Source organism: Pleurodeles waltl, chromosome 1_2 (genome assembly GCF_031143425.1).
Source record: "Pleurodeles waltl isolate 20211129_DDA chromosome 1_2, aPleWal1.hap1.20221129, whole genome shotgun sequence".
NCBI classification, from domain to species: Eukaryota; Metazoa; Chordata; class Amphibia; order Caudata; family Salamandridae; genus Pleurodeles; species Pleurodeles waltl.
In genome coordinates, this window is record NC_090437.1 from 853,452,486 (window position 1) to 853,596,664 (window position 144,179).

Below are 144,179 nucleotides of genomic sequence, written 5' to 3' on the forward strand. Positions count from 1 at the left end.
TCTAGCTCATGGTTTGACGAGTCCTGCCATACGGCTAAGACAGGATTAAAAAGTGCCCTCATGGAAGGAACCCACGGGGAAATACAACTAGCTAGACGCATTTATAAAGTATCCATCACCTGAGCAAAAAGAACCTGGGAAGATACAATTTGGCAGGAGTTGTTGGACGCTACCCAATCCAACAACAACAAATTGTTTTGGAAATTGTTAGGTAAGCGAGAGAAAGAGGGCAGGTTTGGTGTAAGAAGCCATATACAGCCAGAAAGATGGGTCGAGCATTTTTTGGGCCTATATGGAAAAATTGAGACCCCTACGATCTTAGCCATAGGGGAAGCAGGCCAAGACATTCTTCCTATTCTTGATGAGCATCATGGGCCAGCTCCCCTTGTAGGGGGCTCACAGGACCTCAAGGGCTTTATTTGCTTCACTATCAAAGAAACTGCCGAGGCTATTAGCTCTTTAAAACTTGGGAAAGCTCCAGGTCCAGACAAAATTCCGGGGGATCTTTATTCGTCAGAACCAACAGTTTGGACCTGGTATATTAACACACTCTCCAATAAAATCGCTGAAGGGGGGCAGATTCCCACGACATGGAAGGGTGCAGAAATTATCCCCATCCATAAAAAGGGTAATGTAAACTTCCCGACAAACTACAGACCGATCAGTTTAATTGACAACCTTCAAAAAATATTTGCCAAGCAACTCCTAGGTAGATTAAATTACTGGGCTACAGATCAGCATATTCTCTCTCCCCTTCAAGCTGGATTTCGATCAAGGATCAGCACAGTAGACCAGGTCTTCAGACTGGCCATACTGTACTGGAAATACACAGCCCTGGCAAAACAACCACTATACATTGCATTTGTTGATTTGAGATCAGCATTTGATCTTGTCCCGAGGGAAAAGCTGTGGGAGGTGCTACAAAAAAATAGGGACTCCCGCTAATTTAATCCAACTCCTGAAGCGGTTGCATGAGGATACATACGCGCAGGTGAGATGGGGTAACCTAGGCGAACTAACGGACAAAATCCCCATAAACAGGGGCGTTCGCCAGGGTTGTGTGCTGGCACCTTTTTTATTCTCTATTTTTATTAATGAGGTTGTACATGTCAGAACGACGCCCCCATCCTATGCGCCCAAAAAATCCCAATCCTTCTTTTCGCTGACGACTCTCTGCTTATTTCTAAATCTCCCATGGGCCTCCAAACTCTCATCAATAGATTCAACTCCTTTTGCCGAGATTACGGCCTAGAGTTGAATCATAAAAAAAACAAGCTAATGGCGTTCCGTTCAGGAGTGCGGAAGAAATGTATTACCCATTTAGAAGGGAACCTCCTGGATAAGGTTTCTTCTATAGATTATTTGGGTGTAAGGTTTACCGATAACCTGAATTGGGCAGAACAGGTCAATAAAAGTGTGGGTCGCCTGCAGCACGGTGCAGCATCCATCCTGCGTTTCTATAGGGGCACGACAGCAAAAACTGTCTCCCCGGCAATAAAGATCTATATTGCCAGAGCACAGGGTGCTGCTGCATACGGAGCTGAGGTCTGGGGCTTTACTGACTGCAACAGGCTAACCATTAATGAGAATAGTTTTGCGAGGTCTTTATGTGCCTGTCCCCCTAGTACTCCATTGATACCACTGTTCTTAGATCTGGGCCTGAGACGCATAGCCGATATAATTATCTTAAGACCATTATTATACTGGATAAGGCTATGGACTGTCCCAGAATTAGATGTTTACAAGACCTCACTCCAAGACCTGTTAAAGTGTTCCAACTCAACCACTATTCCCTGGGTCAAACATGTATCCAGATGGTTCAATAAATTAGGCCTCGGCCATTTTTGGGAGAAACCCCATGAACTAGAAAAGGCTCACTCCAATGTACTGAAACATGTATACTGGACTTATGTATGCAACAATTATATCACCAACAGAACCTATGGCACCTTAACAAATCACTTTATAGATTTTAAGTGGTAACCACAATTCGAACCATACCTAGACGATATTCCTGACATTCTAGGCAAAAGCTTATATGCCAGATTCCGCTTTGGGTCGTTGCCGCTGAAGTCATTGGTGTGTAGATGGGGTACAAAAACAGATATAGATATATGTCCAGTTTGTGGTGCAAAATCCGAAACAGTCGAACATTTTATGTTCTTTTGCCCTGCTTACTCCCTTCCCAGGTCTAAGTGGATCTGTAATATCTGTCGCGAAATGGGGATAAGAGATTCTGCCTCTGCTTTGAGGATTCTAAAAAGCCACCATTCCACGGTTTTAATACATGCTGTTAGTAAATATTTACTAGTAGCATGGCGTATACGCAATTCCATTGCTAGGACTGTGTTTTAACTATAAGTGGCTTACATTTTTTATAGAACTGCAGGAGGGGGGTTGCAGTCGTATTACATGTACTGAGAATTTTAACTGAATCATGTTCTTAGGTATTTATGTTTATATTTTATATATTATTATTACTATTACTATTATCATTATTGGTTTTATTCTTCTATCACTATTGTATATTCGCTTTGATGGTCGATTGATCGAATAAAGCATGTGTTAAACAAACAAAACCTCCAAAAATCACTTTCAGCCATGATGGATTTTGGAGGAATGTTGCCTCCTGGGATTGATTTTTGCCACACTTCCCAGGAAGTGGTCATCACAGGGGGAAGGACCCTGCTCCTGACTGGAGAACCAGGACCCCCCTGTTTTTCACCCAGGAGCAAGGATAAAACTGGCAGACCTGCACCCATACCTCAGTTCCCTACCACATCCCTACCAGGAAGACCTACAGAAGAAGAAGGACTGCCCTACTGGACCCCTGGCCTGCACCTGGACCCTGCATTCTGAAGGACTGCACCAGCTGCACACTTGGGCTTCACCACAAGAAGGACTTTCTCTGGCTTCAACTGGTTCAAGGAGGCACTCCCTTTTTGCTACAGGTGAAACATTGCTAACCAGAGTCCCCTGCACCAACTCCTGAGGAAACCAACCAGCTAATCACTGTCCAGTGGCCAAAAAGGAGTTTGTGCCAGGTGCATTTTCTGAGTTGTAGTCCACACCCCCAAGGAGCATCTCAGAGCTTCTGGAACCTTGGCTGTGGACCCAAAAAGGACCTTAAAGGAACATCTGGGAGAAGATCCAGAAGTTTGGAGAAGTTTGGAGAACTTTTGAAAAAAAGCTCCATAGAGGGACCGACCCGCTGCGGCAACTCTAGCCGGCTTGCCTCAACTGAGACCCGGCTTGACTTGCAGGTTCGTCCTGGTGAAGAAAATCTCCAAAAAAGAGACTAAGGGGGGGGGGGGTCCAACCCTGGCGGTCGGTGATAAAGCGGCGGCCAACCCGCCAACAGGCAGGCGTTCCAAAAAATGCAATTCTGACCCTGGCGGGAACCGCCAACACAGACCGCCACTTTAACACTCCGACCGCCACGGCGGGGCCGACAAACAGCACGGCGGTCACCGCCAACAGGCAGGCGGCAGACAATGTACCGCCCACCCTATCACAACTCACCAATCCGCCACCTTTTCCGGGGCGGGAGCCCCGCCGATAAAAACACGGCGGAAACAGACTACGAACGGGAAAACGCTCACCTCCACACACTCAACGAGGAATCTGGACAGCATGGAACCCGAATTAAACATCTTACCAGCTATTGTCTACCTGCTCATCTACCACGAAGACGAACGCCGGCGCAGACGACAACGGTGAGTACTGCACCTACGACACAGGGGAGGGGGGAGGAGGAAAGTTTACGTGCACACACATACGCGATACACCCACCCCCCCAACCCACCCCCCCAATACCTACACACCAATGCAGAGCAACAAGTCAGAGTGACACCCCCCAAGCCCCCCGGAAGAATACAAAGACATAATTAAAATGAAGTTTAAAATTTATGTATAAAATAGGTTCATTGAAGTCATGGTAAATATGCCATATGAAATATACAAAAGAAATAATGAACATAGTGCAAAGTATAAACATAGTCAAGAAGTCCTGCACAGTCCGTTAAATATCCATAGTCCGTGGGCCAATGTGTACAAACACATGGGCAAAGCCCACACAGGAGACCGGATACCATTGGAGAGAACACTGCAGGGGCATCAGATGACAAAACAACAGGCACCTCAGGGGGAAGGGAAAGGGGGGCACCTCAGCCACATGAGTCCACGACGCCAGATCAACGAGGGGCCTCCATGCCCACTGTACCATCCTGGGGAGTGCAAAGCCACAGTCTCACAAGTCTCTACAGTGGGTGGTTTGCCCACTGCATTATCCTGGGGAGTGCAAAGCCACCGTCTCACAAGTCTCTACAGTGGGAAGGTTGCCCACTGTTCAATCCTGGGGAGTGCAAAGCCACAGTCCATCAGATGGATAACCGACTCCACTGGTATTGGAGGAGGCATGGTGCCCAGAGTGCTTCGTGAACACCTGCTCGACACAGAACCGGCACTGTCAATGGACCAGCGGTGCTTGAGACGGCGGTGCCCAGCAGAGCGGTGCTTGAGACGGCGGTGCCCAGCGGAGCGGTGCTTGAGATGAAGGGCCCAGCGGAGCGGTGCTTGAGACGGCGGGCCCAGCGGAGCGGTGCTTGAGATGAAGGGCCCAGCGGAGCGGTGCTTGACAGGAAGGGCCCAGCGGAGCGGTGCTTGAGATGAAGGGCCCAGCGGAGCGGTGCTTGAGATGAAGGGCCCAGCGGAGCGGTGCTTGACAGGAAGGGCCCAGCGGAGCGGTGCTTGAGATGAAGGGCCCAGCGGAGCGGTGCTTGAGACGGCGGGCCCAGCGGAGCGGTGCTTGAGATGAAGGGCCCAGCGGAGCGGTGCTTGACAGGAAGGGCCCAGCGCAGCGGTGCTTGAGATGAAGGGCCCAGCGGAGCGGTGCTTGAGATGAAGGGCCCAGCGGAGCGGTGCTTGACAGGAAGGGCCCAGCGGAGCGGTGCTTGAGATGAAGGGCCCAGCGGAGCGGTGCTTGACAGGAAGGGCCCAGCGGAGCGGTGCTTGAGATGAAGGGCCCAGCGGAGCGGTGCTTGAGACGGCGGGCCCAGCAGAGCGGTGCTTGAGATGAAGGGCCCAGCAGAGCGGTGCTTGAGATGAAGGGCCCAGCGGAGCGGTGCTTGACAGGAAGGGCCCAGCGGAGCGGTGCTTGAGATGAAGGGCCCAGCGGAGCGGTGCTTGAGACGGCGGGCCCAGCAGAGCGGTGCTTGAGATGAAGGGCCCAGCGGAGCGGTGCTTGAGATGAAGGGCCCAGCGGAGCAGTGCTTGAGATGAAGGGCCCAGCGGAGCGGTGCTTGACAGGAAGGGCCCAGCGGAGCGGTGCTTGAGATGAAGGGCCCAGCAGATCGGTGCTTGAGACGGCGGGCCCAGCGGAGCGGTGCTTGAGATGAAAGGCCCAGCGAAGCGGTGCTTGAGATGAAGGGCCCAGCGGAGCGGTGCTTGAGACGGCGGGCCCAGCGGAGCGGTGCTTGAGATGAAGGGCCCAGAGGAGCGGTGCTTGACAGGAAGGGCCCAGCGGAGCGGTGCTTGAGATGAAGGGCCCAGCGGAGCGGTGCTTGACAGGAAGGGCCCAGCGGAGCGGTGCTTGAGATGAAGGGCCCAGCGGAGCGGTGCTTGAGACGGCGGGCCCAGCGGAGCGGTGCTTGAGATGAAGGGCCCAGCGGAGTGGTGCTTGACAGGAAGGGCCCAGCGGAGTGGTGCTTGAGATGAAGGGCCCAGCGGAGCGGTGCTTGAGATGAAGGGCCCAGCGGAGCGGTGCTTGACAGGAAGGGCCCAGCGGAGCGGTGCTTGAGATGAAGGGCCCAGCGGAGCGGTGCTTGAGATGAAAGGCCCAGCGGAGCGGTGCTTGAGATGAAGGGCCCAGCGGAGCGGTGCTTGACAGGAAGGGCCCAGCGGAGCGGTGCTTGAGATGAAGGGCCCAGCGGAGCGGTGCTTGAGATGAAAGGCCCAGCGGAGCGGTGCTCTTCACGGCGGGCCCTGTTCAGCGGTGCTCTTCATGGCGGGGCCCTGTTCAGCGGTGCTCTTCACGGCGGGGCCCTGTTCAGCGGTGCCTATCTTGGCGGGGCCCTGTTCAGCGGTGCCTATCTTGGCGGGGCCCTGTTCAGCGGTGCTCTTCACGGCGGGGCCCTGTTCAGCGGTGCTTGTCCTGTCTTTCAAGGGAGCCAGACCTGGCCAAGACTCCCCGCTTAGTCGCCCTCCGACCTTGCCGTAGCGGGGCCCTCCTGTGATGGAGTCTTGGGCCCGTGGGTGTCGTCCGTCACACCCGGTATGGGGCTGGTGGGGCCCTCCTGGTGCGCTCGCCTGCTGCATGTCTTCTCCGCCCTGCTGCCCTTGCACTCCTTCGCTGCCGTCTGAGGCTTTTCGCGCCGGCCCTTAATTTTTCTTGTCCTCTTCCCAGGGGGTGGGCTGGCTGTCCCCTTGCTGCTGGGCGATGTTCCTTCCCTAGGAGCTGGTGGACTCCAATAGCCCTGCACTATGGTGATACTAGATGCAGGGCTGGTGGTGGCTGAGGTGCTCTTTGGACTCTTACCAGATGGAGGGGGTGGGTCAGGTGATGCAAAGAGGTTAATTTTGGAGAGGAAAAGTTTTTTAGGAGCAATGGGAAGGGTAGGTGCAGTGGGTATGGGAGTGGAGGAAGAGGATGTGGTTGTAGGAGAGTCAAGTGTGCTGTCTTTGGGTGCAGGTGCTTGGGCTGGAGGCTGTCGTGAGGTGGATGGCTGTTGGGTGGGTGGCTGCCTGCGTTTGTGTGGTTTGGAAGAGGGGGTGACAGACACAGTGGGAAAGGACACAGGGGACGTGTAAATGGAAGTGGGGTGGTGACTGCACGTGTGCTGACTGTAATGGAGGGTGTGCTGGTGATGGAAGTACTGGCTGATGGTGGTGTGCATGCAGGTGTGAGTGGAGACGTCACAGAGAGGGAGGAGGGAGACGAGGAGGAGGGGGACACAGAGGTGGTAGTGACTGTTGGCATGTCTGCATCTGGATGTTGCTTGTGTGAATGCTTGTGGGATCTGTGGTGCTTATGTCTGGATGAGCTTCCCTTGGGTGTTGAGGTGTGTGCAGGCTGGTCTGATGGTGTGGATGGGATAGGCTGAGGAACAGGAGACTGGGACTGGGTGGAGGGAGTCAGAAGAGGGAGGCTGGAGACAGGGACAATGGCTGCCGTCAGTGCTGAGGCCAGAGCGTTGAACGATCGCTGATGGGCAGCCTGACGCGAATGAATGCCCTCCAGGTATGCATTGCTCCGATGCACCTCCCTTTCTACACCCTGGATGGCATTCAAAAGGGTAGACTGCCCAACAATGATGGTCTGGAGGAGGTCAATGACCTCCTCACTGAGGGAATCAGGGGTAACTGGGGCAGGGCCTGAGGTGCCTGGGGCGAAGGAGATGCCCACCTTCCTGGGTGAGCGGGCACAGAGCGAAGGCTGAGGGGCTGCTGGGAGGGCGGGGCTGGTGCGCTGGGTGGCGGCTGTACCTGTTGTGGCGATGGGCACGGATGTTGCCGCCAACGCAAGGGAGCTCCCTTCCGAGGACGTGTCGGTGTCGCTGACGTCTCCACGGGTCCCCGTTGTGGAGCTCCCCTCGCTCAATGGTGAACTCGGAGTCGGTTGCATGGCCCTCCGGGGCCATGTGAGATGCAGCTCCCTCGTGCGCCAATGCCACTTCTCCTCCGCCTGATGATGCTAATGCACACATGCACAGGAAGAAAAAGAAAATGGGTGGGGGGGAGAAATGAAGACAGGTTGAGTGCATGCATTGGCAACACCGTTGGCGGAGAGGACAGACACAGAAGCCCCCTGCACTACGCTGCGCAATCGGGGTACACTACTCAGTTCTTGTGACTAGGCCACTACTCAGTTCTTGTGACTAGGCCTACAGGTCTATGGACGACAAATGCACACATGGGTGATGCAGGACCATGGATAGCTGTACTTGGCACCCTACAGAGGTGGGGGGCGGGGGCACAGGGCCATGCCTAACGGAGGGGACTAGCCTACAGAAAGCGCCCTGGCCTTGAGTTACCCAAAGCCCTCCTCCCCAACCCAGACACCTCAACTGCGCGCAAAGATAGCAAAATGTGCTGATACTCACCCCCTTGTGTCTGCTGTGATGTCCTCACGCGCCCATCCAAATCGGGGTAGGCCTCCACCAGGATCCGGGACATCAGGGGGGTCAATTGGCGGCTGGCACCCCTCCTACGTTGGGAGGCCATCCCCAGCAGAGACTCGGCGGTCTTTCTGGTCCCGCGGCGGATGTCCTCCCACCTCTTTCGGCAGTGGGTGCCCCATCTGTAGTGGACCCCCAGGGCCCGGACGTCCTTGGCGATGGCACGCCAAATGTCGATCTTCTGATGGGCGCTGACCTATTTGACATGTACAGGGTGGGAAAGGAAATATCATCACTTATCTGCATGGTCGATGTCAGTGGCCCCCCCTCCCCAACCTTGCCATGTGGCACATGTTCCCATCTGTTGTGCGTTGCACTCCTCATTCGCTCCCCTCCCCACCATCTTACATCCACCCCACTCAACACAGGCATAGCCCTTTCAGCGTGCACCCTGTGTACTAACCTGTTGGTCTGGAGGACCGTAGAGTAGCGCATACTGGGGGAGGACCCCATCAACAAGTTTCTCCAATTCCTCAGATGTGAAGGCAGGGGCCGTTTCCCCAGTCGCAGCAGCCATAGTATCTCCCAGACCGAGGTCACAGCAGCACTTGCAGTATAGGTCCTCTCCTGTGGATGATCAGGTCTCGAGTGATTAATCAGATAGAAAATGGCGGTCACGCCCGCGGCGGTGCGTACCGCGGCGGTGCGTACCGCGACCGCCGGCGCACATCGTCATTGGCTCATGAAACCCATAGGGTGCAATGTTAACCAATGCGGCTTCGCACCGCGGTCTTCGACCGCCTACCGCCACGGTGTGCCACGCCAGCGCATTGACCTCACATCCCACTGTCACACTTCACAGGTCAGGCAGCCGCCATTTCCAGGGCACACATGGCATAATTTCAACTGCGTCACACAGGCCTAGGCCGTGCATTGCCACTCATTCAAGCCTTTCAATGCATTGCGATTCTTTTACTGTGCAAGCTGTGTGAACAAACCTGTGGTTTGCTTGACTTTCTGCTCCATGTTGTCCTTCCTAGGCACCGTCCGCTGGGACTTGCGAGGAGAAGGATAAATCCTCCCGTGTACCGACCGCTGGTGGACCTGTCGACAATGGAAGAACAACATGTTATACTTAGATACAGACTTGACAGAGCCACTATACATGAACTGTGTGCCCAGCTGGAGCCAGACCTGATGTCCCCCATCCGCCAACCCACAGGGATTCCCCCTCTGGTGCAGGTTCTGTCAGTACTCCATTTTTTGGCAAGTGGGTCTTTTCAGACAACAGTGGCCATGTCATCAGGGATGTCTCAGCCTATGTTTTCTAAGGTTTTGTCCAGAGTGTTGTCTGCCCTGATGAAATACATGCGGAGCTACATTGTTTTCCCTGAGGAGGATGATTTGGCTACAGTGAAGGGTGATTTCTATGCCCTTGGACATATCCCCAACATCATTGGTGCCATTGATGGGACCCATGTTGCTTTGGTTCCCCCCAGTGGAAGTGAGCAGGTGTACAGGAACAGAAAAAGTTATAATTCGATGAATGTCCAGGTGGTCTGTTTGGCTGACCAGTACATCTCCCATGTAAATGCCAAGTTCCCTGGGTCAGTGCATGACGCGTATGTTATGAGAAATAGCAGCATCCCTTATATGATGGAACAGCTACAGAGACACCGTGTGTGGTTATTGGGTGACTCTGGTTACCCCAACCTCTCCTGGCTATTGACCCCAGTGAGGAATCCCCGGACCAGGGCAGAGGAACGGTACAATGAGGCCCATGGGTGAACTAGGAGGATCATAGAAAGGACCTTCGGCCTCCTGAAAGCCAGATTTAGGTGCCTACATATGACTGGTGGATCCCTCATGTACTCACCAAAGAAGGTGTGCCATATCATCGTGGCCTGCTGTATGCTTCACAATCTTGCTTTGCGACACCAGGTGCCTTTTGTGCAGGAGGATGGTCCAGATGGTGGTGTTGTTGCAGCTGTGGAGCCTGTGGAGAGTGAAGAGGAGGAAGACGACGGGGACGACACGGACAACAGGGATACAGTCATACAACAATACTTTCAGTTGCACACAGGTAAGAAACAGCCACCCCAATTTACATTTAGTTAAGGCCTCCTGCATCTCTACTGTCTGTGTTTCCCCCCAGTTCCTTTTAAGTTAATTGTGACTTTCCCTTCCCTTTTCAGAGCTGTATGACGGACTGCGTGACTACTGCTTTGTTTGCCCATGGTCTAAAGCTTATTGACATTGGTATGTTGTCACCACAATGTTACTGAACATAATTGCACCGTTATGTGTAATACATTTGTGAAAAATACAAGCAGACTCCTGTTATTTTAAGTGCAATGAGTGATTTATTTCAAGTGCTACATATAGGTAAATGATTGGGAAGCGGGGATGGGTGGGGGTGGAGTAATGTCCATGGCAAAGTCCAGTTCTCAGTCGCACGGGTGCATTGTCCATATGCCTGTGGAAGGATGGAGCAGGGGCAGTTCAAGGTTGGACAGGGTGACAATGTGGGACAGTGGGATGACATCAGAGGGTATCATATGCTGGCGGGGGTCTTGCAATCCTACTCTGTCTTCTTGTGAGATCTCAGGTTCCGCTTGCGGGGTGGTTCTTCTTCAGCAGGAGGTGGGGTTCTGGTGGACTGTTGTTGTGTGGGGGCCTCCTTTCCACTAGCGCCGGCGGATGTTGTAGCCTGTTCCTGGTCCTGGCTAGTGACAGGGGCCCTTTGTGGTGCCACATGGTCCCGCAATGTGGTGACTATCTGGTTAAGGGCCAGGACGATGGTCCCCTTTGCGGAACCGATGTTCCTCAGTTCCTCTCTGAACCCCATGTACCGTTCCTTCTGCTGTGCCTCGATCTCCTGGAACCTGGCCAGTACCATCGCCATCGTCTCCTGGGAGTGGTGGTATGCTCCCATGATGGAGGAGAGGGCCTCTTGGAGAGTGGGTTCCCTGGGCCTGTCCCCCCCCTGTCGCACAGCAGCCCTCCCAGTTCCCCTGTTTCCCTGGGCGTCTGTCCCCTGGACGGTGTGCCCACTACCACTGCCCCCAGGTCCCTGTGGTTGTTGGGGTAGTGGGTCAACCTGGGTGCCCTGTAGTGGTGGACACACCGCTGATTGACGTGTCCTGGAGACAGAGGCATGGGCCCGCTGGGTGGGAGCTGTGCTGGTGTCCCCAGAGGGGGTTAGGTCTGGTGTAGCCTGTGGCTGTCTGTGGGGAACAGACTGTCCAGAGGTCCCCGATGGGCCGGGCTGGTCATCTGGGTCCAGGGAGACAGAGCTGCTGTCATCGCTGGGGGCCTCATCTGGGGGTGGGATGGACATCTCTGGACCCTCCGTGGCGGTGTGGTGGCGTTCGGGTCCTGCAGGGGTATTAAGGTATGGTTATAGCTTCTGTGTGTGGCATTTCGTGTGATGGGTGGGTGTCCGTGTACCCAAGTGCAGGCATTCCCTTGTGGGGGCTTTTGTGAGGGTGGCTTGTGGGGGTGATGTGTGTGTGCAGTGGGCATGCTTTGGTGATGGGTGTCCATGCTTTGTGGTCGCATGCAGGGCTTGGTGTTGGGATGGGTGGGTTGTGATGGTGAGCCTTTTGCAAGGAGTTGGTGTGATGGGGTGGGGGTGAGGGTGGGGGTATGTGCTGGCATGCAGGTGGGGTGGGGGTGGGAAGTAGTAGTTAAGATTTGACTTACCAGAGTCCATTCCTCCAGATACTCCTGCGAGGCCCTCAGGATGCAGGATGTGCAAGACTTCCTCCTCCCATGCTGTGAATTCTGGGGGAGAAGGTGAGGGTCCGCCACCAGTCTTCTGCACCGCAATGTTGTGCCTTGATACCATGGAACGCACCCTTCCCCCGTAGGTCGTTCCATCGCTTCCTGATGTCATCCCGATTGCGTGGATGCTGTCCCACCGCGTTGACCCTGTCCACTATCCTTTGCCATAGCTCCATCTTCCTAGCTATTGTGGTGTGCTGCACCTGTGCCCCGAATAGCTGGGGCTCTACACGGACTATTTCCTCCACCATGACCCTGAGTTCTGCGTCAGAGAACCTGGGGTGTCTTTGGGCTGCCATGGGGTGGTGTGGATGAGGTGAGGGGTGGTGGATGTGTTGTGGAGTGTAATGTGTGTGGTGGTGTATGGTGTTTTGTGCGTGGTAATTGTGTGGGTGATGTTGTGATTTGCCTCTGTGTGATGGTCTACTCTGAGCAGTGCTGTCTCTCTCTGTCCTTGATTCGCAATTGTTGTCGTAGGGGTTTGTGGGTGAAGTGGGTGTGTGTTTTATTTTGTATTGGATGTGTGGGAGTGGTGTGTATAAGTATCTCAGGTGTGTGTGTTTCAAATTGACCAATGTGGGGATGTTTTGTAAAGGTGTGTGTATTTTGACCGCGGCGGTGTGTACCGCCAATAGAATACCGCGGTTGAAAGACCGCCACGTGGATTCGTGGGTCGTAATGGCATGGGAGTATTTCTGTTGGCGTGACGGTGGAGGTTTGGTCATCGCCATTTTTTCGCTGACCTTTGGTGTGGCGGACTTTTGTGGATGTCGGGTTTTTGGAGGTTTTCAAGTTGCGGGTCAGAATGACCTTGGCGGTTTACCGCAGCCGCGGCGGTGTTATGGCGGTCATCTGACCGGCGGTAAGCGCCTTTTACCGCCGAGGTCAGAATGACCCTCTAAGTCCGAATGTAGAAAGTTGACCGGGACCTCCCAGCCAGCGTATCCGAGGAGGGCTCCAAGGATGTCGGATCAAGATCCAGGTTTTCCCCGGTTGAAGGATTTTCACCTCGAAAAAACGACTAAGTCCAAAGGTAAAAATCTCCACCGAGGGCTCCCGTGACGCGTATCCGGAGAAGAGTTCCAGGAGGTCGAATTGGACTGGCAGGTTCGTCCCGCTGAAGTAAATCTTCAGAAAAGCAACTAAGTGCGGGGGTAAACTTTTGACCGAGGCCTCCCGCGGGCTGTAGCAGAGCTGGGCTCCATCGCGGTCGGCCTTAAACTTTGACTTTTCCCAGGTCGAGGTGCGACCAGATGACCAGATTGGCGCTTTTTGTTTCTAGGCGCTAGAAAGCAATAATTCTTTAAAAATTCATATCTCCGGTTCCCCTTATCTGATTTTATTTGTTTTTGTGTCATTTTAAAGATACCAATATATTCTATTTCTATAAATTGGTTTTGGATTTTTAAACTGTTTCCTGTGTTTTATTTAATTACTGTTTTGTTATATTTGAATGCTTTACACTCTGTCTCCTAAATTAAGCCTTGTCGATCGTTGCCAAGCTACCAAGGATTGAGCTGGGTTTAATTTACTGAGACCTAACTGGACCTAAGTGGAGGTTAGTGGCCTATTGCTAAGTGTAGGTACTTACCTGCCCTTACCAATAACCCATTTTCCAACAATCACCCTACAGGAAGAATGATTAATATGACAACAGTGACAAACAATACTCTATTTTTATTTGTGTAAATAGTTTCCATGACATCTCTAGAATCAGATCATTGAGTAGATATCAGCAGCAAACACAGTCTTCTCTGCATGTTTCTATTTGTGTGAATGTCAAACTATGGGCAATTAACTTATATACAAACTCTTTGTGAGACTTCCTTAGCCCTATTCCATTTTCTTCTAAATGGCACCCCTACGCTCCTTCTGCTGCCTTGGGCCTGGGGACTCCTTTAAATTATTTTAAAACAATGTCCTCCTTACTATTTATGAATCAAAGTTGAGTCCTAACCATCATGTCAGTGGTCTTTCAAATCAATGCTTTTAATGAGAGTCCAAGTTCAAACTCAGTTCAGGTTGTAAGTCAAATTTAGCGAGGCTGAACTGGGATCTAACTCATGTCTTTTAAATCACAAATTTCCCATCCATCATTATTATCAGCAAAATATGTTCATTCAGAGGATGAGTACCTCTGACATGACTCTTGCTCTTTTTGATCTTCTGAGTAGTATTTGTTCATTTTCTCTGTCACTCAGGTCAGAATCCTCAATATCCTCTGGGACAGTACTCAGTCCTCATTCCGTAGGCAATCTTAATCCCTCTCTTACTTGCCTTCTTGGCCAATGGTCATACGTCTCTACTTGGTGTGACACAACACTAGGCCCTTCGTCAAGATCTGACTCTGGCTCAGGGAGCAGGTCAGGCCATGACTCCTCAAATGTCATTACATCAAGAACACCCCTCAGCCTGATGATATGCTGTCACAGGCTCTTGCTGAGTCCCAGTACTCTGAGCACCCTCTCCTTCCTGTCCTTTAGTTGTAGGTTGCAGTTCTGGAAGAGGGGCTGTCACATCAAGGGGACACTCCACTCTTCATGTGTGGGCCCCATGAATCCAGTTGGGAAGATCCCCACACTTAACAGCAGTTCATCAATAGGATAACCATGATAACCTGGTACTGTCCCCGCAACCTAGGCTCGAGACACAATTTCTGAACATGTTTCTTCACCAAGACCCAGTCACCAGGACTGAGGTCATGGCAATGCTCCAGGTGTGCAGAGGCAGTAACAGCTTCAACCTAGCAGGACACAGAATGGAGCACATCATCCAGTCCCTTGCAATAGTCAGAAACCATGTCATTTGTAATGTTAACAAGCGCATTTGAAGGCCCTGCAGGCAGTATCATGGCTCACCCCATGATTATCTCATGATGTGACAATTCTATTTTTCTATCAGGAACATTAGAGCCGATTCATTAACGCCAGAGGCTAGGGCCCATATTTATACTTTTTGATGCAAAACTGGCCGGTGCAGTTTTGCGTCAAAAATATTACCGCCAGCTAACGCCATTTTGGTGCGCCGTGCGGGCGTCATATTTATACTTTGACGCACGGCGGCGCAAACCACAGGCGGGAGTCATTATTTTTGACGCACACCGCAGCATCAAGTCGTAAAGCAAAACAACGTTAACACAGCAGAAATGACTGTGGGTCGATTTACGACCCCGCAAACCGGATATGCTCCGTTGTTTGACGCAATAGCGTAAAAAAAAACAGCGAACATTGCCATTTCATCAGAGGAGAGCAAAAATGGATCCCAGATGCCACTATAGACCCCAGGAAGATGATAGCAGACCAGGAACCAGTCAGGAGGACCCACACAAGAACCAGGACACTTTTAAGAAGAAAAGCAAGTGTCACTTTAGTGCAGAGGAGCAGGAAATTCTGGTTAAAGAGGTGACGGAACACCAGCACCAACTGTTTGTCACTTCAAAGTTGCCAATCAGTAGGAGAGAGGCTATATGGCAACGAATTGTCGACAAGATTAACAGTGTGGCTGAAGTACGCAGAACTGTCATCGAGTGCAAGAAACACTGGCATGACTGCAAGCGCAGGACCAAGGAAAAGATGGCCAGGAACAGGAAGGCAGCACTGCAGAGTGGAGGGGGGAGTCCAGCACACCAGGAGGCCCTGGACCACATGGAGGAGGTGGTCGCAGCCGTCATTCCTGAGGAGATCGTCACAGGGATTCAACGACAGGACAGCGCAGACCACCAGGAGACAACGCACATGCAGGGTAAGTCGCATGGGGAATTATAATGCAATAATGTCAACTGTGAGCAGGGGGGATACCGACCACAAAATGCATGGAAGTCATCTTATACATAGAGTGGCATGGGTAAAGGGGCATGGCAGGGGGGCATGGCCCGTTCTGAGAAGATCTGGGGCACACCATTACACAACACCAACAACAGTCCCATGGGGGCATGCTGTTATGCCAACGATGGAGCAAAGGGAAGCCACGCCAGGAGGGAAGGCCACAATGTCAAACTGACATCCCGGCACACATCAGCCACCATACCCCCTACATTAAATAGGGCCCTCTTAACAACCTCTAGCCATACCGACAACTGGAGTGTAACTACGACAACAGTTGCCACTACCACCTCTGCTCTATGTGCAGCTCAAGTTGCCAATGGCAGTAACCTCCCCATGGATCATACACACCTAAATTAGGGGGTAAGGATGACAACTTCAACAATCCCTAGAAACAAGACAAAGGCTCCAGTACTGTCAAATGTCAATGCCCATAGTTGTCACAAACATCAGCCAATGTAAACAACAATAGTAGCTACACAGCACTAAGGACACACCCATGCTGCATATGTCTGGGTCCATCCTGTGCCTGGGTAACAATGTAACATCCCAAATGTCATACTGCTCAGACAACAGCATTGAGGGGGGGACACATGTAACTGGTCACTGAAATACACCTGCACAGTCAGAGGAGGAAATAGGACACTGATACGATTATCAGGGCAATCCAATGTAACACACATTCCCCAACATAAGCAGGACACATTACCAATGTCAACATCCATATCAGATCATAACATTGCCATGCATAGGATATGCCACATGTCAATTACATTTAAGTGGATATGAAAGATCAGAGATTGGGGCAGGTCCAGATTGTTAAGTGTGCTGCCAGGGCCATCAGTACACCCACAGTCAGTGAAAGGTCTCACCATGAGAATGGATGTAGACGGAGGGTTGAGTAGGAAAAGAAGGTGGCAATTCTCTATTTGGCCTAAACCAACACCTAGAGGTGATGAGGCTGACAAGTCTGATAACTCAATAACATACATGTGACATGCAGGTGGGCCATAGGCCTGGAAGAATGCCCATCTGAAGGACTGGAGAAATTAACACAAAACAAGATCACAAAGTGAATTCATCAAAAGGCAGGCACGTCACATCAAAATTGCCACAACACAGAGACACGAATTGTACCCTGTTTCATTGCAGAAGAAGATGGATCTCCTGCGGATATGCCTGTCCCAGATTTCCCTGATGACATGGATGACGAGCCGATAAACATTCCCCAGGAGACTATCCAAAAGGTCCTTGAAACCCTCCTGACCCCACCTTCAGTCACAAGGAGGAACACAGAACAAGCAGCCATCGCAGAGGATCCACCCACCACCCCAATTGTAAGACCTGCCAGCTCCAATACAGCTGAGGACTCAGACGACACTGGCACCAGCTTTGAGAGAACTGTAGTTGGAGTACAGCGGGAGCTGGCCAAGGAGGTGTGGGTGAGGATGCAAACTATGGCAGCCAGCCTTGAGGGGGTGCGTTTGTGCATGATGTCATCTGCAGATCAGGCAGCAACTATGCAAGCCCTAACATCGATCCTGCAAGGACTACAAGAAACTGTCAAGGAATTCACCACTGCAGTGAGGGAGTTGCCACAACACCTCGCACCCCAAACCTTCCACTGCATGCACGAATGCAATCATGACCCCCTCAGGGCCGACCTGGCTGCCTACCATCGTGATGTGGCTGCTATTCTCAACAGCCAGCAGACCCTCCTTGCTGCAGTACTGCCCTTAAGACCTTCACAGGGAGCAGTGATCGGGATGTCTGACTCCACGTCTTCTATCACTGAGGTGTGTGTTGCCCCTTCACAACCAACAACAACAAGGACAGAGGAGGCAACACACACATCAGAAGAAGAAGACATGGAACAGATCACATTCACAAGGAAAATGACCCGGAAGCACCAGTCCCTGCCACATGGCCCACATTTACCAAGGTCCTGCGCTTTGTAACTTGCCAGTCTTGCAACAACTTTACTCAAGCACTGTTCTGCAAAACACTGTATATCTTGTCACCCAGCCCAATGATTGTCTCTCTCCTACTCATTGGCAAATCCTGTCCCTCTGCATTGTCTGAAACATCAACCCCAGCATGTCAAAAGCATTTCCTTAACCCCTTGTGTAGGATAACAATGTAAGATATCACTATAATGGACTCACAATCATGGACAATGTACAGATAGCACAGCAGTTACACAACAAATCTCTCTCTGGGTAATGTGACATATCAACTGTGCATTAGGTAAATGAAATGTGCCTATTGTAAAATTACGTAGCTTGTCAATACAACTGTCCTGATAATATGTAGTCAGAGAAATCTGCACAGTGCCCATGATTGCATCATACTCTGCCCATCCTGAGGGACAAATCTGATGAAGTGAGAAATGCTGTGTTGGACTGAAGAATGCTTCCTCAGTGGATAACTAAGCCATCAAATAGTGGCCGCAAAATGTTGTCAACATGCAAAAATAACACAAATAACATGACACACTAATCTAAGCAAACACAAAAAAAACTGCATAAATGAAGGTGTCTGATTTTACATACAAATAGGTAATCATGCTGAACTGTGTCACAAATGATGTATGATAGTCATGAAGACAAGAATACAAGATTGCCAATGAGAACTCATCTTATAAGGGTGTCCATGATCATCACACTGCAGTCAGACCTAAAACTGTTTCCCCAATACCAAGTCTGGAAGCACTGTTTGTGACTTTGAAAACACACTTATCAACAGAAACACATTGTCATCCATATTAACTGTGATTGGTGGTTGCAAAGAAGGGTTGACACTTTGCAAGGTAGCTCTGGGCTAGCTGCCAATCGTACAGCTCAGTTGGAATTTGTTTGTAGCATAGGACACAGATGTTATAGTACAAAATTGATGTACACTGAATCCAAACCCACGATCAAGTACCATTCAACAAATACTATTAAGGGTTAACCAAATATTTATTAAACGCTAATCACAGATGAGGAAACTGAAGGAAAAATCTTACCTACCCTAATCTACCCTGACTACTCATTACCCACAACTGTCCCTAACTAACCTAAGCTACACTTACTTATCACATGTAACGAAACGTTCTAAACATCTACCCCTCACCCCCCTTATGAGATGGGACACATGGAGGACAACACATACTAACCTAAACACATACTATACTATCCTATACAAATATATATATATATATATATATATATATATATATATATATTTTTTTTTATTATTATTTTTTTTAAACACACAAGAACCCCAACATAGCCAACACACTTAAGAAGTAAATATATAAAGATTGTGGATCCCCCACCAACTAACACTAACTAAACTAACAGCCTATACTAACCTATCACTAAGCCCCCTAAGCCCACTAACTATAGGAAAAAGGAAAGAGGAGGGAGGGGAGGGAATAATGTCCATCTAAAAATGTCTAGAGGTTGACACTCCGGAGGGTCCTCTTAATAGACTTAACACGCTGGTTAATGTGGCGCACATCTCAGGTGGCTCAACTTGCGCAGTACTCTGTCCATCTTACATTCCATTTGGTTGAAGGCTGCAGGGTCAACAGATGGAGCTGTGGCAGTCTGGGTACCGGTGGAGGAGGTCTGTGTGGGTGTGGTGCCAGGCCTAGTGGGCTGTCCTGCACTGGTGGCAATGCTGGGGCCTGGAAGTCCAGCAGATGTCGGACCAACAGTCCCAGCTGTGGGTGGGGCCACCTGGCTCGGATTGGTGGTTGTGCTGGTGGTGGCTGTGGTGGGCACAGTAGGCCCACCCTGTGGGAAGGCTCTTCATGCCCTGGAGGCCCATTCATGGCGATATCGCCGGGCCATCCTCCGGAACCCCGACTCCACCAGCAGGATGTGCTGGTATCTCATGGCCCGGCGCTGGAATTCGCGGACCTGGTCTAGAGTCATGTTAGCAGCTATGAAGACAAATGCAGATATTCTACATTAGTAACTGCATTATGTGAAATGGCACAAGAAGATAATCAGACAATACATCTACTGTACTTGTAACAGCTCATATCACAATACAGATCATTGAATGTCCCTGAGCAAGTACATGGCAGGCCAGACTACAAAGGTCACATCACACATAGCACATCCATAACCTACAAGATGGGTAACAACTGGCTTTGACTTACAATTTGAGTTCTGCCAGTTATCAGCTAAGAATCATGCTGCATATCCTCCGCCAAGACCTGGGCTACAAATGTCAGTGAACGGAAAGCAAAACTAAAGCCACATGGTCTGCAAGTTGTAACTGGATTTGCCAGTATAGTACCAAGTGCCAAAACTGAGTTTGTATACTAGTTTGCAACCAAACCGTCACTTATTCACATGTATGTGTAACATACTGGTAGCATCAGTACTAGGTACCCCATTCACAAACCCATACCTGTGTTTGAGGGTGGGAGGGTGGATAAACAACTATAATTTGCCAACAACATATACACCAAGGAGTGTACAGAAAACTCCACACATGTTTGTCTCTACAGATACACCACAGGTAAGGTCTATCAACAATTAGGTGTCAGCAAACCCTAGAGCAATCAAAGGGCCACACATGTCAGGAAATGCAGAACTTGGTACACAGCATATACTTCCAGTGAGGCCTGACTTACATCAGACGCAGATTTGCTAGAACACCTATGATCATGAATTGCATGCACACCTCGGCCATTGCACTCAAGCTCCACATACTTGTAGCACTACATGTGGAAGTACATGCTGCTAGGAGGTTCTACCTACTGTTTCATAATTACGTAGGTAAATAGGGAAGCAGATGTCTATTGGAAAGCAATTTGCTGTACCAATCTTGGAGAATGTGGGTCTGACAGGCTGACTAAATTGGAGCTGACTTCCAGTGCGACTCTTGGTGATACAAGTGTCATCCACATGACTAACCCCTGTACTCACAGTGGGGCCTACAGGAATGGCCTACAATCCCTACATAATACCATTGGATATGCATTGGCCAACTCAAAACATATGAGAAACTGAATTCCCACTCATGGAACAAGAGAAAAGCTTGCCCAACGCATCACACCTTGCTATGCGTTCAACTCACACGAGTCCATAACCAGCAAACACAACACATAACAGACATATCAACACTTACTGGAGTGGTCGGGGTCCTCAAATGTAGCCACCTCTCCCACAGTGTAGGGTGCTGGTCCACCTGTAAGGTATGGAAGGAAGAGATGTGCTCAAAATCTGTGCACAGCGCAATAATTTCATAAACATATACAATGTGTAGGCTGAATAAGGAAATGGCAGCCATTCAGACATGATGGTACTGCATCTGATATATCACGGCCAACTTGTACATAGCATGGGTCTCCAGTGACAGTTACACACATATCTGCACACATACATTGGCCCTAACTATCATGTGGTTGCAAACATGCCCCGTAATTGGTGACCAGAAAAAAATATGGAGTGTAATAGTCTCATCATGTGCATCCAAGAGAGACATCCAAAGCCTGGTTACTTGAGGACTGCATTTCCAGTCAGACATGCCTTGTGGCCATGACACATTAATGACACATAGGTACAATGTACAGAGGGAGGGGCAGGGACTTTAGTAAGCCCCCCGTTGTTAAATTTGATTCAATTGATGTGGCCCAGCTATGCTGATTTGCACCAACCATGGAGATGTGAAGCCATGTGCATACACTTGGACTGCCATCCATATTTGGAATGTGGCACAACTAACTCCAACAAACAATCTAAGATGTTGGCTGAGGGCACCTTACAACTTTTCACAATGTTTTCAAATCCAGACCTGACATGTATCCAAAAAGATCAAGGAACACAATAATCCCACACATTCATAGTACTTCCGTGAACGCTTTCCTTCCACACTCACCAGATTCACATGAGACATATGTCTGAGCCACTTTGCTATTATCAATTGATGTGAAGGCAGCACTCATTTTCTGCATCATGTAGTGATTCTAAAGTCAGTCTAGCAATTGCGCCAACAAAGTTGGCCTAAATGTTGCTGCATCTGTACTTCTCTGTCAATAGTGCCCTATATAGACATGATTGGCTCCTATTTTGTTTGCTTTTCTGACAAAAAGGCTGCACCAATTTCCTTCATGGAAAAGTATCCTGTAAGTTTGCTGAGCACGTGCTACCTGACAGCTAGCAATTGTGATCCTTGCCATAGTGCATCAATTATACCTTTATGTTTCCCCAGCATTTCACACAGTCAGCAAGTTAGCTGGCAGACATTGTACTAATCCCCTTATGCCACTACAGAGCATTTAATCGTGCACATTAACATGATTCGTACTTACCAACAGTGCCACCAATCATGATTCCCAGGTGGTCTAAGAGATCCTGCTCCCTGGTGATGAGGTAAGCCCACCGGTGCTTCAGCTGGTGGTCACTCCTCTGGCTGGCATACACACGCTGCAGGTGATGCAGCACCTTTCCCCACCGGATTCTGCGCGCCTCTGTTGGATACCCCTGTATCACCCTGCCTGGATCATCAGCGGCAAGAAACGGCACACAAGCCAGATGAACCCCCCAACTCCTCTTCCCTATCCTGCCAAGACGTGGCCTACCAGACATACTTGAGAAGTGAAAGGGAATAGGGATAAAAGAAATAGAAAGGGGAAAAGGGGGAAAGTAGGGGTACAAATACAGATGAAAAGTAAACGTAACCACTAAAAGAGCCCAACTATCCCCAAATTAACACTACCCACAACAGACTCCCACAAACAACAAAAACACAAGATAAATGGACAAATGTAGACAAAACACAGTAGTACAGTATACAGCAATAATATTTATTTCAAAAATGGACTTTACAGATAACACCCAGGACAAAAAAGCACAAAATCTCAGGACAACATTCTCTACACAGCCACACAGTCTAGAAGGATCATAGACTGCAAAGTGAAAGTGAAAGTACACCCACTGTACATGATCTGTAAATAGGATATCCTATTACATCACTTCCTGTATGAAAAGTCCCGCCTTTTTCGCGTTATGCGTCATTTTTTGTTAACCAAAACTGTATTTGCGTCATTTTTTTTGACACACAGAAGTGAAAATTAGCCCGCATCCACATAATAGTACATGGCCTGTACAAATATCTGGATGCGGGCTAAATTTCACTCCTTTGCGTAAAAAAAAAATTACGCAAATACAATTTTGGTAGACAAAAAATGACGCATAACGCTAGGAACGTCAAAATTACAGTGCATTAACTGGTTTTGGGCAATTTTTCTTGTTTTTTTGTTATGTTACATTTGGGACACATCAGAGATAGGCTGATTGAAGAGACTATGGTGTTGATGGTGTATGTTCACATGTGTGACATCATACTGTAGCGGACCACGATCAGCTACTCCCTTCACAGTATTTTTACGGTTGGCTGACGCAATAGTTGGTCATAAGTGTGGCCTACATATATGTGTTGCAGAAATTGTGCATGTTTGCCATAAGGAGAGGATAGCAATGTGACGCACATATGTACAATACCTAAATGCCTTTGGCTCAAAGTGTGTGCTTTGGCAACTAATGTATTTGTTGACCAAGTGTGTGTGTGTCACATGAAGCATATTTGTACATATGCTTGTATGAATGTGACGTCCATGTGTCCAATCCTTAGATGCAAGTCACTGTGGAAATGAGAGTGGGCATGTGTTAGTCATACATGTAACAACACCCGTAAAGTGGACTTCCAAGATTTAGGGTCACGTAGACACCATATGTGACATAGCATGCACCAGATGGATGGCAGACGCTTCTTCGTGTTAATGGTCCACATTTTCTACATCCTATGTCCTAGAGTATTGGTAAGAGCTTCCTAGACACTAGTTGGTGAATCCCACAGTGAGTCATACACATGCATTGAGGAAGTGGGTACCATGTTGTTTGCACAGACAGACAAGGGTGAATCTCAAATGTATGATGACACCACAGTTGAGGCCATAGAAGTGATCCCCAACTATCAAGTGGCTGTGGTGGACCAGCAGACGAGGCAGCACGTGTCCACATATTTTCAGTGATCAATTGCACATAGGTGTCTTGTTCATGTGTGTGGTCCAATGATGATCCTGTATATTGTTTGGGGTGTTATTTGTCACAGTTCGGTCCAGGACTCATCATGAGTCAGTGGCAGCTATTTCTGTATCTACTGAGTATCCTTGGTTGATCAATGTGAGTAAAGTGGATGTGGACATGTGAATTAACATGTGGATGGTCCCACCCTGTCACTAAAGACGTGTAATGAGACAGTCAACAGGGCAACCTTGGTGTGCTGAGTGAGATAATGTCTCAGGTGTCATGTTCCAGCAGGTGTCATTACAACATTTGTACACAGGTTAGCCTCTGCAATTCCCACTTTAACTGGGAACATCATAGCCTCTGTGCTGATTATTCTCGCAGCTATTAACCACACACGGCCCATCACTATGTTGTGAGCACTGTGATTCTGTGTGTGAACTGTCATGGTCCTGACATTTGTGTATTTTTCATGGACATTATCAGAGGTTGCTGGTTGTGCTGAAAGCCCTGTACCCAATCCCTGCCTACGGCCCTGGGACACTGTCACCCTTTGTCATTCATGCATAAATGCAACCCAGACAAGGGATGGGCCATGAATTTTGCTTTTCCAAGAGGATGTAACTCAAATGGTACAGTTAAAAGGCAGATGATGCTATACAATGTATTTGTGTATGCATTGAAGAAGCCCTTCCCCAATACCCCCTGATGAATGAGAGGTTTGCTAACGCAAGTGTGGTACAAATGTAGACACAGGGATACTTTAGTGTGACGCACAGACAGTTGCCAGTCAGGCTGACAGAATGCAAGGTGATTCAGGATCCAGCTACTTGACAAGTTACATAATCAGTGGTCTGACTAAGACTGTTTGGAGGACAAACTAGAGAGCTGATATGTCAAACTGTGTATGTCCTGTGTTTTTGAAGGTGACAAATTAACCCAGTGGCTGTGTTACACGGCTTAATTAGTATCAATGCTTAACAGTGTATTTGACATAATGGCAACTCCTATGCTGTTCCATGCATCAGCAGGGGCAGTGCTTTTTTAAATGGGTGGTGTGCATGGAGGTGATCACAGGTGTGGGCTACATCTGTTTCTCACCAGTCCTGTAGGTGAGACTTGCATTCTAAGGGCCAACATACTTTTTCACACTGGAAGCAATCTACAGGTGCTTACAGGGCTTTGAAACTAGAAGACAGTGTATAAATTAACCTGACGTCCATGCAGTCAGATGTTCTATGACAATGGCATACCATAGGAAAGGGTGTAGCACACTGGTTTTCTAATGTTGGTCTGTGTGTATAGAGGAGGGAAGATCAGGGTACACATCTTAGTATTCCAGGGACCTCTTCCGACGGTGGGTTGAGACCAGGTGCATGGGTGTGTCAGGAGTTAGGAAATGGGCTGACATGTACATGGAATGTCATGTGTGCAATGCTGCTCATATGTGTGGCACTTGTGCTGTCTATGTTCTGCTTCTATGGGAGTCTGGTCACAGATAGTCCTTGCAAATATTGGATGGAGTTGGACTTCTTGCTGTCAAGGGTCTGGTCAGGCATTCCTGTTACTGATGCCAAAGCACATTGACTGCCTCATGTATGAGGCTTGTTTTCCCCTTATTGAGTGATGGTGTCTTAGTTGTGTGCCATATGATGCGTTGGATCTTGATTTCAACATGTATGTGGGAAATAGTTGTGGTCCCCTGCTATTGGCCTTCAAAGGAGACGTGTACATGATATATGTCATTAACAGTGTGTGTGTATGTGACAATTGTATGTTAGGCATCACATTAGCTCTGGGATGTTCAGTGTCCTACTCAGTATATCAGCAATGCTCCACGAGGCAACACTCTTATTCTGATAAGTAGAGATGAAGGTGTGCAAAAAGGAATAGCCAGACCATTATATGGTGATTATAATAGATGTTTATTTAAATTCATTAATTAAAGTTGTGAAGGTGATCATATTCAAAAGAAATTGTTGATGATCTGTTGTTGCCTGCGTATACCATCGGCCGTGTCCTGTAATTCCCCCTCATGTTGCAGGCCAGCATCCTCCTCTTCCTCCTCTTCAGGCATGTGTGGCTCTGGTTCCAGGAGGGGAATGTTCCTTTTGATGCAAATATTGTGCAATATTGCACATGTTAGGATGATCCTACAGACCATCACCGGGGAATATAGGAGGCTACCGCCAATGATGTCGAGGCACCGGAACCTTGACTTGAGGATGCCAAAGGTCCTGTCAACAATGCTGCGTGTCCTCCTATGTGCGTCATTGTAGACACGCTCTGCAGCAGTACTTGGGTTGCCAAATGGTGTCATAATCCATGGCTGGATGCCATACCCCTGAACAGCTGCAAGAGAAAATGATTGGGATCATGTTGATGTAGTTGGCCATATTGAAATGACCTTTCATGGCAGTAGTTGTCTTGTGTTGTTTGTGACTCTTTTGTGTAATAATGTAGCATCCTAGGCTTGTAGGATGTACCATCTGCATTGTGTTGTTTCCTTGGTTGAACAAGTGTTTTTCTGCTAACCGTTTGTCAGCAGTATGTTTTGGGATTTGCAGTACAGTGTGCCCTCCCTAGCATTGTGACTTGTGATACAGGTGTCTGTGTGTCTTCACTGGGGGTGAAATGATAGTTCCATACATAGTTAAAATTGACAGTGTTGTTAACACGTTCATATCAATGTACACTGGGCATCCCATACCTTTAGACTTCGGCAATGGATTAATGTAAAGGTCATTGGGACACTTACATTTTTCAATGTGACATTTGGGCAACCCACTCCATACGTTGTGATCTTTGACGTCTTAACATTAGGCTGTACAGTAATTTCCAGTGTGTTACAGGTTCAATGACGACCTAAGAAACATGGCTACCGATGTCACGACCTCGGTATGTTCCTGTTCACATGTTGCTGTTGTGGTGTATGTGTTGTGTGTCCTAGAGGGTTGCTGTGCAGTGTGTATATAAGTAGTTTTTTTTACTTACCAACAAGTAGTCCATTGCCATACCGTCCATCCTGGAAGTGTTCATTGATGGTGCAGTGACAGAAGATGTATGAGTCATGGACACTCCCAGAATATTTAGCCCTGATGTTGGTGATCAATCCCTGGTGATCGACTATGGCCTGCACGTTGATGGAATGTGTGTGCTTCCTGTTGCGGTAGAGGTGTTCAGTTGCAGCAGGTGGCACAAGGCGTACATGTGTGCAGTTGATTGCACCAAGGACGTGTGGGAAGCCACTTATGAGGTAGAACCCTTGTTTTGTTTCCTGCTGCTTTTGCAGTGTGTTAGGGAAGCAGATGTGGCGGGGTGTCGGTCCAGTGATGGCATCCAGTACTTTGGGCAAAAAGGCAGAGAATGATGGTTGTGATATTCCACAAACCAGGGCACCAGTTGTTTGGAAAGAGCCACTTGCTAGCATATGAAGTACGGCAAGCAGCTTGGTTTCTGTTGGGATGGTGCGGGGTGTCAGCAAAGTGGGGGCCAACTGCGGTTCAATGTTGCGCAGCAGCTGCTGAATGGCCTGCCAGTTCAGCCGGTACCTCTGGATTTTGTTGTGTTCCCTGAGGCCCTGAAGGGTGGTTCTGGGGCAGAATATCCTCTCCTGCCTTCTGCGCTGCCTTTGGGGTCCCTGCTGGTGTTGTTGTAGCTGCTGTTGTTGCTGCTGGGCTCTGCGTCTGTGTGCACGCTGGGTTAGAATCACCTCCATGGCTCCCTGTTGCTGCTCTGCTGCTCTGCTGTTTGTTCTGTGTGTTCTGATTAAATACAGGTGTGTTTGCCCCATTTTAATGCCTGCCCTGACCCATGCATTAATTTTTGATGCAAATCGGGCTGTGCGTCATTTTCCTGCTCCGCCTCCCAGCCGTGCGTCATTTTTGCCCGAAAGCATAAATACGACGCACGGCCGTTTAAGCCATTTTTTGGACAGGAACGCCTACCTTGCATATGATTAACGCAAGGCGGGTTGCCGCATCCAAAAAATGACGCACACGGCGGAATTTTGTCATCCGCGGGCTCAGGCGTCAAAGTTTAAATACGGGGCAACGTTTGTGCTGAATGGGCGTCAACATTTTTTACGCACAATCGCGCAGATGGAGTATAAATATGCCCCTAAGTGTCTGGCCACTTCAGCGATGTTGATGCTCACACTTTGGCCAATCTAACTTTCAGTATCCCATTCACCTGCTCCATGATGCCAGAAGCCTCTGGCCGATAATTACAATGTAGTCTTTGCCTCATTTGTATTGCTGCACACAACAGTCTTAGGACCTCATTATTGAAGACATGATTCCAGTGAAGTTGTGAATCCAAACCTAGGCTCAACTCCCTCAACAACAACTTGGCCACTGTGATACTGTCATTCCTCCTAGTCTGGTAGGCCTCCACCCAACATGAGAAGATGCACACAACCACAAGGACATATCTCAGCCCTTTACACATAGGCATTTTGATGAAGTCCCTCTGCAATTTGTTGATCAGCCCTCCTGATCTTCCCATATGACTCAATGCCACTGGAATTCTTTACCTATGTCCAGGATTCAAAATAGCACATCTCTTAAGGGTGGCATTGTCAGGCGCAAGTATAATCTGTTCGTACTTCATCAAGCAGCTGGTTGTGAGGTGCTAAATGTGAGTATGAATCAATAATATCTCAACTGAGTGTTGTACAAGAGGAGTTAGAGGGTGTCCCATCATAATACGTTCACATTGTTCTATGCTGATGTCAACTGCTGCCACAGCTTTAAGACATTTGGGCAGTCCTGTGGCTACAGGTTCAAGCGTATCAGAGAAGTATGCCACAGAGTGTCTTGTATTTCCCTGCATCTGTGTTATCACTGAAACAGCACAACCCTCCCTCTCACTACAGAAAAGAGTAAAAGCTTTATTGCAATCAGGCATTTCTAGTGCCAGGGTATGAGAGACACTTTGTCTAGGCTCTAGGGAGGCAACCAAACAGTTGTTATCCTATGGTATCGGATCAGACACTTCTCTGCGTGTCAGTTTCTGTAAAGGCTTGGATACTAGGGAAAAGTTGGGTATCCACTGGTGACAGTAGCTCACCATTCCTAAAACCATCCTGACTTCTATCTGGGTAGTTGGCAGATACAGTTCAGGAATGACTGTTATTCTTTCTTGAGACACCTTCCATGCTCCTTTCTCAATGTGACATCAGAGATACAGAACTTCCTTCTGACAATACTGCAGCTTACTCGGGGACACTCTATGTTCATTCCCAGCTAAGTTGTTCAGCAATGCAATGGTGTCTCCTTTGCAAGCTTCTTGAGTATTAGATGCATATTAGACATGGAGTCTCTAGTTGGCAGTCAGTTTACACCCTGTCCAAGTAGGGACCCTCTGTCTCGTCAGGGTAAGAGAGATACACAGCTCAGATAACCCCAGTTCCACCCCTTGGTAGCTTGGCACATGCAGTCAGGCTTATCTCATAGGCAATGTGTAACGTATGTGTACACACACAATGTAATACAGTGAAAACACCACAAAAGTACTCATTACCAGTTTAGGGAAAATAGCCAATATTTATCTAAGTAAAACAAGATCAAAACAACAAAAATCCAACATACAAAGTTATAACTTTTTACAGGTTTAAAAGAGTCTTAATCATGATAAATCAGTACCTTATATGTGTCAAAAACAAAGATGATGTGGACCACAAAGGAGGTGATGCATCAGAAAAGCAAGCAATGCATCGATTATGTTCACGCTGGACAGGGGTTGCATGGATTATTTTCCCACCCCGGCTAGTCATGCATGGATTCTTTTCCTGCCCAGCTGGCAATACGTGGATTATTTTCTTGCCGGACTAGCGATGCATCGATTCCTAGTTGCGGATCAACTTTGATGAAGAAAATTACGTCCAGAGATGATGAGTGGAAAATCCAGATGCACTGCAAGGATGGATTTGCGCTGAAACAGATGATGCATCGATTTTGGAGCCACAAGACAGGCGCTTTTTCTGCTGCAACAGCCTCAATGCATGGATTCTCACTCAGGTTACCAGCTTCCACTTCTAAGGGCCCAGGGACTGGATTTTGGCAAAACTTAGCAAGTCAGGACTCTCAACAAAAGAGACCAGGCACTGGCAGATGAAGTCTTTGATGTCCGTGAGACTTCACAACAGGAGGCAAGCTCAGTTCAAGCCCTTGGTGAACCTTAAAAGCAGGATTTAGAAAGCCAAGTCCAGTCCTTTCACTCAGAGGACAGAAGGAGCAAGTATCAGGCCAGCAGAGCAAAACAACAGGCAGAGTGCAGTTCCTCCTACAGTCTCTAGCTCTTCTTCCTGGCAGAATGTCCTCAGTTAATACATGTTCTAAAATTGTTGAGCCAGCAGTCCAGTACGTATACTCATTTCTGCCTTTGAAATAGGGAAACTTCAAAGGAAAGTCTTTGCTGTGCACAAGACCCTGCCTCTCCCTGTCCTGGCCCCAGACTCACTCTAGAGGCTTGGAGACTGCTTTGCACAGCCCTTTTCAGGTGAAGGTACCAGCTCCTCCCACGCCTCTAGTCCTGGAAGACCCATCAGGATATGCAGGACACACCTCAGCTCCCTTTGCATGACTGTCTAGAGTGAATTCACAAACAGCCTAACTGTTACTCTGACCCAGACGTGTACTTAGCAGCCAGACAGAGGCACAGAATAGTTAAGCAAGAAAATGCCCACTTTCTAAAAGTGGTATTTTGAAACGTACAATCTAAAAACCAACATCACCAAAAGATGTATTTTTAAATTGTGAGTTCAGAGACACCAAACTCCAATCTTCATGTGCTCCCAAATAGAAACTGCACTTAAAAGATTGTTCAAGACTATTCCCATGTTACCCTATAGGAGAGATAGACATTTCAATAGTGAAAACCAAACTTAGAAGCATTTCACTATCAGGACATGTAATACACATCAGTACATGTCTTACCTTTTGAATACATTGCACCCTGCCCATGGGGCTACCTAGGGCCTACCTTAGGAGTGACTTACATGTAGTGAAAGGGGAGGTTTGGGCCTGGCAAGTGGGTACACTTGCCAGGTAGAACTGGCAGTTTAAAACTGCACACACAGACACTGTAGTGTCAGGTCTGAGGCATTTTACCAGGCTTTTACATGTGGGTGGCACAATCAATGCTGCAGGCCCACTAATAGCATTCAGTTTACAGGTCGTGGGCACACATAGCACACTTTACTAGGGACATACCAAAAAATCAAATATGCCAATCATGGATTAACCAATCACCAATACAATTTAGACAGAGCGCATATGCACTTTAGCACTGGTTAGCTGTGGTAAAGTGCCAAGAATCCTAGAGCCAATAAAAACAGGTCAGAGAAAAAAGGAGGAAGGAGGCAAAAAGTTTGAGGATGAGCCTGCAAAAAGGGCCAGGTCCAACACCCGACAAACCTATGCAGACGTTTAATTTGTTGATCAAGATGTGTGGATTCACTGTGTAGCTAAGAGATCAAGGAGAATCAATGCTGCTGCCTGATTAGCATAAAGGACTAACAAGATGTTTTCCAGTATATTTATCAATGTTGTTGCCATTCCACAACCAGGCATAAAACCAATTCATGACTCTTATGTTTTCATCACAAGGTGTTGTTTCTTTGTGGAAGAGAAACACTGGCTGCATTGTAACTGGAAAAGGTTCAGAGGGTGTTCGAGTCTCAGGAATGATTGACTGGCAAACTGTTCTTGGGTTCCATATTGGCCAATATGGATTTAATGTCCGTATAATGTCTGGTTTGGCCATAACATATCAAATGGGGGTCATGGAGGAGACCAAAACCATTTTTTTAGAATGGTTCATTGATGGTGAACTTGTTTCTATTCAATTCTGCCTGCTCCACACAAAGCTAATTATAATGTATGAATGATAAATGCAGGGCCAGCTCTAGGAAGGTGTGACTTGTTAAAACGCACCAGGCACCCAGCTCAGGGGGCTGCGGTGTTTTGAAATATTTTAGAGTTTTAACTGAAACTGCTGCAGAGTTCCTTGTGTGCCCATCAATTTCCAGTCAACAATACAAATGTCAAGATAATGTGTGTGCTTAATATAATTGCTGGAGAGTGAGGTTGTTTTGCCTTTTTGACACATCATAAACTAGTGCGTAGGAATAAAGTGCCTGTTGTAAAGAAAGTGTACCATGTAGGTCACAAAACTGTATTTTATGTACATAGCTCAGTGAGTGACTGCTTTAGTTACTGAAATCATGGTACAATCCTAATATGGCACAGTGGGCTATGAAGTGTCAACAAAATGTTCGGTGCAAACTGCAAGGTCAGAACTTATATTGTTTCCCAGTCTTTCATTATCTCAATCTTACTAAAAGGGGTTCATTTGAGTTGAAATACATTCTAGTAAGTAAAGCCAAACCATACTGTCACGTTTTAAATCCTGAATTTGTGCTTCCCCAGGACAACCACTCTTAAAACCTACTGCCTCCCAATGTGATTGTCATGTGACTCCCACCCTTTTGAGCCCCCTTGGACTTATGTAATTCTTTGTGTACACACGTATGATTCATTGCTTCTGTATGATAGGTGTTTTTAGGTGGGCAGGGCTGGCTTTAGAGCTGTTGATGTCCAGTGCGACAATCCTTTTTGGCGCCACCCCCCATTACCTCCTTCCCAGATTCCCTAACTACCACTATGTAATGGTGACCCTTACCTTATCACTCTATAGTCCCTCTCTCATAAGTATTTCAATTGTTTTATAGCGCTAATCATACCATCGGAGGATGTAAGAGCACTCTACATCACCCACATTACTTGTGCCGTTTCTTACTTTTTTCTCTTTAGTGAACAAAAAATTGTTAGAAAAAAGTGATGACTTGGTGTTGTGTTTGAGCACTGACAGCAAGAACCCTTGATCTGAGTTGTCACAGAGTAAGTTCAGTGAAAAAAAACTAATTCCAATTCTCTCGCATTGAATTCTTATGGGACTTTCAAACTGAAGTCCAGTTTCAGATAAATCTTTCGTCGCAAACCTCTCCTGCTAAATCACTACTATAATTCATTTGAAGGAGATACTGCGTTTTAAAGAGAGTGGAAACGTGATCTCCTGCTTTAGTTTTAACAGGTCAGAACACCATTTTCATACTTGAGCTGATAAAAGAAAATCACTGACAATGCTATTTATAGGAGCTGCTGGACAGAGTATATAGAAGGAACGGTCTTCTTGTAGAGGACCAGTTCACAAATAAGCACCATTATACATTCTAGGGCATCACGGCAGTCCTTCAGTCGGCATTATTGATAGTTGTTGGACCTGGCCCTTTTACAGGGTCATTCCCTGGACTTTTTGCCTTTTACCTCCTTATTTTTCTGATCTTTGTTGGCTGACCTTATGACTCTGAGCACTTTTTCACTGCTAACCAGTGCTAAAGTGCATGTGCTCTGCCTTGTAAACTTGGTATGATTGGCGTATACCTAATTGGCATATTTAATTTACCTGTAAGTCCCTTTTATAGTGGTACCCCTATACCCAGGGCCTGTAAATTAAATGCTACTAGTGGACCTGCAGCGCTGCTTGAGCCACCCACTGAAGTAGCCTTTCAAACCTATCTCAGGCCTGCTAGTGCAGGGCCTGTGTGTACAGTTTTCTGCCACAGGGACCTGGCATCTAAATTTACTTGCCAGGCCCAGAACTCCCTTTTACTACATGTAAGTCACCCCTAAGGTACGCCCTAGCTAGCCCTATGGACAGGGTGCCATGTATGTAGAAGGCAGGATATGTGCCAGGTTGTGTGGCCTGTCCTGGTAGTGACAAACAGCCTAACTTGGTGTCTCACTACTGTGAGTGCTGCCTTCTCATAGGATTTCATTAGAAATGCCCTGCCTTAAGTGTAAGGGGTATTGTCTTATTTATGAGGGATAGTGTAAGCATGTTCGGTATGGTTGTGATAGTGATAGGAAATGCGGATTACTGGTGTAGGTGTATTTTTTATTACTATTACAGAAATGCCACTTCTAGAAAGTGCGCATTTATCTGTGCTTATGACTCTGGTGTTCTTGCAGCTTGCCTCCAATCCACGTCTGGGCAGACTGACAGTTGGGGCTTTGTGCATACTTTTCAGACAGCCTGTACACAGGGAGGGTGGAGGTGTCACAGAGGTGCATCTACATATTTTAAAGTCTTCCGTGGCTGTGAGAAGGGAGGAGGGGTGCACCTGCATTTGTAAACGCTGTGTCCTGGCCTCGCACAATAGGGTTGTTCACCCCCCACTGATGTTTGGAGCCTGTGCTGGAGGAGAGAAGGGGCACTCTCAGAAACAGTTGTAACTCCTCATTGACAAAGACACTATAAACCGAGTATAAGTACAAGGGAATTTTCCCCACAACTTGGACATTCTTGAATCTTGAAGAGACTTACTTGAAACTGGACACTGGGCACTGCTAAAAGTACTCACCAGGACCCACCTTGCACTGCGGCTGCTGTGCTGACCTGTGACTTGCCTGGTCACTAGGAGGAACTGCCACCATCTGTACCCCTTGTGCTGGCCTGTAGCTGGGCCCGCCTACCCTGTGCTCCTTTTTTTTATGCTTGTCCCCAGGGGCAGGGTGCCATGGCCCCTGACCCCTGCAATCCTCCCCTGCACTTGAAACAGCACTTCTTGCCCCCCAAGATATCACCGTCGCGACCAGGGGCCTGTCTCTGGCTCCTCAAACTTTGAAAAGCTTGTTGTAGTTTGGGAACGATCACTGCCGCGACCTGGGGTTTCGTGGGAGGCCATGGAGTTCGTAAGTGCTGCGCCACCGGGGGAATCACCGCCGCAGCCTGGGCATCTAAACTAGAAGAAGCGCAAGTGTTGCGCGTTCCCTAGTGCCCCCAGGGCACAAAGAAAAGGAAACCGGAGCAAGTGTGATCTTATTGTTGCCCATTGGGGCAAGGTTCGCTCCTAGGAGCTCCCCCGGGGCACCATCTTGCCTCTACACCCAAGCCAAGTCACCGCCACGGCCCGGGAGGAGTTTGCGCACCAGACTTGGGTGCGGGTGGGGCCAGAGTCTAGTGAGGCGCCGGGCACTGGAGAGCTTGCAGCGCGCACCCTCTCCTTTCCCTCTTTACGCGCGGGAATCCCAGCCTCGAGGGTCCTCCCTCCCTTGAGGCAGCTCATCTGTCAGCCTCCTTGGCTGGACCGCACATAGAGTTACACGGTCAGACAGGGAGGGCACCAAGAAGCGAAGCGGCATCCCAGAGATGCAGGACACCGCCGGTTTGGAAAGTGAGTCAGCCTCCCCAGCCTGAGCAGGCCCTCAGCTTCCGTATTCTGCCAGGAGGCTTGTAGGCCCTCAAAGCGGCCTCCGTGTGAGGAGCCCTTACCCACTATTATCCCCGGCTCTGGTCTCTTCAGGGCCTGAGATTGCTGGAGGCCTTGTTTTGGGAGCAAAGAGCTTTCCAATAGGGATGGGGATGCCACTGGAATCCTCTAGGGTGGCCGTAATTATCAGACGGTTCTGAACCCCTGGGGACCACGGTATCTCCTGATATGCCCAACTGGGCAGCATACTGATAATCCCTGCCCCTGATGCAGGCATAATGGTACGTCCTCATGTCTTACCCTGTGATTTCTGATATTCCTTATATGGGCATTTGTGATGCTTTCATGTCATGTTTATCTTGTGATAATGGGTTCCCGGGCCCAAGCATTTATGCTAGTAGGTTTTCATGACTTGCCGTATGTAATAATGTTCCTTTTATGGACATGTATGATATTTTTATGACAAGTACACATAATTCTTGATTGTAATTCCTGGCTACTGTTTATGTTGCAGAATCATCACATGTTCCATTGTGACAACTGCTTTTTCTTGCAGAGTATTAGTAACTTGTGTAACATTTTGAAAACCGCTAAGGTAGCAGGGTATTACTGATGTGTAATGTTTGGCCTAAGTATGTTTTTAGTGCAATACAGTTTATTTTTACATAGCTGAGTGTTGTGTTTACTTTGTGGTGTACATCTTGCGTCACGTGTGTTGTGTGTGTTGTGCAAACGTTTTACACATTGCCTCCGGGTTAGGCCTGACTGCTCGTGCCAAGCTACCAAGGGGATGAGCAGGGGTTGTCTTGGACGTGTAACTCCCTTGCCCTGACTAGAGTGGGTGGGTTCTGCCTGGCTAAGGTGCATACCCTAGCCAACCAGAAACCCCATTTCTAACAATAAGCATGCTGGGGGAGGGGTTAGCAGAAAATATCAGGTCACCTATGCCAGCAGATATTCTGGCATCAGAGTAGCTTCCGTTGTTTGGCAAAGTTTCACAGAGGATGCAGAAAAAACTGTCTGGTAGCGAGGCCTCTGTCTGGAATTACACGCACAAGTACTTCAGAGATGTTCTCCAGAGCATCATATGGAAAAAAAATAGACGTCATGGAGCTCGCATAGTGGGAAGGATTTCTTCAATATTTCAATGAGAGCATATTTCTGAATAACATTTTCTACAGTATTCACAAGTTGTATTGCTTAAAAAGGCCTCTAACATTCATTTGTGAAGTACTGGTTTTGAATTACTTTTTTTCTGTCACAGGGGAGCGCGCGGGTACTAGTTCACTGTCGACTGGTTGCAGGCAGCCTGGAGTTTAAAGGGTTGATATGCAATGGAAACGTGAGTCCCCACAAGGTACCTCGTTCCGTTATCAGTCGAGATAACTGAGATATGTTTGCTGATGCTACCCATGCAATGCTTGAAATGGTTAGTGTTTGCTATATTTCTGTCCCTCTCCAGACTTACGTGTGAATCATTGACAGAAGAAGGATGGCTGGTCATGCAGAGCAGTAAACTGGAGGCAGCAGTGCAGGACATAAGGAAGCCTGTTTTATTGAACAGTGGGAAGAGACCCCGGGGAGCAATGATCGACGGCAAAAACGCTACAGACGTACCCGGGCCTGAATATTATTATGGGAAGACAGATGGATGGGACGCCTAAGAAAGCAGAGTAATCTATAAAATGGCTGGTGGGAGAAAATTCATGGAGAGATTTTGTCATGAAAACAACAGAGCTGCACGCTCGATGGAACACAAGCAGCAACCAGAAATCACCGGCATGTACCCACAAGTGAGTTTTCAAAGTACTTGACTAGCAGAGCAAAACAAGCGATGTGCAGGACAGGACAGAATAGGGAAACTTGGAAACCAGAATGAAAATGAACACACTACGTTATGCCCGAGAGTTTCGAAATCGTGATGGTAATTTAGAGAGAAGAAATGAGCGGGAAACCAAAGAGCATAAAACAATCTGGGCAGAAGTGAATGTGTTTTGCCGACCTAAAATCTACGATTTACATCTGAATGTCTAGAAAGTGGTGAACAATGACTGGGGCATCTAGCAAGGTATCTCAGGACAACAAAAAAGCACAGCATGTTACTCTTTAGGGAATTAATTGAGATACTAGACACTGGTGCAGTAAAGGCTAGCATATTTAGTGTGCTTTTTTTTCTTTGAGCCTCAAGCAGCATAATCTGGGCACACGCCATATTATCATTTTCGTGACGATGAAAAGAGGTAATTTCTTGCTGTATTTTAGTCATTCTACAACACCTGTGCTATGTGGAGTCTTCTCTGTTCAAACATGTAGGTTTACACAACGAATCATTTGTTTTCTGCATTAATGTCTGCGAGCCAGGTTACATAGAGTGCAAATTGTACTAATTTCAATTTAGCACCAGATTAGGCCCTCAATAGGGCTGCCACGCGAAATTTCATTATGTGCAGAACCTTTTGTTACCGCACATAACAGAATTCCGAGTTTTTCGGTTAGCGGTACCCCCCCCCCCTCCATCCCCCCCACAGTTTTTCCCAAATTAATTTCCTCAGGTCTGATCTGCTCATATATACGGGCGACGGATTCCAGAACATGTGAATTTAAGACATACGGTAAATTACAGCAACTGTTAAATTCAGATCCCTGGAGTACCAGAACTTTAGTTGATAGATAATTATTGCATCCAGGACTGGGCCTTTCCTAACAAGGGAATGAATTTGGCTCAGAAAATTCACCTAATTGACCCGATTCACACAATTTTTTTTCTGTGACTAAGGCCCTGATATATAATTTTTTTTGGACCGCATTTGCGTCATTTTTTGATGCAAAAGCGGCACAAACTTACAAAATACAATTGAATTTTGTAAGTTTGTGCCGCTTTTGTGTAAAAAATGACGCAAATGAGGAGTAAAAAAAGTTTAAATCAGGTTCTAAATGTGGCTTATTTTTTACTTACTCCTGGATTTCCAGGAGTTAGCCGCACTTATTCATAGTAGAAGACTTTGCAAATCAGGGTCACTGACGTACTCCAGCAGTCCCACACCCACTCAAATGAGCAAAATAGAACACCTTTAGGTGAGGACCATTGTTTTAGAAAGGCAGGGCCTTCCATAGGATAGTGTGAGAAATTGGATATTCATTGTGCAAGTCCTGTACATTTAAATAGGTCCACAATTGTCTCAATTGCACATGTAATAGGTCCACAATTATCTTCTTGCTGAGAACTAAGTACCCCATTGTAGCACTTGATTCTCTCAGGATAATGAGGCAAAGCAGTTCCAGACCTACTCAGAGGAGGTATGAGGTGGTAACCTTCATCCTCTGGCAATCAATAACAACACTTGATAAATTACAGTCCAGTCCATGCTTTTGTTTGATTACGGCAATGTAAATTTATTACAGACACAAACACACACTACTACAAACAATGTATTCATTTACAAATATACACAAAAGATGACATTCTAAAATCACATTTGTCCCCTAAGGAGTTATGACCCCAAAATCACAATACCCCTCCTTACCAGATGCAACATCACACTATAGGCGGTATTATTTTAAATAAAGCAAGCATGCTGGCTTGATCAAGGGGTCACCACATCAATATATAAGGGAAGCATATTAATAATTACTTGACAATTTAGCTTTTTTTGCCAATTAAATCTTGCTTATATTGAACTCTAATATTGGTCCATTAACTTTTATACAATTTGAAGGTTTCAGTTTAAAGGTGGACATATTCCTGTTTTTTAAAGTTTTATTAATGCAATAGTTTTAGTCGCATACATTCAGTTTACATTGTTTACATATTCATTTATTGTTTTAGACCTTACTCAAATTTTGATGATAAATCTCCATATATATTTTAAATGTATTAATATTTCTGAGCTTCAATGGTTCTCACCGAATTTATGAAATAGGATCCCATCATGTTTGTTGCAGTTCACAAACATGCTAGTAAGTTTATTTTTAATAATAATGTTTGCACGCTTTAACTTTTTTAAATGTGACACCTATTTCCAGTGGTCAACGATGTGGACAGTTGATATTTGTGCACTTGAAATTGAAGTAATAGTTCATAACTGCTTTTGAACTTGTGGGTGCTCTTGCAATGTGAGTCATGAAACTTGTTCAAATGTGTAATTTTCTCCAATGAAATTTGTTTCTTTTTATGTGGGAGAGTTTAACATGAATGCTATCTTTTTATAACAAAGCAGTCTTTTATGGGATTGGACTTCTGAGAATGGCTTTACACAGTGTTCACATCGTCTGGATCCTCGGAGACAGCCAGGAGTACTGACAGACTAGTAAGCTCACGGACATCACTTACCAACAGCTTTGGGTTATCCTGTTGTTAAGGTAAAATGGTTCAGAGTGAGTAAGAAGAGATACAAGCAGTAGTTCATGCATTGCACAATATGATTAGTCATCACAAGCCTGCTATAAATATTTTACAAGCAAGTGGAAATATTAGGATAGAGCCCCGATTACATTTTTGTTTTTTTAATGAAGGAAATAACAGTTACCTTCAATACCTTGTGCCTCAGTGCTCAGTTTATTTTTACCACACATAGCTCAAAGCCAAAAATGGTTGTCTAAGTCCAACCTGCAATGGAGCGTGCCTGGCACAATGTGGACCGTGCTATGGGAGAACATTTCAGAGATTAACACTTTGGATTCAGATACCTTGCACTATAACAACCCATCTCTGTTCACAGATGGGGTCCATCTTACTAACTTAAATAAGTACTAACTTAATAGCTATTATCATGTTATATTTATGTGTAATCCTTGAAGTGCTCTGTGGCATGATCTTTTAGAATGCTGCTGCTATAAATCAAGAAGCAATAATCTATTTAACCCCTTCGCTGCCAGGCCTTTTCCCCTCCTGTGCTGTGCCTTTTTTTGGCTATTTGTGGCAGTTCGCGCTTAGGCCCTCATAACTTTTTTTCACATAAGCTACCCACGCCAAATTTGCGTCCTTTTTTTTCAACATCCTAGGTATTCTAGAGGTACCCAGACTTTGTGGGTTCCTCTGAAGGAGACAAAGAATTTAGCCAAAATACAGTGAACCTTTTTTTTTAAATGGGAAAAAAGGGCTGCAGAAGGTGGCTCCTGTTTTTTCCCCTGAAAATGGCATCAACAAAGGGTTTGCGGTGGCAAGATCACCATCTTCCCAGCTTTCAGACACAGGCAGACTTGAATTAGAAAACCCAATTTTTCAACACAATTTTGACATTTTACTGGGACATACCCCATTTTTACTATTTTTGTGCTTTCAGCCTCCTTCCAGTTAGTGACCGAAATGGGTGAGAAACCAATGCTGGATCCCAGAAAGCTAAACCTTTCAGAAAAGTAGACAAAAATCCTAATTCAGCAAGGGGTAGTTTGTGTAGATCCTACAAGTGTTTCCTACAGAAAATAAAAGCTGAAATAAAAAAATATTGAAGTTGAGGTAAACGAAAATAGCTATTTTTATCCACGTTTTACTCTGTAAATTTTTCCTGCGATGTCAGATTTTTGAAAGCAATATCCTGTTACGTCAGCTGGACTCTTCTGGTTGTGGCGATATATAGGGCTTGTAGGTTCATCAAGAACCCTAGGCACCCAGAGCCAATAAATGAGCTGCACCTTGCAATGGGTTTTTATTCTATACTGGGTATACAGCAATTAATTTGCTGAAATATAAAAAGTGTAAAATAGGTATCAAGAAAACCTTTGTATTTCCAAAATAGCCACAAGATAAGGTGTTGAGAAGCAGTGCTTATTTGCACATCTCTGAATTCCGGGGTGCCCATACTAGCATGTGAATTACAGGACATTTCTCAAATAGACATCTTTTTTACACACTGTCTTACATTTGGAAGGAAAAAATTTAGAGAAAGACAAGGGGCAATTACACTTGTTTTGCTATTCTGTGTTCCCCCATGTCTCCCAACAAAAATGGTACTTCACTTGCGTGGATAGGCCTAGCGCACACAACAGGAAGTGCCCCAAAACACAACGTGGACACATCAAATTTTTTCACAGAAAACAGGGGTGTTTTTTGCAAAGTTGCCTACCTGTAGATTTTGGCCTCTAGCTCAGCCGACACCTAGGGAAACCTACCAAACCTGTGCATTTTTGAAAACTGGAGACCTAGGGGAATCCAAGATGAGGTGACTTGTGGGGTTCTGACCAGGTTCTGTTACCCAGAATCCTTTGCAAACCTCAAAATTTGGCTAAAAAAACACATTTTCCTCACATTTCGGTGACAGAAAGTTCTGGAATCTGAGAGGACCCACAAATTTCCTTCCACCCAGAGTTCCCCCAAGACTCCCGATAAAAATGATACCTCACTTGTGTGGGTAGGCCTAGCGCCTGCGACAGGAAATGCCCCAAATCACAACATGGACACATCCCATTTTTTGACAGAAAACAGAGGTGTTTTTTGCAAAGTGCCTACCTGTAGATTTTGGCCTATAGCTTAGCCGGCACCTAGGGAAACCTACCAAACCTGTGCATTTTTTAAAACTAGAGACCTAGGGGAATCCAGGATGAGGTGACTTGGGGGGCTCTGACCAGTTTCTTTTACCCAGAATCCTTTGCAAACCTCAAAATTTGGCTAAAAAAACACATTTTCCTCAACTTTCGGTGACAGAAAGTTCTGGAATCTGAGAGGAGCCACAAATATCCTTCCACCCAGCGTTCCCCCGAGTCTCCCGATAAAAATGATACCTCACTTGTGTGGGTAGGCCTAGCGCCTGCAACAGAAAATGCCCCAAAACACAACGTGGACACATCCCATTTTTTGACAGAAAACAGAGGTGTTTTTTGCAAAGTGCCCACGTGTAGATTTTGGCCTTTAGCTCAGCCGGCACCTAGGTAAACCTACCAAACCTGTGCATTTTTGAAAACTAGAGACCTAGGGAAATCCAAGATGGGGTGACATGTGGGGATCTGACCAGGTTCTGTTACCCAGAATCCTTTGCAAACCTCAAAATTTGGCTAAAAAAACAAATTTTCCTCAAATTTCGGTGACAGAAAGTTGTGGAATCTGAGAGGAGCCAGAAATTTCCTTCCACTCAATATTCCCCAAAGTCTCCCGATAAAAATGGTACCTCACTTGTGTGGGTAGGCCTAGCAGCTATGAAAGGAAATGCCACAAAACACAACGTGGACACATCCCACTTTTTGACAGAAAACAGAGGTGTTTTTTGCAAAGTGCCTACCTGTAGATTTTGGCCTCTAGTTCAGCCTGCACCTAGGGAAACCTACCAAACCTGGGCATTTTTGAAAACTAGAGACCTAGGGAAATCCAAGATGGGGTGACATGTGGGGCTCTGACCAGGTTCTATTACCCAGAATCCTTTGCAAACCTCAAACTTTGGCTAAAAAAACAAATGTTCCTCACATTTCGGTGACAGAAAGTTCTGGAATCTGAGAGGAGCCACAAATTTCCTTCCACCCAACGTTCCCCAAAGTCTCCCGTTAAAATGGTACCTCATTTGTGTGGGTAGGCCTAGCGCCCACTGAAGCAAATGGCCCAAAACACAATGTGGACAGATCCCATTTTTTGACAGAAAACAGAGGTGTTTTTTGCAAAGTGCCTACCTGTGGATTTTGGCCCCTAGCTCAGCCAGAACCTAGGGAAACGTACCAAACCTGTGCATTTTTTAAAACTAGAGACCTAGTGAAATCCAAGATGGGGTGACTAGGGGGGCTCTGACCAGGTTCTGTTACCCAGAATCCTTTGCAAACCTCAACACTTTGCTAAAAAAACGCATTTTCCTCACATTTCGCTGAGAGAAAGTTCTGGAATCTGAGAGGAGCCACAAATTTCCTTCCACCCAGCGTTCCCCCAAGTCTCCGATAAAAATTATACCTCACTTGCGTGGTTAGGCCTAGCGCCTGCAACAGGAAATGCCCCAAAACACAACGTGGACACATCCCATTTTTTGACAGAAAACAGAGGTGTTTTTTGCAAAGTACCTATCTGTAGATTTTGGCCTGTAGCTCAGCCGGCACCTAGGGAAATCTACCAAACCTGTGCATTTTTGAAAACTAGAGACCTAGGGAAATCCAAGATGGGGTGACATGTGGGGATCTGACCAGGTTCTGTTACCCAGAATCCTTTGCAAACCTCAAAATTTGGCTTAAAAAAACTAATTTTCCTCACATTTCGGTGATAGAAAGTTCTGGAATCTGAGAGGAGCCACAAATTCCCTTCCACCCAACGTTCCCCCAAGTCTCCCGATAAAAATGGTACCTCACTTGTGTGGGTAGGCCTAGCGCCTGCAACAGGAAATGCCCCAAAACACAACGTGGACATATCCCATTTTTTTTTAAAGAAAACAGAGTTGTTTTTTGCAAAGTGCCTACCTGTAGATTTTGGCCTCTAGCTCAGCCGGCACCTAGGGAAACCTACCAAACCTGTGCATTTTTGAAAACTAGAGACCTAGGGAAATCCAAGATGGGGTGACATGTGGGGCTCTGACCAGGTTCTGTTACCCAGAATCCTTTGCAAACCACAACATTTGGCTAAAAAAACCCACATTTTCCTCACATTTCGGTGACAGAAAGTTCTGTAATCTGAGAGGAGCCACAAATTTCCTTTCGCCCAGCGTTCCCCCAAGTCTCCCGATAAAAATGATACCTCACTTGTGTGGGTAGGCCTAGCGCCTGCAACAGGAAATGCCCCAAAACACAACGTGGACACATCCCATTTTTTGACAGAAAACAGAGGTGTTTTTTGCAAAGTGCCTACCTGTAGATTTTGGCCTCTAGCTCAACCGGCACCTAGGGAAACCTAGCAAACCTGTGCATTTTTGAAAACTAGAGACCTAGGGAAATCGAAGATGGGGTGACATGTGGGGCTCTGACCAGGTTCTGTTACCCAGAATCCTTTGCAAACCTCAAAATTTGGCTAAAAAAAAAAATTTTCCTCACATTTCGGTGACAGAAAGTTCTGGAATCTGAGAGGAGCCACAAATTTCCTTCCACCCAGCGTTCCCCAAAGTCTCCCGATAAAAATGGTACCTCATTTGTGTGGGTAGACCTAGCGTCCACGGAAGCAAATGGCCCAAAACACAATGTGGACAGATCCCATTTTTTGACAGAAAACAGAGGTGTTTTTTGGAAAGTGCCTACCTGTGGATTTTGGCCCCTAGCTCAGCCGGAACCTAGGGAAACCTACTAAACCTGTGCATTTTTTAAAACTAGAGACCTAGTGAAATCCAAGATGGGGTGACTAGTGGGGCTCTGACCAGGTTCTGTTACCCAGAATCCTTTGCAAACCTCAACATTTTGCTAAAAAAACGCATTTTCTTCACATTTCGCTGAGAGAAAGTTCTGGAATCTGAGAGGAGCCACAAATTTCCTTCCACCCAGCGTTCCCCGAGTCTCCCGATAAAAATGATACCTCACTTGTGTGGGTAGGCCTAGCGCCTACAACAGAAAATGCCCCAAAACACAACGTGGACACATCCCATTTTTTGACAGAAAACAGAGGTGTTTTTTGCAAAGTGCCCACGTGTAGATTTTGGCCTTTAGCTCAGCCAGAACCTAGGTAAACCTACCAAACCTGTGCATTTTGTAAAACTAGAGACCTAGGGAAATCCAAGATGGGGTGACATGTGGGGATCTGACCAGGTTCTGTTACCCAGAATCCTTTGCAAACCTCAAAATTTGGCTAAAAAAACAGATTTTCCTCAAATTTCGGTGACAGAAAGTTCTGGAATCTGAGAGGAGCCAGAAATTTCCTTCCACCCAATATTCCCCCAAGCCTCCCAATAAAAATGGTACCTCACTTGTGTGGGTAGGCCTAGCAGCCATGAAAGGAAATGCCCCAAAACACAGCATGGACACATCCCACTTTTTGACAGAAAACAGAGGTGTTTTTTGCAAAGGCCTACCTGTAGATTTTGGCCTCTAGCTCAGCTGGCACCTAGGGAAACCTACCAAACCTGGGCATTTTTGAAAACTAGAGGCCTAGGGAAATCCAAGATGGGGTGACATGTGGGGCTCTGACCAGGTTCTGTTACCCATACTCCTTTGCAAACCTCAAAATTTGGCTAAAAAAACAAATTTTCCTCACATTTCGGTGACAGAAAGTTCTGGAATCTGAGAGGAGCCACAAATTTCCTTCCACCCAACGTTCCCCAAAGTCTCCCGATAAAAATGGTACCTCATTTGTGTGGGTAGGCCTAGCGCCCACTGAATCAAATGGCCCAAAACACAATGTGGACAGATCCCATTTTTTGACAGAAAACAGAGGTGTTTTTTGCAAAGTGCCTACCTGTGGATTTTGGCCCCTAGCTCAGCCAGAACCTAGGGAAACCTACCAAACCTGTGCATTTTTTAAAACTAGAGACCTAGTGAAATCCAAGATGGGGTGACATGTGGGGCTCTGACCAGGTTCTGTTACCCAGAATCCTTTGCAAACCTCAAAATTTGGCTAAAAAAACACATTTTCCTCACATTTTGGTGACAGAAAGTTCTGGAATCTGAGAGGAGCCACAAATTTCCTTCCACCCAACGTTCCCCCAAGTCTCCCGATAAAAATGGTACCTCACTTGTGTGGGTAGGCCTAGCGCCTGCAACAGGAAATGCCCCAAAACACAACGTGGACACATCACATTTTTTGACAGAAAACAGAAGTGTTTTTTGCAAAGTGCCTACCTATAGATTTTGGCCTCTAGCTCAGCCGGCACCTAGGGAAACCTACCAAACCTGTGCATTTTTGAAAACTAGAGACCTAGGGAAATCCAAGATGGGGTGACATGTGGGGCCCTGACCAAGTTCTGTTACCCAGAATCCTTTGCAAACCTCAAAAGTTGGCTAAAAAAACACATTTTCCTCACATTTCGGTGACAGAAAGTTCTGGAATCTGAGAGGAGCTACAAATTTCCTTCCACCCAATGTTCCCCCAAGTCTCCCGATAAAAATTATACGTCACTTGTGTGGGTAGGCCTAGCGCCTGCAACAGGAAATGCCCCAAAACACAACGTGGACACATCCCATTTTATGACAGAAAACAGAGGTGTTTTGTTCAAAGTGCCTACCTGTAGATTGTGGCCTCTAGTTCAGCCGGCACCTTGGGAAACCTACCAAACCTGTGCATTTTTGAAAACTAGAGACCTAGTGTAATCCAAGATGGGGTGACTTGTTGGGCTCTGACCAGGTTCTGTTACCCAGAATCCTTTGCAAACCTCAAAATTTGGCTAAAAGAAAACACATTTTCCTCACATTTCGGTGACAGAAAGTTCTGGAATCTGAGAGGAGCCACAAATTTCCTTCCACCCAGCGTTCCCCCAAATCTCCCGATAAAAATGATACCTCACTTGTGTGGGTAGGCCTAGCGCCTGCAACAGGAAATGCCCCAAAACACAACGTGGACACATCCCATTTTTTGACAGAAAACAGAGGTGTTTTTTGCAAAGTGCCTACCTGTAGATTTTGTCCTCTAGCTCAGCCGGCACCTAGGGAAACCTACCAAACCTGTGCTTTTTTGAAAACTAGAGACCTAGGGAAATCCAAGATGGGGTGACATGTGGGGCTCTGACCAGGTTCTGTTACCCAGAATCCTTTGCAAACCTCACAATTTGGCTAAAAAAAACACATTTTCCTCACATTTCGGTGACTGAAAGTTCTGGAATCTGAGAGGAGCCACAAATTTCCTTTCACCCAGCGTTCCCTCAAGTCTCCAGATAAAAATTATACCTCACTTGTGTGGGTAGGCCTAGCGCCTGCAAAAGGAAATGCCCCAAAACACAATGAGACACATCCCATTTTTTGACAGAAAAAAGAGGTGTTTTTTGCAAAGTGCCTACCTGTAGATTTTGGCCTCTAGCTCAACCGGCACCTAGGGAAACCTAGCAAACCAGTGCATTTATGAAAACTAGAGACCTAGGGAAATCCAAGATGGGGTGACACGTGGGGCTCTGACCAGGTTCTGTTACCCAGAATCCTTTGCAAACCTCAAAATTTGGCTAAAAAAACACATTTTCCTCACATTTTGGTGACAGAAAGTTCTGAAATCTGAGAGGAGCCACAAATTTCCTTCCACCCAGCGTTCCCCAAAGTCTCCCGATAAAAATGGTACCTCATTTGTGTGGGTAGGCCTAGCGCCCACGGAAGCAAATGGCCCAAAACACAATGTGGACAGATCCCATTTTTTGACAGAAAACAGAGGTGTTTTTTGCAAAGTGCCTACCTGTGGATTTTGGCCCCTAGCTCAGCCGGAACCTAGGGAAACCTACCAAACCTGTGCATATTTTAAAACTAGAGACCTAGTGAAATCCAAGATGGGGTGACTAGTGGGGCTCTGACCAGGTTCTGTTACCCAGAATCCTTTGCAAACCTCAAAATTGTGCTAAAAAAAACGCATTTTCCTCACATTTCGCTGAGAGAAAGTTCTGGAATCTTAGAGGAGCCACAAATTTCCTTCCACCCAGCGTTCCCCCAAGTCTCCCGATAAAAATTATACCTCCCTTGCGTGGTTAGGCCTAGCGCCTGCAACAGGAAATGCCCCAAAACACAACGTGGACACATCCCATTTTTTGACAGAAAACAGAGGTGTTTTTTGCAAACTGCCTACCTGTAGATTTTGGCCTGCAGCTCAGCCAGCACCTAGGGAAATATACCAAACCTGTGCATTTTTTAAAACTAGAGACCTAGGGAAATCCAAGATGGGGTGACATGTGGGGATCTGACCAGGTTCAGTTACCCAGAATCCTTTGCAAACCTCAAAATGTGGCTTTAAAAAACTAATTTTCCTCACATTTCGGTGACAGAAAGTTCTGGAATCTGAGAGGAGCCACAAATTTTCTTCCACCCAACGTTCCCCCAAGTCTCCCGATAAAAATGGTACCTCACTTGTGTGGGTAGGCCTAGCGCCTGCAACAGGAAATGCCCCAAAACACAACGTGGACACATCCCATTTTTTGACAGAAAACAGAGTTGTTTTTTTGCGAAGTGCCTACCTGTAGATTTTGGCCTCTAGCTCAGCCGGCACCTAGGGAAACCTACCAAACCTGTGCATTTTTGAAAACTAGAGACCTAGTGAAATCCAAGATGGGGTGACATGTGGGGCTCTGACCAGGTTCTGTTACCCAGAATCCTTTGCAAACCTCAAAATTTGGCTAAAAAACAAATTTTCCTCACATTTCGGTGACAGAAAGTTCTGGAATATGAGAGGAGCTACAAATTTCCTTCCACCCAACGTTCCCCCAAGTCTCCCGATAAAAATTATACGTCACTTGTGTGGGTAGGCCTAGCGCCTGCAACAGGAAATGCCCCAAAACACAACGTGGACACATCCCATTTTATGACAGAAAACAGAGGTGTTTTGTTCAAAGTGCCTACCTGTAGATTGTGGCCTCTAGTTCAGCCGGCACCTTGGGAAAGCTACCAAACCTGTGCATTTTTGAAAACTAGAGACCTAGGGCCATATTTATACTTTTTGACGCAAAACTGCGCTATCGCAGTTTTGCGTCAAAAAAATTTGCGCCGTCTAACGCCATTTGGATGCGCCATTCGGGCGTCAAATTTATACTTTGACGTACGGCGGCGCAACCAACAGGTGGGAGTCATTATTTCGTGACGCACACAGCGTCGGTCTGTCGTAAGGGAAACCCACGTAAAAGTGACGCAAATCACTGTGTGTCGATTTACGACAGCGCAATCGTGAAAACGCCGGTTTTTTTCACGCTATTGCGTGACATTTTTGCGCGAAAACTGCACTTACAGGAGAGGAGACCCAAAATGGATCCTAGATGCCCCAACAGACCCCAGGAGGATGAGAGCAGACCAGGAACCAGCCAGGAGGAAGCATACAGGAACCAGGACATGTTAAAGAAAAAAAGAAAGTGTCGCTTCAGTGCAGAGGAGCAGGAAATCCTGGTGAAAGAGGTGACGGAACACCAGCACCAACTTTTCATATCCTCAAAATTGCCACTCAGTAGGAGAGAGGCCATCTGGAAAGAAATTGTGGACAAGATAAACAGTGTGGCTGAAGAACGCCGGACAGTCACTGAGTGTAAGAAACGCTGGCATGACTGTAAACGTAGGACCAAAGAGAAAATGGCCAGGAACAGGAAGGCAGCAATGCAGACTGGAGGGGGGAGTCCAGCACAACAGGAGGCCCTGGACCACATGGAGGAGATGGTCGCAGCCGTCATCCCGGAGGAGATCGTCACAGAGATACAAGGACTGGACAGCGCAGACTACCACGACACTACGCACATGCAGGGTAAGTCGCATGGGGAATTACAATGCAATAATGGGGACTGTAAGCAGGGGGGGGATACCTACTACACAATGCATGTAACTTAGCACATATATGAAGTGGCATGGGGAAAGGGGCACGGCAGGGGGGAATGCCCAGTACTGACCATAGCCGGGGCACGACAAAATACTGCCACCACTACAGTCCCACGGGGACATCCTGTAATTACAACAAGAGAGCCAAGGGAAACCAGTGACAGGTGGGAAGGACACTACCCTGAATCCACATCCAGGCACTTGTTTTGCACAAACTATTCCCCATCAACTAGGTCCCTACCTGTAATGCAGTAGCAAATACAACAACTGCAACTTAACTGCCACCACAGTTGACAATAACACCTCTCATCTCTGGGCAGCTATAGTACCAAATGGCAGGAACCCCACCCTGGAACATACATACCTAAATTAGGGGGTGAGGATGACATCTGCAACTACTCCTAGAAATAAGACAAAGGTACAAGTACACTTAAATGCCGAATGTCCATAACTGACACATACATAAGCCTAAGTAAACAGCAATAGGAGCCACACAGCACTAACGACACACACATGCTGCATACGTCAGGGTCCCTCACGTGCCTGCCTAACAATGCTACATCACAAATGTCATACTGCTCAGACAACATTGACGAGGGGACACAGGCAACTGGTCAATGAAACACATCTGCACAGTCTAACCAAAAAATAGGACATTCATACGATAAACAGGCCAATCCAGTAAGACACACATGAGACCCCATCAGATACAAACATCAACAATGTTTACATCCATACCACATCCTAACATTGACATACATAGGTCATGCCACCTAACATGTACAGATCATGCAATGTGAATAAAAAGTGTATGGTGCAGGGCCTGTGAGGCAAGTGTGCTGGCAGGGCAGTCACAACACCCACAGTCAGTCAAAGTGTAGCGTGGCAAGTGAAACGTATACTTTGCACAAGAGCCTCAGGCTGGAGGCCTTTGTGCATCTTACCCTGAATGTACTTATACTCATTTGCTCACATCTAAGTGCCTCAGAGCACTTTGCACTAAATGAATCTCATTGCCCTTCCTATCAGTTAATGTAGCAAATAGTCAGTCCTAAGGTTTTGGCAATTAGTCAAATCACCCTGTTTTGCCTACTTCTGCAGTGGAGTTTGCCAGAACATATTCACTCTGTGCCCCAGTCAAGGATACCGTCTGGTTCGTTGATGATAGATGTGGTAGGGGTTAAGGTTTGCCATTCCTGCGTAGGGAAACTTTGTCATCACAATGACATATGTCTTTTAAATTCACTTCCTCGTCCCAAGACACGCATGGGGGAGTTTACAAACAGAAAATCACATCTAGATGCTGCCTGCCTTGCTGCTGATGCACAACCAGATCCCAGCCCATTCCTCTGATATGAGGGATGATGTCTCCCCTGTGATTCAGACAGCCAAGCTCCAAACTTAACATGCTCTGCTATATATAGAACAAGCAGAGGGAGAGTAGAAACTGTTAGGCACCATGATAGCTGTGTACCAATGTATTACTCTCCTGCGGACTATTTCAGTTCTAACTGTGTGTATTGTTTTGGTTATTGGGGCTCACACCTAAATTCCTACAAGTCAGTTGTACAATGAAACTTCATATCAAACACATACTGTCTGTGTCATTTGTGTATGGGAACATACCGGAAAAGATAGAAATGTGTAGGACCTGAGTGACCACCACTTCCCTGAGAAGTCCCAAAGATGTCATGGGCTTGGACTTCTAAACATTCCTCTGTTGTGGGAGACCAGAGGCACTGCTAGTCTGTCTGAGCTAAATAGAATATCTGGGTGACAGAGTTATTTACAAGTGGGTCAAACTTAGTCCCCCACACCATTAGCTATCCTGCTGCCTAGAAAGCCAAGAATGACATGTAGGATAATGAGAGCCCACCCAAACAAATGTCCCTCCATAACAATAGTGAAACACCGAGGGAGGAGTAGGACAAAAAAATGCATATTCTGAAATAATTACAAATCAACACCTAGAGATGACCTGGCAGGCATGTCTGATAGCTCCATATCATACATGTGACACACAGGTGGGCCATAGGCCTACAACAATGCCCTATGACGGACAGCAGATACCAAGACAAAATCAGAGTACAAAGTTAAGGCATCCAAAGGCTTGTATCTTAGTGCAAAATGATCTCAACACAGACACACTAATTGTACCCTGTTTCTTTGCAGAGGAACACGGATCTCCTGCCGATATGCCTGTCCATGAGTTCCCTGATGACATGGATGACGAGACCATCAACCTCACACAAGAGACCATTGACATGGTCCTCGAAAGCCTCCAAACCCCCCCTTCAGTAACAAGGAGGAGCCAAGAAGAAGCAGCCACCACAGTAGAACCACCCGCCACCCCAATTGTAAGACCTGCCAGCTCCAACACAGCTGAGGACTCTGACGACACTGGCACCAGCTTCGAAAGAACAGTCGTTGGGGTCCAGCGGGAGCTGGCCAAGGAGGTGCGGGTGGGGATGCAAACTATGGCAGCCAGCCTTGAGGGGGTGCGTTCGTGCATGCTGTCAACTGCTGATCAGGCAGCTGCAATGCAAGCCAGAACATCGCTGTTGGAGGAACTTTTAGTAACACAGAAGGCAATCTGCACAGCTGTCATCCAGTTGACCAAACAACTCCAACAGCAAGCCAGTCAGCGTGTGCACGAATGCAACATCGAACCCCTAAGGGCCGACCTGGCTGCCTACCATCGGGATGTGGCTGCCATTCTGAAAAACCAGCACGCCCTCCTTGCTGCAGTACTGCCCTTCATAACTGGACAGGGATCAGCCCCCGGGATGTCTGCCTCCATGTCTTCTGACACTGAGGTGTGTGTTGCCCCTTCACAACCAACAACAACAAGGACACACCAGGCAACACACACATCAGAAGAAGAAGACATGGAACAGATAACATTCACTCGCAAGAGTACCCGGAAGCCCTAGTCTCTGCACCATGCCCTACTCTGACCAAGGTCCTACGTTTTGACACATGCCAGCCTCACTCCAACTACCCTCAATGACTGTTCGGCAATCCACTGTTTAACTTGTCCACATTGGCTGTAAATGTTTCTCTCCTACCATTTGGCAATTCCTGTTCCTCTGCACCGTCTGTGACATCACCCCAGCATGTCAGGAGCCTCATCCACACCCTGTAAATAGGATCACCATTTAAGAATGCACCAGAACGGACTCACCTAACATTGTTAATGGACTTTTTGCACTACTCCACCTAAAAATAAATATCACTTGCACACCTATTGTGTCTCTGTGTCATTTCACACTTCAACTGTGCAGTACATAACTCCAAAGTGGCTGTGTGGCAACCATGTCGATTCTCTATACTACTGTCCTGATTTCATGTATACTGAAACATCTGTGCAGTGGCCAGGATTGCATCATAGCTTTACTAGACTGAGGAAAATAACTGATGTAGGGACTAAGCACACACAATCATGCTGTGTTGGACAGAATGAGGCCCCATCCATAGCTATTCTAGACAACTAATGGTGGCTGAGAAATGTAGGCACCTTGCAATACTAAAACAAGAAATTATGCTGTAAAATGAAAGGAATGATAACCAAATTACACTGCATCAATCACCCTTACAGCGTATACTACCATGAAGGAAAGTCATGCTCAAGCAGTACACACATGATGTAGGTCAGCAATGACAGCAACAAGACAAGAGTGTGAACAAATACTCATCTACAAAGCTCTCCCTGAACTTCACAATGCTGTCCGACCTATCTATTTACCTACAAAATCAACTCTGGAAGCACTCTTTGTGAAGTAGGATACATACCAACCCCAAATCTTGATGATCTATGCACACTACCAATGGTGGCTCTCCCACATGGTGGATACTTACCAAGTTAGCACACGGGTAGCTGGCATGTTAAACCTCAATAGCCTGGGGATAGCGAGCATAGGACACAAATGTCATACTAAAACTTTCTGCTACACTGATGTCAAGGCCATGAAAAGGTAGCACCTAACGCATCAGGTAAAGGGTTAACAAATTTTTTATTTCCAATAAGTAATAAAAGAGGCAACTAAGGGAAAGATAAACCTACACTAATCTAACCTGACTACTACTAACCCACAACTGTCCCTAACTAACCTAAGCTAAACTTACTCTACACATGTAACGAAACGATCTAAACATCAACCCCCCACCCACCATTATGAGACAAGACACATGCAGGACAACACTTACTAACCTACACACATACTACACTATCCTAAACAAACATATATATTTTTTTTATTTTTTTTTATAGATTTTTTTATTTTTTTTATTTTTTATTTTTTTTAAACAGGAATCCCAACACTGCCTCCCACCCACCCACCCACACAAAAAGATAAGATATAAAGAAGAAGGACCCCCCACCCTCTTACCTAACACTAACTAAGCTAATTTCCTACACTTATCCTATAACTAACCCCCCAAACCCAACTAACAGTATGAAATAGGAAAGAGGTGAGAGGGGAGGGGTAAAAGTTCTGGAGGGCAAAATGTCTACTGATTTGGCCTCCGTAGTGTTCGCCGGATGGAGCGCACCTTCTTCTTCACCTCAGCCATGTCCTCCGTCAGGGTGTCAACTTTTCCAATCAACCTGTCCAATTTCCTTGACAATGCGTGGAAGTCCGCTGGGTTGATCGGAGGGTCAGTGCAGGTCTGGGTGCCGGTGGAGGTGGATTGTGTTGGTGGAGTGGTGTGGGCACGGGACTGCCCTGCTCCCACCACACGGCTGGGTCCAGGTCTGGATGAGGATGCCTGGTCCGTTGCTGGGTCCACTTGGCCAGACCTGGTGGATGTAGTGGCGGGGGTTGTTGGGGGCACCGTTGGGGGAGCCTGTGGTGTGGCATACCACGCCCCGGAGGCCCGTTCCGAATTGTATCTGCGGGCCATCCTCCGATACCCACACTGCACCTGCAGGATGTGGCTGTACCTCATTGCCCGGCCCTCAAACTGGTTGCGAGCTGCAGCACTCAGGTTTGCAGCTGTGAAGAGAAAAGGCAAATATTGAGCATAGAATTTACAGTGGGTTGAATACCACAATGGGTAATTTGTCCATTACTAGCAATGTATTGGTTGCAGCAATTGTTACAACATAGTTCACGGAAAGGCTCAGAGGAAGTACATGTGAATCATGCATACTGAAGGGCATATCACATATAGCATATCCATGTCTCTACATGATGGATGACATCACCCTAAACTACTCATACAATTCATACCTAAGGCATTATACATTATGGCACCAGCTCGTCCGCATACTGACTTCACTACATATGTCATTCTATGTGATAAGAATCACACTCCTCACTCAATGGCATTTCGAAATAGTTGTGTGCTAAGATTGAACCCCTGGCCATGAATCATATGTCGACACTATGGGCCAGATGTAGGAATTGATGGGAAATCAACTAGCAAATTGCAAAGATGAACGGTGTCTCTGACACCGTCTGCGAGTCACTATGGGGTCCCTAAATCCCACCTCATGAACATCAATGATGTGGGTTCCAACTTGCACCACCTTAGCAACTATGGGCACTCACGGGGATGGAGGCCTGCTGGGAACAGCAGAACTCCATAGACGTGACTGCTTTTAAATGAAGCAAGTTATTTTTCACCAAGTGTAGGCCCTTTATCTGAAAGGAAAATGAGCTGCGATTTGTTTAAATTCACAACAATTGATTTTTCGTAATTTACACAATAATTATTGCTCCCCTAGACCACTGGCTGTTTTGTGCAGGAGTATTTTGGTCCACTCACAAAGGTGAAGGTTCACAATGAGGACCCCTTACAGTCAGCAAGTTGGTTAGCATCCACTTCAAGTGGATGATAACAGCTACTCACTTTGCAACCACGTACTCGTTAGCAAATGGGATTGCCTACCACTGTGATTTGCAAGTAGGGCTGGTAAACTCCTTTATTTTTTTCATTTAGAAAAGCATTTTGCTAATATGTACATGACCACCAAAAACATTTCGGATTAGGAAACAGACGTTTGCAACTCACTAACATCAAATTATGCTATTTGCAATGTGTAGACATTTTGCTACATCTGGACCTAGGTACAAACTCAAGTCACAAAAGGTGTTAAGTACGTGTAACATACTGGTTGCTACAGTCCTAGGTACCCTGTTTCACAGTAACATCCCAGTCTTTGTGGGTGGTGTGGGAAGAACAAACAACAATCCCATGATCAATGCACAACCAGGAGTGTACAGAAAGTTCAACAAGCATGTGCCTTCACACACAACACCTATGAAGGGCTAGCAACACGTTGGAGTCAGCCCAACCTTGTCACATCCCAGGTCCACACATGTCAAAATGATATGACTTAGCCCAACATAACATACTATTAGTGAGGCATGTTTTACAACACACACAGAGGAGGTAGAACACCCATTCACATGATTCAACAGAACACCTAGGCCATTGCACTCAAGTCACACACACTTCGAGGTCACCTTGTGGAAGTACATGCCCCCGGAAGATCCGACCTACAGTGTACACAGTCCATCCTCAACTAGGAAGAAGCACTTGTCATCGAAGCCATGTGCCTAAGCTATCTGGGAGACTGTCAGTCTGATATGCTGACTCAGTTAATGGCAAGTTCCTGACCAAGTCTAACATTGACCAGTGTATTAAAAATGAGTCATGCCATTCCCAATTGTCGCACTAATTGAATGACCTACTGCCCCTCAATCTGAGAGATGACTAGGTATTGCTTTACAGAAACATTATTCCAATTTGATATCACACCAAAACAACAAAGCCAATGAACGGCCAGCACATCAAATCATGAATTATCCTGAACACACAGTAATCCATCATGCTTCATTTCCAAACAATGTAAATAGCCTGCAACAGGAAATGCCCCAAAACACAACGTGGACACATCCCATTTTATGACAGAAAACAGAGGTGTTTTGTTCAAAGTGCCTACCTGTAGATTGTGGCCTCTAGTTCAGCCGGCACCTTGGGAAACCTACCAAACCTGTGCATTTGTGAAAACTAGAGACCTAGTGTAATCCAAGATGGGGTGACTTGTTGGGCTCTGACCAGGTTCTGTTACCCAGAATCCTTTGCAAACCTCAAAATTTGGCTAAAAGAAAACACATTTTCCTCACATTTCGGTGACAGAAAGTTCTGGAATCTGAGAGGAGCCACAAATTTCCTTCCACCCAGCGTTCCCCCAAATCTCCCGATAAAAATGATACCTCACTTGTGTGGGTAGGCCTAGCGCCTGCAACAGGAAATGCCCCAAAACACAACGTGGACACATCCCATTTTTTGACAGAAAACAGAGGTGTTTTTTGCAAAGTGCCTACCTGTAGATTTTGTCCTCTAGCTCAGCCGGCACCTAGGGAAACCTACCAAACCTGTGCTTTTTTGAAAACTAGAGACCTAGGGAAATCCAAGATGGGGTGACATGTGGGGCTCTGACCAGGTTCTGTTACCCAGAATCCTTTGCAAACCTCACAATTTGGCTAAAAAAAACACATTTTCCTCACATTTCGGTGACTGAAAGTTCTGGAATCTGAGAGGAGCCACAAATTTCCTTTCACCCAGCGTTCCCTCAAGTCTCCAGATAAAAATGATACCTCACTTGTGTGGGTAGGCCTAGCGCCTGCAAAAGGAAATGCCCCAAAACACAATGAGACACATCCCATTTTTTGACAGAAAACAGAGGTGTTTTTTGCAAAGTGCCTACCTGTAGATTTTGGCCTCTAGCTCAACCGGCACCTAGGGAAACCTAGCAAACCAGTGCATTTTTGAAAACTAGAGACCTAGGGAAATCCAAGATGGGGTGACACGTGGGGCTCTGACCAGGTTCTGTTACCCAGAATCCTTTGCAAACCTCAAAATTTGGCTAAAAAAACACATTTTCCTCACATTTTGGTGACAGAAAGTTCTGAAATCTGAGAGGAGCCACAAATTTCCTTCCACCCAGCGTTCCCCAAAGTCTCCCGATAAAAATGGTACCTCATTTCTGTGGGCAGGCCTAGCGCCCACGGAAGCAAATGGCCCAAAACACAATGTGGGCAGATCCCATTTTTTGACAGAAAACAGAGGTGTTTTTTGCAAAGTGCCTACCTGTGGATTTTGGCCCCTAGCTCAGCCGGAACCTAGGGAAACCTACCAAACCTGTGCATATTTTAAAACTAGAGACCTAGTGAAATCCAAGATGGGGTGACTAGTGGGGCTCTGACCAGGTTCTGTTACCCAGAATCCTTTGCAAACCTCAAAATTGTGCTAAAAAAACGCATTTTCCTCACATTTCGCTGAGAGAAAGTTCTGGAATCTTAGAGGAGCCACAAATTTCCTTCCACCCAGCGTTCCCCCAAGTCTCCCGATAAAAATTATACCTCCCTTGCGTGGTTAGGCCTAGCGCCTGCAACAGGAAATGCCCCAAAACACAACGTGGACACATCCCATTTTTTGACAGAAAACAGAGGTGTTTTTTGCAAACTGCCTACCTGTAGATTTTGGCCTATAGCTCAGCCAGCACCTAGGGAAATATACCAAACCTGTGCATTTTTTAAAACTAGAGACCTAGGGAAATCCAAGATGGGGTGACATGTGGGGATCTGACCAGGTTCAGTTACCCAGAATCCTTTGCAAACCTCAAAATGTGGCTTAAAAAAACTAATTTTCCTCACATTTCGGTGACAGAAAGTTCTGGAATCTGAGAGGAGCCACAAATTTCCTTCCACCCAACGTTCCCCCAAGTCTCCCGATAAAAATTATACGTCACTTGTGTGGGTAGGCCTAGCGCCTGCAACAGGAAATGCCCCAAAACACAACGTGGACACATCCCATTTTATGACAGAAAACAGAGGTGTTTTGTTCAAAGTGCCTACCTGTAGATTGTGGCCTCTAGTTCAGCCGGCACCTTGGGAAAGCTACCAAACCTGTGCATTTTTGAAAACTAGAGACCTAGGGCCATATTTATACTTTTTGACGCAAAACTGCGCTATCGCAGTTTTGCGTCAAAAAAATTTGCGCCGTCTAACGCCATTTGGATGCGCCATTCGGGCGTCAAATTTATACTTTGACGTACGGCGGCGCAACCAACAGGTGGGAGTCATTATTTTGTGACGCACACAGCGTCGGTCTGTCGTAAGGGAAACCCACGTAAAAGTGACGCAAATCACTGTGCGTCGATTTACGACAGCGCAATCGTGAAAACGCCGTTTTTTTTCACGCTATTGCGTGACATTTTTGCGCGAAAACTGCACTTACAGGAGAGGAGACCCAAAATGGATCCTAGATGCCCCAACAGACCCCAGGAGGATGAGAGCAGACCAGGAACCAGCCAGGAGGAAGCATACAGGAACCAGGACATGTTAAAGAAAAAAAGAAAGTGTTGCTTCAGTGCAGAGGAGCAGGAAATCCTGGTGAAAGAGGTGACGGAACACCAGCACCAACTTTTCATATCCTCAAAATTGCCACTCAGTAGGAGAGAGGCCATCTGGAAAGAAATTGTGGACAAGATAAACAGTGTGGCTGAAGAACGCCGGACAGTCACCGAGTGTAAGAAACGCTGGCATGACTGTAAACGTAGGACCAAAGAGAAAATGGCCAGGAACAGGAAGGCAGCAATGCAGACTGGAGGGGGGAGTCCAGCACAACAGGAGGCCCTGGACCACATGGAGGAGATGGTCGCAGCCGTCATCCCGGAGGAGATCGTCACAGAGATACAAGGACTGGACAGCGCAGACTACCACGACACTACGCACATGCAGGGTAAGTCGCATGGGGAATTACAATGCAATAATGGGGACTGTAAGCAGGGGGGGGATACCTACTACACAATGCATGTAACTTAGCACATATATGAAGTGGCATGGGGAAAGGGGCACGGCAGGGGGGAATGCCCAGTACTGACCATAGCCGGGGCACGACAAAATACTGCCACCACTACAGTCCCACGGGGACATCCTGTAATTACAACAAGAGAGCCAAGGGAAACCAGTGACAGGTGGGAAGGACACTACCCTGAATCCACATCCAGGCACTTGTTTTGCACAAACTATTCCCCATCAACTAGGTCCCTACCTGTAATGCAGTAGCAAATACAACAACTGCAACTTAACTGCCACCACAGTTGACAATAACACCTCTCATCTCTGGGCAGCTATAGTACCAAATGGCAGGAACCCCACCCTGGAACATACATACCTAAATTAGGGGGTGAGGATGACATCTGCAACTACTCCTAGAAATAAGACAAAGGTACCAGTACACTTAAATGCCGAATGTCCATAACTGACACATACATAAGCCTAAGTAAACAGCAATAGGAGCCACACAGCACTAACGACACACACATGCTGCATACGTCAGGGTCCCTCACGTGCCTGCCTAACAATGCTACATCACAAATGTCATACTGCTCAGACAACAACATTGACGAGGGGACACAGGCAACTGGTCAATGAAACACATCTGCACAGTCTAACCAAAAAATAGGACATTCATACGATAAACAGGCCAATCCAGTAAGACACACATGAGACCCCATCAGATACAAACATCAACAATGTTTACATCCATACCACATCCTAACTTTGACATACATAGGTCATGCCACCTAACATGTACAGATCATGCAATGTGAATAAAAAGTGTATGGTGCAGGGCCTGTGAGGCAAGTGTGCTGGCAGGGCAGTCACAACACCCACAGTCAGTCAAAGTGTAGCGTGGCAAGTGAAACGTATACTTTGCCCAATAGCCTCAGGCTGGAGGCCTTTGTGCATCTTACCCTGAATGTACTTATACTCATTTGCTCACATCTAAGTGCCTCAGAGCACTTTGCACTAAATGAATCGCATTGCCCTTCCTATCAGTTAATGTAGCAAATAGTCAGTCCTAAGGTGTTGGCAATTAGTCAAATCACCCTGTTTTGCCTACTTCTGCACTGGAGTTTGCCAGAACATATTCACTCTGTGCCCCAGTCAAGGATACCGTCTGGTTCGTTGATGATAGATGTGGTAGGGGTTAAGGTTTGCCATTCCTGCGTAGGGAAACTTTGTCATCACAATGACATATGTCTTTTAAATTCACTTCCTCGTCCCAAGACACGCATGGGGGAGTTTACAAACAGAAAATCACATCTAGATGCTGCCTGCCTTGCTGCTGATGCACAACCAGATCCCAGCCCATTCCTCTGTTATGAGGGATGATGTCTCCCCTGTGATTCAGACAGCCAAGCTCCAAACTTAACATGCTGTGCTATATATAGAACAAGCAGAGGGAGAGTAGAAACTGTTAGGCACCATGATAGCTGTGTACCAATGTATTACTCTCCTGCGGACTATTTCAGTTCTAACTGTGTGTATTGTTTTGGTTATTGGGGCTCACACCTAAATTCCTACAAGTCAGTTGTACAATGAAACTTCATATCAAACAAATACTGTCTGTGTCATTTGTGTATGGGAACATACCGGAAAAGATAGAAATGTGTAGGACCTGAGTGACCACCACTTCCCTGAGAAGTCCCAAAGATGTCATGGGCTTGGACTTCTAAACATTCCTCTGTTGTGGGAGACCAGAGGCACTGCTAGTCTGTCTGAGCTAAATAGAATATCTGGGTGACAGAGTTATTTACAAGTGGGTCAAACTTAGTCCCCCACACCATTAGCTATCCTGCTGCCTAGAAAGCCAAGAATCACATGTAGGATAATGGGAGCCCACCCAAACAAATGTCCCTCCATAACAATAGTGAAACACCGAGGGAGGAGTAGGACAAAAAAATGCATATTCTGAAATAATTACAAATCAACACCTAGAGATGACCTGGCAGGCATGTCTGATAGCTCCATATCATACATGTGACACACAGGTGGGCCATAGGCCTACAACAATGCCCTATGACGGACAGCAGATACCAAGACAAAATCAGAGTACAAAGTTAAGGCATCCAAAGGCTTGTATCTTAGTGCAAAATGATCTCAACACAGACACACTAATTGTACCCTGTTTCTTTGCAGAGGAACACGGATCTCCTGCCGATATGCCTGTCCATGAGTTCCCTGATGACATGGATGACGAGACCATCAACCTCACACAAGAGACCATTGACATGGTCCTCGAAAGCCTCCAAACCCCCCCTTCAGTAACAAGGAGGAGCCAAGAAGAAGCAGCCACCACAGTAGAACCACCCGCCACCCCAATTGTAAGACCTGCCAGCTCCAACACAGCTGAGGACTCTGACGACACTGGCACCAGCTTCGAAAGAACAGTCGTTGGGGTCCAGCGGGAGCTGGCCAAGGAGGTGCGGGTGGGGATGCAAACTATGGCAGCCAGCCTTGAGGGGGTGCGTTCGTGCATGCTGTCAACTGCTGATCAGGCAGCTGCAATGCAAGCCAGAACATCGCTGTTGGAGGAACTTTTAGTAACACAGAAGGCAATCTGCACAGCTGTCATCCAGTTGACCAAACAACTCCAACAGCAAGCCAGTCAGCGTGTGCACGAATGCAACATCGAACCCCTAAGGGCCGACCTGGCTGCCTACCATCGGGATGTGGCTGCCATTCTGAAAAACCAGCACGCCCTCCTTGCTGCAGTACTGCCCTTCATAACTGGACAGGGATCAGCCCCCGGGATGTCTGCCTCCATGTCTTCTGACACTGAGGTGTGTGTTGCCCCTTCACAACCAACAACAACAAGGACACACCAGGCAACACACACATCAGAAGAAGAAGACATGGAACAGATAACATTCACTCGCAAGAGTACCCGGAAGCCCTAGTCCCTGCACCATGCCCTACTCTGACCAAGGTCCTACGTTTTGACACATGCCAGCCTCACTCCAACTACCCTCAATGACTGTTCGGCAATCCACTGTTTAACTTGTCCACATTGGCTGTAAATGTTTCTCTCCTACCATTTGGCAATTCCTGTTCCTCTGCACCGTCTGTGACATCACCCCAGCATGTCAGGAGCCTCATCCACACCCTGTAAATAGGATCACCATTTAAGAATGCACCAGAACGGACTCACCTAACATTGTTAATGGACTTTTTGCACTACTCCACCTAAAAATAAATATCACTTGCACACCTATTGTGTCTCTGTGTCATTTCACACTTCAACTGTGCAGTACATAACTCCAAAGTGGCTGTGTGGCAACCATGTCGATTCTCTATACTACTGTCCTGATTTCATGTATACTGAAACATCTGTGCAGTGGCCAGGATTGCATCATAGCTTTACTAGACTGAGGAAAATAACTGATGTAGGGACTAAGCACACACAATTATGCTGTGTTGGACAGAATGAGGCCCCATCCATAGCTATTCTAGACAACTAATGGTGGCTGAGAAATGTAGGCACCTTGCAATACTAAAACAAGAAATTATGCTGTAAAATGAAAGGAATGATAACCAAATTACACTGCATCAATCACCCTTACAGCGTATACTACCATGAAGGAAAGTCATGCTCAAGCAGTACACACATGATGTAGGTCAGCAATGACAGCAACAAGACAAGAGTGTGAACAAATACTCATCTACAAAGCTCTCCCTGAACTTCACAATGCTGTCTGACCTATCTATTTACCTACAAAATCAACTCTGGAAGCACTCTTTGTGAAGTAGGATACATACCAACCCCAAATCTTGATGATCTATGCACATTACCAATGGTGGCTCTCCCACATGGTGGATACTTACCAAGTTAGCACACGGGTAGCTGGCATGTTAAACCTCAATAGCCTGGGGATAGCGAGCATAGGACACAAATGTCATACTAAAACTTTCTGCTACACTGATGTCAAGGCCATGAAAAGGTAGCACCTAACGCATCAGGTAAAGGGTTAACAATTTTTTTATTTCCAATAAGTAATAAAAGAGGCAACTAAGGGAAAGATAAACCTACACTAATCTAACCTGACTACTACTAACCCACAACTGTCCCTAACTAACCTAAGCTAAACTTACTCTACACATGTAACGAAACGATCTAAACATCAACCCCCCACCCACCATTATGAGACAAGACACATGCAGGACAACACTTACTAACCTACACACATACTACACTATCCTAAACAAACATATATATTTTTTTTATTTTTTTTTATAGATTTTTTTTATTTTTTATTTTTTTTAAACAGGAATCCCAACACTGCCCCCCACCCACCCACCCACACAAAAAGATAAGATATAAAGAAGAAGGACCCCCCACCCTCTTACCTAACACTAACTAAGCTAATTTCCTACACTTATCCTATAACTAACCCCCCAAACCCAACTAACAGTATGAAATAGGAAAGAGGTGAGAGGGGAGGGGTAAAAGTTCTGGAGGGCAAAATGTCTACTGATTTGGCCTCCGTAGTGTTCGCCGGATGGAGCGCACCTTCTTCTTCACCTCAGCCATGTCCTCCGTCAGGGTGTCAATTTTTCCAATCAACCTGTCCAATTTCCTTGACAATGCGTGGAAGTCCGCTGGGTTGATCGGAGGGTCAGTGCAGGTCTGGGTGCCGGTGGAGGTGGATTGTGTTGGTGGAGTGGTGTGGGCACGGGACTGCCCTGCTCCCACCACACGGCTGGGTCCAGGTCTGGATGAGGATGCCTGGTCCGTTGCTGGGTCCACTTGGCCAGACCTGGTGGATGTAGTGGCGGGGGTTGTTGGGGGCACCGTTGGGGGAGCCTGTGGTGTGGCATACCATGCCCCGGAGGCCCGTTCCGAATTGTATCTGCGGGCCATCCTCCGATACCCACACTGCACCTGCAGGATGTGGCTGTACCTCATTGCCCGGCGCTCAAACTGGTTGCGAGCTGCAGCACTCAGGTTTGCAGCTGTGAAGAGAAAAGGCAAATATTGAGCATAGAATTTACAGTGGGTTGAATACCACAATGGGTAATTTGTCCATTACTAGCAATGTATTGGTTGCAGCAATTGTTACAACATAGTTCACGGAAAGGCTCAGAGGAAGTACATGTGAATCATGCATACTGAAGGGCATATCACATATAGCATATCCATGTCTCTACATGATGGATGACATCACCCTAAACTACTCATACAATTCATACCTAAGGCATTATACATTATGGCACCAGCTCGTCCGCATACTGACTTCACTACATATGTCATTCTATGTGATAAGAATCACACTCCTCACTCAATGGCATTTCGAAATAGTTGTGTGCTAAGATTGAACCCCTGGCCATGAATCATATGTCGACACTATGGGCCAGACGTAGGAATTGATGGGAAATCAACTAGCAAATTGCAAAGATGAACGGTGTCTCTGACACCGTCTGCGAGTCACTATGGGGTCCCTAAATCCCACCTCATGAACATCAATGATGTGGGTTCCAACTTGCACCACCTTAGCAACTATGGGCACTCACGGGGATGGAGGCCTGCTGGGAACAGCAGAACTCCATAGACGTGACTGCTTTTAAATGAAGCAAGTTATTTTTCACCAAGTGTAGGCCCTTTATCTGAAAGGAAAATGAGCTGCGATTTGTTTAAATTCACAACAATTGATTTTTCGTAATTTACACAATAATTATTGCTCCCCTAGACCACTGGCTGTTTTGTGCAGGAGTATTTTGGTCCACTCACAAAGGTGAAGGTTCACAATGAGGACCCCTTCCAGTCAGCAAGTTGGTTAGCATCCACTTCAAGTGGATGATAACAGCTACTCACTTTGCAACCACGTACTCGTTAGCAAATGGGATTGCCTACCACTGTGATTTGCAAGTAGGGCTGGTAAACTCCTTGATTTTTTTCATTTAGAAAAGCATTTTGCTAATATGTACATGACCACCAAAAACATTTCGGATTAGGAAACAGACGTTTGCAACTCACTAACATCAAATTATGCTATTTGCAATGTGTAGACATTTTGCTACATCTGGACCTAGGTACAAACTCAAGTCACAAAAGGTGTTAAGTACGTGTAACATACTGGTTGCTACAGTCCTAGGTACCCTGTTTCACAGTAACATCCCAGTCTTTGTGGGTGGTGTGGGAAGAACAAACAACAATCCCATGATCAATGCACAACCAGGAGTGTACAGAAAGTTCAACAAGCATGTGCCTTCACACACAACACCTATGAAGGGCTAGCAACACGTTGGAGTCAGCCCAACCTTGTCACATCCCAGGTCCACACATGTCAAAATGATATGACTTAGCCCAACATAACATACTATTAGTGAGGCATGTTTTACAACACACACAGAGGAGGTAGAACACCCATTCACATGATTCAACAGAACACCTAGGCCATTGCACTCAAGTCACACACACTTCAAGGTCACCTTGTGGAAGTACATGTCCCCGGAAGATCCGACCTACAGTGTACACAGTCCATCCTCAACTAGGAAGAAGCACTTGTCATCGAAGCCATGTGCCTAAGCTATCTGGGAGACTGTCAGTCTGATATGCTGACTCAGTTAATGGCAAGTTCCTGACCAAGTCTAACATTGACCAGTGTATTAAAAATGAGTCATGCCATTCCCAATTGTCGCACTAATTGAATGACCTACTGCCCCTCAATCTGAGAGATGACTAGGTATTGTTTTACAGAAACATTATTCCAATTTGATATCACACCAAAACAACAAAGCCAATGAACGGCCAGCACATCAAATCATGAATTATCCTGAACACACAGTAATCCATCATGCTTCATTTCCAAACAATGTAAATAGCACTTAGGCAACACTCACTGTAGGTATCGGGGTCGTCAAAATGGGCCACCTCACCAACGGTGTACGGGGCTGGTCCACCTGTAAAGCATGAAAGGAAGATTATACTCAGACTTGGTGAACAGACAAATAATTTCTGTTACAATGACAGTGTGTGAATATTACATGGTAATGATACACTTTCACACATGCTCATCCTGCCTGGCTGACTTTGTATTCTAGATTATCATTGGATGAGTCTCCTGCTCCAGTGACGCACCCTACTACACTCATGCAGTGGCCAGGACAGTCATGTGTCGTCCAAGTTAATCCTCCATTAGTAGGCCCCCAACAATCATGTGATCCATACATCTCAGCATGTGCATCCCAGAGAGAAACATTCCACAACTGGTTCCATGAGGACTGCATGACCACTCACAATCAAACAGGCTATGTGGACAGGTTCAACACACAGCAACCAGACACACATGTGACATATGTGTGGACAACATGACTAACTTCATGTGACGTGAAGGCAACACACATGTGTAGCATCATCATGTGTTTGCAATTTTCGGTCTAGCTATGGCGTCTACATATGTATGTATGTTGTTTCTACATGACGTACTCACTGGCCATTATGACCAGTAGAGTACAAATAGAGCAGTTCACGTGTTGCTTTTCAGACACAAATGCAACAGTACATTCCATGCAGCTACAGCCATCTGGTATGTTTTGCAAAAATGAGGCATCGGCCTGGTAGCATAGGTCTTCATACACATCCTGCAACAAATACACATTTGGACACATATGTATACCTTTGTAGCGCAGCATTTGCATCATTTTGTGACACAGAGAGGGGGCTACTTAGCAAAATACAAATAGATGTTGCATTTTACTGCTGTTATTGGGTGTACATGTGTAGCAAAAATGGGGATTTATGTGTATACCCATGGGCCTAGGTTTCCCTAGCATAACACGCAGTCAGCTACTTATTTTGCAGATTGGCTACCAATCATCACATGTTCACGCACACATTCCTATTATTCCCATGTAATTGATTAGTACTCACCAACATAGCCACCAATCCGGAGTCCCAGGTGGTCCAGCAGGTCCTGTTCCCTGCTGATCAGATCTGCCCAGCGGTGCTTGAGTTGATGTATATTCCTCAGACTCCCGTAGACCCGGACCAGGTGATGGCGCACCTTCTCCCAACGGATTTTCCTCGCCTCCGTGTGATACCCCTGTATCACACGGCCCCCAGCCTCCAGCATCAGTGAGAGGAAATGGCTTACGAGCCATATGAAGCCCCCCAATTCGTCCTCACCCATCCTGGACAGGCGAGGCCTACCTGACATGATGAGAGGTGTAAAAAAGTACAAAAGAAAAATGAAAGAAAAAGTGGGAAATGGGGAAAGGTAGAGGTGTGAAAGAAAAAGAAGAAGGAGAAAAATAGCCCAACTAACCCCCCAAACTATGCTACCCACAACAGACTCCCACAGACAATACAAACTATCACAGGTATAGACAAAATAACACTAAACAGACTGAGACAATGTTAGACAACAATAAAAGATTGACACAAAGACAAAATACAAGGCACACAGGACACTAAAGCAGTAAAACACAGGACAACACCTTTCACACAACCACACAGTCTAGATAACTCTGAGACTGCAAAGTGAAAGTGAAAGTCAACTCCCAGTACAGATTTGGTAAACAGGATATCCTATTACATCACTTCCTGCATAAAATGGCCGCCGTTTTTGTTTTCGCGTAATGCGTCATATTTTCACGCATACACAGATGTGCGTCATATTTTTTTGACACATTACAGTGCACATGATGCGGAGTGTAAAAATATGATATGAATATTAATATTTCAAATTGTACATGAGATGACCAACATATTGTCCATGTAGCGTCATTTTTACCACGCATACATCATGGGCGTCATTTTTTTTACACGTACAGTAGTGCACATGATGCGGAGTGAAAAAAAATGATATGAATATTAATATTTCAAATTGTACATGAGATGACCAACATATTGTCCATGTAGCGTCATTTTTACCACGCATACATCATGGGCGTCATTTTTTTTACACGTACAGTGGTGCACATGATGCGGAGTGAAAAAATATGATATGAATATTAATAATTAATACTGTACATGAAATGACCAACATATTGTGCATGTAGCGTCAATTTCACCACGCATACATCATGGGCGTCGTTTTTTTTACACGTACAGTGGTGCACATGATGCGGAGTGAAAAAATATGATATGAATATTAATAATTACTACTGTGCATGAAATGACCAACATATTGTGCATGTAGCGTCAATTTCACGACGCATACATCATGGGCGTGTTTTTTTTTACACGTACAGTAGTGCACATGATGCAGAGTCAAAAATATTGTGGATGTAAATAATAATTTGAAGGTGAAATATCAAGACACTTTTGGATACATTTGTATCTGACTCTGCATTGTGTGCACTCATGTACGTGAACAAATTATGACGGTCATGCTGTATGCGTAGAATATGGAGCAAATTTATCCAAATGTCTTCATGTGTTTAGCTTTGGAAAGGTGATTTGTCATGGAAAAACGGTGCGATGTGAGACACATTTGTGTTTGTATATGACAAATGTCCGTACTTTTATGTATAGACGGCCTTCACACTGTGATGTTTGGGATACGTTAACTAATGTATTGACCATATTTGACAACATATTTGGTGTAATTGCTGATGGCTATTTTGAAATGATGTTTTTGATACCATTATGTATTCCGTCTCCAAAATGTCCCCACCTTTATGATGGGGATGCTTTTATCTGTAGTCCTAACAGGGAGTGGGAGAGTCACTTTCAGTTTTTATGGGGCTGACCATGTCCCATTATGATTTTGTGTTTCATATTTGTGTAGGACTTGTGACATGGAGGCCACACATGTGCCTTATGCATGTGTTTAGTTCACAAGTACATGATTCTTGTATGTTTTGGGGGTGGTAGAGGTGGAGTTAGGCCCCCAGCACCCTAGGATTTGACCATCCAGAATAGCTACTGTATCCATGGAGTATTTTTATCATATCCTGGCAAACCTGCAGCAGCGGGCGAATGTAAGGCCATATGGTATGAATGACTGTTGACCATTCATTCATCTCATTAGCCCATTTGACGTTTGCAGTAATGATGATTTGGAGCTAAGTTGCATACCATTTTCATATGACTAAGGGGGTCATTCTGACCGCGGCGGTCGGCGGTCGCCGCCCGCCAAGCGGTTCCCGCCGAAAGACCGCAGCGGTCATTCTGGCTTTCCCACTGGGCTGGCGGGCGACCGCCAAAAGTCCGCCCACCAGCCCAGCGGGAAACACCCTTCCCACGAGGACGCCGGCTTAGAATGGAGCCGGCGGAGTGGGAAGGTGCGACGGGTGCAGTTGCACCCATCGCGAATTTCAGTGTCTGCAAAGCAGACACTGAAATTCTTTGTGGGGCCCTCTTACGGGGGCCCCTGCAGTGCCCATGCCATTGGCATGGGCACTGCAGGGGCCCCCAGGGGCCCCGCGGCACCCCCTACCGCCATCCTGTTCCTGGCGGGAGACCCGCCAGGAACAGGATGGCGGTAGGGGGTGTCAGAATCCCCATGGCGGCGGAGCGCGCTCCGCAGCCATGGCGGATTCTCAAGGGCAGCGGGAAGTCGGCGGTACACCGCCGACTTCCCGTTTCTGGCCGCGGCGGTCAGAATGCCCATCGGTGCACCGCCAGCCTGTTGGCGGTGCTACCGCCGACCTCCGCCATGGCGGTAATTACCGCCAGGGTCAGAATGACCCCCTAAGTTTGCAAGACTCTCAGCGTTCACGATGTGATAATGCGAAGATTGTTTTGCTTGTCTGTGTCCCTTTCTGCATAAACTGGTTTAGTGTCATGTTACAATCTTCCTGCTAGGTTCAAACTGGGACACAACTGTGATGGTCTACTTTCAAATATTAGGTTGGTTGTATGACATATGTGTACATGTGTGTGGGAATGTGGATCCAGTATGACCTGTCTGTGTGTATGTTGTCACTGTAACTTCAAGGTCTCCTCCTGAGTTAGTGGCAGCTGATGTTGTTGCAATTGTGTATTGCTCACATCATACACTTGAAAGAAGCCATTGATGACATGTTCACGTACACATGGATGGTCCCACCCTGTCTCTGAACACGTGTGATGTGACTTTCAAATGATCTCCAATTTTGGGCTGGATGAGAGACTGTTTCAGTTGTTTGGATCCGGCATGTGTAATTGTCACATTTGTACTCTTGTTGGGCTCTGTGTATGGTAATGTAACATGTCACATCCTACCCTCTGTGCATACAGTTGTGATGTTTATTTTTGGTGTGATGAATTTTAATGGCATTCTTGATCAATGAGACGACATTCATCTTCAGCTATTTCAAACTAAAGGTGGTCAGAAATGAATAGGCCAAAGCATGATGTGGTGTTTGTTATCTGTGTTTATTTACAAGTGTGGAATACAAGTGATTATAATAACTTAAGTAAAAAAATTGTTCACAAGCTGTTGGCGCCTACGCACTCCTGCTGCGGTGTTAGGTTGTTCCCCCTCCTGTTGCAGGCCAGCATCCTCCTCATCATCATCCTCAGGCATGTCTGGGTCCGGTTCAAGGAGGGGAATGTTCCTTTGTACACAAATATTGTGTAATATGGCACAAGTGAGTATGATTTTGCAGACCATCTCTGGGGAGTATAGTAGGCTTCCGCCAGTGATGTCAAGGCAGCGGAACCTTGACTTTAGGATCCCAAAGGTCCTCTCCACAATGCTGCGGGTCCTCTTGTGGGCGTCATTGTATGCCCGCTCAGCAGCAGTATTTGGGTTCCCATATGGTGTCATTAGCCAAGGCTGGATGCCATACCCCTGATCAGCTGAAAGAGAAACACAGAATGGTATCAATTAGATGTAGGAGGCACTGTTGTACGTATCTTTGATGGCAGTAGTTGTGTTGTGTTGTCTGTGACTATTTTGTGTACTAATGTGACAACCTATGGTTGTTGGTGGAAACTTTGGCATTGTTTTTTTTCCTTGGCTGAGCAAGTGTTTGTTGTCTAACTTTTTGTCAGCAGGATGTATTGGTTTCTCAAGTACAGTGTGCCCTCCCTTGCATTGTGACTTGTGACACAGGTGTCCGTGTGTCCTCACTGGGGGTGTGATGATAGTTCCATGCAGAGTTGAAACATGAAAGGGTATTAGAAACGTTCATATGAACATAGCCAGGCCATCCCATCCCTTAAAAGTTATGCATTGTATTAGTGTACAGGTTATTGTGAGACTTCCAATTTGCAAGGTGACATTTAGGCAACCACAGTCATGAATGTCTTCACACTAAGCTGTGGAGTAAATTCAAATGTGTGAGAGGTTCAATGGTGACTTGTGACACATGGCTAGTGATGTGAGTACCTCAGTGTGTTCCTGTCTAGGTGTTGCTATTGTGGTGTATGGGTTGTTTATCCTAGAGGGTTTCTGTGCAGTGAGTATATAAGTAGATTTTTGTCCTTACCAACAAGTAGTCCATTGCCATACCGTCCATCCTGGAAGTGTTGGTTGATGGTGCAGTGACGGAAGATGAATGCGTCATGTACACTCCCAGGATATTTAGCCACAATGTTGCTGATCAGTTCTTGGTGATCGACTATGGCCTGCACGTTGATGGAATGTGTGTGCTTCCTGTTGCGGTAGAGGTGTTCACTCGCAGCAGGTGGCACAAGGCGTACGTGTGTGCAGTCGATTGCACCAAGGACGTGCGGAAAGCCACTGATGGCGTAGAACCCCTGTTTTGTTTCCTGCTGCTTCTGCACTGTGTTAGGGAAGCAGATGTGGCGGGGTGTCAGTCCAGTGATGGCATCCAGTACTTTAGGCAGGAATGCGGAGAAAGATGGTTGTGAGATTCCACCAACCAGGTCACCAGTTGTCTGAAACGAGCCACTTGCCAGCAGGTGAAGTACGGCAAGCAGCTTTGTTTCGGTTGGGATAGTGCGTGGAGTCACTAAAGTGGGGGCCAATTGCTGTTCAATATTTGTCAGCAGCTGCTGAATGGCCTGCCAGTTCAACCGGTACCTCTGGATGATGTCTCGTTCCCTGAGGCCATGCAGGGTTGTTCGTGGGCGGAATATCCTCTCCTGCCTTCTGCGCTGTCTTTGGGGTCCCTGCTGTTGTTGTTGTGGCTGCTGTTGTTGCTGCAGGGCTCTGCGTCTACGTGCACGTGCACGTTGAAGAAAATGCACCTCCATGTCTCCCTGTTGCTGCTCTGCTGCTCTGCTGCTCTGTTGTTTGTTCTGTGTGTTCTGATTAAGTACAGGTGTGTTTGCCCCATTTTAACGCCTGCACTGACCCAGGCGTTAAAATTTCACGCTATTCGTGCTTTGCACCATTTTTTTGCACCGCCTGCCGCGCGGGAGTGATTTTTGCCCTGGAGCATAAATACCACGCACCGCTATGTGCGTCTGTTTTTGGACGGGAACGCCTACCCTGCATGTCATTAACGGAGGGCGGGGTGCCGCTTCCAAAAACTGGCACACATAGCGCCATTTTCCTGGTGCGCCGGATCGGGCGTCAGGGTTTAAATATGGGGCAACGTTTGCGCTGAAAGTGCGTAAAAAATTTTGACGCACATTCGCGCAAACGGAGTATGAATATGGCCCCTAGTGTAATCCAAGATGGGGTGACTTGTTGGGCTCTGACCAGGTTCTGTACCCAGAATCCTTTGCAAACCTCAAAATTTGGCTAAAAAAAACACATTTTCCTCTCATTTCGGTGACAGAAAGTTCTGGAATCTGGGAGGAGCCACAAATTTCCTTCCACCCAGCGTCCCCCCAATTCTCCAGATAAAAATGATACCTCACTTGTGTGGGTAGGCCTAGCGCCTGCAACAGGAAATGCCCCAAAACACAACGTGGACACATCCCAATTTTTGACAGAAAACAGAGGTGTTTTTTTGAAAAGTGCCTACCTGTAGATTTTGGCCCCTAGCTCAGCCGGCACATAGGGAAACCTACCAAACCTGTGCATTTTTTAAAACTAGAGACCTATTGGAATCCAAGATGGGGTGACTTGTGGGGCTCTGACCAGGTTCTGTTACCAAGAATCCTTTGCAAACCTCAAAATTTAGCTAAAAAAAACAAATTTTCCTCACATTTCGGTGACAGAAAGTTCTGGAATCTGAGAGGAGCCACAAATGTCCTTCCACCCAGCGTTCCCCCAAGTCTCCCGATAAAAATGATACCTCACTTGTGTGGGTAGGCCTAGCTTAGCTAAATCTAGAGTAGAAAATCTATTCGAGAAATAAGATTGCATTCGTGAGTGACAGTTTTGGCCACCGGCGCAACAGAAAGCAGTGCGAGCGAACACAAAGTCTCACATGTTCTCGCTAGTGACCCGGGAGTACCATTGCACTCAGAAGAGAGTGCCAAAACCCAATCTCATGAGCATAAACAAACTCTGCTCCACTCCAGTGTGCCAAATTCAGGAACTCCACACTACTCTGAGTAGCGCGAAGTGCCTGAATTCTGCAAACTCCACAGGTGGAGCAGAGTTCTACATCCAGGCCTAATAGTAAGGGAATATATCAGTGATAACATGAATGTTTTGAACTCAAACAAATCATACATATTCACCAGCTGTAGTTAGAAGAGCTAACTTTAACTTAACTATAACTTGCACGCCACCATGCACGAGCCGCTATTAAAACTGAAAAACAAACTACCACTCATTGGATGAAATAATCAGTGATGTCAACAGTGATGTCATCAATGATGCCATTTGAGATGTCATCAGTGATGTCATGAATTATGTCATAGAAGATGTCATGAGTGATGTAATGTATGAGGTCATAAGCAGTGCATAGCAGAGGTTTAAGTTACCATAAATAAAGCTAACACCCTGTGGCTAAGCCCTGCGTGCTACACCCCAGCAGGCAAGTAAACAACTCTGCGCATGGCCTTTGATGTGCATGGTGTACGGTTGGGCTTTTGGGAGTGACAACCCCATCCCTTAGGGCATATCATTTTTAAAAGGGGGAGAGGGCATGCCAGAAAAAGCCACAGGGGGGCCATTCCCAGGGGCTATTAATGAGGAGGGACATGCAGCCCCCCCCCAAGTCAATGTGGCCCTGGTGATCCCAGCCTCTGGGGCCATACAATATATGTAAGTGTTATGGGGGCAATGATGGCCCTGGCAACCTCATCCTTTTGGGACTCTCCAAATTATAGCTGGGTGCAACCACCAAGCATCACATAGGGGGCTGCAGATGGAGCCTCAGGGCCTCCCTCTGCACCAGCCAGCTCCCTGCATACTGCTCCTGTCCAGAGGGAGCAGCAGCTTTTTGCATGCTTGATCAGGCCAGGAGTAATATCTGTACACCTGCTTGTATCAGTGCAGTTGGGAAAACAGAAGTCTGCTCCCACCCTGTGGTAGTATTTTAAAATTTCCTACTGGCAGAGAGCAGGTTTCTCTTCTCTGTCCATTTTACTGCAGACAGGGAAGGTATGTTTGCTCCCACCTGGTGGGGAATTTCATGCTCCTGCCAGGCAGAAGAAAGCATGTTTCCCTCCCCTCGCTAGTCCCCCAGGAGAAAGTACTTGACCCGGGACAAGGGGATGGAGTCCCCAGAGCCCTTTAAGGTACAGGTCTTCTTTTAGAGCCCCAAGAAAGGGTCCCTGAGGCCTTTTAAGACTAGGGGAGGTGGGTAGCTATGGAAGTCATTAAGAGGTCCCCAGGGGTCACAGCTGCAACCCCTGCCTTGCCCTTTGTGACCCCTGGCACTGCATTTGTGCCTCCTCACCTTAAAGGTGGTCAAACCAGTTCCAGGAACACAGGAGCAGCCCGTCCCTATGTATATCGGATGAGGCTGGAATTTCCTTGTTATTTGTCATTATTTTATTATGCTAATAGTGAATAATATATTATTCACTATAAGTGTAATGAAAAAATCTAGTACAATTAGGTGGAATATGACTCAAAGGATCAAAGAACGAGCAAGCCACCTAGGACTATATCGTGATTGATGTAATGTATTTGTGATGTAATCTATTTAAAGATTAGGGTTGGAGACATCATCATTTTGTCCAGCTTAGGAAAATACATTGTGAAAGATTATGAAGCTGTTAATGCGTCCCTTTATGACTAATTTATTCACTCTGGCACTCGTTTTAGGCCAATGAATCTTTTGACCCTGATTGAAGACACCTTAGGACTAGATAGCTAATCAGCATGTCAATCAATATGTCAATAACGTCATCAATATTCACCATAACAAGAAAATTCAAATTAATCAATGACATTAATAAAACACAGAAACCACCATGAACTTTCAGTCATGAATAACCACACCAGTTTTATAAGATTTTATAATGTTTATTCCCTATTGATTACAATTCTACTTGTAAGTTTATTAGTCTCAAGACCATGAAACACATTAGCATTGTCATAATATGGGAACTTGAATAAGATTTCATCAAAGCAAAGATCACGAACATTAGAATATAGCACGACGTCAACATAGGTTATCCTTAGCAGAGTATCATTAGAGCATTATTCTACAAAGCCTTGATTCAGTCATTTATCTATTTGCGTCCGTTTAATGAACCCCTTGACTAACCTCGAATCAGCATTGGCATTTTGGGCTTCATGCAAAACAATTTAGTAACATCAATTTGGAAAACCTCTAACTAAGGTCTCTGTCAAAAGAAGCAGTTGGTACCTAGAAAGGAAAAGCAAACAGACAATTACATTTCATCATTATATAGTTACCCTCCGTAATGGGTCAGCATACAGAGTCAGTCTTCGTCCTCAGGACATCAGTTAATTCGCCATCAGCCAAGAATCCAGCACAACGGGTAAGAAGGGACACTTCCCTCATAAGGAGCTAAAGTATAAAACGGGCAAGATAAGGGCAAGGATGGTTTGAAGAACCAAACAGCAAAGTCTCTAGGCAGAGTGGCAAAGTGTCTGGGTCATAACAAAAGTTTGCAATGGCATCTCCCAATGGCTCCTCGTGTCATAGGTTTTTATCCCTTTTCTGTTGTACAGTCCCCTAATTCCTGATCTTCATCCAATAGGTTTCCAGTGATTTCATCAAATTTGTCACCCCATAACAGTTCTCACGTAGTTTATTGGTTCATGTAATTGACGTCTCCAATGGGTAAAACGTCCGGTATGATTTCATACTCTTGTGGTCCTTTTCGCATCTCTAGTCAGTGGTTCCATTGTCTGTACCGGTTTGGATGACCTTGTACCTGCATCTAGTCTACACTGTTGCATTCAGCAAGAATGTTTCCTTGAGGAAGTCTAATTTCATGAGAATGAATGTACTACGGTTACACTCATCCTCAAACTTTTGGAAAAGTAAGAGTTCATGTCCTTCAGCAAGTCAGCACACTGTACGTTAGAAAAACACGTTTAATATGAAACCGGGCAGCTAGGCCTCGACTCATGCTAACTAAAGCCTAATGATTTATTAGCAAGACTTTAACATATAACCCTTAGGGGGTGATTCTGATTCTGGCGGGCGGCGGAGGCCGCCCGCCAGAATTCCGCCCTCCATTATACCGCTCCGCGGTCAGAAGACCGCGGAGGGTATTATGAGTTTTTCCCTGGGCTGGCGGGCGGTCTCCAAAAGACCGCCCGCCAGCCCAGGGAAAAACTCCCTTCCCACGAGGATGCCGGCTCGTAATCGAGCCGGCGGAGTGGGAAGGTGCGACGGGTGCAGTGGCACCCGTCGCGTATTTCAGTGTCTGCAAGGCAGACACTGAAATACTTTGCGGGGCCCTCTTACGGGGGCCCCTGCCGTGCCCATGCCATTGGCATGGGCACGGCAGGGGCCCCCAGGGGCCCCGCGACCCCCCCTACCGCCATCCTGTTCATGGCGGCTTTCCCGCCATGAACAGGATGGCGGTAGGGGGGGTCAGAATCCCCTCGGCGGCGCAGCGAGCTGCGCCGCCTTGGAGGATTTGAAGGGGCAGTGGAAAACCGGTGGGAGACCGCCGGTTTTCCCGTTCTGACCGCGGCCAAAGCGCCGCGGTCAGAATGACCAAGGGAGCACCACCGGCCTGTCGGCGGTGCTCCCGCCCCCGTTGGCCCTGGCGGTAGAGAACCGCCAGGGTCAGAATGAGGGCCTTAATATTTAGTGTAAAGCCATACATTAACACATTAATTCTACATCATTAGTCAGCTTCGTTAATCATTGTATACATTGGCGGCCAATCCCCGTGGGCACATTTCAAGTGCACGTTTAGCAAAAGCACATTAATACATTTTCTACGCGGCATTATTATGCATTAGTTCAAAAACATTTCATGTTAATATTGAGTATAAAAGCTACGCTCTCTCAAAGCTATGAACAGGGAGCACGCTGAGAGATATGTGCCCATTCTTTGTAACACAAATGCAAAGACAGCTATATAACAGCTCTGTGTAGATGAGAGAGTATTTTAGAAATATATAAAAAACTTTTTTTTTAAAAGGTTGAATGTTAATGGTTTACTTTACGCAGTATAAGTATTTTCTTTGCGTTTAGTGCACTCTGTGTGACTTAGGTTGAACACAATTGTAAATACAAAAAAAAAAAAAAGATAACAGTGTAAATAGGTTGATGAAGGGGACAAGACCAAAATGCTCTCATGTGTTTTACATCTATGAAATAAACTGGTAAATTGCACTTACACAGAGTGCCAGTTCGTCTTTTAAAGGAGGAGATTGGAGGCATTATATATATATATATATATATATATATATATATATATAAATATTCTCCCACAAATTGACACACAGTCATACGCGGCACACACAGGATTCTTGGAATTTCTTGTTTAATCTGTAGATCGATTAAACCAACGCACTTCAACCAACAAGGTCTTGATCACGGTTAACAAGTGATCCATTCTTAGCAATAAATACTCTCTCCCCTCGTATGCCTTTATGTGACATTATGGGATATGTAGTCCTAAGCTTCCTATAAAAATTTAAACTACACCAAACTAGTGAATTTAATTCAGATTACCCCATAAACACCATATAAAACAAATATACACACTTCACTAATACCATTTCTCACTTATAGTCACCAAATAATGTCTTTTGATACTCATTAGTACATTTTTCTATATACTAATACCCGAAGCAAAAATACAATTTCATTCTCGCTACCAGGGCAATTGTTCGCCCATCCTAGCTTTCAGAATTATTAGATTTGTTACAGAAAGTAACAGTCTAGTACCCCCTCTTTTCTTACCCAAATGAGCATATTACTTATTTATTCCTATTGTGGTCACAGCCATATAATCTGTGTCTTTCTGTCCAATCATATATTAATATTCATAAATGACAGTACAATTCCTCATCGCCATTGATCCAATACGGGATCTTCGTTTTTAATCTAATATTATGCCTTGATTCCAAACGCCTCAGTTATTGAACTCTGTCACCCCCTCTTTCTTGTTTTTTGATTGTTGCAACCAAAAATATTTCATGTGCAACCAATTAGCTTTATCATGATTTTCTCAAATGTTTAGTCATGGCGTAGTTAGCGTCATCATTTTGTACTGCCCCAATGTGTTCAAGTATTCGCTTCTTCGATGGGCAGATGGTGCTACCTACATAATTTAACCTACCCAGACACTCTATTACATATACTACAAATGTAGTTTCACAGGTAATCCTGTCTGAAATGGGGATCTCTTTACCCCAAAATTCTACAACCTTTTTTCTATTACAACCTATCTTACATGCTTTACACTTGTTACAACAGAAAAAACCCTGGTTAGAGTCTGTTAACCAATTGGATGCTGTCGGTGATTCAAAGTGACTCTTCACCAATATGTCTTTCAATGATGGTACTTTTCTGTATGTTACATAGGGTCGTATTCCAAATCGTGGTCCAATATCCAAGTCTTTCTTAAGCAATTGCCAATGTCTATTCAGAATATTCAGTATTTGTCGATTTTCTTTACTGTAATTCAAGATTAGTCTTATCTTTTACTCTTCATCCTCTGATTTTTGTTCAGTTCTATTAACCAAGGTCTGTGCTTGTGTTCTCAATCTTGCTTTTTTCTCACCTTGTTTGACATCTCTCGCCTTAGATCCTCATGTTAAAAATCTCTGTTCCGTATCTTTAAATTTGACATCCATATCTTTCTCATTTGAACAATTCCTCTTGATTCTAATAAATTCTCCATATGGAATACTTCTTATGAGTGTTTTCATATGGAAGTGTGATCCATGTAAAATTCTATTAGTCGCCATAGGTTTTTAATGCAATGTCGTCTGCAATGTATCGTTCTCTATATATACCATCATATCCAAGAACTCTATAGAGATTGTACTCATTTTATATGTAAACTGGAGTCCTATCACATTAGTATTTAATTTCATGAAGAACTCTTTAAAAAACGCCTCAAATCCATTCCAAATTAAAAATAAATTGTCTATATATTGTAGCCATACCCTTACTTTCTCCATATAATTCTCATTTTCTTCTCCAAAAGCTATATGTTTCTCCCACCAGCCCATGGTTAGATTCGCATAGCTTGGAGAAAATGAAACTCCCATGGCAGTACCAAAGACTTGTTGATAGATCTGATGATTAAATATAAACACATTGTTTCTCAAACACAATTCTGTCATCGCCAGCAGCATTTCTGAATGTTTTAATAAATGAATATTTCTATTATATACATATATATATATAATATTCACTTAAAAAAACAAAGGCTACACAGATGTTATAGTTAGGTTCTGAATTTACTTGAATAAAACCTTAGAAATTCCACAGTTATAGCTAAAATTATTTCAGTTAACTATAGCTCACACCATATGGTAAATATAACTCACACCATCGCAATGCACAGTTTTGTTTCATTAATTTGACTACTAATGCCTCATAGATTTTTAATGGCTTTAAAAAAGTTGTCATGATTGCTGTAATAGCTGGGGTATTTATCAGTGCATGGCGAGGGTGCAAGTTATAGTTACCTTACGGCACAAGATATAGTTACTTGAAATAACTCTAACTATATCTGCTGAATTTCTAAGATTCCGTATGAGTAAATTCAGAACCTAACTATAGCATTCCTGTAATCTTTGGTTTTCTGAGTAAATTTATATGTTATTTTTTTTAATCTATTTCCTAATTCTAACCTCCCTGTAACCTTTATTTTTTCAGTGAATTTCTATTTTTTAACATAAAGTAATTTTAATTACTATACATTAATCCAACCACTGCCACACACAGCCTTCCGCTATGTGCTGTGGGGGTTAGCTGCAGAGCCCGCAGCCAACCTCCTATGACCACTCAAACTGCACCACACATGGCCTTCAGCAGTGAATGGCGGGACTGGCTGCAGGACCTGGCCTATGGCCAAGCCCTGCGGCCAACCCTTTATAACTACCCAACTCTACACCATGCTGAAGGGTCTGTCTCTCTGGATGTGAGAATAGGTGAGAGAGGGTGTATCTGGGTGTCAGAGTGGGTATGTGGGGGTCTCAGTGGTTCTGTGAGTGGACATGTGACAGTCTGGCTTGGTCTGTGAGTGGGTGGATCAGTGTCTGAGTGGGTCTGTGAGTGGGTGCAGGAAGGTCTGAGTGGGTCTGTGAGTGGGTACGCAAGTATCTGAGTAGGTATGTGAATGGGTGCATGAGTGTCTGAGTGGGCCTGTGAGTGAGTGCATGAGTGTCTGAGTGTGTCTGTAAGTGGATGTGTGATTTTTGAATGGGTCCATGAGTGGGTGTGTCAGTGTCTGAGTGGGACTGTGAGAGGGTGCATCAGTGTCTGAGTAGGTCTGTGACTGGTTGTGTCAGTGACTGAATGGGTCTGTAAGCGGGTACATGAGGGTCTGAGTGGGTCATTGACTGTGGGTGCAGGAATGTCTGAAAAGGTCTGTGCCTATGTTCATAAATGTCTGATCGGGTCTGTGAATAGGTCTGAAAGTGTCTGAGTGGATCTGTGATTGAATGCATGAGTAGGTTTGTAAATAGGTGTGAGTGTCAGAGTGGGTCTATGAGTAGGTGTGTGACTGAATGTGTAGGTCTGTTAGTGACTGTGTGAGAGTCTGAGTGGGTCTATGAGTGAATGCATGAGAGTCTTAGAGTGTCTGGGAGTGGGTATGTGAGTGGATGAGTGGGTGTGAGAGTGTCTGACTGGATCTGTGAGTGGGTGCATGAGTGTAAGCGTGAGTCTATGAGTGAGTGTGTAAGATTCTGAATGGATATATGAGTGCGTGCATGAGGGTCTGAGTGGGTCTGTGACAGTGTGCATTAGTGAATGGGTAGGTCTGTGAGTGGGTGTGAGAAAGTCTGACTCAAGATGTGATTGGATACGTGAGTGTCTGAGTGGGTCTGTGAGGTGGTGCATGTCTGTCTGAGTACCTATCTGTGAGTATTTGCATGACTGACATGACAGGGGCCCACACCAGGCATTGTGGCCCATTTGCAAATATCCATGTCATAAAAAATAAAAAAAACACTGTCCCATTTTTAAAACACATTACCTGTCACAATATCACTTTCTCATTTTATTCATGGGTGTCGGAGAATGATCCCTAATTCCACCTTCCCCACTTTTTCCATTTCATTTCATCCCCAGAGATCATCCCCTGTTCTAAAAATGGCGGTTGCAATTTTCAGATCAGGTTGCGGCCAGCCAATGAAAGCATTTCGGTGGCTCACGGGTTCGTGAATATGCCTCCAGATATCTATATTTATTTTGCTTTTAATACATCAAAAACTACTGAATGGATTTACACCAAACAACAAAAAGGTTTCTTTCAGGACCAAAAGCTACCTTTCTGTCAAATGTGGTGTAATTTTGTCCAGCCATGCGGCCTGTTGTCCTGTTCAAAATCCCAATCGGAATTATAATGGAAAATCCTCATTTTCTGACTCCCTGTTTTTCTCAGCCCCTGATTGATTGATCACTTCAGAACTTCCTAGGGACAACAAGACCTTATTGTGCACAGTTTTCAGAACATTTTGTGAAGATTTGTCAAATGGCACTAAAGGCATAGGCAAGTCAAAAAATGCTTTCTCCATGGAGACTAGGTCCTAAATACAACTACCTACTGACGACTGCCACAGACAATGTAGTATATGAATCCTAAACATAGAGTTTGATAACTGTCTTACTTAAGCCAGGTGCATGAGATGTAGAGGTGTGGAGGTACTGCAGCATCCCCACAACCCCACGAAAGGAGAATGAACAATAAAAATAATTTTTTCTTTACTTTGCACTAGTTGCTGTGCTTTCAGAGGCAGAGGGCAAATGTCAGGCAATGTCTTCTGACAAATCCCTGCTCATCCTTTTTTTTTAAATGGAGATTGGTGATTATTTTTCTTTCTCTTAATGAACTCTGAATGAGCACATCATGCACCCAAAAGTCTGATTTAGAGTTTGGCTGATGGGGTTAATTCAACACAAACTTGACGGATTACCTGTCTGCCAGAATGCAATTCCATTATTGCCAATGGAACTTGTAATATGGTGGACAAGAGATTTGTCACATTTGTGATGGAGTAACCCCTCCACCAAACTCTGTCAGGCCCTAAATGGCAGTTCTCCTGGGGTACCTAGAGAACATGAAATTGGAAGGTTGCAGAATGTCAAATGTTCAGAATTGGACAACAAAAATGAAATTCTTGTAAATTAACTTTAAAAAAATGTTTTAAAAAAAATATCAAATATGCTTTCTGTAGATGGCAGTACCCTACCATTCTATGAGTTACTTCTATATTTGGTACAGTGTGTTTCAAACTGCACTAGTGGATGCACACTACAACACTACCATTCTCCTGCTGAATGGATGTGGCTCATTTGCTATACTTGCCTGTCATATACAGTTATGACTTACAAAAGTTGTGACGTCTGTGAAGGAGCATTGATGACAGCAGCACCACTCTGAAAACTATTCCAGCACCACAGACTAAGCCATGAGCAATTCTCATGCATACATGAAATTAAATTGTAAAAGGAGAGAGAAAGTAATAATAACAGAAAAAGAAAAGCATTGAAAAACATTGAAGAGTCAGGAATGTTTAAATATTAGAAAATCCCAAGCTGCTTAGTAGGGCCAGACTCATGCCTAGTTTGAGATAACAAACAGTGACACTGTTGTAGGACTCTTGTTATTGGAATGAGACTGCTGGATTCGGGACAGCAGCACCACCGTTTGTGGGTGACTGAGTCAATCCCAAACCAATCTGGTAGCTGTTGGCTAGCTAGCAACACCTTACTCAAACATAGAAAGCAAAGGTGATTTGTGGCAGCCTGACACATGACACTCTGTGACTTCACAGGACAAGTTCTTATGGCTGCATTGCAAGTGTCATGCAAAGACACCTATTTACAAATCATCAAGTGACAAACAGCAGTCTAGAATTCACTTCTGCTAAGAATGACCTCTGTTTTGCCATTTGGACAATTGTAATTGAAAGATAACTCCCACACTTTGTAGATGTAACTGTGCCCTAACTGCTCAACCCTGCCGTCTGCAAAATGTTTCAAACACTTTCTAACTGAAATGTGAAAAATTATATATTAATCACCCTGCGTATTAGCCTTTCTGCTGATGGAATTTCCACTACAGTAAAAGGCAACTTTTCCAATTACTTTATGTTAAGCTGATGTCTGGTCAGACTGAAGGTGACAAATAACTCAATGAAGTTAACATGCTGCCAGGGCATGCAGCCACTTCTAAGATCCTGCAATGCCCAACCCAACTGTATAATGGACCTAAATTGACTCTGTCCATGATGTAGAAACAACATATTATTCTGAATAATTTCTCTTGTAGATGATACAATGTTATTTAGTGTGTGTATATGATTGTACAATGTGTTCATACCATTGTCCACAATAGCTAAATCCTTCTCCATGCTTTCTTTATCAATCTGCTTCAAACATGCAGTAGCTTCCATTTGCGAAAGCTTCCAAATCCCGTTGTATTTGGATGGATATAAAAACATTTTGAACATAGCTTTCTGGGACACAACAAGAAATCTTGTAAGTTGACTTCTTCTGAAAGGAGGCTAAGGTGTTCTTCGACAGCTGCTAATGTGGAAGAACGTAACCACTGTAGTTAAAGTTTACGGACACTACATGTTGTAATGATACCTGAGTTTTGAGCTGTGACACAGTGATAGTCCGGTCGACTTGCTCAGAAAATCCGTGTGGAATTTACAAAATGTACCTGAGAACCATTTGTGTCCACAGGCCACAATAACCACCCGTCGGGACATGAATGTTGGGAATTAAAAGTACCATTCTGAACCCAACTAGTGAGCTGTTCTTTGGTGTCATTTAAAAGTGTTTGCCAATTATTGAATTTAGATGGTGTCGGGATACGGGGTGCATGCAGTTCTTTTATTCTTCCTAACCCCAGCAAGTTGTTTGCTGAGCTGTGTCATTCAGAAATATAACTTGCAGAGAAATAAGGCATGCTCTACATAAAGCTTCCCTACCCCTTATCACATGTTCCCCATACACTCTTCAAGACAACACAGTTCTTCCAAGACTCATAGCCCTCAGTGGCCAGCAGGGAAACAAAATAATCTGAATAGATTAATATTGTGCCAGTTAGCAATATTTTTCTCACTTTAGAAGGAAGTAATTTAAAGTAATATGACTGCATTTTTAGCATCATGCCCAGAAAAATATGCAAACTTTTCTATCTACGTTTGGGAACACAACTGGTGGAGTCAGACAATTGTGTGTAATTAAAAACTGATCTTCGGGTACTAGCTCATTCCCGAAAGTAATGTTCTTAATGGAAGTAAAAGAACATTTCCTAAAATTTGCTGTGTTCATTTACTTATCTTCACTTTCAAATAAATTATAATATTCAAGCTGAGAAAGCAGGGAATCAACTGTTTCAACATCACAGTCATCAGAAACAACCTAAGGTGTAAAAATGCAATTCACAGAAACTTTGAAGACATATGGAATTTGACCTCAGTAGGACAGAACATATCATATGGTACATTAGCCCACACAATCACATCAAGAATCGGAACAGATGAAATGTTTACAGTAGAGAATTCTCTTCTGACCTTATGGAAAGAAGGGCAAGGTGTCAAAACTTTATTCACCTGTTGAGCAGCACAGTGTTCAGGAAGATAGTGACCATTTATCAGTAAAAAGAAAACAGTGACAAACCCAATCCAAAGCACGAAAGTAAGAAGTGTCAGCTGTATCCATAGATAATACCATGGATGGACCAAATAATTGTTTTTAAGCCAGTTACAAAGCTTAAATGTTGCTGAGAGAGGTACAGTTGCAGATGCAGAGGAATTTGAAGAAGAGTCATCCATGTCAACAAAATAACCCCAAGCATCTGGTAGATGGACCAAAATGTGATTCATAATAAACTATGGCCCTCATTACAACATTGGCGGGCGGCAACCTCTGCCCGAAAAGTTGTAACCATTGTGCGGCCACCAGTGTGGCCGCACTCCTGCCGTGCCCATTCCGACATCCCGCTGGGCCGGCGGGCGGAACCTCAGCCCAGCGGGGATGCGGGCCGCAACATGGCACTGCAGAGAGGCAAACGGCATCAAAACAACATCCACCTACCGCCACTTCTTCAGACATTGGCAATGGCACCAGTGTTAGAAAGTTGACCTTCCCAGTTTGGTACTTCTTTACGGTTAGTGAAAAGGAGCCAAACATTGCACTATGCTCCATTTGATGAGCAAGTGTTAGTCTTTCTTTTAAAGCCCACAAGCTGTTGATTATTATCCAGCATGATAATAGAATGCCAGTTAAATACAGGAGTTGCTAACATGTTGGAATTCTGCTTATTAAATGTTACAACATCTGTTTAAGCAGTATATACCGATCAATAAATATGTCATACAAAGAGGGGATGAAAGGCATGATTATTGAGCAGGCCAAATGGGGCCTGGTGAAATGCCTGACAAAGATGCTGCTTCTCTTTAAAATCTTTACACAGGAAGTCAGCAAGGAGGACTGCACCATGGGTCAAGCTATCCCATTGGTGCACATGCTGCAGAAACAGCTGACAGAGGTGTTTGAAATGTTTGAAAGTGTGGATGAAAAACAGGTGCGCAGGATTTGGTGGAGAGCTTAATCCTTCACTTATCCATTAATACAAGGCTTTAAAGAGACAATTGTGTCAGCCAAACATTAAATCTGCACCACAATTCTTGACCACGGTACAACAATTACTGGCCACTTTCATCCCTTTTTCAGATGGGGATGTTTCAACCTACAGAATATCGATTGCTAATCAAAGCCAGAGACCTAGAAAAGGAACTGCTAGAAATTGGAGGCCCACTCATGGGCAGAAGTTCTGTGGTGCAGCCTACAACTTCCTTAGAGCCTGTGGACAGTGCTGTTGGCTCACAGCAGCCAAAATCAACACCAGCAACAACAACAGGAGCAGCAGCCCCAAAATCTGCATTTGAATGGTTTCTAAAGACAGGGCTTAAGTCCGCTGTGTGATGGCAACAGAGCCTGAGCAAGGTGGAGCACCAATTACTATTGAGCGGATGGTCCAAGCCTACCTGGATGACCGAATAGAGGTCTATCTGGATAAAAAACCACTGGTATATTGGTATGGGAAGAGACAACAATGGACAGTGCTCAGCAGGCTGGCAATAAAGTATCTGGCTTGCCCTGTAGCCAGTGTGTCTGCTGAGCGTGTATTCAGTGCAGCAGGTGCAGTTGTGACTTTGAGAAGGCCCAGTCTCTTGCCCCAAAATATCAAGAGATTGACCATGATCAAAATGAGTCAGCACTTTATACCACCAAATTATAGCATACTTGAAGTACAATAGGAGGTGGATGAGGGTGATGATTGTTTGAACTCCTGTCATGGAAGTGTGTTAGCAGACCAACGTCTGGGTGAACCATCTGACTTTGAGGACAAATTCAACTTCCCTGACTAGACCTGGGCCACCATAGAGCTTTCTACGTTGTACTATGAACAGATTTGAGAAACAAATAGCTAGTTATGGGAACCTTATTATTGTTTATTCTTTGTTTCTCTCTAAATGACTAATGAACCACAACTGTTTTAGGCACATGTATGGCTGAATTGTAATTGAACCAGTGTGCATTGAAGAAGCCCCCAAACCCACCAAAAACACTTCAAGCAGATTTGAGAGCCAATGCCTGCCTTCATTCCATGCCTATCTTTTCTTTTGTCCCCTAACAGGACTGTCCCAGATAGTTGATTTACAACTTTCTGGCCAATGTGTGTTTTGTTTCCTGAATCAAAGATGATCAGCAATGTTTCACTATGCTTGATTGGAACGGATAAGTAATGCTGTATAAGTCTCAGTGATTGCTATGAAGGATACTTGTTTCAATGATGAAAATTGACATGGTTCGTATGACTCATCATGTCTAGTGGTAGTAATAGTGAGAGTGGGTGTTTATATTGTTTAACTATATTACGCTGGCTTGTGTTTGTGTTATGATCAATTTACAATGTTAGTGGCACAAAAATAATACTTGGTGACAATTTGTTTTCTGGTGCTCTGCTTTCTGGTTCACATTTGTCAAAGAAAACACGACCAGTTCCATTTAGCTAACAAACAAAAATATAGTCCAGAAAATAGAAAATAACTCAATGTTTCTCTTGCTGTTAAATAGTTACAGGTTGTTCTGTTTCGATTGGGTCGTGAGACTGTGACTCTCAGGAGCAGTTGGAATGAAGTTGGACATAATAATCTTTAACCACAGTATAAACTGAAGTATGAAGTAAGGAATCAGAGCGTGATTTGACAAGTTAAACTGTTGCCAGAATAGGAAGTTATGAACAGGGGTGAAGTGAGGATGAGTCTAAGTGGCCTATTCCAATCTGTGGACTGGTAATGAGAGAAGTGTCAATTTTTTTGATTTGGGAAATGCAATGCTGCTGTGTGTGTCTGCTGACTGGCTCAAACTTGAAACTATGTGGTTGGGTGGGGGCTTGTTGTAGGAAACTGGAGGAGACAAACATGTGATGGATGATGTCACATTATGCAGTGATAGTGGCTAAATGTTATGATGAGTATGACAGTTTCGAGATATATAGGGGGTCATTCTGAACTCGGCGGTAAAATGCGCTTACCGCCGGTCAGAAGACCGCCATAACACCGCCGAGGCCGCGGGAAACCGCCACGGTCATTCTGACCCGCAACAGGCAAACCGCCAAAAACCCGACATCCACAAAAGTCCTCCACACCAACGGGCAGCGAAAAACTGGCGATGACCAAACCTCCACCGTCACGGCAACAGAAATACGCCCATTCCATTCCGACCCATGAATCCATGCGGCGGTCTTTCAACCGCGGTATTCCATTGGCGGTACACACCGCCGCAGTCAAAATACACACACAGCTCCAAAACACTGCCACATTGGACATTTTAAAATACACACACCTGATACACATACAAACACCACTCCCACACACCCAACACAATATAAAACACACACCCACATCGCCCACAAACCCCTACGACCACCATTTATTGACTAAGGCCAGAGAGAGACACCACCAGCTAGTACAGAGCATTCACAGGCACATAACACCATCACTCACACAACATCCACGCACAAAACACCACACACCACCACACTCACCACACTCATCACCACAAACGCCACCCCACATCTCATCCACACAACCCCATGGCACCCCAAAGACACCCCAGGTTTACAGACGCTGAACTCAGGGTCATGGTGTAGGAAATAGTTTGGGTAGAGCCCCAGCTCTTCGGGACACAGGTGCAGCACACCACCATTGCCAGGAAGATGGAGCTATGGCAAAGAATAGTGGACAGGGTCAACGCTGTGGGTCAGCATCCACGAAATCGGGATGACATCAGGAAGCGGTGGAATGACCTACGGGGGAAGGTGCGTTCCATGGTATCCAGACACAACATCGCGGTGCAGAAGACTGGCGGCGGACCCCCACCTCAACCCCCAGAATTTACAACATGGGAGGAACAGGTCTTGGCAATCTGCATCCTGAGGGCCTCGCAGGAGTAGGTGGAGGAATGGACTCTGGTAAGTCGAATCTCAACTACTTCATCCCCCCCCACACACCGGCATGCCAAATCATACCCCCGGCCCCCCACCCCCATCACACATCCTCCTTGCTAATGTCTCACCATCACAACCCACGCATCCCAACACCAAGCCCTGCATGCGACCACAAACCATGGACACCCATCACCTAAGCATGCCCACTGCACATACCCATCCCCCCCCAACCACCGTCACAACAGCCCCCACAATGGAATGCCAGCACTGGGGTACACGGGCACCCACCCATTGCACGCTATGGCACACACAGAAGCAATAACCATACTCTTATACCCCTGCAGGACCCGAACGCCACAACACCGCCCAGAAATGTCCATTCCACCCCCAGAAGAGGCCCACAGTGATGACAGCAGCTCTGTCTCCCTGGACCCAGATGACCAGCCCGGCCCATCGGGGACCTCGGGACAGTCGGTTCCCCTCAGACAGCCACAGGCCACAGCAGACCTACCCCCCTCTGGGAACACCAGCACAGCACCCACCCAGTGGGCCCATGCCTCTGTCTTCAGGACACGTCAATCAGCGGTGTGTCCACCACTACAGGGCACCCATGTTAACCCACCACCCCAGCAACAACAGGGACCTGGGGGCAGTGGTAGTGGGCACACGGTCCAGGGGACAGAGGCCCAGGGAAACAGGGGAACTGGGAGGGCTGCTGTGCGACAGGGGGGGGACAGGCCCAGGGAACCCACTCTCCACGAGGCCCTCTCCTCCATCATGGGAGCATACCACCGCTCCCAGGAGACGATGGCGACGGTCCTGGCCAGGTTCCAGGAGATCCAGGTACTGCAGGAGGAACAGTTTATGGGGTTCAGGGAAGAACTCAGAAACATCAGTTCCGCAATGGGCACCATCGTTGTGGATCTCAATCAGATTGTCAGCACATTGCGGGACCATGTGGCACCACAAAGGGCCCCTGGACCAAGAACAGGTTACCACCTCCGCCGGTGCTAGTGGACAGGAGGCCCAGACACAAGAACAACAGGCCACCAGAACCCCACCCCCTGCAGAAGGAGAACCACCCCGCAAGCGGGGCCTGAGATCTAGGAAGAAGACAGAGTAGCATGCCAAGACCCCCGCCAGGAAAGGATACCCCCTGATTGTCATCCCACTGTCCCACATTGTCACCCTGTCCAACCTTAAACTGCCCCAGCTCCACCTTCCACAGGCATATGGACAATGCACCTGTGAGACTGAAAATCTGGACTCTGCCATGGACATTCCTCCACCATCACCCATCACCGAATTGCAACCATTTCCCAAAATTTTACACTTTAATAAACATACTTATTGCACAAAAATAATCTGGAGTCTGCCTGTATTTTTGAACAAATGTATTACACAGCACCGTGTCAAAATGTCCAGTTACATTGTGATGACAACATACCACTGTCACACAGCTGTAGTCCATGGGGAAACAAAGCAGAGGTCACGGAGTGGGGCCCACATCTCTGAAATTGGAAGGGAAAGTCACAACTCAGTCAACATACACTGGGGGGAAACTCAGACAGTAGAGAGGCAGGAGACTTTAATTAAATGTAAAATGCCGGTGTTGATTCTTACCTGTATGTCATTGAAAATACTGCAGTATTACTGTGTCCCTGTTGTCTGTGTCGTCCTCTTCGTCTTCCTCCTCTTCACTCTCCGCAGGCTCCACAGCTGCCACAACACCACCATCTGGACCATCCTCCTGCAGGAAAGGCACCTGGTGTCGCAAAGCCAGGTTGTGAAGCACACAGCAGGCCACGATGATATGGCACACCTTCTTTGGTGAGTACATTAGGGATCCACCTGTCATATGGAGGCACCTAAACCTGGCCTTCAGGAGGCCGAACGTCCGCTCAATCACCCTCCTAGTCCGCCCATGGGCCTCATTGTACCATTCCGCTGCCCTTGTCCTGGGATTCCTCACTGGGGTCAGTAGCCAGGACAGGTTGGGGTAACCAGAGTCACCAATTAGCCACACACGGTGTCTCTGAAGTAGTTCCATCACGTAAGGGATGCTGCTATTTCGCATGATGTACGCGTCATGCACTGACCCAGGGAACTTGGCATTTACATGGGAGATGTACTGGTCAGCCAAACAGACCACCTGGACATTCATGGAATGATAACTTTTTCTGTTCCTGTACACCTGTTCACTCGTGCTGGGGGGGACCAAAGCAACATGTGTCCCATCAATTGCACCAATGATGTTGGGAATATGTCCAAGCGCATAGAAATCACCCTTCACTGTAGCCAAATCGCCCACCTCAGGGAAAACAATGCAGCTCCGCATGTATTTCAGCAGGGCAGACAACACTCTGGACAACACCTTGGAAAACATGGGCTGAGACATCCCTGATGAAATGGCCAATGTTGTTTGATATGACCCACTTGCCAAAAAAAATGGAGTACTGACAGCACCTGCACTAGAGGGGGGATCCCTGTGGGTTGGCGGATGGGTGACTTCAGGTCTGGCTCAAGCTGGGCACACAGTTCCTGTATATTGGCTCTGTCAAGCCTGTATGTCAGTATGACATGTCTTTCTTCCATTGTCGACAGGTCCACCAGCGGTCTGTACACGAGAAGATTCCTCCATCTCCTCGCAAGTCCCAGCGGACGGTGTCTAGGAAGGACAACATGGAGCAAAGAGTCAATCAACCCACAGGAACGTTCCCACAGCTTGCACAGTACACGATTCTCAATGCATTGAATGGCTTGTATGAGTGTTGATGCAAGGCCTAGGTATGTGTGACGCAGTAGAAATTAAGATATGGGGGCCCTTGAAATGGCGGCTGCCTGACCTGTGAACTGCGACAGTGGGATGTGAGGTCAATGCGCTGGCGTGGCACACTGTGGCGGTAGGCGGTCGAAGACCGCGGCGCAAAGCCGCATTGGTTAACATTGAACCCTATGGGTTTCAGGAGCCAATGAGGATGTGCGCCGGCGGTCGCGGTACGCACCACTGCGGTACGCACCGCCGCGGGCGTGACCGCCATTTTCTATCTGCTTAATCACTCGATACCTGATCATCCACAGGAGAGGACCTATACTGCAAGTGCTGCTGTGACCTCGGTCTGGAAGAGACAATGGCTGCTGCGACTGGGGAAAGGGCCCCTGCCTTCACTTCTGAAGAATTGGAGAAACTCGTGGATGGGGTCCTCCCCCAGTATGCGCTACTCTACGGTCCTCCAGACCAACAGGTAAGTACACTGGGACCATGCTTTGTGGCCAATGCCTGGGTTTAGTGGGGTGAATGAAAGATGGTGGGGAGGGGAGTGAATGAGGCATGCATCAAACGAAAGATGAGAGCATGTGCCACATGGCAAGGGTGGGGATGGGGGGCCACTCACATCGAGCATGCAGAAGGTGATGTTTGTTTTTCTTTCTCCCCCTGCACATGTCACATAGGTCAGCGCCCATCAGAAAATCGACATTTGGCGTGCCATCGCCAAGGACGTCCGGACCCTGGGGGTCCACAACGGATGGGGCACCCACTGCCGGAAGAGGTGGGAGGACATCTGCTGCGGGAGCACGAAGACCGCGGAGGCTCTGCTGGGGATGGCCTACCAATGTAGGAGGGGTGCCAGTCGTACTTTGACCCCCCTGATGTCCCAGATCCTGGCGGTGGCCTACCCCGATTTGGATGGGCGCGTGAGGACATCACAGCAGACACAAGGGGGTGAGTACAAGCACATTCTGCTGATTTTGCGCACATTGGAGGTGTCTGGGTGGGGGAGGAGGGCTGTGGGTATCTCTAGGCCAGGGCGTTTTCTGTAAGCTAGGCCCCTCCGTTAGGCATGGCCCTGTACCCCGCCCCCCACCTCTGTAGGTTGCCTAGTACAGCTAATCATGGCCCTGTGTCACATATGTGTGGAGTTGTCGTCCATAGGCTTGTAGGCCATGTCCCACGGATTGAGTAGTGTACCCCAAGTGTGAGGCGTAGTGCAGGGGGCTTCTGTGTCTGTCCTCTCCGCCAACGGTGTCACCAATGAATGCACTCAACATGTCTTTGTTTCTCCACCCCCCCCTTTTTTTGTGGTCTTCCTGTTCATGTGTGCATTAGCATCATCAGGCGGAGGAGAAGTGGCATCGGAGCACTAGGGAGCTGCATCTCACATGGCCATGGAGGGCCATGCAACTGACTCTGATTTCACCAGTGAGACGCAGGGCGAGGGGAGCTCCACAGCGTGGACACGTGGTGACACCAGCGACACAGACACGTCCTCGGAAGGGAGATCCCTTGTGGTGGCGGCTACATCCGTGCCCACCGCAACAACAGGTGCAGCCGCCACCCAGCGCGCCAGCTCCGCCCTCCCAGCAGCCCCTCAGCCTTCACCCCGTGCCCACTCACCCAGGAAGGTGGGCATCTCCTTCGCTCCAGGCACCTCAGTCCCTGCCCCAGTTACCCCTGCTGCCCTCAGTGAGGAGGTCATTGACCTCCTGAGGACCATCATTGTTGGGCAGTCTACCCTTTTGAATGCCATCCAGGGTGTAGAAAGGGAGGTGCACCGGAGTAATGCATACCTGGAGGGCATTCATTCGGGTCAGGCTGCCCATCAGCTATCGTTCAACGCTCTGGCCTCAGCACTGACGGCAGCCATTGTCCCTGTCTCCTGCCTCCCTCCTCCATCTTCCTCAACCCAGTCCCACTCCCCTGTACCGCTGCCTATCCCAGACACACCATCAGACGAGCCTGCACACACCTCAACACCCAAGAGAAGCTCATTCAGACATAAGCACCACACATCACACAAGCATTCACACAAGCAACATCCACATGCAGACATGCCAACAGCCACTGCCTCCTCTGTGTCCCCCTCCTCCTCGTCTCCCTCCTCCCTCCCTGTGACGTCTCCACTCACACTTGCATGCACAACATCTTCAGCCACTACGTCCTTCACCAGCACACCCACCAGAACACTCCGCACACGTGCAGTCACCACCCCCACTACCATTTACACGTCCCCTGTGTCCTCTCCCAGTGTGTCTGTCACCCCCTCTTCCAAACCACACAAACGCAGGAAGCCACCCACCCAACAGCCATCCACCTCACAACAGCCTCCAGCACAAGCACCTGCACCCAAAGCCACCAGACTTCACTCTCCTACAACCACATCCTCTTCCTCCACTCCCATACCCACTACAACTACCCGTCCCTGTCTTACTAAATTGCTTTTCCTTTCCAACCTTGACCTCTTTCCATCAACTGACCCACCCCCTCCATCTCATAAGGCTCCAATCAGCACCTCAGCCACCACAAAACCTGGACCTACTAAGAAAATAGTCCAAGGATTTTGGAGTCCACCACCTTCAAGCCCAGCTACTTCAGCTGGGAGTAAAGAGGCGGCCAGCCCACCCCCTGCAAAAAAAGCAAAGAAAGCCAGTACCCGGCGCGAGAGGCCAAAGTCAGCAGGCTCCACAAGCACTACCCTGGCACCGTCAGGGAGTGGGGTGCCACCTGGCACACCGGCAAAGGGAGGAAAGGGCCACAGACGAGCAGGGAAGGGTGGCAAGGGTGGCAAGGGCAGCACGCCCGACAAGTCCGTCAGCAGGCGAGCTGCCCAGGAGGGCCCCGCCAGCCCCAGCCCAGCTGCCCAGGAGGGCCCCGCCAGCCGCAGCCAAGCTGCCCAGGAGGGCCCCGCCAGCCCCAGCCAAGCTGCCCAGGAGGGCTCCGCCAGCCCCAGCCAGCTGCCCAGGAGGGCCCCGCCAGCCCCAGCCAAGCTGCCAAGGAGGGCCCTGCCAGCCAAGCTGCCCAGAAGGGCCCCGACAGCCCCAGCCAAGCTGCCCAGGAGGGCCCCGCCAGCCCCAGCCAAGCTGCCCAGGAGGGCCCCGCCAGCCAAGCTGCCCAGGAGGGCCCCGCCAGCCCCAGCCAAGCTGCCCAGGAGGGCTCCGCCAGCCCCAGCCAAGCTGCCCAGGAGGGCCCGCCAGCCACAGCCCAGCTGGGCAATGAAGGAGCGCCAGCCACAGCCCAGCTGGGCAATGAAGGAGCGCCAACTCAAGCAACGCTGAACATGGCAAGGACTGCTAAGGCAAGCACCGCTGAACAGGGCACCGCCATCTCAAGCACCGCTGAACAGGGCCCTTCAAGTCAAGAACCGCTGAACAGGGCTCTTCAGGTCAAGAACCGCTGAACAGGGCCCTTCAAGTCAAGAACCGCTGAACAGGGCCCTTCAAGTCAAGAACCGCTGAAGAGGGCCCTTCAAGTCAAGAACCGCTGAACAGGGCCCTTCAAGTCAAGAACCGCTGAACAGGGCACCGCCGTCTCAAGCACCGCTCCGCTGGGCCCTTCATCTCAAGCACCGCTGAACTGGGCCCTTCAATTCAAGAACCGCTGAACAGGGCCCTTCAAGTCAAGAACCGCTGAACAGGGCCCTTCAAGTCAAGAACCGCTGAAAAGGGCACCACCGTCTCAAGCACCGCTCCGCTGGGCCCTTCAACTCAAGCACCGCTCCACTGGGCCCTTCATCTCAAGCACCGCTGAACTGGGCCCTTCAAGTCAAGAACCGCTGAACAGGGCCCTTCAAGTCAAGAACCGCTGAACAGGGCCCTTCAAGTCAAGAACCGCTTAACAGGGCACCGCCGTCTCAAGCACCGCTCCGCTGGGCCCTTCAACTCAAGCACCGCTCCGCTGGGCACCGCCGTCTCAAGCACTGCTGGCCCATTGGCAGAAGGGGCAGACCCGCATCTGTGTCGGGCAGGGCTGCACGAAGCACTCTGGGCACCATGCCTCCTCCGGAACCAGTGGAGTCTGTAATCCACTTGTGAGACTGTGGCTTTGCACTCCCCAGGATGGCACAGTGGGCAATCTACCCACTGTAGAGACTTGTGAGACTGTGGATTTGCACTCCCCAGGATGGCACAGTGGGCAATCCACCCACTGTAGAGACTTGATCCACCCACTGTAGAGACTTGTGAGACTGTGGCTTTGCACTCCCCAGGATGGCACAGTGGGCAATTCACCCACTGTAGAGACTTGATCCACCCACTGTAGAGACTTGTGAGACTGTGGCTTTGCACTCCCCAGGATGGCACAGTGGGCAATCCACCCACTGTAGAGACTTGTGAGACTGTGGCTTTGCACTCCCCAGGATTGAACAGTGGCCAGGGAGGCCCCTCATGGATCTGGTGTCGTGGACTCATCTGGCTGAGGTGCCCCCCCTTCCCTTCCCCCTGAGGTGCCTGTAGTTTTGCTATCTGATGCCCCTGCAGTGTTCTCTCCATTGGAGCCGGGTATCGTGTGTTGGCTTTGCCCATGTGTTTAGGTCCATTGGCCCACGAACAATGGCTGATACCCAATTTGGACTGGACAATTTACATATGTATATATAGTTATAGATGTTTGATATATTTTTTTACTTAGCCGTACAATATACTTCAAATTTCAGGATCATTTATTTTTGTCTTTGCATTCTTCCGGGGGGTTTGGTGGTGTCACTCTGAGTTGTTGCTCTGCATTGATGTGTATGTAGTTGTGGGTGAGGGTGAGGGTGGGTGTGTCGCGTATGTGTGTCCCCGTAATTTTTTGCCTCCCCCCCTCCCCTGTGTCGTAGGTGCAGTACTCACCGTTGCCTTCTGCGGCGGCGTTCGTGCTCCTGGTAGAGGAGCAGGAAGACAATAGCTGGTAGGATGTGTAGTTCGGGTTCCATGCTGTCCAGATTCCTCGTGGAGTGTGTAGAGGTGAGCGTTTTCCGTTCGTAATGTCTGTTTCCGCCGTGTTTTTATCAGCGTGCTACCGCCCCGGAAAAGGTGGCGGATTGGTGGGTTGTGATAGGGTGGGCGGTACATTGTCTCCCGCCTGTCTGTTGGCGGTGACCGCCGCGCTGTTTATTTGTCCCGCCGTGGCGGTCGGAGTGTTAAAGTGGCGGTCTCTGTTGGCGGTTCCGGCCAGGGTCAGAATTCCATTTTTTTTACCGCCTGCCTGTTGGCGGGTTGCCCGCCGCTTTAACACCGACCGCCAGGGTTGGAATGACCCCCATAATCCCGAAACATGCTGACATCGGTCTTTGCTCTTGCTCAGCCACCTCAAAGTCTTCTTGGTACACTAGTCCTCATGAATATTACCTTACATTCCATACTTCTTCATTCTACAATATCATGATGATAATCATTTCTGTTTTACAATCCACAGGCCTTCTCTTCTCCTGCACCATAACACACATGCTTACCTTATTGGACCGCTTCAGGCAGGCACCCAAGAAAATTGATGGGGCAATCTCAAAAGATTGCAGATGCACCACCCAATTTGTCAATACATACTAGTATAATATTTCTTTCTTTTTTTAGAACTGTTTGAGTTACCTTCACCCTAAGATGAATTATTATATGTACTATTTTGCAAACGTAGCTGACCGAACATTTTTAGATATATATAACTTGTTTCTCACTGGGGCAGGCAGAATGTTAACCCCTTGCTCGCCATGGACGTAATGGTTATGTCCATGGCTGAGTCTTTGAGGCGCCATGGACGTAACCATTCCGTCCATTTAACAGCCCTCGGCGGAAGAGCTAGCACTCCCTTGAGAGCCATGCCCCCACCCCTCCAGGTCAGGGCTGGAAAGGGAATCGTTTTGATGCGATGGGGCAGCAGGAATGCCCACTAGATACCAGGGAATTAGTGTGTGTGTGTGCATGTGTGTGTGTTTACTGTTTGGGAGAGTGACCCATTGGGCAAGGGTTGCTCTCCTTTGGGGGAAAAATAATTTTTTGCAATTGTTTGGGCGGATAGGCCTTATTTTTAGGCCGATCTGCCCCAAAGGGAGGCAGAAAGCCACTAGACACCAGGGATTGTTTGTTCTTGTTCATTGTTTTGTGTTGGGGTGGTCCCTTGGGCAAGGGTCACCCCCAAGGGCCCAAAAGCACTATTGGGCAGTTTTGCCCCCCTTGGGGGCAGATCGGCCTATTTTTTTTAGGCACATCTGCCCCCAAGGGAGGCAGAATCCACTTAGCAGCAGGGATCAAGGGTGTGTGTGTGTGTGCTTCGGGGGCAGAAACCATGAAGATGCCAGGGATTTGTTTTTCCTTATATTGTTTTTTTTGTGTTGGGGCGCCCCCTTGGGCAAGGGTCGCTTCCAAGGAGCAAAAATCACTATTGGGCAGTTCTGCCCCTTTGGGGCCAGATCGGCCTATTTTTTTAGGCCCATCTGCCCCCAAGGGGGGCAGAATCCACTTAGCGCCAGGGATCATGTGTGTGTGTGCTTTGTGTGGAGGGGTGGCCCCTTGAGCAAGGGTCGCCCCCCAAAGGGGGCAATATAATCTATGCCATTTCTGCCCCCGTTGGGGTCAGATTGCCCTATTTATTTTTAGTCCCATCTGCCCCCAAGCAGATAACACTAGACACGAGGGAAAATGTAAAAATAGTTGGTGGCGGGGTATTTATCAACTGGCGAAGTATTTGCGTTTATCATAATAACAGTTTATTTCTTCTTTTTGTTCTAGTTCAAAGCTTTTGCTTCCTTTGCTGTGGCTTGTTGCAGTTTTGGCAGTGGTTGTCCTACGTTATGTGTAGTTGCATGTTTTAGGTAAGTAAATAAATTTACTCCAAGGGAGTATTGTTGCCATGCATGAATGACATGTCCAGGTGTGCATGATTGTTTGTGAAATTGTCCATAGATTTATGCACACTGATTATTGTGTTGTCTTATGTCTAATTTGCTTTTTTTTTTCTCTTTTTAGTGGTATATCATTGGTGATTGCTTTGGCTGTGCAGAGTAGTTGCGGGTAAGTCAAGCTTTTTCAGGCAAGTGAGCGGTATGGTTTTTGAGTTTATAACTCTTAGTGATAAAGCTACACTTTGTTTGTTACTTATCTTACACAGCGCTTGTTGTTGGTGGTGCATTTGTCCAGTTAATTTTTGTAGGAAGGATCATGGCTTGCTGTAGGATGACCGCTCAGCAGGTTGTTGGTGTACTTTTTGAGTCGTCTTCTGACCATGATTATGAGACTGACTCTGCATCTGAGACAGAGGAAGAAGTGCAAGATTTTCAAAGTGAATTTTCTGTCACAGAGGAATCATCTGATGATGAAGCCACTCTCATTGCTGATGAAGGGCCTGTTTTAGAGGAAGACACTGATGTGCCAATGGTGCAGCAGCCAGCGGCTGAAAGTCTTCCATTGGAAGACCTGACACCTGGGTTGCACCACACATGGAGCAGCCACAGTTGCCTGTGTTTACTGGTTTCCCAAGGTGTCGAGTTAATACGGAAAGCTTTTTGCCCGTCAACTTTTTTGAGTTGCTTATGGACAATATATTTTTGGAAGAGATTGTTGAGCAGACTAATTTGTTTGCAGAGCAGTATTTGAGGGACAACGCTGCCAGACTTAGGCCACACTCTAGAGCTAGCCGGTGGATTCCCACAAATTTGGAAGAGTTGCAAAAGTTCTTGGGTTTAACTTTTTTGATGGGGCTGATAAGGAAGCCATCACTGTCTTCATATTGGTCTACTGGTCCCTTGATGGCAACTACTATATTTCCTTCCATCATGAGTCGTAACCGGTATTAGCTTCTTCTTCGGATGTTGCATTTTGTAGACAATGCTTTAGCCTTGCCACAAGATCACCCTAATTCTGACCGTCTGTTTAAGATTAGACCTGTCCTTGATCAGTTGGTAGATTGTTTTTCAGGGATCTATGTTCCAGGCAAAGAAATATCTGTAGATGAAACTTTGGTCTTGTTCAAGGGTAGCTTGGATCTTAGGCAGTACATTCCTAGCAAGAGGGCAAGGTATGGAATTAAGATGTATATGCTGTCTGATAGTAGTACAGTCTACACTGGTAGGGATTCCAATATTGACCCCCCTGGTTGCCCACCCACTTTTGGAGTTAGTGAGACAATTGTGTGGGAACTTGGTAGATGACTGTTTAACAAAGATCACCATTTATATTTAGATAACTTCTACACTGGAGTTCAGTTGTTCAAAGAGTTGTTCAGAGTAGACACTGTTGCTTGTGGCACAATCCGCTCTAATCAGAAAGGCTATCCAAGAGAGCTTGTCTGTGAAAAAACTTGTGAAGGAACAGTGCAGTGCCTAGCGGAATGATGAGCTACTAGCTCTGAAATTTGTAGACAGGAGGGATGTGTTCATGCTAACTACCATCCATGATGAGATTACTTCACCTGTTGCTGTTTGTGGTCCAGTTGCTGAAGTGTGCAAACCTGTGTGCATTTTAGACTCTAATAAGCACATGGGTGGTGTTGATTTAGTAGATTAGAGGTTGGAACCTTACACTGTTGCTCATAAGTTTTATGTTTGGTATAAGAAATTAGCGGTACACCTGTTTCACTTGGCAACTTTGAATGCTTTTGTTGTGTTCAAGGATAGTTCACCAGAGTCAAGGATGACATTTGTGAAATTTCAGCAGTCTATCATAGCGAGCCTTGTTGTGCTGGAACAGGCAAGCGTTCTTAGAGAAGCAGTTGTGGAGGATGTGGCTAGATTGAAAGATCGTCACTTTGCTGAGCACATTCCTCCCACAGTCCAAAAAAAACTTTCCTGCTAAGAGATGTAGAGTCTGTGCTCGAAGAAGAGGTATCAGGAAGGAGACTAGGATGTACAGCGCTGATTGTCCTTCAAAGCCTGGGCTGTGTGTGGGTGGCTATTTCAGGAGCTACCACACACAGAAGAATTATTGGGAAATTCCATGAGCGTAAACTGCTGTTTTACATTGTTATATGTTCTGTTTCACGGTTGGCATCACTGTCATGTAGTCAGTTAGAGCTTTTGTGTTTGTAGTTTTGTACTTATTTCTAATTAGTGGTTTCTTTGTTGTTTAAGAACAAAAAAAAGTGATAGCAGTGTGCGTGGGGTGGTGCTTGGCTGGCGGTGTGAGTGGGATGGTGCTTCAGTGGTGGTGTGTGTGGGGTGGCGCTTGTCTGACGGTGTGCGTGGGGTGGCGCTTGGCTGGTGGTGTGCATGGGGTGGCGCTTGGCTGGCGTGTGAATGGAGTGGTGCTTGGCTGTTAGTGTGAGTGGGGTGGTGCTTGGTTGGCGGTGTGAGTGGGTTGGCACTTGGCTGGCGGTGGGCGTGGGGTGGCGCTTGGCTGTTGGTGTGAGTGGGGTGGCGCTTGGCTGGCAGTGTGCGTGAGGTGGCGCTTGGCTGGCGGTGCCAGCCAACCGCCAGTCCACACACTCATCAGCTGGTGTGGTTGCTGTATCAGGCATGTGGGTGTATGAAAGTGATGGGCCCTTGAGTGGCGTTGTCTGTCGATGTGAGTGTTGTAATGTGCTGGGCCCGTGGCTTGCAGCGTGAATGGTCTTATGCATGTCATGTATGGAAGGTGTGTGAATGGACTGTAAAGCGGTTGGTGGCTTGTCGTGGCTTTACAGCTCACGAGCTGTGAGTCATTGGTTCAGTTTTTTGGCCTTTCCTTTATTAACAGTTGTTAGACCTGACAGCCTTAGGGTGGTCACCCCTAACTTTTTGCCTGCCTCCCTCCAATTTTTAGACACTGTTTTTGCTGGCTTTTAGACTCTGCGCACCTTATCACTGCTAACCAGTGCTAAAGTGCATATGCTCTCTCCCTTTAAATATGGTAACCTTGGATCATACCTGATTGGACTATTTAATTTACTTATAAGTCCATAGTAATGTGCACTAAATGTGCCTAGGGCCTGTAGATTAAATGCTACTAGTGGGCCTGCAGCACTGGTTGTGCCACCCACTTCAGTAGCCCCTTTACCTTGTCTCAGGCCTGACACTGCAAGGCCTGTGTGTGCAGTTTCACTGTCACCTCACCTTGGCATTTAAAAGTACTTGCTAAGCATAAACCTCCCCTTTCTCCACATATAAGTCACCTCTAATGTGTGCCCTAGGTAACCCCTAAAGCAGGGTGCTGTGTGGGTGAAAGGCAGGACATGTACCTGTGTAGTTTACATGTCCTGGTAGTGTAAAACTCCTAGATTCGTTTTTGCACTACTGTGAGGCCTTCTCCCTTCATAGGCTAACATTGGGGCTTCCCTCATACAGTATTGAAGTGGTAGCTGCTGATCTGAAAGGAGTGGGAAGGTCATATTTAGTATGGCCAGAATGATAATACCAAATCCTGCTGACTGGTGAAGTTGGATTTAATATTACTATTCTAGAAATGCCACTTTTAGAAAGTGAGCATTTCTTTGCACTTAAATCTTTCTGTGCCTTATAATCCACATCTGGCTGGGCTTGGTTGACAGCTCCTTGTGCATTCACTCAGACACACCCCAAACACAGGGTACTCAGCCTCACTTGCATACATCTGCATTTTGAAGGGGGCTTCCTGGGCTGGGAGGGTGGAGGGCCTGCTCTCACACAAAGGACTACCACACCCCCTACTGGGACCCTGGCAGACAGGATTGAACTGAAAGGGGACCTGGGGGACTTCTTAGCCACTCTTTGAAGTCTCCCCCACTTCAAAGGCACATTTGGGTATAAAACAGGGCCTCTGCCCTACCTCATCAGACACTTGCTGGAGAAGAAACCTGTACCAGAACCTGCATCCTGCCAAGAAGAACTGCCTGGCTGCCTAAAGGACTCACCTGTCTGCTTTCTACGAAGGACTGCTGCCTTGCTGTTGCCCTGCTGCCTTGCTGAACTCTTGCCTTGCTGCTGAAGTGCTCTCCAAGGGTTTGGATAGAGCTTGCCTCCTGTTCCCTGAAGTCTCAGGACCAAAAAGGCTTCTCTTTTTCATTTGGACGCATTGTGCACCGAAAAATTCGATGCGCAGCTTGCTCTGCGGTGAAAATTCACTGACGCCGATCTGGAAAGACGCCGCTCGACGTGACGCCTGCGGTGCGACCCGAACTTCGAGGCACGGCCTCGCCTAGACAACGCCGCCCGACTCCAAAAAGGAAATCGACGCGACACCTGCCGTGAGGGAGAAGATTCCACGCACAGCCCACCGGAATGACGCGCAGCCGGAAAACAAGCCTAGGATTCCACGCACAGACCCCGGGACATCTGGTAATCCCGCGAACCACAGAGAGAGACTGTCCGCGTGCTGGAAAACGACGCACAACTTCCCCGCGTGAAAAATAATGACGCAAGTCTGTGTGTGCAGGGGAGAAATCGACGCACACATCATTTTTCCACGTATCTCTTCTTCTGCGGCCTTTTGCAGAAATTTTCCACTTTAAACCAGGTACTTTGTGCTTCAAAGAGACTTTGTTTGCTTTTTAAAGACTTAAGACACTTTATATCACTTTTCAGTGATATCTCTACAATTTCATTTTGCATCTTTTTTCATTTTGACCTGCAAATATCCAGATAAATATTATATATTTTTCTAAACACTGTGTGGTGTATTTTTGTGGTGCTATATTGCGTTATTTTATGATTTATTGCACAAACTTTACACATTGCCTTCTAAGTTAAGCCTGACTGCTCGTGCCAAGCTACCAGAGGGTGGGCACAGGATAATTTGGATTTTGTGTGACTTACCCTGACTAGAGTGAGGGTTCTTGCTTGGACAGAGGATAACCTGACTGCCAACCAAAAAACCCATTTCTAACATTGGTGATCAGCGGTGAGGATAGTACCTGTATTTGTGCAGTGACATACAGTAGCTAAGTATTTCACTACCTACCCACAGTTGAAGGTCAACTTGATTTTTATCTCTTTTTTGCAAATTTGTTTTTCCTGACAATTTTCAAAAACTAAATCCTCACTCAACATGTCTCTGGCTGGGTCTCAAGTAGGAGACTTTGTCCTAGCCCTATTGGATACATATACTGTCAAACAGCTAAGAGGGTTGTGCAGGGTGATGAGAGTACCCACCCAAGGGGCCTCCAAAAAGGAGGACTTTTAAGTGGCGCTGAGGGCATGGGCAGAAGCCCATTTAGAGGAGGATGATGAGGAAGAGGAGCCAGAAAATGGCCCCTCAGAGGATTTGTTGCTCTCAGTGGATGATGTTACCACTGCAATTGTGCCACTTTCCAGACCAGGGAGCAGTGTCTCTGTGCAAAGCCTGACCGCAGAGGAAAGGAGAGAGGAAAGGGAGTTCCAATTGCAAATGGCAAAACAGAAAAATGAGGCTCAACAGGAAGAAAGAAGGGCAGAGAGAGAAGCCAAGCAAGCTGAGGCTGAAAGAGCAGCCAAACAGATTGAAGCTGAAAGAGCTGAAGCTGCAGCTGAGAGAGCCTTGGCTTAAAAGAAACTTTTGTTGGCTCATGAACTGAGTCTCAAGGAGCTGGATCTCAAGGCAAAGCAGTCTGAATCCAGCAGTAATGGTGGAAGCATACAGACAGGACCTGCTGGAGAAAAGAAGGTTCATATAGCCAAAAATGTGGTGCCCAGTTTTGTGGTGGGAGATGACATAGATAAATGGTTAGCTGCTTATGAAGTTGCACTAAGGGCTCATGAGGTTCCTGAAGGGCAATGGGGGGTAGCTATGTGGGGTTATGTGCCGCCTTTGGGGAGGGACACACTTCTCACATTGGACAAACCGGATCAAAACACATACCCACTTCAGAAAGCCATTTTACTTGCCAAGTTTGGGCTGACCCCTGAGAGACCGTCAGGGACAGCACCAAACTATCCACACAAACATGGCAAGATTTCTTTGACTTTTCCAGTAAGGCACTGAATGGATGGGTGCGGGGCTGCAAAGTAGATGATTACACAGGATTATATAATTTGATTCCGAGAGAGCATATGCTTGGTATTTGTTTTACAGAGTTGCGCCAGCACCTAGTAGACAGTAAGCTGACTGATCCCAGGAAGCTTGCTGAGGAGGCGGACCTCTGGACTAGTACCAGAGAGTCCAAGAAGGTATCTGGGGGGGACACCCACAAAGGTGGTCAGGTTTCCCATCAGAAGAAAGAGGGGGGAGAAAAACTTAAAAACAAGGAGTTCTCAAAAGGCCTCCAAAATAGTTCCCAAGGGAGTAATGGTAACCAGTCCTGGTCTGATTCTCAAAAGAAAGGTTCCACTGACCATAAGACAGGGAGGTATGTACACCACTGTTCAGAGTGCAATAAGTATGGGCACCCTGCGGGCGACTCCAAGTGTCCCAAGAGGGCACAGCCCCCCCAAGGAGGGCAGACACCTGGGTTGGGTAGCGTAGCGCTCGAGGAGGTGATTGTCCCAGACAGTTTTGGGGTGCAGACAGAGGTAACCCTAGTGTCCCTGGGGGATGCAGAGATGGTGCCAAAAGCCCACATGCCTGCCAATACTTCCAAGTATAGACAGTGGGTCACCATTAATGGGCAAAGGGTGGAGGCTCTGCGTGACACAGGAGCCAGCATGACTACTGTCAAGGGTCAGCTGGTGTCGGCAGAGCAGGTCATCCCCAATACATTTCACCAGGTCATAGTCGCTGACAATTGCGAGAGCCACCTGCCGGTAGCTCTGGTTCCCTTTGAGTGGGGGGGGTCTCTGGTACTCTGAAAGTAGCTGTGAGTCCTGCCATGCCTGTAGATTGCCTGTTAGGCAACGACCTTGAGCACACTACCTGGAAGGAGGTAGAGCTAAGGTCACACTTGGAAATGTTATGATTGCCTGAGTGGGTCTGCATGACCACACGGTCCATGACTGACCGAGAGGGAAGTCAAGGGCGTCTGGAGCCTGGAACAATGGCCCAGACAACTGCCAAGAGGCGGGGCAAGGGGCGCGGGACACCGGTCCCAGAAGTTCCCACAGTGGTTGACGGGGATCCTGAGGAGGAGGCCCCCGAGCCAACTGGGAAAGACATTGCCACCCTAGGTGATCTACCTGAGCTTGCTGGCTGGCTAGTTGAGGGTGGACCCACCAGGGAATAATTCTGCAAGGCGCAGAAAGAGTGTTCCACTCTAGAGGGTATGAGGAAGCAAGCCTCAGCCCAGGCAGCAGGTGAAGCCTCTGGCGATCACCACATATATTGGGAGAATTATCTCCTCTACAGTGAGCCTAAAGTTCCGGCCATTGGGGCAGCGCGTGCGCTGGTGGTCCCCCAGTGTTACCGAACCTTCCTACTGGGTCTGGCTCACGACATTCCCCTGGCAGGACATTTGGGGCAAGACAAGACCTTTGACAGGCTTGTCACCCACTTGTATTGGCCCTGAATAAGGATAAACTCAGATACATTCTGTAGATCTTGTCCTACCTGCCAGGCCAGTGGTAAAACAGGAAAAAGGGTTAAGGCCCCCCTGATTCCACTTCCTGTCGTTGGCACCCCCTTTGAAAGGGTGGGCATCGACATTGTTGGTCCATTGGACCCCAAAACTGCCCTAGGCAGCAGGTTCATCCTGGTTTAGGTGGACCATGCCACCCGTTACCCAGAGGCAATCCCTCTGAGGACCGTAACTGCACCGGTGATGACCAGAACTCTGATGGGGATATTTACCCGTGTGGGATTCACAAAGGAGATAGTGTCTGCCAGAGGCACTAACTTCATGTCTGCATACATGAAGTCTCTGTGGGATGCGTGTGGTGTAACCTACACGTTCACCAGACCCTATTACTCCCAATCTAATGGTCTTGTGGAGAAAGTCAACAAGACCTTGAAAGGCATGATTGGTGGCCTCCCTGAGGCCCTGAGGCATAAGTGGGACGTCCTCTTACCATGCCTTCTCTTTGCTTACAGAGAGGTACCCCAGAAGGGGGTAGGGTTCAGTCCCTTTGAGCTTCTCTATGGGTACCCTGTCAGGGGACCCTTAAGCATTGTCGAGGAGGGGTTGGAGAAAGCTCCAAAGGCACCCCCTCAGGATGTGGTCAGCTACATGTTGGCCCTCCGCAACCAGATGAACCGCTTCTGGAAAGAGGCCAAAAGTAACCTTGAGGCCAGTCAAGAGGTAATGAAACGCTGGTATGACCAGAAGGCCACCCGGGTAGAGTTTCAACCTGGAGACAAAGTGTGGGTAATGGAGCCAGTAGAGCCTAGAGCTCTCCAGGACCGCTGGTCTGGCCCATTTGAAGTAAAGGAGCGGAAAGGGGAGGCCATTTACCTAGTGGACCTCCAAACCCCTAGGAACCCCCTAAGGGTGCTCCATGTCAACCGACTGAAGCCTCATTTTGAGAGGTCTGAAGTCAACATGCTTCTGGTCACAGATGAAGGAATGGGAGAGGAGAGTGAACCTCTCTCCGACCTCCTCTCTGCCCAAGAAGGTGATGTGTCAGTGAAAGGTGTCATTCTCTCTGACTTCCTGACTCTAAACCAGAGAGGAGACTGCTATGAGCTGTTGGAGCAGTTCTCCCCCCTGTTCTCCCTTACTCCTGGACTGACCCACCTCTGTGTTCATGACATTGACACAGGTGACAGTCTCCCTGTGAAGAACAAAATTTACAGGTTATCGGATAAAGTGATGGCCAGCATCAAGAAGGAGGTCTCCAAGATGTTAGCTTTGAGGGTTATTGAGAAATCCAGTAGTCCCTGGGCCAGCCCTGTGGTGTTGGTCCCTAAGGCTACTGCCCCAGGTGCGAAGCCAGAACTCCTGTTCTGAGTGGACTACCGGGGTCTCAACTCAGTCACATGGACTGATGCTCACCCCATCCCCGAGCTGATGAGCTCATTGACAGACTGGGCGTTGCCAAGTTCATGAGTACGTTTGATCTTACTTCAGGGTACTGGCAGATCGCTCTGACTGAGGGGGCTAAAGAGAGATCCGCATTTTCCACACCAGATGGCCATTACCAGTTCCTGGTGATGCCATTTGGGTTGAAAAATGCCCACTACCTTCCAACGGTTGGTTAACGGGGTCCTAGCTGGCAAGGATGCCTTCTGTGCAGCCTACCTGGACGACATAGCTGTCTACAGTTCCAGCTGGGAGGAACACCTGCTCCACCTCAAGGAGGTGCTTCAGGCCCTGCAACAGGCAGGCCTGACCATTAAGGCTAGTAAGTGTCAGACTGGGCAGGGTTCTGTGGTGTACTTGGGACACCTAGTGGGTGGTGGCAAGGTGCAGCCACTCCAGGACAAGATTGAAACTATCAAGGCCTGGCAACCACCTAGAACACAGACTGAGGTGAGAGCCTTTTAGGCCTCACAGGATACTACCGCAGATTTGTCAAGGGCTATGGTACCATTGTGTCACCCTTGACAGAACTCACTTCCAAGAAACAACCTAGGTTGGTGAATTGGACAGAGGCTTGTCAGAAAGCCTTTGACTGTCTGAAGGAAGCCATGTGCACGGCCCCCGTGCTCAAGGTCCCTGACTACTCCAAGGAATTTATCGTGCAGACAGATGCTTCAGAGCATGGCATAGGGGCGGTCCTAGCACAGCTAAATGAGGAGGGCCTATACCAACCAGTAGTCTTTATTAGCAGAAGGCTATTACCACGGGAACAGAGGTGGAGTGCTATTGAGAGAGAAGCTTTTGCTGTGGTCTGGGCACTGAAGAAGCTGAGGCCATACCTGTTTGGGACTCACTTCCAGGTTCAGACAGACCACAGGCCCCTCAGATGGCTCATGCAGATGAGGGGTGAAAACCCTAAACTCTTGAGGTGGTCCATTTCCCTACAAGGAATGGACTTTATAGTGGAGCATCGCCCAGGGGTTGACCACGCCAATGCTGATGGTCTCTCCAGATACTTCCGCCTTAGCGATGAGATCTCCCAGGAGGTCGGGTAGCTCTCCCCACTTTCAGCTGGGGGGGACACATGTTAGACCTGACATCCTTAGGGTGGTCACCCCTAACTTTTTGCCTGCTTCCCTCCACTTTTTGGACACTGTTTTTGCTAGCTTTTAGACTCTGCGCACTTTATCACTGCTAACCAGTGCTAAAGTGCATTTGCTCTCTCCCTTTAAACATGGTAACCTTGGATCATACCTGATTGGACTATTTAATTTACTTATAAGTCCCTAGTAATGTGCACTATATGTGCCTAGGGCCTGTAGATTAAATGCTACTAGTGGGCCTGCAGCACTGGTTGTGCCACCACTTCAGTAACCCCTTTACCTTGTCTCAGGCCTGCCATTGCAAGGCCTGTGTGTGCAGTTTCACTGTCACCTCGACTTGGCATTTAAAAGTACTTGCCAAGCCTAAACCTCCCCTTTCTCCACATATAAGTCACCTCTAATGTGTGCCCTAGGTAACCCCTAGAGCAGGGTGCTGTGTGGGTGAAAGGCAGGACATGTACCTGTGTAGTTTACATGTCCTGGTAGTGTAAAACTCCTAAATTCGTTTTTGCACTACTGTGAGGCCTGCTCCCTTCATAGGATAACATTGGGGCTTCCCTCATACAGTATTGAAGTGGTAGCTGCTGATCTGAAAGGAGTGGGAAGGTCATATTTAGTATGGCCAGAATGGTAATACCAAATCCTGCTGACTGGTGAAGTTGGATTTAATATTACTATTCTAGAAATGCCACTTTTAGAAAGTGAGCATTTCTTTGCACTTAAATCTTTCTGTGCCTTACAATCCACGTCTGGCTGGGCTTGGTTGACAGCTCCTTGTGCATTCACTCAGACACACCCGAAACACAGGGTACTCAGCCTCACTTGCATACATCTGCATTTTAAATTGGTCTTCCTGGGCTGGGAGGGTGGAGGGCCTGCTCTCACACAAAGGACTGCCAAACCCCATACTGGGACTCTGGCAGACAGGATTGAACTGAAAGGGGACCTGGTGCACTTCTTAGCCACTCTTTGAAGTCTCCCCCACTTCAAAGGCACATTTGGGTATAAAACAGGGCCTCTGCCCTACCTCATCAGACACTTGCTGGAAAAGGAACCTGAACCAGAACCTGCATCCTGCCAAGAAGACAAGAAGAACTGCCTGGCTGCCTAAAAGACTCACCTGTCTGCTTTCTACAAAGGACTGCTGCCTTGCTGTTGCCCTGCTGCCTTGCTGAACTCTTGCCTTGCTGCTGAAGTGCTCTCCAAGGGCTTGGATAGAGCTTGCCTCCTGTTCCCTGAAGTCTCAGGACCAAAAATACTTCTCTTTTTCATTTGGACGCCTTGTGTGTTGAAAAATTCGATGCACAGCTTGCTCCGCGGTGAAAAATTTACCGCACGCCGATCCGGAAAGACGCCGCTCGGTGCGACCCGAACTTTGATGCACGGCCTCGCCTAAACAACGCTGCCCGACTCCAGAAAGGAAATGGATGCAACGCCTGCCGTGAGGAAGAAGATTCCCCGCACAGCCCACCGGAACGACACGCAGCCGGAAAACAAGCCTAGGATTCCACGCACAGACCCCAGGACATCTGGTAATCCCGCGAACCACAGAGAGAGACTGTCCGCGCACCGGGAAACGACGCACAACTTCCCCGCGTGAAAAATATTGATGCATGTCTGTGTGTGCAGGGGAGAAATCAACGCACACATCATTTTTCCACGTATCTCTTCTTCTGCGGCCTTTTGCAGATATTTTCCACTTTAAACCAGGTACTTTGTGCTTCAAAGAGACTTTGTTTGCTTTTTAAAGACTTAAGACACTTTATATCACTTTTCAGTGATATCTCTACAATTTCATTTTGCATCTTTATTCGTTTTGACCTGCAAATATCCAGATAAATATCATATATTTTTCTAAACATTGTGTGTGTATTTTTGTGGTGCTATATTGTGTTATTGTATGATTTATTGCACAAATACTTTACACATTGCCTTCTAAGTTAAGCCTGACTGCTCGTGCCAAGCTACCAGAGGGTGGGCACAGGATAATTTGGATTGTGTGTGACTTACCCTGACTAGATTGAGGGTTCTTGCTTGGACAGAGGGTAACCTGACTGCCAACCAAAAAACCCATTTCTAACAACAGTGTATTTCTTTTTTGTGATATCTCTTGTTAATAAAATGTGATCCACTGAACCATCACTCACCCTCGTGCCAAATCCAGCCAGTATGTGTGGTAAAAATGACAAAACCTGCTCTGCTGTAATCAGGCGTCGCAGCACACCTGTGACACACTAGGGGCCATATTTATACTTTTTGACGCAAAACTGCGCTAACGCAGTTTTGCGCCCAAATATTAGCGCCGGCTAACGCCATTCTGAAGCGCCATGCGGGCGCCGTATTTATTGAATGGCGTTAGCCGACCGGCGCTGCCTGGTGTGAATGAAAAAAAAACACGTACACCAGGCAGCGCCGGCGTAGGGAAAAATGGCATTTGGGTGTCCAAAAATGGGACAAGTCAGGCTGAGGCAAAAAAATCGTCTTAACCCGATTTGCGCCATTTTTTTTGGGCGCCCAGACGCCATTAACATGACTCCTGTCTTAGCAAAGACAGGAGTCATGCCCCCTTGCCCAATGGCCATGCCCAGGTGACTTATGTCCCCTGGGCATGGTCATTGGGCATAGTGGCATGTAGGGGTGCACAAATCAGGCCCCCCTATGCCACAATTTTTGTTTTTTTTTAAATACTTACCACAACTTACCTTTTCTTCCCTGGGATGGGTCCCTCCATCCTTGGGTGTCCTCCTGGGGTGGGCAAGGGTGGCAGGGGGTGTCCCTGGGGGCAGGGGAGGGCACCTCTGGGCTCATTCTGAGCCCACAGGTCCCTTAACGCCTGCCCTGACCCAGGCGTTAAAAAGAGGTGCAAATGCGGGGTTTTTTGCCCCGCCCACTCCCGGGGGTCATTTTTGCCCGGGAGTATAAATACCACGCACATGTCTGGGAGTCATTTTTTAAGACGGGAACGCCTACCTGGCATCTCATTAATGCAAGGAAGGTGTTCACGCTAAAAAATGACGCTAACTCCATGAACTTTGGCGCTAGACGCGTCTAACGCCAAAGTATAAATATGGAGTTAGTTTTGCGTCGAATTTGCGTCGAAAAAAACGACGCAAATTCGGCGCAAACGGAGTATAAATATGCCCCTAGGTGTCTCTGGTGAGACCCCGATGATGAAGCATGCCACCAACTTGGTTGGAGGGTGAGGGGTCTTTTTAACATAACCAACGTGCATTTCTTTTCACAATTTTAGTGTTTGGAACAGCACATAAGTAGGTGGACACATCAAATTGATGTATTGCAAAACTACCTGTGTTTGGAGGGACACCTATGTTTTTGGTCCCGGGTGCAGCCTTCATTTAGGGAAACCTACCAAACCTAGACATGTTATGAACATAGACACCCCAAGGAGTCAAAGGAGGTGTGGCTTGCCTGGATCCCCCAACATTGTCTTACCCAGACTCCTCTGCAAACTTCAAAATTTGCTTAAAAAAGCGTATTTTCCTCACGTTTCTTTGTAGGATCACCGCTGCGGCGCAAATTTCCTACCACCTAGAGTTCCCCTCAGTCTCCCAAGTAAAATGGTACTTCACTTGTGTGGGTCCCCAAAGCAGAGTTAGCCTAAAAGATGTTTAATAGAAAAATATGGGCTTATCAAGTCGCTGATCTATCCCCTCAATCTCTACAGGTTTTTTGCATTTTTCTGTGCAGGCACCTGAGCCAAACACACAAGTGAGGTATGATTTGTATAGGGAGACTTGGGGAAATACTGGGTGGAAGAAAATGTGTGGCGCTGCTCAGATTCCAGGACTTTCTGTCCCCGAAATGAGAGGAAAAAGTGTTTTTTTTTCTCCAAATTTTGAGGTTTGCAAAGGATTCTGGGTAATAAAACCTGGTCAGAGCCCCACAAGTCACCCCATCTTGGAATCCCCTAGGTGTGTAGTTTTCGAAAATGCACAGGTTTGCTAGGTTTCCCCAGGTGCCGGCTGAGCTAGAGGCCAAAATCCACAGCTAGGCACTTTGTAAAAAAACAGCTCTGTTTTCTTTGTGAAAATGTAATGTTTCCATGTTGTGTTTTGGGGCATTTACTTTCGCGGGTGCTAGGCCTACCCACACAAGTGAGGTACCATTTTTATCGGGGGACTTAGGGGAATGGTGGGTGGAATGAAATTTGTGGCTCCTTTCAGATTCCAGAACTTTCTGTCACCGAAATGAGAGGAAAAAGTATTTATTGGGCCAAATTTTGAGGTTTGCAAAGGATTCTGGGTAACAGAACCTGGTCAGAGCCCCACATGTCACCCCATCTTGGATTCCCCTAGGTGTCTAGTTTAAAAAAAGGCCCAGGTTTGGTAGGTTTCCCTACGTGCCGGCTGAACTAGAGGCCAAAATCTACAGCTAGACACTTTGCAAAGAACGTGTCAGATTTCAATGTAAAAATGTGATGTGTCCATTTTGTGTTTCCTGTCGGAAGAAGTAGGCCTAACCACGCAAGTGAGATATCATTTTTATCGGGAGACTTGGGGGAACACAGATTAACAAAACAGTGTTATTGCCCCTTGTCTTTCTCTACAATTTTTCCTTCCAAATGCAAGACAGTGTATAAAAATGACGTCTATTTGAGAAATGTCCTGTAAATCACATGGTAGTATGGGCACCCCGGAATTCAGAGATGTGCAAATAACCACTGCTTCTCAACACCTTACCTTGTGTCCATTGGAAATACAAATGTTGGGACGCGCATTGCGGCAGCCAGGGGGCCGCTGGAGAGACCGGCACCACCACCTGGGTAATCAGGGCAGGAGCCCTTTAAACTTTCAGCTTGCGCTCCCGCTCGCGGGACGCGTGCAGGCGGCCCCGTTCTGTGCCCATCGGAGACCGGAGGAGGCTGGGCTGGGCCCCCTCTCTTTCACCTGCAATAAGAGTTTAATTGATATCCAGGGAAATTGCACAGTTTAACCTGAGTGGCTCTGTTTTGTAGAACGGACCCACCTTCCCCTGTCATTGCTCGATTGAGGCCGGGACAGGGTGGTTTTCCCATCGGGAGCTCTCAAGTAAGACTATATTTTCCTTTTTTTGGCTTCTTCAGACATTTAAAACTATGGGGAAAAGGAAAGCTGTTGACCCGCCAGCACTACTGGATGTCATAAAAAAACAGAAAAAGCGCCCTAGGAAATTAACTAATCAGCCCGTACAAGGTGGTCCAAAAACACTTAACGAGATTGACCTATTATTTGAGGAGGTGGAGGCCATACTTAATAGTGAACTAGGCACCCGCGAAACTTTGCCTCAGAGGAAGCCTTCACTCCATCCCAAAAAGATCCAGGAGTTTTTTAATACGAAGGAGAAGAGCCAAACAGTTGTCTCCGGGGAACCAACCGATGGTGCAGGGAAACTGCCCATTGTCAATGTCACTATTCCCTCTATTTAGCAGGGTATTGTGGCTTATAGTAGCACCCCCAATTCTCCACACACCCAGGGGTCATTTCATGCAGAGGAAATAGAACGTACTCCCCTACCTTTGAGTCCTGAGATAAGGCTTGTCTCTAATATACCATGCAGAAATCGCTTTGAGCTATTGACCAAGGAGGGAGATTTGAATGAAACCCATGACCTCCTTTTTGCCAAGACAGATATCGAGGCTGCCATCTCCCCCCCTATTACTGTTACATGCTCTGAACCATCTCCTAGTAAAGTTAACTTGCCTCTAATTCTCCATAGAGTTGAAGAAGTTAGGAATCTAGTATTGCAGCTAACTAAACTTTTACAAGGGAAAATGGTCCAGCAACCGAGATGTAAGTGCCAAAAGTTAGAGACAATTGAGGAAGGTGGAATTTTGGCAGTCGAACGAGTTTCATCCAATATCAATGTGTGCAAGGGGCCGGCCGTCTCTTCCCACAGCTCTAGGTTCTATCAGGGTGCCACAGAGGCTAATTTAAATTCTTATATAGCCAATCCTAAAAGTAATTATATAGGGTGTAATAGTTCCATTTCTGGTGGAACTATGGCGGCGAGCGGTGTTGACTCTGTCGGTAGCTCCCTTGCTCCACCGAATCGCCATCCTACTATGAGACATAATGTTACTACTAATATTTTAAAGAAAATAGACTGCCCTCCTCCTAATATTGATAGATATCCCATCAACTCTCTGATCAGAGACTCAACCTGCATCACTCCCTCCCAAAGAGCTCATAGCGCCCTAGATATGCCTTAACCAAGCATAGGCTCTAGGCATGGAGGTAATACTCTTTACTTAACCAATGTTCCAAAGCTGTCATACAGGTCTGGTGAGGACCAAGAGTCTAGGCCTAATAAGGTTATCCATTGGTTGCATCATCGACAGGGATGCCTTTCGGTTATACGCTCGGATATCCTAAAAACCGAAAGATGGAGTCCCTCTGGGTCAAGCTTTGATGTAATTGCAGTTGTGTTTTTGGACAAAATCATGGCAGACCAACTCATTGACTTTGTTGCACGTATGTGCCAGTTCAAGGGGCTAAAAGGAGAAGGCATTATGTTAGTCCCCAAACTAGTTAATTTAAAACAGGTCACTGTGTCTGGTCACAATGCCCATGCTAATAGGAGAGACTCCCGGGAGGAAGGTGAATTTATGCAACATGACTCTGTATGACTGTCATCTGCCCAGGAAGTCCTCAATAGAGACATTTTAGAGGAAGCTCAAATAATTAGATTTGACAAGACCATTGATGAGTTGAACTACAAGGATGTGTTTCCCACTACCTATGATACTAAATCAGACACTATTGGTTTATCCATAATGACTTAGAATCATACTGGCCTAGCTAGGAAATTGGACGATATTGATTGGGTTACTTACATAAAGTCCCAAGATGTGTGTCTTTTCCAAGAAACATGGGTTGAGCGTCAAACTAGTATAGATGGGTTCCTTTCCTTTAATGTCCCTGCACTACCCTCTGAGAAAGCAACAGGTCGAGCAAAAGGGGGACTTTTAATTCTTTTAAATTTAAAACTGCAATGTGAGCATAAGGTTTTAAAATTCAATTGTCCTGATCTGATGGGTTTACAAATTTCTTTCCAGCAGAATTTTAACATAATTCTTATTAATGTATATGCACGATCTGTCTCACGTGGGTCAGAATCACATATTTTAACTTTACTTTCAGATTTTTTAGACACTATACAAACTAATTGTAGCCCGACAGGGATGTGTGTTAGCACCACTCTTGTTCTCCCTATTTATTAATGAGGTGGTGCAAGAATTAAGGGCATGTCAGAATGATGCTCCCACTTTAGTCAATCAGAAAATTCCTATTCTCCTTTTTGCAGATGACTCCTTACTTATTTCAAAAACGCCGATGGGTTTACAAATTCTGGTGGATAAATTCAATTTATTTTGTGGGAATTCTGGCCTAGAGTTGAATCTGAAGAAAACTAAACTGATGGTGCTCCGCTCCGGACCTCGGAAAAAAATGCACTATAAGGCTAGATGGTGATATTTTGGACCAGGTTAGCTCCATTGATTACCTGGTTGTGAGGCTCACAGATTTACTTCACTGGGAGGACCAGGTTAGCAAGAGCGCTGGGCTTTTGCTCACCGGGCAGCATCCATATTGCGCCTTTATAGGAGTACGATTGCCAAAGCTGTATCTCCAGCAATAAAGATCTATGTGGCTAAGGTGCAGGGTGCTGCTGCCTACGGTGCAGAGATTTGGGGCATGTCAGATAGTAGTAGAATAACTAAAATTGAGAATAGCTTTGCTCGGGCTTTATGTGCATGCCCCACCAGCACCCCATTAAGTCCTTTATTTCTAGATTTAGGCCTAAAACGAATGGCTGACTTAATTATTCTACGACCCTTGTTGTATTGGGTGAGGCTATGGGTAGTCCCAGAATTGGTCGTATATAAGTCCTCACTTCTAGAATTGCTAAAATGTACTAATTCTACCTCTATCCCATGGATCAAACATGTATCCAGCTGGTTTTGCACATTGGGACTGAGAGATTTATGGGAGAACCCTTATCAACTTGAGAAATCCCATGTTAAAGTATTGAAGGAGGCCTACTGGTCTCATGTACGGAATAATTATATTTCCCGCAAATCTAGTGGTCGTTTAACCAATCTTTTCATTGATTTTAAATGGTACCCAGAATTTGAATTATATCTAGATATAATACCTGACCTATTAGGCAAAGGACTGTATGCCAGATTCCGATTTGGAACATTACCATTACTGGCCTTGACAAGCAGATGGGGATCCAATTTAACATCTGATATTTGTCCTGTGTGTGGTAATTCCCCGGAAACAGTAGAGCATTTTATGTTTTTCTGTCCTGCTTATTTAACTCCAAGGTCTAAATGGATCCGTAGCATTTGTCGGGAATTGAAGTTAAGAAAATGTGCTTTAGCTTTGAGGATTCTGAAAAGTCACAAGTCAAGTGTGTTAATTTATGCTGTAAGCAAGTTTTTAGTAGAGGCATGGCATATACGTAACTTTTATCTATAATGATCTTAACTGGTTTTAGCTTGGGCAGAACGGATTTTACTTTTTTTACAAATTTGGTTAATGGTGGATTTGTATTGTTCTTTTATGATGATTATTTTACTTTGCATTGTATTGCTTTGATGGCCTGTTGACCGAATAAAGCTTGTGTGTAACATACACATGTTTTCTTGATACCTATTTTTCACTTTTCATATTTCAGCAAATTAATTGCTGTATACCCGGTGTAGAATGAAAACCCATTGCAAGGTGCAGCTCATTTACTGGCTCTGGGTACCTAGGGTTTTTGAAGAATCTACAAGCCCTATATATCCCGCAACCAGAAGAGTCCAGAAGGCATAACGGTATATTGCTTTAAAACGTCTGAAATTGCAGGAAAAAGTTACAGAGTAAAACATGGAGAAAAATGGCTCTTTTTTTCACTTCAATTTCAATTTTCTTTTCTTTCAGCTGTAGGAAACACTTGTAGGATCTAAATGAATGACCCCTTGCTGAATTCAGAATTTTGTATACTGTTCAGAAATGTTTAGCTTTCTGGGACCCAGCATTGGTTTCTCATCTATTTCTGTCACTAACTGGAAGGAGGCTGAAAGCACACAAAATAGTAAAAATGGGGTATGTCCCAGTAAAATGTCAAAATTGTGTTGACAAAGGGGTTTTTCTAATTCAACTCTGCCTGTTCCTACAATCTGAAAAGATGGTGAATTTACCACCGCAAACCCTTTGTCGATGCCATTTTCAGGGAAAAACCACAAGCCGTCTTCTGCAGCTCTTTTCCCCCTGTATTTTGGCAAGTTTCATGGTTTCCTTCAGGGCAACCCACAAAGGGGTTAAGTTATCTGTGTCATACTTATTCATGTTTTTCTATTCCCCCCACAACAGGCTGCTGATCATTTCACAGGTGAATATTGTGTTTGTGCTATGTTTGTATTTTTGTCACACCTTTACCAAAATAGCTTTTCCATTCATTCATCAAATCCCTAACCTTCTTCCCCCAGGCTGTGTGATCGATTGAGGTGTTCCTTCATAATTTACACCATTGATTAATCTGACACTTGGTGGGACGGATGTGGTAGTAGCAACCTCAACTCAGTGTGCAGGATCTTCATTTCAGTTCACCTAGGTGGAGTGGGACCTCTCTTCTGATGCCGTCACTGTTAGTGTGCTAGCATGCTACTACTACACCACCATAGTACCTTGAGAAACCTTGCAGGCCTCGCTTCATCCATTCAGGTAAGATAATTATGGAGCATTGTTGTAAAATTAGTTTAGGCAATATAATTGGCAATGGCAAATCTCTCCACCCTACTCTTATGGTTCAAATTTAGAAAAATTCAATGCAGAGACTAGAAGACTATTGGGGCAAGGTTTCCTAATTGCATAAATAATTGTTATACACTGTCAGCAGATTTGTAAAACATGCTGCACTAAAAGGAATACACTATCAGTAGATTTTGAAAACACGCTATGTAAAGGCAGCAGCGCGAAATAAAACACCCCAAAAAAATATTTTAGGCATAAAGAACAGTAAATAACTAATTATTTAACCCCGTCCCTAGCAAAAATAATAAATAAATACCCACCCCTTCCACCCACAACTTGCCCAACCCTATCCCCAAACAAATGTCCCTTTCCCCAAAAAATGTTCAAAACAGAAAATGTCCAATTGTCCAATGTTCAAAAAAATAAAAATAATAGTCCTTCACAAACCCATTCCCACTCTCTCCACCCACAACAAGTCCCAACTACAAAAATAAAGGGTGAAAAAAGTATCAGAGGAGGTCACTAAAGGCGGGCCAGCATTCTCCTGCAGAGTACTTCCATACGTGCTGACAGGCCTCTAACTATGCCAGCCTCCGCAGGATGCGGGGTTGGAAGATGGTCTCCGAGGGGAGGGCAGCAGGAATAATACAGTGGGAGGCTGCCCTGGCACTGGGACATAGGTGTTGCTGGGCTAGAGGCACTGGGGCCTGCTGGGGCCCTGAGTACCGGCAGCAGCGACTGCGAAAACCACCAGCCTCTGGTACTTGGCACGTATGGCCTCCAGTTTGTGCGCTGCAGCTGGACTGCTATTTCCTGACATGATGGTGGAACAGCAGGAATAGCTATATCAAGAAAGACAAAAGAGATATTGTAAACAATGCTCCGAGCAAAGCACTTGTTTAAAATCATATAGTGTAGTGGCACAGTGAAAGTAAATTTGGTAGTCACCTCACGCCATTCAATTTTAAGGTGATAACTGTCACAGCCATAATATGCTAAATTAATCGTGGCATTGCTAGCTCAGCTGGCGCCATAGTGGTACTTGTTACTCTCTGCAGCTGGGGCAACTGCGCTAGAAAATTATTGTATTCCAATAGCCCTGTTGTTCTTTTTACTTGGACTACAAGGCTGATGAATACTTTAAATGAAAAATGCCACATAATATAACTAATCATGCAGACATCGTGTCTGCCATAAGTACGTGGTGGGAGAGGTAAAGCACTGCAGTACAGTGAAAGAATTAAGGGATGGATTTGGATTGTATGTGGTGCATTCACATCATCACAGACTATCCCATTCAGGAAAATCAAGGCACTTACTTATTGACCACTTTACTCAGTATCCTCATGCCCCTCCTCCACCACACATTGTAATAACTACTTTTTTCCCAAAAAATACATTTGCTTTGCAGTAAGGAAAGGAATCTTCTAAACATATTCAACTGCAGGGTAAGCTGTAGTGGATTAGGATAAGCAGGTAGAGTACATACATTACAAATCAATCAATTCCTCATCATCATCATCATGTGCCTAAGGTTTGGCTAGTAGTGTGGCTCACTGTGGTTGGCAGATGTGGAAAGGTAAAAATTAGAAAATAAGTAAATCCATTATTGAAGCCATAATTAATTATATTTATCACTTGGCTTCAAAAATGTGGTGCAACCAAAGATTGCATTTTTCAAATTATTCAGAAGTCTGGAACAGAACTTAAGAAACAGTAATGGAGTGAAGTACTGGGAAGTGACACAGTGGGCACTCGGAGGAAGGGGAAATAAACCTTTTTAGCACAGTCATGCATTGAAATGTGTTTGACACATTACCCTAACTTAAGCTGACAGACGCACATTGCATAGCCAACATTACAGTGCGAATTCAGCTGAATTGAACCATGCAGCTGTTAGGTCATCATGGGCGGCACTTGTGAAAGGTCATAGCGAGGGAGGGAGGCAATGGTTAATGGGTGCTGGGATACATACTACCTGCCTCGCTTGAAAAATACTGTGAGTCAAGGGAAAATTCTGCAATACCAGCCAAACCTTGGCATCAAACCTTTGATAAAAATCATTCCAATCAAGTAAAGTAGGTGAGAGGAATGCCCCTTGCTAGAACAGCTCCCTTGTTTCTTCATTCCAAGTATTTATTTATTCATCATTGGAAACGTCTTCTTCAAGTACTCTTATTCTTCTTTACCCTTGGCTTTGATACACATCATTTAAGCTAAGCTTTACATTCTCTCATCCAGTCCTTCACTATTTAAAACCTTCCAAATTCTAAACATGGCTCTCTACTAACCTTTAGCCAACATACATTTACCCAATACCCACCCATTCATATTTGCACCCAGTCACCCATCCAAGAGATCTAACCCACCGAGGAGTTCGTTCACCCATTCAGGCAGGGAATCCTTTCCCTCATACCCTTTAACCTGCTTGGGCTGCCACCCTTCACCCGTTTACCTTTTCATTCATCCATTACCCACACATTCATCCTATCATCCTCCTCATCACCCACCTATATGATTATTATTATGCACCTTTTCATCCAAATACACATCCTTTCACTCACATTATATTTCACCCATCCATTCTACTTCCATCCTTTTTCCAATTTTCCAAAACACATCAGAGTTCAAGTTCATTTTATAAACCTTTGTCTGCTGATTTGCAGATAGAAGAGCCCAATACTTACTTAACTCCTGATGAATCTGCAAAAGCAGGGTGTTGACGAGTGAGTCAATAACACTAGTACACCCTTGGTGTGACTATGGCCCTCATTACGACCCTGGCGGATGGCGTTATTTTGGAGAAAGGTACTGCCAACAGACTGGCGGTACCTTTCTCCAAAATATGACATTGGCGGTTTGGCTCAAGCCAAATCGCCAAGATACCACTACGTCCACCAGGGTGGTAATAGCCGCTGGGCTGGAGACTTCAGTTTTCAGCCAGGCGGTCATCACAATCCCACCCTCTGGATTATGACCCCGCCTACCGCCATGGTTTTTGTGGCAATCTTACTGCCAGGAAAACCATGACGGCAGGCACTATCAGTGCCAGGAAATTCTTTCCCTGGCACTGATAGGGGTCTCCCCATCCTGTCCCCCTCCCCAGATCTTCCCCCACCCTCCCACTCCCGACCCCCGACATACACACACCTACACATGCAGATATGCATACTCATACACACAGGCATGCCCACATCTACCCACGCAGGCATACATTCATACACACACACACCGTAACACATACTAACATACATAAAAGCACACACACATTCACACAACACAAAATACACGTCAACTCACACCCATTAATGCACACACACATTCCACATGCCTCACACACGCATTAACGCACACAAAAACAGTCACACACACCCCCCCACACACACAACACCCCTCCCCTGTTGGAGGACCCAACTTAACTGCTTTAACAGGGGGTCCTCTGGCAGGACACGGGACAGGGTGTTACTGCCAGCAGCAGCGTCCACCAGCAGAACACCACCAGGCTGTATCAAGTGTCATGATACGGTCAGCGGCGTTCTACTGGTGTGTCTCTGCTGCTGGCTGCAGCACCACCTTACCCTGTCCACCGCCATGACCATAGCTGGAATTCTGCCAGCCTTCTGGTGTAAATCCAGCTATGGTCATATTATGGTGGATGGTAGGTAGCCAAGATGATGGTCTTTTAGAGGCCGTCGCCGTGTTGGTAGGCGGGATTTACCGCCAATGTCATAATGAGGGTCTAAATTACTAATTCTCAATAAGCAAGCAATAGGACTTACTACCCCTACCACTGACGCTGCAGAGACCCCCCTCATCTGCTCCCACAGCCGCATCAGTACTGGCACTGTCGCTGTTGGCCCTGGCACTGGTCTTTGGTGCAGCTAGAAAAAAAAATGACACAATTTAGAAGCCACATACGCCTCCCCCTATTGTTTTTTTTCTAACAGCAAAATACAACTGAAAATACATCACTGTATTGAGGGTACGGATTCTCTTCTATCGAAATATCAGGTGGGCATTGTGTTATTTGGACATTTTTTAAAAGCCGGGTACTCAAGTGAAAAAAATGGTAATGGAGGTGCTGACCTAGCTATAGATGAATATGAGTTTTTCTAGAGAAATGAAAAGGTGCAAAAATTGGTCAATGAAGGTGATATGATCTTGGTTGGCTAATCTAATGGGGCCATCCTCATACTTCCAAACATGGTGCACAGTCATCAACTGCTAGTATACTAATAATACATACACAACATTGGAGGGTACAAACAATTACATGACCATGTTCAAAAACGCCCTTTTTAGCATTTATTTTCTATGATTGAGCTAGAGCAAGAAAAATAATTCCTTCTCATGAAGCATATGTAGAATACCTTACATGGGCATGCAATCTTCAGTACATGTGTTCTCTGAGCCTTACCACCACTCCACAAGAAAATGCATAAGGGGAGAGAGAAAGCTCACTGACAAAGCAGAAGAAATGAAGCCACAGACAGACTATAATAGCCAAACATTTCAAAGTAAAACAACTTGAAGTATAGAAAATAAGTAAATACGATAATGCAGGTTTTACTAAACAGATAAATCGAAGTGCAGTTGGAAAAAAAATAGGAGAGAGGCCCATTAAAAAGGCAAAAAATAATTCTAAGTCTGGAGCGGTAAAAGTTGGGGAAATAAATATGAATATTAAAAATAGGAGGATTTACTGGGGCCAGCAGACTCATCTGCTTCGGCACTTGTGGAGGGGCCACCTTCAATTGCCTCACCCGTCTCAACAACAGCCCTCCTCCTGCCCCTGGATGCTGGATGATGTAAGAAAAAAAATGAGAAAAGATTACTGGTACTGTTAATAAATAATCTCTCAAAGAATATTACTTTTTTAAGGGAAAAGGCATATAAGGTAACAGTTCCACATCACAGGTTCACGGGGCCTGTATAATAATAATATCACTATCAATAACCATTCTTTCCTAACCCTATACCTAATTTCCTAAACTACATTTTGGAATTACTAATAACTTGCAATGAATGATTTCTATAGTATCACTTACCTGCGTGTGAGCAGCATGCTTGTTATTTGGGAAGAAACTATTAGAATAGAGCCCAACTAATAATTCATTTTTACTCACCGAGCCCCGCAATCTTGATGTCTAGCAGGTCAAGCAGGGCATTCTCCCGATTGAGGATGTCAGCCCACCAAAGTGTCAGCTGCTGCTGGGTGTTTTGGACCACAGAGCTATGGCGCACAGCATGTCGCTCCCTCTCTCAGCGCTGATGGCACTCCCTGAGGCCGTACACAGAACCGGTCCTGTCACCTTCTGCCAAAGTGGAGGGGAGGAAACGCCAAGGCAGCCACTTCCACCTCAGAAAATGTGGTGCGGGGCTGCACTCCTTGACATCGCCACCATCCGCAATGAAGGCGGCTGACAGATGAGGGTCTGGCGCTGCCGCTCCCCTGCTGTGCTATGGAGCTGATGACTGGGAAGGGGAAAAGATATGGAAGGAAGGATTAGGAATAAGGAAGGGAAAAAAGTTAAGAAAAAAGAAACAGTTAAAAAGTCTCAAAAAGCAAATAAGAAGAATAGTTAAAATATAAAATGACAAAGAGAAAAGGTAATATAATAAAAAAACTATGGGAAAATGGGTTTTAAAAGTGGGGGATCGGAGAGATAGATAAATTATATAAACTAGACCCCAGCACCATAACAAGAAAAAATTCCAAGATGGCCGCACCCATGCGAACCACGTGCTGTTTGCGTGAGAATTCCAATGTGAGGTCCAACTTTGCGTTGCCAGTGACGTTAAATGTCACACGAACTGACACGGCAAGAAACTCCACCACTAGCGGAACTCCATGTAGCGTGATGGTGTTTTTTCTTGACTCCACGTAGCTCCACGTCGCACCGCTACGCGTACCACACCCAGGCCTAATCACCACCAAACAAAGAACCACTTACTTCATGTAATGCAGAGGACGTACCCTTGTTTGATGGAGATTCAATTCTTTATCTGTAATCGTGTCATCTTCACTATATGAGGATTAATTTTGTCTCTGCTTTCTGTATGAAGATGATTGAGGAAAAAGCACATTGCTAATATTGCACGTCCATAAGGTCACTGGAGACATTATCTTGTGGTCCTTTATGCTGCAGTAGTGTAGCACATGCACCAGACAAAGCCAAAGTTAGAGTAAAGTTATAGTTTTGTGTGATAAAAAGATCTGTTTATATTAAAAAAAACATAGAAATTCACTGAAAAATCCAAAGGGTAAAGTAGCATTAGAGGCAGTAATCCTGGATGGAGTACAAACAGTCACACTACGTAGAGCTCCATGAAGTAGAAAAAATTCCACTGTACCCATTTGCGTTGCATGTGACGTCAAAGGCAGCACAAAGAACATACTTGCATTCAAAATTGCATGTGAACTGCACCACACAGTTATCATGGGTACAGCCATCTTGTTTTTCACTCTGTTTATTGTGCTGGGCCTTTTTTTTATCCCTAATTTATCTTTGCAAACATCTACAGTTCTGATTAACCTACCCCTCATTTTTATTTATTGTATTAGTGTTTCTTCTTATGCCTCTGTATTTTTACATTTTTTTAAAATGTTGGTGACTTTTTGTATTTTTGTTTATTTTTCCCTTTTCTTCCTTCCTTCTCCCTATAAATTCTTTTCTCCTTCACCCATCACCGTGGCAGAGCTAGGTGGCACTGACACTCAAGGGGACGGCAGCGCCAGGCCACGCAGGATAGCCAGCAACCACCTCCCATGTGGGTGCCCCACTGCCAAGGGGAGCAGTCCCTGCCAATCGTTCCAGAGGAAGAGGTGACAGCAGTAGTGGTTTTAGGTGCATAATGTGGTGGTAGCATTTAAATTGTTTTGCAAAGAAAGAATGAAAAAAAGAAGTTCAGTGAGATAATAATTAAAAAGTTCTATGGTGGCACTAGCATACTTAGTCCGGGAACTAGGGTTCATCCTCAAACTCTGGTGGTTTACCCACAAGTTGGTCAGCTAATACACTTGATTCTGACCAATCATCCTCTTCCTCCTCCTGTGGTGTTTTAGGAACAGTGAAATCAGGTGGCATAAAATGCTGATTCATTTTGCTAATGGTTAATTTCTCCACATTTTAAAGTGAGGGAATGGTCCTTCTCACTGTAACAACTTTACCATCTGCACTGAGCACACATTCAGCAGACACACTGGCTACAGGACAAGTCAGCAACTTTATTGCCAGCCTGCTGAGCTCTGGTCTTTGGCCCATCTTTCATACCAATACACTAGTGTGTTCTTATCAGCATACAGCTCTTTCGAGTCCTCCAGATAGTCCTGGAATATCCTCTGAATGGTCATTGGTGCGGCCACTTTCTCGACCACTTTTGTTTTCACCTCTGTACTGGGCTTAAGATCTGCTACTGTTGCTGTTGTCGCTGATTCTCTTGGTGGGGTTGGCAGATGTGAGACTGTCTGGAAGTTGAATGTGGCATCCCGGAACTGTGAAGTGGAACTCAAAGTTCCAGCCATTCTTCTGTCATTTCTCCTACATGCTCAACAATCCACCTCGTAATGTGAAACATCCCCTTCAGGAAAATAAATGAAAGTGGGAAGAATTTGTTTGTATTGTGCATCAAGTAGGGTGGCACACATGTAGTCTTTGGAGGAGATAATGCCATTTTGCAACCTTAGATTACAACACAAGAGATAGCTTAGGTTCTCAACCTAGGCATGAGCTTCTAGGTTTTCATTCACACCTCTGAATGCGAACCTTTCAGACACCTTCAATAGTTGCTCCTATAGCCGTTGCAAAAATGGGATAGCTTGGCCCGTTGTACTGTCCTCCTTGCTAACTTCCCACGTGAAAACCTCAAAAGGGAACAGAATTTGTGTGAGGCATTTGACTAGGCCACATTTGTCCGCATCCATGGCCCTAGCTTTCCCAATTGCATCCCCTCCTCTTTGAATGACATAGTCATTGATCTGTTTGTACTGCTCAAATGGATTTTACAACATATAATAGGTAGAGTTCCAATGTGTTTGCTCCTCCTGTTTCAGGGCTTTAACTGGTACTCTGTTACCATGCTGAATAATCATGCCACTGTTTCCGGGCTATAAAAGAATGGCTGAAATAAGTGCAGATGCTTCTACAGGTGGTTAGTATGTTGCTGGCTATGTCTTCTTTTTTCAAAAACACTTGCACATCAGGTTGATACAGCGCGCCAAACACAGAACCCTGAAATAGCCTCTTTCTTCCATGGCCTTGTCAATGTTGCTGCCATTGTTGGTGGAAACAAATCCAGTTCGAAGACCTCTGGGTCACGGCCATTCAGACATCATGCTAATAAATTAATCCAAGATATTTGCAACGGTGTGTGATGTCTTATTGGCAATGTGGCTACTGTTGCATGCCGCTGAACATGCTCTTAAACATGTCTTCAGGGCCAAGACCTGTAGATAGCTTTTGGTATGTACTCAGTTGCCTGACAAATGGTCCACATGTCTGTTGTCAGGTACATAGTGTGATCAACTTCCCATTGTACAAATGTGGGTAGTTGCAGCCCTAGGGCCCCTCCTTCCTAAACATGCCCATTGTGGTGAATTCACCATTTGCTGTGATCTCTCCATCTGACTCTGAGCCTTCCTGTGCCATTGTGAGGTTGCTGAGGAGGGTCATTCTGGTGCACTGCTGGGGACAGGACTGCTTTACATGAGGATCTCACCCTCTTCTTCCTTAAGTTCTACCATGATTTGAATACCTGTTGTTTGCTGGCTCTTCTCACCTTCACCACTACACCCACATTCAGCCATTTTTAGGTGTTCCTCACACTGGATTGCATGATGTTTATTTCACATGGGTCATCTTGCCTCCAGTACCATAATGTGAACCATTCTTACTTTGACAAACACTTGTGTGGCAAATGGAACATATGTTCTCCTCCTCTTTGCTCATTGTAAAAAAGTCTCGAACTGGGAAGGAGTACTTTCTTGTTGGGCCACTGCCAATGTCTGAAGAAGAACTTGAGGTAGGTGGGTGTGTCAATTGCTTCCCTAAAGTGCATATTCCTTCTGAGGTTCAGGTTGGTGCTGATCGCTGCTGGGGCCTTACAAATATGAGAGCTGGTGGTGCTGCCTGTGTCATATACCTCAGAGCAGGTTGGATAGTAATGTCAGACTCCTCTGTGACAGCTTCCACAATGACTTGGTCAATGTCATCATCTTCTTCATCATCATCTCCTTCCATAATTCTAAGGTGTTCATGAACTTTCCTTTTCACTTGCCTCTCCTGGCATCTCCCAGACTCTGCCGGTGTCCACTCCATGTCCCTATCATTGTCACGAGAAATGGTACTTGGAGAAGATGGTGGAATGGTACCCTTCCTTTTTCCTGCCGGAAATCTGGGAGCCATTGATTCTTAAAGAGGAGGTTTTCAATTGGCAGAAAGCTCGAACTCCTGTTCTGCTCCAAATTCAGGAAGATGTACTATTTCTGGCTGCAGCTGATGTCCGCATTTCTCAGTTTCCTGAGCGACTGGGTAGACAAATCCAATTCAAAGGTACTGCTTATTTGCATCGCCATGATTGCAGTGGCTGCCTCACTAACAGACATGGGGGGTCATTCTGACCGCGGTAAACCGCCACGGTCATTCTGACCCGCAATTGGCAAACCGCCAAAAACCCGACATCCACAAAAGTCCGCCACACCAAAGGTCAGTGAAAAAATGGCGATGACCAAACCTCCACCGTCACGCCAACAGAAATACGCCCATACCATTCCGACCCACAAATCCACGTGGCGGTCTTTCAAACGCGGTATTCCATTGGCGGTACACACCGCCGCGGTCAAAATACACACACACATAGAAAACTCAGCCACATTGGTCAGTTTGAAATACACACACCTGATACACATACTAACACCACTCCCACACACCCAACACAATATAAAACACATCACCCACATCACCCACAAGCCCCTACGACCTGAAATTATTGACGAAGGCTAGAGAGAGAGCACAGAATAGACAATCCCACAACACAGAGGCACACAACACCATCACCCACACAGAATCCACGCACCAAACACCACACACCACCACACGCATCACACTCATCACCACAAACGCCACCCCACACCTCAACCACACCACCCCATGGCACCCCAAAGACACCCCAGGTTCAGTGACGCCGAACTCAGGGTCATGGTGGAGGAAATAGTCCGTGTATAGCCCCAGCTCTTCGGGGCACAGGTGCAGCACACCACAATTGCCAGGAAGATGGAGCTATGGCAAAGGATAGTGGACACGGTTAACGCGGTGGGACAGCATCCACGCAATCGGGAGGACATCAGGAAGAGATGGAACGACCTACGGGGGAAGGTGCGTTCCATGGTATCAAGGCACAACATTGCGGTGCAGAAGACTGGCGGCGGACCCCCACCTACTCCCCCCGAATTTACCGCATGGGAGGAGGAAGACTTGCACATCCTGCATCCTGAGGGCCTCTGTCAAAGCCCAGCTCACCTGAGTCCTTGTTCAGTTCTGATGGAGGTTGAAGACAATCCGACCCCACCCTGAAACTGCTTGTTCCAGCTCACTAGTTTTTTAAAACAGTGCATTAAGAACAGAAGCTCAAGGGAAGGGGGGAAGTGAATAAAATAAAAAAAAGAGACAACACCGTTCTTGCGTTTCCACTGTTGAAGTGCTGCACAAATTTGCGGCCCTTTCTGACTTCTGTAGAAACTGGTGCCTAATGAAACATAAACAAAGAACAGATAAGTACAACCTATTCCTAACTGGGTTCCTGACTATCCCTTTATTTATTAAAAATTATCTTCTAAAAGTACCTCTTGGATCCTGGTCTCTAGCTTCCAGGTTTGGAATGTGTTACTGCTCTGGGATGTGCTTTCTATTACTCTAAAGCTTCTAAAACATTAAACAAATACCGTTATCAGAATTACCAATATCAAACATTCATCTTAATATAACTAAAGCCTAAATTCCCAATAGCAGACTCACTTTTCCCATATTTCCAGAATCTTTTATAAAACAAATACTGTACTTTTACATCAAAATACAGCATGTAATTTGTGCAAGTCCTTGATTTATTGTTTGCCTTGCTGTTAATGGTTTCCACTGTTCGATTCTTAAAAGTTCCATAAAATAAAATATGTTTGCTTCACACAGTTCCGCAAAGTATTCTTATAACAAAGAGTTTGAATCACAATGTTCGTGGAAGGTATCTTGTTTCAAATTGTCTATACACGAATCCAGAAATTGTTGCCAAAGTTCTTCCAGGTAATAAAAAGTTTTGCACTTACTTGTTGCTGGCAAGAGATACTGATCAGTCTAACCTTGTCTTCTTTCTCTTTTGCAGGTTGCTTGTAGGAGAGAGGCTGAGGCAAGGAGGAACTGGAAACCGGAAGAAGGAAGAGCCAGCAGCTGCGCCCATTGAAGCCAATGGAAGTCTGTAGAGAGCAGGAGTGCCAGCGCCGAGGGATCTGTTCTCAGGTAAGCGGGAGGTAGACGAGCACAAGCACTGGGTGAGGCTCGGGGGCTGCCTTTTATAGACAGGGCTGGGTGTGGTCCTCACATGCTGCACATGTTTTTGAAAGGTGTGCAGAGCTGGGTGTGGTTTGAAGAGCTGGGTGTGGTCCTCACATGCTGCACATGTTCTTGAAAGGTGTGCAGAGTTTCAGTTATTATGCAAATGAGTTGAATTAACACATGGCCTAGAGAGGAGTGTTTTAAAGAAGGCTTGGTAAAAGCAAGGCCCAATGTGTAAACAAAACAGCACATTAAACAACATACACAGAAGCCTAGGGGGGAGGGGGAAAGGTGAGATAACAAGAAAGGCTTTCAATAGTAAGTTTAAGAGGGAGCTATTACAGGACCCACTAGTGCAGTGAGAGGGGACATGCTCTTTACTGTGCACAAACCCTAACAGCCTCGCAGGAGTAGGCGGAGGAATGGACTCTGGTAAGTCAAATCTTTACTACTGCTTCCCACCCCCACCCCACCTGCATGCCAAATCATACCCCCACCCTCACCCCCTTCCCCATCACACCAACACCTAGCAAAAGGCTCACCATCACAACCCACCCATCCCAACACCAAGCCCTGCATGCGACTACAAAGCATGGACACCCATCACCAAAGCATGCCCACTGCACACACACATCACCCCCACAAGCCACCCTCACAAAAGCCCCCACAAGGAAATGCCTGCACTTGGGTACACGGACACCCACCCATCACACGAAATGCCACACACAGAAGCAATAACCATACCTTTATACCCCTGCAGGACCCGAACGCCACCACACCGCCACGGAGGGTCCAGAGATGTCCATCCCACCCCCAGAAGAGGCCCCCAGCGATGACAGCAGCTCTGTCTCCCTGGAGCCAGATGACCAGCCCGGCCCATCGGGGACCTCTGGACAGTCGGTTCCCCACAGACAGCCACAGGCTACACCAGACCCAACCCCCTCTGGGAACACCAGCACAGCTCCCACCCAGCGGGCCCATGCCTCTATCTCCAGGACTTGTAAATCAGCGGTGTGTCCACCACTACAGGGCACCCAGGTTGACCCACCACCCCAACAATAACAGGGGCCTGGGGGCAGTGGTAGTGGGCACACAGTCCAGGGGACAGAGGCCCAGGAACACAGGGGAACTGGGAGGGCTGCTGTGCGACAGGGGGGGGGACAGGCCCGGGGAACCGACTCTCCAAGAGGCCCTCTCCTCCATCATGGGAGCATACCACCGCTCCCAGGAGACTATGGCGACGGTACTGGCCCGGTTCCAGGAGATCCAGGAACTGCAGGAGGAACGGTACATGGGGTTCAGGGAGGAACTGAGGAACATCGGTTCCGCAATGGGGACCATCGTTGTGGCCCTTACCCAGATCGTCACCACATTGCGGGACCATGTGGCACCCCAAAGGGCCCCTGTCACTAGCCCAGGCCAGGAACAGCCTACCACCTCCGCCGGCGCTAGTGGACAGGAGGCCCCCACACAACGACAGGCCACCAGAACCCCACCTCCTGCAGAAGAAGAACCACCCCGCAAGCGGAACCTGAGATCTCTCAAGAAGACAGAGTAGGATTGCAAGACCCCCGCCAGCCTAAGATACCCCCTGATGTCATCCCACTGTCCCACATTGTTACCCTGTCCAACCTTGAACTGCCCCTGCTCCATCCTTCCACAGGCATATGGACAATGCACCTGTGCGTCTGAGAACTGGACTCTGCCATGGACATTACTCCACCCCCACCCATCACCTTTTCCCAATCATGTACCTATATGTAGCACTTAAAATAAATCACTTATTGCACTTAAAAAAACAGGAGTCTGCTTGTATTCTTAACAAATGTATTACACATAACGGTGCAATAATGTCGAGTAACTTTGTGATGACAACATACCTATTTCAATAAGCTTTAGTCCATGGGCAAACAAAGCTGAAGTCAGGCAGTGGGTCATACAACTCTGAAAAGGGAAGGGAAAGTCACAAATCAGTAAACAGGAACTGGGGGGAAACACAGACAGTGGAGACGCATGAGGCCTTAAGTAAATGTAAAATGGGGTGGCTGATTCTTACCTGTGCTACTGAAAATATTGTTGTATGACTGTATCCCTGTTGTCCGTGTCGTCCCCTTCGTCTTCCTCCTCTTCACTCTCCACAGGCTCCATAGCTGCTACAACACCACCATCTGGACCATCCTCCTGCAGAAAAGGCACCTGGCGTCGCAATGCAAGATTGTGAAGCATACAGCAGGCCACGATGATCTGGCACACCTTCTTTGGTGAGTACATGAGGGATCCCAACTGTCATAAGCAGGCACCTAAACCTGGCCTTCAGGACCCCGAAGGTCCTTTCTATGATCCTCCTAGTTCACCCATGGGCCTCATTGTACCGTTCCTCTGCCCTGGTCCGGGGATTCCTCACTGGGGTCAGTAGCCACGACAGGTTGGGGTAACCAGAGTCACCAATTAGCCACACACGGTGTCTCTGTAGCTGTTCCATCACATAAGGGATGCTGCTATTTCGCATGACATATGCGTCATGCACTGACCCAGGGAACTTGGCATTTACATGGGAGATGTACTGGTCAGCCAAACAGACCACCTGGACATTCATCGAATGATAACTTTTTCTGTTTCTGTACACCTGCTCACTTTCTTTGGGGGGATCCAAAGCCACATGGGTTCCATCAATGGCACCAATGATGTTGGGGATATGTCCAAGGGCATAGAAATCACCCTTCACTGTAGCCAATTCGCCCACCTCAGGGAAAATAATGTAGCTCCGCATGTATTTCATCAGGGCAGACAACACTCTGGACAAAACCTTAGAAAACATAGGCTGAGACATCCCAGATGATATGGCCACTGTTGTCTGAAAAGACCCACTTGCCAAAAAATGGAGTACTGACAGAACCTGCACCAGAGGGGGAATCCCTGTGGGTTTGCGGATGGGGGACATCAGGTCTGGCTCCAGCTGGGCACAGAGTTCATGTATAGTTGCTCTGTCAAGCCTGTATGTAAGTATGATATGTCGTTCTTCCATTGTCGACAGGTCCACCAGTGGTCGGTACACGGGAGGATTCATCCTTCTCCTCGCAAGTCCTAGCGGACGATGCCTAGGAAGGACAACATGGAGCACAGAGTCAAGCATCCCACAGGTTCGTTAACACAGCTTGCACAGTACACGAATCGCTATGCATTGAAAGGCTTGTATGAGTGGCAATGCAAGGCCTAGGCCTGTGTGACGCAGTAGAAATCATGCCATGTGGGCCCTTGAAATGGCGGCTGCCTGACCTGTGAAGTGTGACAGTGGGATGTGAGGTCACTGCGCTGGCGTGGCACACCGTGGCGGTAGGCGGTCGAAGACCGCGGCGCAAAGCAGCATTGGTTAACATTGAACCCTATGGGTCTCAGGAGCCAATGACGATGTGCGCCGGCGGTCGCGGTACGCACCGCCGCTGGCGTGACCGCCATTTTCTATCTGATTAATCACTCGAGACCTGATCATCCACAGGAGAGGACCTATACTGCAAGTGCTGCTGTGACCTCGGTCTGGGAGATACAATGGCTGCTGCGACTGGGGAAAGGGCCCCTGCCTTCACTTCCGAAGAATTGGAGAGACTTGTTGATGGGGTCCTCCCCCAGTATGCCTGTGTTGAGTGGGGTGTATGTAAGATGGTGGGGAGGGGAGCGAATGAGGAGTGCAACAAACGAAAGATGAGAGCATGTGCCACATGGCAAGGTTGGGGAGGGGGGGGCCACTCACATTGACCAGGCAGAAAACTGATGCGATTTCCTTTACCACCCTGTACATGTCACATAGGTCAGCGCCCATCAGAAGAACGACATTTGGCGTGCCATCGCCAAGGACGTCCGGGCCCTGGGGGTCCACAACAGACGGGGCACCCACTGCCGAAAGAGGTGGGAGGACATCCGCCGCGGGACCAGAAAGACCGCCGAGTCTCTGCTGGGGATGGCCTCCCAACGTAGGAGGGGTGCCAGCCGCCAATTGACCCCCCTGATGTCCCGGATCCTGGCGGTGGCCTACCCCGATTTGGAGGGGCGCGTGAGGACATCACAGCAGACACAAGGGGGTGAGTATCAGCACATTCTGCTATCTTTGCGCGCAGTGAAGGTGTCTGGGTGGGGGAGGAGGGCTGTGGCTATCTCCAGGCCAGGGCACATTCTGTAGGCTAGGCCCCTCCGTTAGACACGGCCCTGTGCCCCCGCCCCCCACCTCTGTAGGGTGGCAAGTACAGCTATCCATGGTCCGGCCTCACCCATGTGTGAATTTGTCATCCATAGACCTGTAGGCCTAGTCACAATAACTGAGTAGTGTACCCCGATTGCGCGGCCTAGTGCAGGGGGCTTCTGTGTCTGTCCTCTCCGACAACGGTGTTGCCAATGCATGCACTCAACCTGTCTTCATATCTCCCCCCGCCCCGTTTTCTTTGTCTTCCTGTTCATGTGTGCATTAGCATCATCAGGCGGAGGAGAAGTGGCATCGGCGCACGAGGGAGCTGCATCTCACATGGCCCCGGAGGGCCATACAACAGACTCCGAGTACACCAGTGAGACGGAGGGCGAGTGGAGCTCCACAACGGGGACCCGTGGAGACGTCAGCGACACCGACACGTCCTCGGAAGGGAGCTCCCTAGCGGTGGCGGCAACATCCGTGCCCACCGCCACAACAGGTACAGCTGCCACCCAGCACACCAGCCCCGCCCTCCCAGCAGCCCCTCAGCCTTCGCTCCGTGCCCACTCGCCCAGGAAGGCGGGCATCTCCTTCGCCCCAGGCACCTCAGGCCCTGCCCCAGTTACCCCTGCTGCCCTCAGTGAGGAGGTCATTGACCTCCTCAGGACACTCATTGTTGGGCAGTCTACCCTTTTGAATGCCATCCAGGGTGTAGAAAGGGAGGTGCATCGGAGCAATGCATACCTGGAGGGCATTCATTCGGGTCAGGCTGCCCATCAGCGATCGTTCAACGCTCTGGCCTCAGCACTGACGGCAGCCATTGTCCCTGTCTCCAGCCTCCCTCTTCTGACTCCCTCCACCCAGTCCCAGTCTCCTGTTCCTCTGCCTATCCCATCCACACCATCAGACCAGCCTGCACACACCTCTACACCCAAGGGCAGCTCATCCAGACATAAGCACCACAGATCCCACAAGCATTCACCCAAGCAACATCCAGATGCAGACATGCCAACAGTCACTACCACCTCTGTGTCCCCCACCTCCTCATCTCCCTCCTCCCTCCCTGTGACGTCTCCACTCACACCTGCATGCACACCACCATCAGCCAGTACTTCCATCACCAGCACACCCTCCATTACAGTCCGCACACGTGCAGTCACCACCCCCACTGCCATTTACACGTCCCCTGTGTCCTCTCCCTGTGTGTCTGTCACCCCCTCTTCCAAAGCACACAAACGCAGGCAGCCACCCACCCAACAGCAATCCACCTCACGACAGCCTCCGTCACAAGCACCTGCACCCAAAGACAGCACACTTGACTCTCCTACAACCACATCCTCTTCCTCCACTCCCATACCCACTACAACTACCCGTCCCTGTCCTTCCAAAGTCCTTTTCCTTTCCAACCTTGAGCTCGTTCCAATCACTGACCCACCCCCTCCATCTGGTAAGAGTAAAAAAAGCACCTCAGCCACCACCAGCCCTGCATCTACTGTGACCATAGTGCAGGGCTATTGGAGTCCACCAGATCCTAGGGCAGGAACATCGGCCAGCAGCAAGGGGACAGCCAGCCCACCCCCTGGGAAGAGGAAAAAAAAGAAAAAGGCCCGGCGCGACAAGACTGAGACGGCTGCCACCCAGGACAGTAGCCTTGCCCCGTCACCTGCCACATCATCCAAGGGAGGCAAGGGCCACAGAGATTCAGCGAAGGAGGGCAAGGGCAGCAGGGCGGAGAAGTCAGGCAGCAGGCGAGCTGCCCAGGAGGGCCCCACCAGCCCCATTCCGGTTGTGACGGACGACACCCACGGGCCCAGGACTCCATCACAGGAGGGCCCCGCAACCGCAAGGTCGGATGGCGAATGAGCGGGAAGTCTTGCCCAGGTCTGGCTCCCTAGACACACAGGACAAGCACTGCTGAACAGGGCCCCGCCGGGAGGAGCACCGCTGAACAGGGCCCTGCCGGGAGGAGCACCGCTGAGCAGGGCCCCGCCGGGAGGAGCACCGCTGAACAGGGCCCCAGCGGGAGGAGCACCGCTGAACAGGGCCCCGCTGGGAGGAGCACTGCTGAACAGGGGCCCGCCGGGACAAGAACCGCTGAACAGGGCCCGGCCAGGAGGAGCACCGCTGAACAGGGCCCCGCCGGGACAAGAACCGCTGAACAGGGGCCCACCGGGACAAGAACCGCTGAACAGGGGCCCGCCGGGCCAAGAACCGCTGAACAGGGCCCCGCCGGGAGGAGCACCGCCGAACAGGGCCCTGCCGGGAGGAGCACCGCTGAACAGGGCCCCGCCGGGACAAGAACCGCTGAACAGGGCCCTTCATCTCAAGCACCGCTCCGCTGGGCCCTTCATCTCAAGCACCGCTCCGCTGGGCCCCGCCGTCTCAAGCACCGCTCCGCTGGGCCCTTCCTGTCAAGCACCGCTCCGCTGGGCCCCGCCGTCTCAAGCACTGCTCCGCTGGGCCCTTCATCTCAAGCACCGCTCCGCTGGGCCCTTCATCTCAAGCACCGCTCTGCTGGTCCCTTCCTGTCAAGCACCGCTCCGCTGGGCCCTTCATCTCAAGCACCGCTCCGCTGGGCCCTTCCTGTCAAGCACCGCTCCGCTGGGCCCCGCCGTCTCAAGTACCGCTCCGCTGGGCCCTTCATCTCAAGCACCGCTCCGCTGGGCCCTTCCTGTCAAGCACCGCTCCGCTGGGCCCCACCGTCTCAAGCACCGCTCCGCTGGGCCTTTCCTGTCAAGCACCGCTCCACTGGGCCCCGCCGTCTCAAGCACCGCTCCGCTGGGCCCCGCCGTCTCAAGCACTGCTCCGCTGGGCCCTTCCTGTCAAGCACCGCTCCGCTGGGCCCTTCATCTCAAGCACCGCTCCGCTGGGCCCTTCCTGTCAAGCACCGCTCCGCTGGGCCCCACCGTCTCAAGCACTGCTCCGCTGGGCCCTTCCTGTCAAGCACCGCTCTGCTGGGCCCCGCCGTCTCAAGCACCGCTCCGCTGGGCCCTTCCCTGTCAAGCACCGCTCCGCTGGGCCCTTCATCTCAAGCACCGCTCCGCTGGGCCCTTCATCTCAAGCACCGCTCCGCTGGGCCCCGCCGTCTAAAGCACCGCTCCGCTGGGCCCTTCATCTCAAGCACCGCTCCGCTGGGCCCCGCCGTCTCAAGCACCGCTCCGCTGGGCCCTTCCTGTCAAGCACCGCTCCGCTGGGCCCTTCATCTCAAGCACCGCTGCGCTGGGCCCTTCATCTCAAGCACCGCTCCGCTGGGCCCTTCCTGTCAAGCACCGCTCAGCTGGGCCCCGCCATCTCAAGCACCGCTCCGCTGGGCCCTTCATCTCAAGCACCGCTCCGCTGGGCCCTTCATCTCAAGCACCGCTCCGCTGGGCCCTTCCTGTCAAGCACCGCTCCGCTGGGCCCTTCATCTCAAGCACCGCTCCGCTGGGCCCTTCCTGTCAAGCACCGCTCCGCTGGGCCCCGCCGTCTCAAGCACCGCTCCGCTGGGCCCTTCCTGTCAAGCACTGCTCCGCTGGGCCCTTCATCTCAAGCACCGCTCCGCTGGGCCCTTCATCTCAAGCACCGCTCCGCTGGGCCCCGCCATCTCAAGCACCGCTCCGCTGGGCCCTTCATCTCAAGCACCGCTCCGCTGAGCCCTTCCTGTCAAGCACCGCTCCGCTGGGGCCTTCATCTCAAGCACCGCTGGCCCATTGACAGTGCCGGTTCTGTGTCGAGCAGGGCTTCAGGAACCACTCTGGGCACCATGCCTCCTCCATTAACAGTGGAGTCGGTAATCCATCTGATGGACTGTGGCTTGGCACTTCCAGGATGGAACAGTGGGCAACCCACCCACTGTAGAGACTTGAGAGACTGTGGCTTTGCACTCCCCAGGATGGGACAGTGGGCAAGCCACCCACTGTAGAGACTTGTGAGACTGTGGCTTTGCACTCCCCAGGATGGGACAGTGGGCATGGAGGCCCCTCGTGGATCTGGCGTCGTGGACTCATGTGGCTGAGGTGCCCCCCCTTCCCTTCCCCCTGAGGTGCCTGTAGTTTTATCATCTGATGCCCCAGCAGTGTTCTCTCCAATGGTATCTGGTCTCCTGTGTGGGCTTTGCCCATGTGTTTGTGCACATTGGCCCACGGACTATGGAACTTTGACGGAATGTGCAGGACTTATTGCCTATGTATATATTGTTGACTATGTTCATTCCTTATTTTTGTATCTTTTATATAGCATATTTCCCATACCTTCAATGGAGCTATTTATACATATATTTTATAGATCATTTTAATTGTGTCTTTGCATTGTTCCGGGGGGTTTGGGTGGTGTCACTCTGACTTGTTGCTCGGCATTGGGGTGTAGGTATTTGTGGTGGGGGGGTGGGTGTATGGCGCATATGTGTGCCCGTAAGCTTTCCTCCTCCCCCCTCCCCTGTGTCGTAGGTGCAGTACTCATCGTTGTCGTCTGCGCCGGCGTTCGTACTCCTGGTAGATGAGCAGGTAGACAATAGCTGGTAGGATGTGTAATTCGGGTTCCATGCTGTCCTCCTTCCTCGTGGAGTGTGTATAGGTGAGCGTTTTCCCGTTCGTAGTCTGTTTCCGCCGTGTTTTTATCGGCGGGGCTCACGCCCCGCAAAAGGTGGCGGATTGCTGAGTTGTGATAGGGTGGGCGGTACATTGTCTGCCGCCTGCCTGTTGGCGGTGACCGCCACGCTGTTTGTCTGTCCTGCCGTGGCAGTCGGAGTGTTAAAGTAGCGGGCTGTGTTGGCGGTTCCCGCCAGGGTCAGAATTCCTTTTTTTTGACCGCCTGCCTGTTGGCGGGTTGGCCGCCGCTTTATCACCGACCGCCAGGGTCAGAATGACCCCCATGGTCTTGGGCTTAGGCTGGGGTGGTGCTGTTGATGGTGGAGTGCTGCTCCCAGGTTCCCTCCGGATGCCAATGTGACAGGCACACGTCTCCTGAAAAAGGTTGCTGTTCGCACATCACTGGTGTAAAGCTGCTTCCTCTTCTCACTGGCCACTTTCTTGGGAGCAACTTTCTTTGGGACCATCTTAAGCTCTAGGTTGGAGGGGCACTAAGATGCACAAGAGAGAGTTTGAAGGATCAAAGTGACTGGAAGTCCTTCTCTTTGGCACCATTGTGGGTAATGTGGGGTCTCTTTTCCTGTGCACCTAAAATTAACCAAGCAAGAAAAACATGTAGTTAGTGAAATGTGACATTGTTTCAGGTTGACATAATACAGACAAATGGAATATTAGTGTGGTTGGTTACTTATGTAGTAAATACCAATCTAATCCAACATTTTAAAGTCAAACCACACCACCACACCATAAAATAATTACATTTCAAATCTGACAGCACAACATGCAGATCTAGCCCTTTGCTTTATCTCCATCTGTTTTAAAGGAGACACCTGAGGTAGTCAGAGAAAGGTGCATGATTAAATGGAATAATCCTTCAAAAACCTATGGCAACAAAGTGGTTCAGAGGAAATGGAATAATCGTTAACAAAATGAATTATGCTGTTGATTTGTCTGCAGTGCTCCGCAGCCAGAGTGTTGTGGAGGAAATTGAATTACACCTAAAGAAATAGAATGCTGTGGTGCAGCTGTGATCTTCGGTAGATGGATGGATAGATGGATTGAATCTAGCAATGGATGGATGTGGATGGATGAATCAAAGCATAATTAAAAATGAAATAAAAATGAAATAAAAAAATCTATTTAAAGAAAAAATAAAATATAAAATAAAATAAAAAAGGAATGAGAAACATTTAAATAAAAGTAAAAAAATAAATAAAAAACAAACAAACAATAACATTTAAAATAGAAAATGAAAATAAAATAGAAAACAAAATATAAAAATAGAAACTTAAAAAACAAATTATCAATAATTAACAATTTGTGAATGTAAGCCTATGGCAAAGACACACAGGCTGCCTGCACAAAATAGCTGCCAGCCAGCCACGTGGTCCAACAACAACAATAGTGAGCAAGGAGGCATAACAAACAAAGGACACATGCAAGCCTATGGCAAAGACACATTGGCTACAAGCACAAAATGGCTGCCAGAAAGCTACATGGTCAAGCAACAACAACAACAATGAGCAAGGAGGCATGGCAAAGAACACATGAAAGTCGATTGCAAAGGGACTTTGGCTGGGTTGATAAAATGGCCGACAGCCACATGGTGAAACTGCAACAAGGAGCAAGGAGGCATGGCAAAGAAAGAACACATGCAAGCCTATGGTAAAGGGACACTGGCTGGATGGAAAAAATGGACACCAGTCACATGGTCAAACAACAACTGTGAACACAAAGGCATGGGGAACAAAGAACACATGCAAGCCCATGGAAAAAGGACACTGGTTGTATGGACAAAATGGCCACCAGCCACATGGCCAATCAACAACAATCAGGAGCAAGGAGTTATGGGGAACAAAGACCACATGCAAGCCTATAGCAAAGGGACACTGGCTGGGTGAACAAAATGGCTACTAGCCACATAGTGAAACGACAATTATGAACAAGAAGGTATGGAGAACAAAGGACACATGCAAGCCTATGGACAGAAAATGGCCCCTGACCACACAGAATAGAGAACAAAGAGAAATGGTGGATGATGAGAAGCACACACACACATGCACACAATGGCCATAAGGAGACATGATGGCGATAGCACTAAAGAAAAATGACTAACAATAATTCAGCAATGCAAAACATGAAAATAAACTGAGCTATAAAAATTCATCCTCATATACCATCAAATATTGCCCCAAAATATATGTTATGCAAACAAAATTAAATGCAAACAATAGTCAACATTTTTAATTAATCCAATGCCATCCTCACCCAAAATAAAGTTTTAAAAACATATACCACTGAAACATTTATTTCATACACTGATGACTACTAGTACTGGCTCCAACTGGTTAGATGGCCCTTTGGAAATCTAGGTCACATTCTAAAATAATATTGCACATGTTACAAACATGTAGAAAGAGAAAGGTACTGAGCTGTGCAACACTTTTCCTTTACAGAAGGTGAAAAATCAATGCATTGCAAAATAAATAATAACTAGGCCTATGCTAAAACTCGAGGCCACCCACTACTATAACATTTATAAATCTAATTAAAGTACAAAGAAATACTGGTGCATGCCCAAGCAAACAAACAACACCCTTATACCATAGTTTTTGACCTCACTTGTGTGATTCAACAAAAGAAAGCAAAGTCCTTAAATCCAAAGGTAACTATAGAAGACAAAGGGAGTGATCCTTCGCCCTGAAATCCAAGTGAAAAGTGACTAGGAGATGGACAACGCACTTGGAGGAGCCTGCTGGATAGAAACAGGAAGTTGGAGTCTCTAACGCAATTCCATCCTGTTTGAAAAAAAGCCTTCTCAATCTGATGAACACATTGCAGGGCCCAGTGGTGAAGAAGATCTAGTCAAAAATCTCTTTTTGACTAGATTTAGAGCCAAAAATCTCTTTTTGACTAGATTTTGCTGAATCTAGAGTAGAAAATCTACTTGAGGTATAAGTTTGTGCTCGTGAGCGACAGTTTTGGCCACCGGCACAACCGAAAGCAGTGCGAGTGAATGCAAAGTCTCACATGATCTTGCTAGTGGCCCGGGAGTACCATCGCACTCGGAATAGAGTGCTAAAACCCAATCTCATGAGCGTAAACAAACTCCGCTCCACTCCGGTCTGAGTAGCGCTAAATACCTGAATTCCGCAAACTCCACCGGTGGAACAGAGTTCTACATCCAGGCCTAATAGTAAGGTGAATATGTCAGTGATAACATGAATGTTTTGAACTCAAGAAAATCATACATATTCACCAGTTGTAGTTAGAAGAGCTAAGTGTAACTTAAGTATAACTATAAATTGCATGCTACCATGCACCAGCCGCTATGAAAACTGTAAAACAAACTAACACTCATTGGATGATGTAGTCAGTGATGTCAACAGTCATAAATGATGTCATAGGACATGTCATGAGTGATGTAATGTATGAGGTCATAAGCAGTGCATGGCATAGGTTTAAGTTTCCATAAATAAAGCTAACACCCTGTGGCCAAGCCTTGCATACTACCACCCCAGCAGGCAAGCAACCAACTCTGCGCATGGCCTTTGGTGTGCATAGTGTACGGTTGGCTTTTTGGGAGTGGCAACCAAATCCCTCAGGGCATATCATTTTTTTGAAGGGGGAGATGGCATGCCAGAAAAAGCCTCAGGGACCCTATTCCCAGGGGCTATTATAGAGACGGGAAATGCACCCCCCTCCCAAGTTAATGTGGCCCTGGTGATCCCAGCATCTGGAACCATACCATATATGTAAGAGTCAGGGGGGCAATGATGGCCCTGGGAACCTCATTCTTTTGGGACTCTCCAAATTATAGCTGGATGCAACCACCAAGCACCACGTAGGCGGCTGCAGATGGAGCCTCAGGGCCTCCCCCGGCACCAGCCAGCTCCCTGCATACTGCTCCTGTCTAGAGGGAGCAGCAGTTTTTTGCATGCTGAATCAGGCCAGGAGTAATATCTGTTCACCTGCCTGTATCAGTGCAGTTAGGAAAACAGAAGTCTGCTCCCACCCTGTGGGAGTATTTTCAAATGTACTGCAGGCAGAGAGCAGGCCTGTCTTCTCTGTCCATTTTGCTGCAGACAGGGAAGGTATGTTTGCTCCCACTTGGTGGGGAATTTCATGCTCCTGAAGAAAACATGTTTCCCTGCCCGCTGAGTCCCCCAGGACAAAGTCCTTGATCCGGGATAAGGGGACGGAGTCCTTCAAGGTAGAGAGCTTATTTCCGAGCCCCAAGAAAGGGTCCCTGAGGTCTTTTAAGTCTTGGGGAGGTGGGCCTCAATGGAAGTCATTAAGGGGTCACCAGGTGTCACAGTTGCAGCCCCTGCCTTGCCCTTTGTGACCCTTGGCACTGTGTTTGTGACTCCACACCTTAGAGGTGGTCAAACCAGTTCCAGGAACACAGGGGCAGCTCATCCTTATGTACATCGGATGAGGCTCGAATTTCCTTGTTATTTGTCATTATTTTATTATGCTAATAGTGAATAATATATTATTCTCTATAAATGTAATGAAAATATTGAGTACAATTAGGTGGAATATGACTCAAAAGATCGAAGAGCGAGCAAGCCCCCTAGGACTATGGTGGTCATTACAACATTGGCGGTAAAAGCCGCTTACCGCCGTGCAGAAGACCGCCAACACACCGCCTCAGCCGCGGAAATCCAGTACAGCTATTATGACCCACAGCACGGAATCCGCCAAAGTACAGACACCAACATAAGTCCGCCACACCAAAGATCAGTGATAAACTGGTGAAAACAAAACCTCCACCATCACGCCAACAGAAATACACCCACTAATCCATGCGGCAGTCTTTCAACCGCAGTATTCCATTGGCGGTACACAAAGCTGCGCACAAAATACACACACACATACAAAACACAGCCACATTGGACAAATCGAAATACACACACCTGATAGACATACACACACCACTCCCAGACACCCAAAACAATATAAAACACCCACCCACATCACCCACAAACCCCTACGACCACAATTACTGAGAGAAGGCCAGAGAGAGACACCACCATCAACAATACTAGCATCCACAGGCACACAACACAATCACCCACATAACTTCTACCACCTCACACTACACACCACTACAAATCAGCACACTTATCAACCCACACACCTCCCCACACATCACTTAGACCACCCAATGGCACAGCAAAGACACTCCAGGTTCTCAGAGGAGGAGGTCAGGGTCATGGTGGAGGAAATCGTCTGGGTAGAGCCACAGCTATTCAGATCACAGGTGCAGCACACCTCAATTGCAAGGAAGATGGAGCTATGGCGAAGAATAGTGGACAGGGTCAACGCAGTAGGACAGCACCCAAGAAATCGGGAGGACATCAGGAAGAGGTGGAATGACCTACGGGGGAAGGTGCGTTCCGTGGTCTCAAGACACCACCTTGCGGTTAAGCGGACTGGCGGCGGACCCCCACCTCCTCCCCCACAACTAACAACATGGGAGGGCCTCGCAGAAGTAGGTGGAGGAATGGACTCTGGTAAGTTACA